This window comes from Notolabrus celidotus, chromosome 4 (genome assembly GCF_009762535.1).
Source record: "Notolabrus celidotus isolate fNotCel1 chromosome 4, fNotCel1.pri, whole genome shotgun sequence".
Lineage (NCBI taxonomy): Eukaryota > Metazoa > Chordata > Actinopteri > Labriformes > Labridae > Notolabrus > Notolabrus celidotus.
Genome location: NC_048275.1, coordinates 21,225,658 through 21,369,836, shown reverse-complemented (window position 1 = coordinate 21,369,836; position 144,179 = coordinate 21,225,658). Strand labels below are relative to the sequence as shown.

Here is a 144,179-nt window from a genome sequence, read left to right as displayed (position 1 = left end):
GCCTTTGCCACGTGTGCAGGAAGGACACACGATCAGTTTTTCTAATTACTTATTGGTCATGATCAATTAGCAACATTTTAAGGCACCGCGGTAACCTTGTATAAATACACTGGTGGAGTTCACTGCCATCATGGCTGACAATTAAATTGGTCTGTCACTGCTGGGCCCTTCATTAATCTCAACTTGTCATTCTTGTTTATGCTGGTTAAAACGACTGTGTGGGTGTGTGAGAGGAGTCAGTTCCAGTGTGTGTGTGTGTGTGTGTGTGTGTGTGTGTGTGTGTGTGTGTGTGTGTGTGTGTGTGTGCAGAGAAGGAGAGGTCAGATCAGAATTGTGATGTGAGAGAAGCTGGAAGTTGTGTGTATATACATGTGTCATACGCACATGTGTGTTTATTTGCATGAATCTATATGTGTACATGTGCAGGAAGTGTATATTTTCAGTGTGTGTGCATGGACTTGTGGTATGTGGAAATCTTTTTAATCGTGGCTGTCATGTTGAAGGCAGTTGGCACCCTGAAGCCATTACCTCATGTGTCCTTGAGTATTTTCTAAATTGCTCGGAGATGTTTAGAGCCGCTCCTAATGACTTTCATAATCGTGCTGTAACGTGGCCGTTTGCACCGTGTGAGAAAAGTTCCCGCTCACTTAAACTGAACTTTACATGAATTGAATTAGACTGGAAAAGCTTTTGTATTTTGCATTTGCTTTTAAAACAGTTATCCTCTCTCCATTTCCCCTCAGAATTTCCTGAGTGCATAATTCCCTTCGTATACACATTTAAGAGTTTAGTTAGGCTGTAACAATTTAATTGAGTTTTGATTGTTGGTAATTTTATTGGCATTTTGGTTAATGGCTCACTAATGGGATCTCTAACTGAAGCACTTAGAAATAAAACACACACACTCTGGTGGGAAACAGAAACTTATTCTAGCTCTGCTGCTAACCTTTCACCCTCTTCACTGTCTTCTGACCCTCCCTGTGTGACCCTTCCATGGGCAAGAAGTGGGTTGGCATTGGTCACATGCCCCCTCCCCACGACCCCCTCTCATTTACTCCCCCCTCTCCCCCTTATTGTTTCTGGGTGAGTGTATCTGACTGGAGAACGAACAAAGGAGGGTGTTAGCGCCTGTGGACGCGAGCTCGCCCTGCTCCATATTTACATATGAATGTCAACGCTTATTCTTTCTCTTGTCTTCAACATACAACCTTCAACAGTGATATGATGAGTGTGTCGATTTATCAATGTGCATGCATGGGTACGTTTGTTAGTAAGTAATGAGTCGGTGAGTAAACTTTTCAGCATCAGTGAATTGCAAGCAGCTTTTTGAAAAGTACCTTCTGAGTCAAAACTATGTTGACTGATGTTTTTCTTCCAGACCTTTGTAATAATTGAATATGAATCATTTGAGATTAATATAATTTTCTAGCCAACTGTGCTTTCCTGTCATGTGAATCTGCATATATTCAGTACAAAAAAAATCTATATAACTGAGATGAATAAGTTGAAAAGTTACCAACAATTTTGCAGCAAGTACTGCCCCAAACTGTCCTGGTTTCTGCTTAAATATCAGGATTATTCCAGTTATCAGGTGACTTTAACAACTGATTTTTGAGTTGTTGTTTTTTGGTTTGAAAGTTCTCATCAAAATTTCTCCATTGGGTATATAATTTTAATACAGATATTTAAGTGTTATTAAATTCAAGGTGAAAGCTTACATTAAGTCCTATACAGTATGTTTAACTTGATTTGGATCAAATGATTAATCTTGTCTCAGCAAGGGGCCAGGATTTTTAACTTACTGAGTTAAATATAAAATAAAGTCAAGAAAACATTATATAGGGTTACATTATGAAAACATTAATACATCAAAATATTTTATGTACGTATAATACAATTCTGTTATCATATAGACAATGCAGTTGTTAGTCAATAATTAATGCATTTAAATGAAGGCAAATTGATATCAAAAATACATTTAAAATTACTCCTTTACTAAAAAATATCAGCAAAAGTGAAAAAAATCATTATTAAGTTAGACAAGAATAAAATGATTTAAACATAGACGTCACAGACATTTCTTCATAATCCTCCGTCTTTAATTGCTGCCAGGAACCGACTAATAAATGGTAATGAATTGAGAACATTTGCACATGGCAGACTTTTTATTTTCTTTGCAGACTGTTAGTGTCAGCCATCAAGTCCTTTACCTTTGATTGGTACACACACACACCCATATATTAAGCCATAATTAGCAGGGTGCGCATGCTTCAGTGGGTGTGTGTTGTGCAGTGGAGTGGACAGTGAGGGAGGGAGGGGGTCATGCTAATGCAGACAGACTCGTGAGGACCGTGGGTGACTGGCATGTGCACCCACAGGACTGAGACACTCGTCACTAATTAAAGATCCTCAATATTAAGTGTTGTGTCTGTGTGTCCACTGTGTGTGAAACTGCATTGGTGGGGGTGGATGGGAATTGATTGGTTGGTTTTCATCCAGTGAGAGCTTATCTTTACATCTTCTTAATCTTAAACGTCAACTAAAGGATATATATACTCGTAATTTCTTTGTTTGAATTTTTCAAAGTTCTAAACTTCACTATGGTACTTTTAATCAACATGTAACCTCCTTCTTTTTAACATTGAGACTCAAATTCAAACCTTTATAATGCACACCTTCTCTTTAATGCATTCAAGTAATAATGTCTTTTGAAACCAGTTGAATAAGTAGACGGCATATCCAAATACCCGATCAGGATTTTAAAGGAAATATTAAGGAAAAAACAAACATTAAAGGCAAGACAGGGTCCTATGTACAGATTCTATAAAACTTAATTGTCCTAATCCTATAGTTGACCTTTGATATCTCAAAGCATGTGACCTTTAAAACTTGTGGGAAGATCAGTGCAGGGTGAGGCACTATACCTTTGAGGCTAAATTCGGGGGGAAATGTCCTTTTTACTGAACAGCCTCCAGAAAACAGATGAGAATCTGTATCATTATTACAATGCATTGATATAAGAAACCACAACAACAAGAATTCTTCTAGTTATTAAAAGAGAGAGAACGTACTGTATGTAGAAGCAGGTTAGGCATGAGTGCATGTACAAGTGTATGTGGCTACAGATACTGTTCATGAACATATTAGTTATTATTATGTATCCAATTTCTTTTGTATCTACTGCCTATCTTTTTTTAATTTTCTTATGTTTTTTTGCTAAGTCTGTCGTCAGAGTCAATTATATATTACCTGTTCCTGTATGGAGAAAAATATTAAGTTTGCCATGTACCAAGCCTTTGAAAAGTTCAATAAAAACTTGAATACTAAAAAAAAAAATAGAGAGAACTTAATTCAAAACTTAAAACATTTTCTGCAGACAGCTCCTCTTCAGTCACTTGCCTGTAATTGGAAGTAGGTAGATGTATTTAAAATTCATACATGTAGATGTGACACCCGTCATATCTGCATACAGCCACAGGACAGAGGCCCGCAGCCGGCAGGCTGGTGGTGTGTGTGTGTTGTATGAAGAACAAGAGATATGTGAACAGCTCAACCATCAGTGTATGTATGAACACACGCAAACACATATGCATATATGCAACTACTTAAAAATGCACACACAATCACCTTGTGCTTCCCCTCCTCTCCCGTTCCAGCCGAGTAAAACCAGGCCCGCGTCATTTCACCTCAGGGTGCCTGCATGGGTCAGAGGTCATGTGTAATGGGCCAGTGCATCTCCCAGCACAGTAAGCCTACTCCAGGAGCTGACACACTCCAATAGTCTCTTCCCCACCTCCCAGCCCTTTTTATCATAGGCAACACAAAGACAAGGCGCGTGTGTGTGAAAGTGTGTGAAAGTGTGTGTGTGTGTGTGTGTGTGTGTGTGTGTGTGTGTGTGTGTGTGTGTGTGTGTGTGTGTGTGTGTGTGTGTGTGTGTGAAAGTGCGCGAAAGTGCGCGAGCCAGTTAAAGATCACAGTCAGAGTCTCAAGTTGCTGAAGCACGATGTGGCAAAGAGACATGAGCAGACCAGTGACCACGACTAAACCTGTACCGTTAGCACCGTGATACCATGGCCAATATTCAGATGGTGTGTATAGCGTATTCAAAGTTCAGCTTTAAGCCTTTTGAACTATGTGCAAGCACACTAGTAATTTGTGCAACTTAAACTGGGTTATTTTCCTTCTTTAGATGATGATTGGAATAAAAAGGTGGATAACCTGTCACTCTATTTTCCTTGTAAAGCTGCATTATGAAACAGCTTGTGCCAAGTTAATTTAGCACATCTTCTGACAGTGAAAGTTGTGCTTTAACCTCAGTGTCTTTCAAGTTTGTCTCTTACATTATAGAAACCTAGCATAAACCAGACTCTAGCTTCACCTCAGGGAGTCTTTGGCGTTTTTTCAAGCTGGTCATGAAACCAGTTATGTGATGGATTGACTTTATAGCTTACCCTCACACCACAGACTCACACTGGGGTCCTATCAACACATTTAAATGCTTCTCAGGCATTTCACAGAGACGACTGTTGATGAACGTGTAGGCTAGCTTCATGTTTAAAGAAAGACACCAGCTTGTCTATTCTGTGTTTCTGCAGCTGTGACACGACACGTTTCCAATGATAGTGGAAAAATTCAGGCTGTATAGTTTGATGTGATATTTGCATTTGCTCAGTAATTTATTACTGTGTGTGTGTGCGTGCCCTGAAAGTGTGTTTTATGACACTGTGGTTGATGGTGGCAGTTAAAGAGCAGGGAAACTGTCAGTGCTAAGATGGAGTTCAGATGAATAATGAGCTCTGTGAGATTATGAATTATGGTTTGATACAACATTGGTTTAGCTTCCTCTTTAGTTTTACACAAGGTCATGTCAGGCTTATTTTGAATTTATTGGGACTCCTAGAATTGGACTTCCGTGGCTTGAAACTCAATTTATGGGATCATCCAAACCCCCGTGTGCTCTCTTTTTGTGTATTACACATTACCGGTCATACATAACAAAATGAGGGATTTCACAGATTTCAAGGTTTCTACAAGTTTGATCAGAATTTAGTTACTATCCTGCTTTATGGATAGTGCTATGATTTCATCCATTGCAATACTATGAGATACTTTACTACCCTTGCTGTCATACTTACTTACAATCAGGGTTTAGTATCTCATTCTCACCTCTGCTGTTTTCACCTGTGTTTGTTTCATCAGAGGCAGCTTCGTTAATTGCATCAGTGGTTTGTAAACTCACAAGTGTAGCTGGCACTCCTAACAGTTGTCAGACAGGTGAGTCCTACACTGAAACAGGTGAGCTGTTTTGTGTTAAAAACATCTCCATTATAATGAGGTGAATAATGACTTGATTTTTGTCTAAGCCATGGCTTTTGGTTCACACGTGCCACAGAAGTGTCAGGTTCTGTTTTATTGTCTGTTTAATACCTGAGGAATGTTCTCACTGAATTCAGTTCAGTTAGTTCAGGATGCTTTGCTTAATCTCCTGAGAAATTTGTAGTTGACTATGACACTAACATGCTATGGCCAATATCACATTTTAGAAGTTATTAGGGATAAGGCTGGATACAGCTTAAGAAAATGCTAACACTTGAAAAATACCAATTAAGCAGACTTCGGGCTTCTCTTTGTTTTTGTTTTTTTATTTAAAAAAGTTGGAAGTTTTCTTTTTTTAAAACTGATCAACTTCTGTTCACTACAAAGAGCGTACATGATTTCCATCTTTTCCAATTGTTTTCATGTTTTTTTGTTTGAGACACTAAGCTGTTCTTGCTACGAGACACTCTTCATGGTGAACACAGTATATACAGTATTATATTGCATATTAGCAGGTATAATGTATACACTGCTATGGATGGCAGGATTTAATCAAGTATTTTTTCATCATACAACTTTTTGACTATCTCCTCCATTTCACTGACTTGCAGTCATATTGCATCACTGCTTGGTTGAAACAAATAATTGTATTGGTCTTAGATGTTTTATGTTGCAAGTGGTTAAGTTATACGTTTTTATTGCAATTGTTTTGCTGCTGGACAGTGAGTATCATGGTGCTTGGAGATTTATTACAAACTGTGGTTTAGTTACTCACAGTTGTATTTTATATTCCAAAGTCAACTGGATTTCTTTAAGTAGGCGCCAGTTCAGGCACGGTATCTTAACAAAGACATTGAGGGCAAAATGCAGTTTTTTGTTCCTAAGTTCCCCCTGAGTTGGGAAAGAAAGCTTTCTGCACCTTTTGCCTCCAACAACCGACAGACTGGTACAAGATTTCAAAACTCAATTGCCTGGAATGTCTTTAAAACCTCAGTCAAATATCTTGAGTCGTGGTTTTCTATATGGAAATGTTTCAGTTGATCTTTTTAGCTTTGAGGATCCTTTTAGTTACCACTAAGCATGACAGCATTAGGTAGGTAAAATGTTATGTTTTCTACTCAGTTAGAACCTTAATGTGTACTTACTTTTTTGACATTTCACACATATGCAGACACTGGTTAGATTTTTTGTGTATGGCAATGCTAACGTTCAATATCTTTTCTTATTGTTTTATTTTGTACTAATGAACTCTGCTGTTTAGTAGGAGAGACCCGAATCTTGCAAGGTGCATGCAATGATGATCAATTCATCCTTGGTTTTGTAACGGAACATCAAAGTCTTTGACTTTGAACCAGACACCAAATAAAATTAAATTTGAAGTATCCTTAAAGAATTTGATTGTCTTTGCACCTTTAAAGTGAAACGTTTAGAAGAAACTGCATTTACCAGACTCCCATGGTTACTTAAATAATGGAAGACAGTGGAGAGACAAGAAGACAAACAGTCTGTGTAGGCTGCACATGCTTTAGAGAGTTGTGTTGTCTGTGTATAAGTGTGGGTGTGAGGTAGCTAGCGAGCTAAGTGACGCGGTGAAGTCATCGTCCTTGTGTTTTCACACGGCAACCTGATAGCTCTGAACAATCCAAGGCGAGCAATTTTTGGCCCAAGCACACTTGACATAACAGAGAGATAATTGTAGACTGTGTGTCCGCCGACCCTCCAGAGATCTGGGGGATCAAACCCTCTAGGATTTCGTACACTTTGATGACACGTTAATGCCTGCAAAAACATTAAGCGCCTCAGAGATCACAGATGGAATGATGTAAATGTGATGCAGTTAATGGCCCCTTGATATCAGGGGATGATGTAAAGTTTAGATTTAGTTCTTGAGATATTTTGTCTCAACTGCTGCCAAATGGTTGAATTTAAAATACATTCATATTGTGTTCCATTTTCACACCTTTGATCTACAGCAGCCATTAAAAATGACATAATGAATGATATTATTTTCTGTAATTTAGTAATGGGAACTCCAGCATGTGGTGACTAAAGCTGGTGAGGTCAATGGAACTATGTCATTATCACTGAAGGCTGGATGACAGGAGTCTTTGGCGGATTTTCTGGACAGGAGTTGACATTAATGTAACAGCAAAAGCACACTATACCGACCATGGAGATTTATTCAATTTATTTTACAGGTGAAAAAAGTTGGAGTGCACATGCTATTTTTCAGCAGTTGCACATGTTAAAAGCAGGCAGCTGGCCAGCATAAAATGCTGTGCATGAAACAGCACAAAGTTACAGGTGAGACTAAATGCAGCTTCAGGGACACCGGACTCTGACCTGCAAACTTTGTTAATAAAAAGAGTGAGGGTAAGATACTCAAACAGAGTTTACACTATTTTTAGTGACTGTTCCCTGGATGTAGACATTTTGAATATATTTTTATTTTTCAAATTAAATTAGCAGCATACATGACTGTCAGCTCTGGGTTTGTAACAGGAATACCAAAGGAGCATGGTGTGTCAGGTTTTGCCTTTCTAATGCATGTCTGATACTTTCTCACAACTTTGCAAAGCAACACATTTTAAGATCGTGTTTTTCTTGAGGAGAAACCTAGAAAGACAATAAATGCTGCATTTTTGTCATAAAATATATTGAGATACATTTTCTGATTACAATTCCACAATCTGAGCTTGAATTGAAAGTCTATTCCTTTTTGAAAAAAGGTAACTAATGTTATTGGCTCGGGATCATAAACAGATGTAACACCATGTCTTTCCAAATATGTCTTCATAGGTGAAATAAATGCCATATGTTTCCTTAATTTGTCTACATTTGTGAAGACCAGCAAATAAAATAATAATTGTCACACATTTTCTGAGAATATAACATTTTTTGAAATTATGACAAAGCTTCCTTAAACTCCAGACTGCAACAGATTTCAAGCTTTTACCCTAGAGAGAAGTGCAAAACACTCCTTCTCTTCCAAAGAGGGTAAAAAAAGGTGTTTTTAGGGGAAGGTTGCCTTGAAGCGAAACAGATACAGGATTGTAAAAACATCTTTGAACAGTGTGAGATCATTTTGAAGCTATGTTTAAACTTAACAGTTTCATTTGTATTGCTTGACACCTGGATTTGATGACAGACGTTTGCAGGTAGCTCTCAGAAGTTATATTTGATTTACGATATATAATGATTTAAACAGTTAAAAGTAACAAAAAAAAGTTGTTAGGCACCCTCAAAAAAATACCCGATTGTAATTAGTGGCTTTCATCATGTATTGACAATTACAAATAATAATGATGAACACAATGGATCATAAAACTGTGTACCAAGATCACAGAATTGAGAGCAAGAAAGCAAAACTGCTTAAAAATCCCCCTTGATAATGAATATTTCTGATAATAAATCAGCCAAGGAGCTGATTTAAATCAGAACAGCTGCAGTCCATCTGTCGGGCAGTCTTTCTGAATATGCAGAACTTTTACTTGACATGAATTCCTATGAGCAAAAGCTGTTGCCTTTAGTTTGAACTTTGATTAAGCAGCTTTAAAATAAAAAATATTACAGAGACCATGCAACAGTGGTATTAAGAGAGGGTCCTGTAGCAACAGCAGTAGGATTTTTGTAATCATTGTCAGAGAAAGTGATGCAGGTTTGAAGGTAGTGGAGTTTATAAGTAGTGGTTATATTTGAGTACATGGTGGTTAAATGTGTTACTCCAACAATGATGGGAATACCTTAGTAAGATGTCGTAATATACAAGAATGTAAGAATACAAATTCCATCATGATAATATTATTACCATATTTGGTAAATAATTCCAACTCAAGGTCCACTTAATAACTCTTAAAGGGTTTTCAGCTGCATGTATTGGTCTCCATAAAGATGCAGTTGAAACTTTAGTATTACTTTGCCACACATCTGACATGTTATTTGGCATCTATGTAAAGAAATTTCACATTTAACTGAATTGATTTAATTTAACTTAACTGAGACTAAGTAGTTGCAGTGTTTCTTGCAATTATGTTGATCATAATAATATTACATGTTTTCCCATTCCAAGTTTAGGCAGCCATATAAAACATACTTGTAGTATGTTGCAGTGGCAGTAACAGTGTTGATCGTGCTTGTTTACTCTTTCATTGTGTGTGAAGTAGCAGTAACAATGCAAACATGATCCTTATTACTATCTCTGTGTAAGCTATGAATAAGTGCTACTATTATTATTTATTCCAGCAGGCGTGTTATGTCTGCCTCATGTTATCTGTCTGTGTAGGAGTTCAGGCTGCTCACTCTGATTTATGACTCTGGGGTCTAACTGTGTATATTTACAGTCCCATGACCTGAGAATGACACCCACTGGGCTCAACAAGGAGGGGAGGGAAGGTCATGGACTAAAGCGTGCACACACACTCTCACACGCATATTACATACTTTGTTGTCCAAGTAGGTGTGTATCCCACCTTTGTGACTGTAATTTACACACCATCTTTTGCCTTCTTTTGCATCATTTTTTTTTTATATCTGCACGAGTTGACCATACATGGACAGTAAGATTGAACAAACACATGTACAAAGAACATGTTCTCAAATGTTTGCACGTTACTTTATTAGGAACTGATGACAATAAACCTGCAATCTGTGTTGTTAAGATGTTCAAACTACAGGAAATGTGAATTAGACGTCTATCTTGTGCTGCATTAAAAAGTGTTCTAGGCCATCACTAGAATAAGTTCAAGCCAGTCTGCAGGAATAAGTGACTACATAAAATGAAAATAACAACACTTGAACACATCAACATAACGAGTCCTTGAATTTAAAAACATCACACATTGAATGAAGTGTTGGGTTAGAAAATGGCTGAGTGTTAAACAAGGTGACAGCTGCTTGTTTACAGATCCCAGCACCCCGAGGTGACGGTGGTGTGGATTGACACTGCAGCTTCAGATTGTCACAGGCTCGTTTCCAGAGAGGCAAATGGTGCCTGGCAAAAAGTACAGCTCACATGGGTTTGATTAAACCGCTGTTGATAGTTTGTACCTTTGCAGCTTTGTGTTAAAAGGGGCACTGTGTGTCTGTGTGTGTGTGTGTGTGTTGGCGCATGCATTCATGTGTGTGTATGTGTTGGTGGTGTGATTAACATGTCTGTGTTAAACTCTACCAGCATAGATGGCAGATCTGTGATCTTTGTCTCTCTATTCTTGTCATCATTTAAAAATGACTTCTTGAGCATTTTTTTTTCTTTTTTAATTATCTCAATTGGCTTCTTTACTTGCCCATTTTCTTTTGCATGTTGGATAGCAAAGGAGCAGTTAAAAGTTTTTGGACATTAACTTTGTAACTTCTTGAGAGTAGCATCGAAAGATTGGTTCAGTTTCATGTCTGTGTGCTAATTACCTAGCAGGAGTTGGTATGTGGTCAGCCTAGCTAAGCATAAAGACCAACGCTGCCAGGCTTGCTCAAAACGAGTCCACAATAACATAAAAACCAAAAGCTGTGTTCCCTATAGATGTTTTTTAGCAACCAGCGCTGCATCCTGAGAGCTGAAATGTAATAATAAATGTAATACTGATCATATATTAAGCATGAAACTGATATCCATCCTCCAACTCAACTCAATACTTTTTCTGATCACCTGAAAGAAAGCAAACTTGCATTTTCCCCCTAAATGTTGAAGAACTCCTTAAACCCTTTTCTGTTTATCCTCCTCTTTCTGTGTCTCTCTGTGTTTGGCAGCCTGATTGGCCAGCTCAAGCAGGAGTAAACTCTGTGTAGCGAGGCTCAGAGAAGGGGTCGCTGTGTTTTATGAGCCATTAAAGTTTTATTCATCCCTGCACTAAGGCAGCCTTCGGCCACGGGGTCACCATGCTTTAAATAAACTCTCATCATTCCTCCACCCCCTCCTTCCCAATATCTGCCTCCCTACCTCCCCCTCCCATACCCCAAACCCCTCCACCCACAGATTTAATGGACTGTTTATTGTTTGATGTTCAAGTCCGACTTCATCATTTTTTCCCTTTCTCGCTCTCCCTTTGTTTTTCTTCCTCCTCTTGTGTTTCGGTGGTATGTGTTTGAGTGATGTGGTTTGTCCGTGTGTTTGTACTGTGTTTTATTTGAATCATTTTACATGTGAGTGTGAGAGTGCATGCCTGTGCTAGCAATACATACATGCAGTATGTCTGTAAATTCCTTTGTAGTTTCAGACTTTTACCTTCAGTGAGTCTCTCCTCTACTTTGTTTCATGACTGCATACCAGATTTTTTCAGGATACAGCTTTTGATTTCTTTTTTTTTTTATTCATGGCTGTAAGGCCAAAGTTTGATCAATATATTACAATACACTATGCCACGAAACTCTGCTGTTGTCTAAAACCTATGGAAGTAGTGATGTGAGTTACACTACCATTTTTTTTCTTGATATCATGAGCACAATGTTGTTATTTTTGATTCAGTACTATGAACACAATCCTGCTCCTGTAGATACTTAATAGATATGTATTCATCCACCGCTAAAAATAGTCCATAAAGAATGCACTACTTAGCCCTGTTTGAGTGGTGTTTGCTAAAAACTACAGCTGCTTTCAAAAATAAGGAAGTCTATGAAAAAATATGAAACTAGTTTGACCTCTTCTAAACTTCAAAACCTCAAATCTTAGTGAGTCTATTTCTGTAATTTCTTGTTAAGTTATCTAATTACACTTTAAATAAGATACATTTATCTGACAACTCCAGAAATAAATGATATTTCAGGACAATACAAGCCCAAAATACGGCCAAAATTGCTTTCAATAAGAGAAAATAAATGCAATTCCAGCAAAATTTCATGTAAAACTAGATGATATCCTTATTACAAGAAACGTTTGAAATTTTTGCTTGCTGCATTGGAATGTGTTTTCTTCAACACAAGCAATTCAGGCCATGTTTTTGGACTGTTATATCTGAAAACAACATGTTTAATTTCTGTATTTGTCAGGCAAATGTGACTTATATAGTAACGTAAGGAGATATTGTTACCACGCTCTTGATAAGATTTTAGTTTTTGCTGTGCATGTCTGTTTGAGATCGGCTAGGAAGTTTGAAAGGATTATAGCCATGGTCAGATCTCTGGTAGCACAGTACAGAAAAAAAATCACTTATGTCAGGTAACTGTGTTGAAGCAGAGAGCTCGGACAAACAAATACAGGGTCCGCTGGAAGAAAAAAAAATCTTTATTAAAATTTTTACACTGCACAATACAACACTTTCAGAGTTTGTGCTGTGAAAGATGTGCAGGAACGCCTTCCAAGAAGATTGCTATGTATGAACTATATTTCTAAAGTTGACTTTGCTATCCTAGAAGCTATTGTTGATCTTATAACCTTCCACACTTTAAAACACAGTGTGTTGTATTTTGGTGTCTGCTGAATCTATTAATCAAAGCAGACTACCTGAAGCATCTTGCCTGACCAATCTTGTCCCCTTTACAGCCTTAATGCCCAGCAATGTATTTTTGCTTTAGGTCTTTCATGGGATTTCTTGACAATAAGCTTATCTTCATACTTTAAAGATGCAATAGTTCATCAGCCGCGTGCTTTTGAAGCAACTTTTTGGCAGAGGGGGACACAGTGATGGAAGATAAATTTAGGCAGAGAAGGGGCAGAGAGAGTTTGCAGAGTTCCCTTGCATGTTGTGTTACAGCTGACCCTGTCCTCAACTTTAACCCCTGACCCCGGCACAGATCTGTCATGAGAGGGAGCTGCTTAACACAAAATGGAGCCTGGTTCAAGAGTCAGAAAGAGAGAGACATACACAGAGTGGGGGAGAAAGAGAGAGAGGGGGAAGAGAGAGCTCCACACACAGAGGACTCATTTATCCTCCCTCTCTCTCTCTCTCTCTATCTCTCTCTCTCTCTCTCTCTCTCTCTCTCTCTTGACTGCAGTTTTTTTCTCTCTCTGCTTTGCTTTCTCTTTTGTTTTCTCTGCACAGCAACTGTTGCCCACTCTTTGCCTTTCCTCCCCCCCCATATTCTCCCCCTCGCCTTGTTGCCTTTGGACAACAGCACGCCATCATCAACGGCCACCGCCACCACCGCAGGTATGGGATTCATGGCAGCAAGGGACCAGCAGGATTCTGGGAGGGAATTTGCGAGACAAGGCTTTAATGGGAGTGAGGCCTCTAAATGTATGCAAATGATATGCACACACCAAAAGGAGCCTGGGTAGGCGAGGCGAGCGCCGGCCGAGCTCCTGCTGAGCTCTGAGGAAGATGAGCGGCTCAGGTCAGAAGAATGACAACAAAACACCTCCTCCTCCTTTTTTCTTCTTCTCTTTCTCTCTCTCCAGGCCGCATTTAAGAAGGATAAAAAGTGACGAACACTAAAGTGGGCTAAAGATGAGTTTGTTTGGTGCCACATGATATCGTTGATGTGTTGTCTGCTGTTGCTTGGTAGATTTCTGCCTGTAATTCATTTTTTGTGAAAACACAGATGTTTATTGGTTAGTTGAGTGGAGATTTAACACATCGGTGTTTTACATCAAGGCTTTTAACTGTCATAAATTATAACTGATAGAAATAAAAATAGGAAACTGAGCTCAACAGTGTTTTCACATTGTGGCCTCTTGTTCTAGAAGTCATTTTGGTTGATTTAGTAATTTGGCACAAACATTTTTTGACACTTCATTGAAATTTGAATTCAAAATCTTAACCTGGCTTCTTCATTTTAAAAAAATTAGTGAATTTAATATATAAAGATGAAGGTGAAATTAAAAACTGTTTTTTAAGTTTGTAATAAAATGTATTTGTTAACATGATTTCTTGGATGTTATTAAGGCCTTATTCATTTGCAGCTTAACTTGGCCTTTCTTTATTTTAGTATGAATCAAGTGTGCCTATATTCTCTTGTCCTTGCCAGTTTGTTTCAGTATTACAAACAGTAAGTCTCGTTTTTTATTGTTATTTCTTCGTTTTATAGATACAAATATATTATATGTAAATAACCATATGTTAAGAAATGTAAATTAATATCAATTTTAGCCTGTATATTTACTTTTAAAATTATACTCACCTAATCCCAGTTTGTATTCACTTTAGTCAATTTATCATCGCTTATTTGTTTTTCTTATGTAAAGAAATATTTTTTTCAAATCACAATTTGTTCACTTTGTTTCTCCTCAACTGGGGTTGAAGACAATAAATGTAACTCCTGTTGCTCACATTCTTATAAAATACGTATCGTTTGTTTTGCTTTTCAGATAATATTATGAGTATTTTTTCATGTTTGGTGTGATCATTTCATTATTTCGTGATGTTTGAAAAAAACAACAAAAAAACCTTCAGGATTCTCCTCAGCATCATCGTTCTCTCCGCAGCGCGTGCTCTCCTCGCCCCCTCGCACGACGCTCGTGCAGGATTTATGCACCGTTAACTGGCCTGTCTCATCTGACTGCCGCTTAAATTAAAAAAAAGGGGGAAGGAAAGAAAGAAAACGAATAAAGGACGAGGCGACACGTCGGAATAATAATTTCAGTGGCGTTAACTAGAGATCATTAAACGCACCACCGTCCAGCAGCCGCGTCAGAAATGGGAACCTCTGCTTCCACGGGGAGGGAATAAACAAGAGGAAACGGGAGGAGAGGAGAAGGAAAAAAAAAATCCATCGAGTCTTGGGGAGAAAATGAGAGTGGCACCTGATGATGTCGACTTTGACACGTGTTAATTGCTGCTCAGCTCTCCTCATTAGGGAGTCTCAAATTATTTTAGCGCTCCAGGCCACAGCGCCTTGTTTGCTTTTCTGAGGAGAGGAAGCAATGTGGCCCAAACTTCAAACGGTGAGATAAACGCGATTGGGCAGGAATTGTTTGGTGCATTATCCTAATAATATGATACGTCAGTTTAACTTAAAACAAAATATGAATTCAGTTGAATGGAATGAAAATATTAGAAATGGCAAACATACAAACTCTAATGTTATTTTGTATATTCACAATTTAATAAAACTTTAAAGCACATGCTTTATTATGTTTATTAAAGTTATTTTTAAATGAGTTAAATAAATGATACATTATTTTGTCCCTTTTCTTCCAAATAAAAATGTTGCTTCTCAATATTCAAGGCAGAATGACGTTTTTTTTTAATGCATCTGAGTGTCAACTCTGTCTTTCTAAAAATCAGAGATTTACAGTAAAGTATTGCCTCTATTGCTTAATCAATTTCATGCTACAAATCAATGACATTTCAGATCGAATGCTCTCATCAACAGTCTGACCAAACTGCTTTACTCCGGGCTGCTGCATTTAAACAAGCAAGCAAAGGTGACTCACACCCAATCAAATACATTCACACTCAAAACCTTTATGCGATTATATTCAGATGTGTGTCTGTGCAGATTTTTCCTGCACCATCACCTTCTGCACAATCACTGATTCCACCCAGGCCTTCGCCCTCTCTGCTAGATTACTTGTTACCTGTTGGCATGTATTTATATGGCCTTGCATGCTAAATTATAAAGCCTTTGTTATTGCCCCGGCTTGGGGTCGCCCACTTGTTTATGACACCAGTAATGCCCGTAATTGTTACTGTTGAGATTACCTGTCAAGAGGACCAGAACCGAAGCGTCCCTCTCTTGACAAGGGGTGACAGGGGGGGGACAAGGAAGAGGACAGAAAGGGGGGGTAGAGAGAGATTGGGGACTGGAGGTGTTGGGTGGCCCTGATGACTTCTCCGCTGATAATCAGCCGCGGCGGCCTGTGGGATAATTCAGCTGTCATTGCCACCTAGCAGGGCCCAGCATCAGCCGGCCGACCCCAGCTGGCGTCCCTCATTTGGACCCAAGATGGGGATGGAGGCAAGGAGAGGAGGGGGTGAAGGGATGCAGGAGCAGAAGGAGAAAGAGGAGGAGAGACAGTGTCTCCACAACATGTCTGAGTTGGCCTTCACGTGCAGTAAATTAAAGGCATCATGGAACATTTAGCAGTTTGAAAGAGAAATATCTCTGCTTTCCAAACAGCTCTCTGGGCCATCTATCTCCACAGGCTGTTGTTGGATTTTCAACACCACACCAACAATTCTCCAAGATTGAACAGGTCTTTCTTTATAAGCATTAAAACCTTGAGATTTTCCATTTTTTTATTCAGCAAAATTCAAACTTTCTGTGGTTAATATACACATTTCCAAATCTGACCTTTTGAAGGTGTCTCATAGTAAGATGGTGTTTACCTGTATTCCTGTTCTCTACTTAAAATGTTCAGGTTAGGTGTAATATTGCTTTATGAGAAGTCGTGTTGGTTTTATGACCTGATTATTAAGCAGCATCACAGCCTTTTACATCTCTTAAATAATCTAAATGTTGGTTGAATTATATTGTTACACTATAATTCTTGAAATATTCAAATGCCTCTAAAATTGACATGAGAGTGTTTTTCTTGAAATACTGTGACTTTAAGTTGATCCACAGAAACAGATTGAAAGTTTAGCAATGTAGAGGTTAATTTGCCTTTAATATCCTTGAACATAAATTGAAGAATATTTCAGTACCTATTTGTGACCATTTAAAGTCCACCTAATTCCTTCTCTAAAAGTAATCTCTTACCCTTCCTGCACACGTATGCATCATAAAGAGGGCAGCAGCAGCTAAAATGGCAGGCAAATCACTTTTCCAATGGTTTTGGAGCAGCTATCAGTGTCATCCCTGAATGGCTGTCTTTATCAATGATTCTGCCTGATATGGTGAGTGGGGTGGGGGGGTTTCCTTATCTGTCGCCGGAATCTTTCACATTTAAAGGGTTGGGAGCTGCTAAGAAACTGTCAAAGATTTGGACAGCTCGAGTCCCCGGGTGGTGAGCGGCGAGATGTTCTCTATCTGTATTCCTCTGTGGCAACATGCAGGGTTGTAACACTACGCCTCTGCTATTCCACAGGGATAATGTCACTGAGGAAATAGTGCCAGGAAATTGTCTGCAGTAGATTTTTTTTTTTCCCAACATGATACGAGATCTGTATTTCAGGGCTGGGCTTTTATTTTCAGTTTAGAAGCAAGGGGGAAAGGAAACTCTCAAAGAGATTTTGCATCTTCAAACATCAGATCAAATGTATAGAGTATTTTTAGGCACTGTGGTGTTAAAAGCTAGTTGTTTTGTTTTTCTATATTACTTTTGTTCACAGTCCTCTGCAACGCTATTCTTCAAAGAAACATTTTACAAATCAGAAAATAAAATACTTCTCTGGAATGCCCAGCTGTGTTAAGATTTGCATTTTATTTTTAGATTATTAGTGTTTTTCTTTTATCATTTATTCAATTTTCTATTTCATTTCAGCATGAAGTTGTGAGTTGCTGTTATTCTTATGACAGGTTACCACAGGAATAAAGGAGAAAAAGGTAGACAATTTTAATTTAAACAGCATAAAAACATAACAAAAAGTATCTCATTGAATTTACACGGAGAGCAGATTTAGACCAACTCCTCCACTTGTAACATAATTTTGTTCATTCGAAAGACTGCAAAGTGAGTGGTGCTGAAATTTTCTAATCAGTTTAGCTATCAAAATGTACAATATTTCATCTAACTCAGCAGGATATATTTTTTCAAACACCCTCTGCATAGTTTTGATGATGTTTCAGCTCAGCCTGCTTTCCATCTCTCACTTCACATGTATAAAGCTTACAGAGGATTCTGTGTTAGACGGCAGGGCAGCTTCCTAATGTGTCAGAATGGAAAATAAACACCCTGAGAGCTTTTACACATACATCAGGAATTCCTTCAAGAAACCAGTTTCACTGGGTGAGTCATGCTCATGAAGCATTTTGTTTGTTTTTGGTCAAATTGTGACTCAATAAATCCACTTGAATTGCTTTTAACACCTCCTGTTTATATCTTATTGTCACAGGCCATGAATCAAAAACAATTGCTTCATAACTAAATTTTCCATCTCCACAGTTTTATTGTCATGGCTTAATCTTTTGGCTGCTTGACAAAATGGAACATCATCATCTCTACCATCACCATCATCATCACAACTCCACCAAGAAATTTATACTAAGACAATCTCTCTTGGATATTAAAATAAAGCACAATCTCATTTCTTATTCAAATGATAGCATTAGGCGCGTGTGCATTTATCACCCGGTACAGGAGTGAGGTTATAAACAATGCCATTCATTATCTGGCCCAGATGCAGCGATTGTTGATTAAAGGGCTTTGAATATAACAGCCACACACACACACACACACACACACACACGCACACACACAGATGGGTGGACATTAGGAAAAGAGAGAGGCCATCTGAATAGGCTGCAGGGACATTAACGGCAACAATGATTGATATTTGCCGCACAGGCTTTTTAATGGTATTGTTATTCCTCAGAGTTATACCCCGTCCTCCCCACGTCTCGTCTCGCAGATAAATGGAGGTGTAATAATGAATAGAAATTATCCTGATTATTTTGGTAGAGGTGTCGGCGGGTGATTCATAATCTGACATCAAGCTTAAAGCTTAGTCAACAGTGTCTCATGGATTTCCTTTATTGTTTACATTTTTAATTCTAAGAGAGGAACAAGTCGGGTTTAGATTTAAAATGCTCTTATGTATTTTTCCATTTACATTTCATCTGCAATTATATTGAAAGGTCAACATTTAAAGAAGTATTGCTGTGGGTAGAATAAGTGGAATAGTGATCTCAAAGTTATTTGAAAACAAGTTGAAGAATCTTGGCTTGAATGTTTAAAATTATTAATCTGATATCTGGGATAGGGGGGTCAAGATGATACAATAACATGCAAACTGTATGGTATGACAAGAAGCAATACGATGATACAATACAAAACAATACTGTACTACACTATATCATACGATATGATATGGTATGACATAGTATGATCAATATGATGCAATATTGTATGATACTATACTACATAATGCAATGGGATACAGTATTATGCTGTATGATATAATACAATATACAGTATAACATGATACAATACGTTACAACAGGATGCAATACAACACCATACACGTTATTGTCCCTAGGTATTTTTCAGACTTGAATTCTCCCTACATTAAGCTTCTTTCACAGTACAGATAAACAGACCATGTCAAGCCATAATAAACCTGTAAATAGAGACCGTTATACCAATGCCAACCATAAAGCACAAATAGTGTAGCATATTATCCATATTACACAGTTCCACATAACATGTAAAATATAGGTGGAAAGATCAGAATGCCATGAATTTGTTGCACATCCCCTGCAGCCCCATGAAACTTCATTGTGAAGTTTAGTTGAGGTAAAAGTAACTAAATCTGGATTTTCTGTTGAGTTTTACAGAAAAAGGACAGCTCTACATGTCCGTTCTGGCAATAACCTGACAATATCCTATGATGCTTGGAAATAATGTTTGAAGGGTTGGTTTCTTTACTTCAAAACTTGGATAAAAAAAACTTCAATGTAGAATATCTTCACTTATACCTTTGAAAGGTATGTGGCACTTAAATCACTTGATTTCTTATGTTGTATAATTATGTCAGAATATTAAATGTTGGAAACCTTCTGTTGAAACAAAAAGTCTTAACTCATCAGAGTGTATTACTTCATCCACAGAAGCCATACAGAAATAAAAGACCTGGAACAAAAACCTATCCTGGACTTTTATTTTCTGGCTCTGCCTTGCGTCACTGTGACAAACTGTGATATTAATTAGTTGTGTTTTCTTGAGAGCTTCACTGCTGCTGAGTGTTGAACATGAGAGCAGCTGAGGTGGACATCGCCAAAACACATTATCTGATGCGAGAGGCCAGCTTGTCCAAAGCAGTTGTGTTTATTACACACTCCTCTGGCACCTGCTGCAGTGAGTTGGCCTGCCAGGACACACACACACACACACACACACACACACACACACACACACACACACACACTCAAAAAAAAAATCTCTTCTCCATTTATCCACTTTCTACCAAATGATGGCCATTATCACTTTTCAATCAAATTTGCAGGACTCAGCTGCTGTGCAGTGCTGTGAAACCTGGAAATATGTAACAAACACAATCAACCCAAGATTTATTTAGTTAAACTCACGTCATCAAATTGTACATCCTCAAATCACACTCTGACACAGTTTATTTTTCTTTCCAACAAACCACGTTTCCAAATACCAATGAGATGTTTAAAGTTTTAATAGTTGATAGAAAATATCAAGATATGCCCCACTGCATATAGTTCAGTGTTGCCTCTCTTGTTGGCTCCATGTGGTGTCACACACTATAATTAGTAAGGGTGTTGGCTTTTCCTAGATATTTACTTAACCCTTAGTACTTGTTACGTGCTACCTATGGCATTTACATCTTATTGTTTGTTCGTCATACTTTTGTGCGTTGTTCGTCATACTTCTCATCACTGCAAGATGACATTTCTTCAAAGCAACCATGATATAACCTGATTGTTTTTGTTCTTGCACAGCTTTAAGTTCACTGCAAAAACATGGAATATTTTTTACTTTTTCATACAACGTATTTTTCACTCGAGCCTCTGAGGCTTCTTGTTGTGCCCCACTCCCCGGGGCATCACATTTTTTATTTGGAGACTTTTAAAAAACCCCCCCAAAATATTTTTGTTTCTTTTTTAACATATTATGTATTTTATGTTCTCTAACGGAATAGTTGCTCCTAAATCTGGTCTGCTAAATATCTAGTCTTTTAAGCTAGCTGCCCATAAAAAAAAAACTTCTTGATGTACTCATAAAAATACAATAAAATTTGTTTCCTTTGAACTCCTTGGCATCTCTTTTCCCCTTCATCCAAACCAAGAGGGCCCCAGTTGTCGTTCTTCAAGCCTCCTTTTGAACATCCTTTTTCTCTCCTTTTTCTCACCCACTCTCCTCTTCTTCAACCTTCTTCCCTTCCTCATCCACAGACTGTTCTTCGGCCATTCCCATCATCCCACCTTCTTTTTGTCCCTTTCCTCTCCTAGGGTGTAATGGTGTGATGCCTCCCTCCATCGTCTCCCCCCATCCACCCCACCACCCTTCCACTCTCCCAGTAATCAGGGCCAGATGGAGGCAGAGAAGGAGTGATGGAGGGAGGGAGGATTGGGTTTGGTCCTAGCAGTGTCTTAGAACGTGGGGAGCTGTCAGCCATGCAGGGAGAGAGGAATTCTCCAGCAATAAAATAGGGATTTATCACCACTCTACCACAGAGAGAGAGAGAGGGAGAGAGAGAGACAGAGAGAGAGAGAGAGAGAGAGAGAGAGAGAGAGAGAGAGAGAGAGAAATGGAGGGAGAGAGGGTGTGAGGCATAGAAAGGGACGAAGAGATCTAGAAAGTCTGATATAAATGTGTGATGTGGGACAGAAAAGAGAATGGAGAGGTGTAGAAAGAGAAACCCACACAGGGATAAAGAGAGAGGCCAAAAAACCTGATGGAGGACTTTTTATCATCGTAAAGCTTCAGACAGATGAAGGAGGCTGAAGGAAGAAACATGCCGGATGATTCACTGAGTTTGGAAGGAGGACAAAGAAATAAGACAAAAGGACAGAAGAAATTGAGACAGACAGTTGTGGGATGACACCCGCGGCTCATCTGCTCACATTCTAGTGTCCCGACAATTTCTCTCCTGCCATCTGTAGCATGCACAAGCGTCTGTCCACAAAGTAAATGCCCATGTTGCGTTCAGGGGATGAATTGACCTCCCCTACTGGGCCAAATGAACCTGCTAAAATAACCGCTCCCCACAATCGGCTGTGTAATTGAAACCAGAATGTGCAGGATTTGATAAATTGCTTGACCCTGCAGGAATGTTAAGGTCGTAAATTTTTAGTGCATTTTGGCCGTGCTGAGGTGTGCAGAGGTGTATGTTAAGAGCATGTCCTCTGGTGCACAAGTGTGTCTAAGGTTCACAGAGAAAGGCTGTGTGTGTATTTTTTATCTAAAAGAAAGTAATGCTATTCCAGAGTCTAGTAAAGGCAGCAAAGTGGAGGTCCAAAGGCTTGGGTATGAAAACACAAACAGATTTAGTTATATATGTATATGACGCACAACTATTCCTACCAGTTATATTACACATTCCCACTCATTGACCAGATACACCATAAACTGTTTTGTTTAACACCTTCATCTTCAGTGGTTTGAATCAAATCATTTATTCCTTTTCAAATGTACAACCACTTTCAAGTGTGATGCAAAATTAGATGTCTTAAAATGACAAATGTTCAGATCCATATTATGTTCTTTTAAATTGTTTCATAAAAACAGGATGTCTATGCAACCTTTGCATTGCCTTTAACACTGCATGTCAGCACCTGTGTCCAACTGGATTTGTAACTATTTGTGGCACTCATGTTGTTTAATCCTGTTTAGATCCTTGTTTGTATTGTATTAACTCTCAGATGTACATAGCTTCAGAAAAAAGCAACGGCCAAATGAATTCGTTACATATTCATAATGTAATAATATATGATCTAAGATGATTACAGAAGCCCTAAGCTGACATTTTACTTGGCGCCCTGTATTAAGTACATTTTTCCTGTGGTTTACTCAAGATCTCAACTTATCTATCTTGTAATTAAAGATATAGACGCTGGTTCTCCCATGACTATGTGTTACATTCAGTTGCTTTTTCAAGATCTTGACTCATTTTTCTCATTACCTCCAAATTACAGATCTGGTTTTCTCATGATAATAGGATAATTTTCTGCCTATCAAGACAAGGATAGGCTGGTCACTGTGATAGGCCACACAACAACATGCAGGGCTGCCTGTGTTTGTTTTGTCTTTTTGTAACTCAGGGAATATAAATAAAGATCATCTGACGTTAGGTTGAGATCTCGAGGAAAAACTTTAATTCACTATTTTTCACAGGAACTCAAATTGTATGGATACATGGACCAAATTTTGTATCATTGTTACTGTGCAAAATATAAATAGATAAATATAGAAAATATATGAACACCCATCTCTTCTGATGAAACATTAAAAATGTTCATATTTCTCCCGGAGGGTTGTAAAATAAAAGTGTTGTTGCCACAAATCTCTCAATTTATAACAACCTGAATTCTACTTCCCTTTAAAAGCTGCATTCTTTTCAAAGTTTGAAACATTGTCTTCTTTTTGTCTGAACCTTATGGTAGTAATGAGTGTCTTTTATGTCTGCTGATCACATGCAGCTCCAACTCTTTCAGATGCTCTTTGGCTAGAAAGAGTTTTTACACACTCAAAAGTCTTGTGTTCATGAAGTTGTTTTCTAGAATATGTGTTGGCTGTAAAAAACTGTCTCGTCACTCTAAAACACTCTAAGTTAAGTGGTGACTTTGAGAGTGCACATCCCCATCAAAGCTGTAAGTCTTGTTTTTTCAATATGAAGAAATGCTAGAACCACCATCGTTGAAATTTGGACATCAGAACTGTGTCAACATGTGTTTGTGCCTAACTGAGGCATAATCATGTCAGCCCTGCATTTACTGTGCACTTCTTCACTGGAAAAGCACTTGTATCCAGATGACAATGCTTATTTCTCATGAGTCAGATTCTGTAGAAAATATAATCCGTGCTTCCTTGATTACCACAACTTTAGCAAAGTTTTTACCAGTCATTTTCCTGTAATTCTGTTGACATACTGAGGAACACATGCACCTCAATGAGGCAAACTGTTTCAGCAGAAGTCCCACCTCACAACGCAAATGTCCAAGAGGCATTATGGCTGATGGAGGCTATCCCTCCACTGTGATAACAGAGGCACAATGGCATCACTGTAAATGTATTTTGCATTTCGTGCTTCTGCAATTCTTAACTTTGTGCAAAATCACACACTGGGGTATCAATATGGCACTGTTGTGTGACTCAGTGTAAAGAGATATATAGTTTTTTACAGTGCTTTGTTGAAATGTCAATGTAAAAATTGTATGTTCTTGCAATGGTAAGAGCACAAAATGTAGCTTTTGCCTTTGGTCCCCATCTGATTGCACCTGTGTTCATGTTAATGTTCATGTTGTTTAACACTGCCAGCCATTAGCTAGCTCAGTGTTCGCTTTCCATGGTTCTGATCCATAAACACAGACACTAAAAAAGCTGTAGACCAAAGCCTTTCCATTCAGCTCAGTATCTCTCTTTTACTCTATTCTTTTTTTCAGTGCTCTCTTTGAAATCATTCAACATCTTTGGCAGCAAAGCTTGTCCGCACACAAATAGCTTGTTAGCTAATATGCTCACAGCAGCCAAGTCCAGTTTGCAAGTTTCCACTAATATCAGTGTAATGCCGGAAAGCAGATTGTCTAAGAGAGTAAGCCATGACCTTGGACCAATTTATTGCATGTGTTGAAGTCGGAGTAAACTTCAAGCAACAAATGCATCCAAAATCCAGCTCAATGTGATAACATTTAAAGTTAACACTTAACTTATGCTGTAGGACCACACTCAAATGCAGGATAAATAGCTTGCTGTCAAAGGAAAGTGAAAAGTGAAAATCATTTGAGTTAGGATAATTGGATCATCCTCAAATGTATTCATATCCCTTTACCAGTTTAGATTAAAGCTGACAGGAGGAGAAAGTACAGACTTCATATATGCAGACCTGCTGCAGTCTATAATAGTCATGTTCACCATGTCATGGTATCAGAGAGACAATTGCCAAAGGCATTTGAATCATTCCAACTTCAAATATTAATTTAGCTCTCTTGCACCCAGAGAATAATCTTGATAAAAAAAGAGAGGATCATTCATTGGTCAGCCCACATCTACCACACCCCATCTATCCAGCTTGCCAATTGGAGCTGAAGTCTGCACTTGCAGGTTTTTCTTGCATACTGTAATCTAGATCCTACCTTAAACCCAGATCAAGACAAGATAAGACGTTATCCATTCATTACGGTCTTCAGTTATGCAATCATTCTTGACGACTGTAGACCCAGGAGGCCAAGCTCTCCATTTACTAGTGGATATATTCCTACCCTCACCTATAGTCATGACTTTTGGGCAATGCCCGTATGAATGAAACTGCAGATAAATGAAGTCAAAAATATTTTCCAAAGAGTGTCAGGGCTCAACATTTGAGAAAGGATAATGGGCTCAGAGGTCTGGGGATGGTTTAAAGTAGGACCAATGCTCTTTCGTATTGAAAGGCACAAGTTGAGGTGGTTCAAGCACATGATTAGGATGCTTCCTTGGAGCCTCCCTCAGGAGGTTTTGAGGGCACGTCCAAGTATGAGAAGACCCCCGAGCAGACCCAGAGCTCACTGAAGGGATTGTATATTTAAGCTGCCCTGAGGATGCCATGAGAAACCCTCAAGAAGGGGCTGAAAAAGGTTGTTGATGAGAAGTCTGGGCTAACTTCTTTAGCCTACCACAATCCTGCTCCACATAACTCGATCAAAAGAAATGGATAACTGTATATTATTCTTATTAAAAGCATTGTCATTAGGAAGGACCATTGAGAGTGAATTCAAGCCCATTTCAAAAAAAGATATCACACATAATTTTCTTAACTTTTAAAGACAACCAGTCACTTTGCTTTGTTTACACTGAACTAAACAACTTCAAAAGGATGCTGCTTTAGAATGTGAGTTTAGATAGCAAGTCAGCATCCTCTGTTTGGAGGGTAAGGTCCCAAACCCTGTTTGTCATTCTTTGGGTTAGCTGGAAGCTACTTTTGAAGATGACCCAAAAGTGGATGGCTAACATTTTGTGTCTTACAAAGACACACTCCTGCCTCTTTTGGCCACCTCCAACGCCAGCATATAGCGTCACAACAACCCTCACTTCATCTCTGACTATAATGTTTTTGAATAAAGTGTACATGATGTAAGTTTAAAAACTGGGATAAAATTCCCCCCTTTAACCCATTGAGTTAAAGGGACAACTGGCAAGTTGAACATATGCAACAGTTTAGGGAAAAGACACAGTTGACGGAAAAGCCCTACGACCAAACCATGGAGGACTTTAAACACATCTTTCTTATATAACCTATTACATTTCTACATTTAATAGATATTAAACCACAAACCAAGTAGCAAGAAAAAGACCATGAAGTCCTAAACTGAAATGAAATCAGCAGAATTTTAAGTGGACAAAAGTCATGAACTTCTCAAAACTCATTTATACAGTTCATGTATATAAACTAGTCTCCACATGCATGTATGTCAACAGAGCTGAGGGCATGGAGAGCCCAGCCAGCACTAGAGGGCATGGAGAGGTCAGCACAATGTAAACAGAGACCGCTACACGATTTACGATGTTTGCTGGCTGCTAAGATGAGGGGTCTGCACATTCTCACAATCATAATTGCTTTTTGCAGCTTTTCAATCAACCCGACCTGGTGGAGATTGTTTTTGTATTTTTTTCACCTCTCATTTTTTCCCCCATGTCATCAGGGAGGCTGCTCTGTGTGTCAGTAGCTACCCCTGTGTTACTGTGACTTGAGTCTTAATGTAAGCAAATGTCTAAAGCTCCGAGATTCTTTACTTTTTCCTTCTCTTTTGTAATTAAGAGCAGACGTTGTTTCTTTCTTGCTCTTTCGAAACTCTGACACTGGCCACTCTGGCCAACTGAATAGGGGAAACCCAGTCACACATGTGGACATCTGGTAGGACATGGAGAGCAGGCAGCCCCCTGAAACATTTCAACCCCCCTCCCTCGCATGTTGACGGTCGTTACCTGTGCCCCAGCGGGCCCTCGCTGCCCCGAGATAAAACGACCTCTATCCAGAGCCAGACGCATAAATATTTCTCTTCTGTTTTCCAAAATAGCTTTTAATTTTACAAGTTTTATGGCCCTAATATTAAGTGCATATGTTTTGCAAGACACTGTGTCCTCTGCCTCACCCCACAGGTTCCCTGTCGGCGTTTTGGGGTTAGTCTACTAAAGCAATAGGAGAAGAAAAGTAAAAAGCACAAATGGTGGGGAAAGAATGCCAGAAAAGGATATTTTCTGCATATCTTTTCAAGAATCCATGTGTTCCCCATGAGTCCTTGCAGGGTAGTTCACTCATAGTGCTGCATGTGTATACTGTCCTCATTTAGCATACCAAATGTAGCAATCCTAATGAACTTACACTATGTGGACAGCAGATAGAACACATCATCACCATCGTAATAAGCAAAAATGAACCACAGTTAATCTTCATGTTTTTTTCTCTACTCAGCTTTTCCATGTGTATCTGTGCTCTTAGCCCCACCATGACCTCTTTCTCTCATTCTCTCCCTCCATCTACTCAACTTCAACCCAGATGTGTTTCAGTGACCAGTTACAGCACAAAGTTCTGATTCATCTTTCATGCAACAGTTTTTAAATTTCATCAGCATATGTGACCAATCTGCATGACCTCCAGCTCATTTAACCTGAAAAGGACATCATCTGAAAGAAGTATACGATTATACACATATAAAACTAAATTAAAAGCGCATTTATTGTCATTATTGAACACAATTTAAACCTCTAAGCACAAAGATCACAGTTAAATGAAAACCGTTTTCTGCCTTAGACAAATTACAGATATCAACATAAAAAGGAAATTTTATTAAAGCTGTAAATTACAAACATCCAGGGAAATACTTTGACTGTGCGTTAGCATTTCTGCTAATGTGATTCCTCAACTTTAAAGAGGAAAATGGGGCATATTTTTCCAGCAAATTAAAAAGAGCAAGCTGAATCCTAGAGGGATTTTCTTACCCTATACCTTGTTCATACTGTTTATCATTGCACTGACAGTAAACAGCTCTGTCCATGTGCCTCTCTGCAAGACGTCCTGGTTCACAAGTGCAAAACAGACATCAGAACAGGCTCAGCATTGGCTTGGATGAAATACACCACAATAAATCCCCCTGCGTATATCTCCAGCGGGCTTGCATCACGTTGTCCGCTGTGCTCAGATTTAGCTCCAGTGGGGACATGAGTAACGGCGGTCTGTCTGAAAGCACCCAGAGAGGATTTATTACTGAGGCATACAACTCTGAATGGAGGAATATTTGGATTGGGGGAGAGAGTTGTGGAGTAAGAGGGAAAATTGATCCATTTCACTTTGGCTTGAGACAGAAGAATTTGGACAAAGGACATGTGAGATTGTGGTGAAGGAATAATAGAACAAATATGGTTTGTTCCTAAAGGATTACAAATAAATGTGTAACAGACAAAATCTCTACAATAAAATCCAGAATATAAGTTGAAATGGAATATAACATGCAGTTTGTTTTTGGAAGTCTCTCAGAGGGTAATAGGTTTAAACTGTCTTCTTGTGTGATGGTTTTTATTGTGTTCAGCATAGTCCACAACCAGCAGTTTATGTGCAGCTCTTCCTTGTACCATCTGTGTTCGTCATGTTGCATCTCCAATCCTTCTAGCTACTTGTATGGTAGTTGAGCTCAGCCTATGGTAAACTTTTGACAGTTATGCGGTATGGACAGACCTACTGCCTGCAACAAATTCGCCTACAAATGCACCGCCCTCTTTTGCTTGACACTGGCTGTCTTAGAACCGAGAAGTCTTCAATCAAACCAGCACTCCACAAGATTTATTTACACAGTAGTATACCACCTATTTCTTGAAATGAAAATTGTGACTTGATGAGAGAGAAAAGCTGTTACAAAGCGGTGCAACTAGACTGGTCTACATTGGTATTTAACCAGGCATACGTTGCACAGTGATGCAACTGCTTGCTTATTGGAGCCTCTTGTCTGTATATTCACTACACTGTAGACTCACTTTTTAGATGGAAAAAGATATTAAAAGTGTTTTCTTGTACACCAAATTTTACGGTACTTACAAAGTTTTTTTTTTTCTGAAACAGATGTTTGCGGATGCATTTGATGAAAGGAAGATGTTAAGATGGAACCAGTGGAAAAGTAAATAGTCATGTTTTATTGGCTTCCACTTTACAGATGGTGTGGACAGCGAGTGATGACAGAAAGAGGAATCAGGCAGGAGGAAAAAGTCCCTCATCCTTCAGATTATTTGTCCCCTTTTGCTCCGACCAGCTGATACAAAACAACGGTGATTCAGTGGAATGATAAATGTGACTCTGTACATCTGCTGTTCCAACCACCAGATGCCTGGTAGATCTTTTCTTGGAAAACATCTTTGGCAAACAGGAAGTGAGACATTCCAGATTTCTGCAATAGCAAATGATTTTGAATGAGTACAAGAAGGACTGTGTATTTTAGTTTGAGTTGTGATTCTTCTGAATGAGAAAATATCACATACCTACATGGGCTTTGTCGCAGGAGCTTTCCTTGAATCCCAGAACAGTTTAAATGACTTAAGAAACTTTCCATTTTGTCAAGGTCTGAAATGTATTTTGTTGACTGTACTCTCTGGTCTTTAATTGTCAGTGTTTCAGGCGTCATACTTGACAAAATCACAAGATATATTGTGGTGGAGAAAGCAGAGATTAACTAATAACATTCTCAGTATGATGATGAGTATGAACATAAACTACCTTTACGTACAATTTGTTTTTCCAAAGTCATATTTCAGCTGTAATAAATTCAGAATGAGAAGCTGATGACTCAATATTGTTTGTAAAAAATAAAACTAAAATTTTATTTTCTGTTGCTAATTAATTTGAGCTCCACAGTTATTTGCGTGCAGCAGAAACACACGCAGGATTCTGATATGGGACCTTTTTAGGTCCTGATTTAGTTTGTGAGAGCAGCTCCTGAGGCTAATCACATCTCCAGACTGTTTTGTCGAAAAGGGCAAGCAGTGAGAGTACCATTCATGGAGCAGTACATTGATTTTCAAAATTGCTTGGTTTTGATTTTTTGAAACTTTGATTTAAAACATAAAAAATCCAGAGAAACATAAACTGGAACCAAAGTGTCCCATTCCTTCCAGAGACATCAGGCCACTGTCATGTGTTATCTGTTTTTTCATCATTTTTTAATTTCTCTTCAGACTTTAATCTTAAGGAAAGGTCGGACTATTACATCCAGATGCTTTCAAGAACTTGTTGGTAATAGGCCTCTCATTATCTCAAGTGGTGAGAATGTGACAAAACAACTGTGTAGGAGATGATAACAGATCATTTGGCACAAAGCAAGGTTGGAGGGGCAAAACGTTCTTTTGTGCATCAAGTCAAATCTAGACGTGCAGATTACTTACAGCTTGAATTTATTTAATTCACTGTCAAAGAACCTTCATATAAGAGGAAGAAGTTCAAAACATATACATGACCACTTATCACCATGGATCTTTGAACAATAGAAAATCAACAGTCTCTCAGATTAGAACAATGCAATTCTCTGAGTATTTTAAGTGGAAACACAGTCTCATTTAACAGAGATGACAGAGATGATCAAGGGAAGGCAGATGCTGATTCATGGAAAGCTGCCCAGTGCAACCACAATCTTACCACTCAGCAGCAATTTTGGGTGTTAAGAGCCTTGCTCAAGGACACCACAGAGATAGTCCATCCAGATGTTTTGAGGGGAAAAGACACAGTAAGAAGGATGTTTTTGCCAAGGGAACAAAGAGGGGACGGTTGGTTTAGGGAACTCACACAGAGGCCCCTCCCCTACAGGGACAAATTGGTGTCAAGTCTCTGAATCCAGGAGGATTAAGTGTGTGTTTGCTTTGCCTTTGCACGTGTTGCTGAGGACAAAAACAGCTTGAGTTTCCACACATCCTCACAAGTCACAAAGACACCAATGTTTCAGCCCGGACAGGGAGGAGACGGCTAATCTGTATGTACACACAAACGCACATAGTGTTCGTAGACTTTAAATGGACTACAGACAGACAGACAGACAGACAGACAGACAGACAGACAGACAGACAGACAGACAGAGCTATCAACATCCTGAAATATACAACATCCAAAGGAATGTGAAGTATCGTGGTAACAGCTGAACCTGCACACTGATTGCGGAACATTTGCTGGTCATTTTGTCCACCCTCTGCTCAGCACAATGTTTGATTTGCCGTTAAATGTCACTACATTAACCATAACAGCTATGTAAATCAGCATAACTGCCAGGATCATGCAGACATAATGACTTCTGGTCCCCCACTACTCCCTGATCAACCCTTAACAACGTGATTAGAAAAGTCCTCATATCTCAACACAAACTCGCCCCCATGAATGACTTTTTAAAATACAGGAAACAAATACATAAAAACGACTTATAGTACGATCATGTCATGATAGAACCTCACATGGATGAAGAAAGAAAACTTTAAAAATGCAGTTAATAAATAACAAAAGAAAAAGAACACATTCAATCATAGGCATTTCTAGCCCATTTTTGGGGTTGCTAAAGCACCTCTAAGTTGAATCCCAGCACGCCTAAAATTTTAGAGATTTTTAATATTTTTTTACTGTGTGTCCTTTTTAACAAGCTACAAAAGTTTCAAAACCATACAGCACTTGGTTGAAACGTAATATTTTAACAACAAAAATACAGCAGCTCCCCCGCGTTTTACATGTTGTGCAGTGAATTTCAAATGAAAGTCCAAAAAATAACTCCAATGTCAATTTTTGGTATTTTTGATACTCACTATAGGGGGCTGATTTGATTTACTCCAGAAACACACATACTGTTTATCTATATGTTGAGGAGCTGCTGTATCAAGATGAGTTGTCTTTCCCCAGAAATTAGGGTTACCATATGTTTATTTTATGATTCCAATCCATTTCTCCTTTGCTGTGGCTCAGCATTTAAATAACCTTTATCAGATTTGATGGTTTAGTCACAGACTTTCCCAAAAAGTGTTTTACTTTTCTTTCACAAATGTGGGAATGAAATTGCATTAATATGTACAAAACAGTGAAACTCAGTACCCCTAAACATCCGATCCTAGAATCGCTCCTGCATACAATAAAAATAAAGTTTTAAAAAAAGAAAACACAAAAGGGATACTTATAAATATTTGTATTTACATGACAAGTATATATAGCTTCATACAATACCAGCTCCATCATTGTGTTGTGCTGCTTTAGTTTATAATATTTATTTTTTCACCATGACGTTATTTAATGTACCTCTTAACTTAAGTTAGATTCTGATTCTTATCTCTCACAGACAATCCAAGATAGTATTTAAAGGTGTAAGTGTAAGATGAATATTGAGCAGTTTCATATAAATGTTCCCATAAAATACTGAATGGCAGTTTTATAAAGGTCTGAGCTGGAGATACTTTCCTTCTAGTGCTTCTTTCCACAGAGAATGATTATTTTAGAATATTTTATACAGTGTGACAGTTGAACCCGCTCTTTAACAACTTTTTTTCATGGGATTTTAGATAAAAGTAGAACTGCATGTTTAGTGAAGAATTACAAAAAAAGGTATTTCAGTTTGTACACCTTGTGACTGCCAAGAGCAGGACAGGTTGTGTGGCCTCTGCTATTAGTTTACATGACATCAGTATCTATGAAGTCTCTCTGTAAAGTAAATTGGTCAAAAGGTGACCAAGTTACATTTGGAAACATTGTTAACTAGCCTTTGTTTTTCCCTGCTTACTCCACATATCCAGTTACAAGTTCTGCCCAGATTTTCACATCCCAACATGAAATCAAACCCACTTTTCTGTTCAGCCTTTCCTCTCCAACTGGATCATCATTTTTCTCAGATGCTCGACGGACCATAAACCCCCAGTCCTGGACCGCACTCCTTCAAGCCTGTGTGTTTCAGAGTGCCTCCTTGTCCATAATGCCATATAACATAAACACATTGCTTTTGATTGGTAGACATAAACATTGACTGTGGCTGGAGCACAGTTTAACGCCAGGCCACAACTCACGGCCGCTGTTAACAGGCTTGCTGCCATAACGAAGAGAAGCCAAGGTCTGCTGCTGCCCGACTCAGGGTCAGAGAAGAGAAGGATGGTGGGAGAAGAGGAGGGGGGAAAAAGGACACCTGTCTTTTGAAGGTAGATCGATGGGTATATAGATAGGTTCAATTAGAAAAGATAGAAGACACTGAAGTATTGAGGGCTTTCAGGTAATGTATGACTCATGTTAAACTTGAGTTTAAGTCCACTTATGCACATGAGCAGTTAGCTGTAATGCAAGCTTCATTATTTGAAATGTTCCTGTATATTATTTGCATGACCTGGAGTGTTAAAATACCTGTTAAACATCTACATTAAGCTATATGCTGTTGCTAAAGTATCCTCTCTTCAAACTTGAAGCTGCATTTACTTCTGACTTTATTTCTCATCCTGATGCTTTGCCCAACTTCTTAGTTTGGCCCTACAGACACCTGGCATTAAAAAGCACCCTTTTGCAACTCTTTTACGTCAAAATAAGAGCATCAAAATCATTTTGATGGTACACTGACTTTTAATATGTAGAATGGTGTCCCTTACATTCCCACTGAGCACACTGAACACTTGTTACCTCACCATGGAGCATGGCTTGGGAGTGTGTATGATCTCACGACACCCTGGAAGAAGCAGTGAAACCAAAGAGAACACTGACAGAGAAAGGATAAAGTGAGAGAGACTGAGTGAAAAATTGGACGAGATTTCATCCCAGATTTGATTTTACTTACTGGTGAGAGTGTACTCTGAACTCAGAATTTTTGGGGTGCTTAATCCCAAACAACAATCGTTCTTAAAAAATGTTACTTTGAGAACAAGTCTTAGCAGCGCACAAAAATCCAACATAATTTATCATGGTTTTGGAAGACTGGGAAGCAAAATTGGTGCTTTTCTAACCAGATGACATGGATCATGATGCAGTTGATATTGAGGTTTAGAAAAAGGGTATTGGCGTATTGCTATATGTCATAAGGCAGTCATAGTTGCTGCCTCAGTTAAAGAACAAATAAACTTGTTTTTAGTACTTTTCATATTGTGAGTCACAACAGCCCTGTAACACAGCTCCACCATCATCATGTTATTATACTTTCATACTGATCCCGCAACAATGCAACATTGGTGCCCAAGTGTGTAGTTTCATATTGTGTTACGGCTTTGCACAGGCACAAGAGGTAAGCACACTGTGGTTAGGAAGTAACACACGATAATCCAATCCAGTAAACCATCAAAGACTATCAAGTTTTAATCTGTAAACAGATATCTACATGCAAGAGCAACTAACAATTTATTTTAAGACATCACCTCTCTACCTCAGTTTAAATTCTCGCTTCTTACCTTGCTAGTCACACAGCAAAATTAACCTATTGGCCCTTTATTACGTAACTGCTGGCTACACCTGGAGCTCCCAAGGCCTCCATCACCATGAGATGATAGCCAATGGGTTCTACATTAGTTTCAAATTTTCCTCCTTTGAACATGATAATGGAAAAAGTTTAGCTTACTGTGTAGTATCAGATGTGTACCAGTCAGACAACTCAGTATTCAAGGCTCTATTCTGGTGGTTACAGACTATTTTTAGTCACCTGCACTTCCATTATGGTGCTAAGTGATCTATGACACACCTTAAAGATAATTACTGATTCATGATGATATGTAACAGATTGTAATTGAACTCATCACTTATATTTGATTAACCTGCCTTTCATGTAACCAGATGTGATGATCTGTCAGGTGAAGCTTTGGATGTTAGCTAATGTTAGCTTTGTTCACAAAGCCTTGTATGTGAGATTTCTAGATCCTAAGTGATTACTTGGGAACTCATTCCGTCAGTGTGTGACCTCCTTTGAGAGCAAAGATGCCGATATTGTCTGGTTTTCTTCAGCACAGGAACAGACTCTCAGTGAGTTGGTGATCTGGTTTGAGTTGTAATAACTGTTTGTGCAGGTATCTTTCCCTTGATATGTTTGTGAGCTTATTCTAAGCGTAGAGGAATGTATGCTCCCTTTAACTGTTGTATGAATAGGTAGTATTTTATGTATCTTAAGATTGAAAAGCTGCATGAAAATCCTGCTATGTTCAGGTCTTGAACCATGTTGCCTTCAAAATTATCTTAAAAAAATAAAGATGACCCCTCACTACAAAATTAAAAAAATATATGTACAAACTTTCAGTTAGCCACTCAGGTTACCTCCTCGCAGAAGTGCTTCTCATTTACCTTAAAATTGTGTTTGGTTCATTGGTGTTCCATTTGGAGGCAATGACCCTGCTTATCCTGTGCCTAATAAATTCAGCTGTGTTTCAGTCGACTAACACTAACATACCTCTGCTTCATCCATCATGGAGCTTAACAATAGCCGTGTCCTCAGCTGCTTCTGCACGGCTAAAAGCTTTTCATGTGAAACCTCCAGACCTGCTGGGTGTGTGGTAGTGAGTGTTTGTATGTGTGTGTTAATGCATGTGTGTGTGTGTGTGTGTGTGTGTGTGTGTGTGTGTGTGTGTGTGTGTGTGTGTGTGTGTGTGTGTGTGTGTGTGTCCTGGGGCCTGCAGCTCTCTCTCAAGCTTCTTATCAGATAAATGTGTTTGATATCTCTGCTTGCGAGGATTTCCCACATTAACGTAAACAACTCCTGAACCACAGACTAGTTGTGCTAACAGAGACACATCATTGAAACTCTTACGAGTTTAGGAGTCCTGTTTCAGCACTCCCATGTTACATAAACACAGTTCAGTTTTCTCATACTCTCACACCAACTTCAGTTTACTTAAACACCAGATGACGGTTAAACATATGAGTAAAAAGAGTGACGACTTCATTGATGTCACACCAGCTAGCCCTTTAGCCCGTCAGAATCTCATGGGGCTGTATCATCCATTAGCATAACAAGCCATCCTTGTGACACCAGTGCCTCGACAGATGTCAGATGTGTGATGCGGATTTCTTCCATCATTTCTCAGCCTCTCTGTCTCTTTGTTTGGTCTTTGTCTCTGCTGCTTACATTGTTATTTTGAGGTGACTCATGTCTCTTGCAGGCCTTGCTGGAGTCGTCACTGTGTTTCAGGAGTCACTTGACAGTCATAAACAGCATTTGAGGACATAATAAAATGGAATCATTTTTCAAGGGGAACCCATAAATTTTCATACTAGATTTTATTGGAATGTAAGGAATCTTTGATTTTGGCTACAGTAAACAAGTCATTGTGGGTAAAACAAATTATATAAATTAGATGTTATGAACAGCAATAACTATGTTCCTTTGTCATTTGTAAAACTCATCATTCTAAAAATAACAAAGGCATCTGAGCAATTTTTTTTACTTTTTAGACAATTACCTTGAGCATAATGCTGATAACCTTTTTCTAAGACAGTAATTTTTCCAGGCATTTTCTGGATTATCACAACTTTTTCTTGGTTCAGAAATTCTTTACAAATTATCCACCTCTAAACATACGACAGATTTCTGTACAAGAAAAGTAAACATTATACTACATTTTAGAAAGTAAAAGTTGATTTGTACTGGAAACATATTAATACAAAAATATCATCTCATCATTCTGACTGAGGTGACATTTGTAGTTTGCATTAGTTATGTTAAAATTGCAGGAAACTTGGAGAAGATGTAATAGCAGTTATTATAAATAGCGGCAAACAGCAGTACTAGCATTTTCTCTTTTTCTGTGTGCCTAAATTTGACTTTGTCATACATCAACACACAGCCGCTACTTTACTCAATCCATGCCACGCTCTTTTCAGTAATCATCTGTTACATTCTGACTCAAATATCACCAAAATCTGTTTCTGGAAACTGAACTGAGGGATAAAGTACCCACAATCACCACAGTCTCAAAATCTTAACATTTCACACAGGGCTCACTTGAGTGAAAAAAAAAAAGAAAGTATGGCAGCTCAAAGAGTCTCCTTCATATTTGGTTGAAATGGTAAGTGGCCGTTGGTGCTCCCTGCTGCTTTACGTCACAGGGGAAACATCTTTATCACGGCGTATATTATTCCAAAACACAGCTTCCTGCATGGAAACCTTTCTCCCCTGTCCTCAATCCGCCTGCTGCTCTGATAGACTACATTGCTTCTTATAAACTGTCCATGCTCCATAAATTGTGCTGCGCCGAGCATAACACTACACAGTGTTGGCCTGCAGGGACACGCACATTCAGGCTCCCTCTCCTCCTCCTCTCTTCTTCTGTGTGCTCAGGCTGAGATTTTCTTTGGAAATAGTTTGATGGGATTCCTGGGTTTAAGGGATGGACAGGGGAAAATCTGCATGGAAAAAGGTTTTAAAAATGGCAATTCAAAGTGATTCCACTCTGCAGATGTCACATTTATTCACTTCTCTATATTGAAAACATAACTCTTTCATATAAAAGTCAAATCAGACCATGTATGCTAGTTTTGTGCTATCCAACTTAAATCGTCAATACACATTTCACAAGCCTTGAACCTAACAAAGTATCAGGAGTGCATATTATGATCATTCCTACCCAATTTTGAACCAACAACACTAAAAACTGTTACTGGGTTCCACTGACTTTTCATACTATTACATATACAGTTGTACTCATAAGTTTACATACCCTGGCAGAATTTATGATTTTTTGGATAGTTTCTGTTGTCATTATGATGTAAAAAGAGTAAACACAGTTGTTTGATAATAATTTGTTTCACCCAACTGCTAACCATGAGTGAACTTTTTCTTTTTTTTCTCTTATCACTCATATTCTCTGAAAAATGGCCAGAAAAATATCTGCCTGTTTGCTCATCCACATCCATTCACACTATGGAATACAGTTAGGATTTGAATATTTGGTCATGGTGAAATAAAATGACACTTCCTCTTTCACGGATATGACCCTCAGACACTGAGAGTGACATATGTAAAGCAGCATATAGCTTGTTTCAATTGACACCAGGGTTTTTGCATTTTTCAACATAAGAAAAATGGATTTCTTGCAAAATATGTAGCGTATATTTTGTATTATAAAAACTAGGATCCATAATCAAAAGTCTGCCAGGAAGTTGTATCACCAAAAGCACATGATACCATAATTAGTATGTTTAATGCTGAGCAGTTTCAGTAAAATACAGAGCTGCAATAAGGCTTTTTTTTATGAACTTCAACAATAAACAAGCAACAGAAATAAAAAAAAAAAAACAGATTCAGATAGAAGCTTGGGGTTGAGAGAGCTGCATATGCAATAACCACATCTGAAATATAAATGATGTAAACTCTTATTCAGATTTGTTTGAGAGACAGTATTAAAAATAAAGTAGAAGGAAGTAACTCTCCTTGGAGTGCAACTTATCTCCGTAAACTAGAGCACGAGAGTCCGAACTTGCTGAAAGTCTAACAGTAATCAAACTTTTATGTAATTAGAGGAAAGTGTAAAGAAAGTTTGATCACAGGGGATGGACAGAAAATAGCCTGCTGTAGAACTCTACGTTTTTTTTTACAGTGAATAAATTACTCAGTCCTGTTACCTAGTCCTAATTCATAAAATGAGTCTGGACTTTAAATAAACTTTAATACTTTGATTGCCATACATACACACGCACACACGCGTATCAGGCAGGCTCAGAGCAACAGAGACTAAACAACAGATGAAGACGCACGTTGTCACAGTTGGAGGGAGGATCCGGCTGACAGGGTGAGAGCGCGTGGAGCTGACATTTTTCTTTCCCCGTCACTGATGTGAGGCTGATGAATGTGCGAGATGAGTCGCGCATTCATCAGCCTCAGTTTCATCAGTTACTACAGTGAGAATGTGGAGGAGGATTTTTCACAACCGTCTCACTTTCCAGCTTTGTTTGGACTTCATTCCAGATGCAAATGCAGTTTTATCAATAAAGAGATGAGATTTGGGGTTTAAAGAAGAAAAAAAAGCTCATTTGAAAAAGCCTACGTACACTTGAGGCTATACATTTCTAAATAAGTCTGTATTAACCCTTATTTTTAGCATCTTGTGTTATTTATTTGAGAGCTGTTTCGTTTATTATCTTATCTTTCAAACTACTTGAAGGTCTTAAACCCTGAATTGACCATCAGTTTAGTTCAGCAACAAAGCTATACTTGAACTTTTTACGTCCCAATCAAAAGAACAACACTCCAAATCAATACCCAAAACACACTTTAGAACTGAACGACATGACGAGTAGTGAAGTGGCCTCTACATATAGATATATCTAATGAACGTCGTTGCTCGGGGGCCAGTGCTTTATCAGTATGTTGCTGTGGCTGGAATTCAGCCCCTCTGTCTTGTCTCGACTTGCTTCCTCTCTGTTTACTTTCAGAGGCCGCTGCAAGGCGAGCTGTGCAGAGAGAGAGAGACAGAGCCGCGAGACAGCACAATTAAAACTCTGCCATGCAGTTATGCATGAGTGGATTAATGAGGAATCTGCGTGGAGACGCAAACTGGTTTCGACTCACAGGCTGACATCTTCACAGAATATTCAGAAGTTTAATGGTGCTTTTCCCAAATTAAAACATGCAGAATACACCAACACAGTAATAACAATTGCAATAGTTATTATTATTAATTAGCAAGCATATTATACAGTTTTGTTGCTGACTTTTAACTGAAAGTCAACCGACAGAATAATTTATGAGACGTCTTAGGAAAAACAATATCGTCATTCTATTGTCTCCAGGCCCATGTACTGGCAGCGAGGATGTTCAAACATCAGTGCATTAAAAATCCGGGCGAACTTTTAAATTACGTGATCCAAAGACATGTGAGGAAGGATTCAAGGAAAAAACGTAACACGTCCCATGAAAGGTGTGAGGGGCTGCAAGATTCTTCTCTATGCCAACACTCTCATTATTATTTTTATATCTAGCCTACTAGCAGAGAGGGCCAGGTGGAGGGAGGGGAAGAGTTTGTGGAGTGCGCGTGTGTGATTGTGATTGGTAGGGTGAGGAGGTCGCTATTAGCCGCACCAGGTGAGCTGAGAAGCCGACATCTCCCCTGCTCCTCTGGCTTTCTTGCCCCGCCTCGCGCTGCCAAGGTGACCTTCATGAGAGAAGGAGAGAGAGAGACAGAGAGAGACAGAGAGAGACAGAGAGAGAGAGAGAGAGAGAGAGAGAGAGAGAGAGAGAGAGAGAGAGAGAGAGAGAGAGGTGCTGACAGAAACATCTCTGGTTGTGAACCAGCCGCGGTTTGCTTCTCTCCGCTGGAAAGGTGCGCTGCCAGCGGCGTCTCCCTCCCTGCAGCTGGAGCAGCCTAGCAGGGAAAACACCGAGGCCAAGACCATGTTATCCCAAGCACCGGATGTCTATGGTCATAAGCTGGAGAGTGAAGAAACACCCTACGCGCCCACAAAACATCCCGGGCTCGGGATCCCTGTGCGTAACTTCTCCACAAACCAGTCTCCAGAGTGTTTACCTGTTATTACTCGCGTGTATCTCCTATGGACTCTGTCACTGCTTGCGTCTGGCACACACGAGTACGCATGCCTCCAATTCCTGGCTCTCATATCATACCTGCTGACAGGCCCCCCGTGTGCGCCGTGACGCGCTGCGTGTTCCCCTGCAAGATTGCAGTATGTCACCCAGCAGCCGCAGCCGTCATCTCTCCAACAGACACTAAATAAGAAGGTTTAAACCGCACCAGGATAGCTGACGTGCTGGAGAGAGGCTTTTGAAGTCTTTACAAACAGCAAGGCAATGTCAATTCAATTTTTAAGGAGTTTTCTATCCTCTGGAGAAATATTTCCCCTCTCTTTTCTATACGATGTAATATTCAAAAACGCATGGGGTAGCATAAAATGAGTTTCGTCGTTTTAACGTTTTATTGGTAAAAAATGTTTTATTAATATATATTTTTTTATTCAAAGTCCTTCATGGACCATAGTAGTTTATTTGTTTTAGGGCTAAACCTTAAAATTTGATCTGTAGGTTTGGATAAAGATATGCATAAAAATACTTGGTTTCATAAAATAAAATACCATTTCAAAATCAAAAGTGAATTGTTTTCTTTTCACCTAAAGACGCCATAGTGTCCGTTTTATTGATTATGACAGATACGTTCTTGTGGTTTAAGATGTGTTTGCAGTGTGGGGGGCATTTGAAGTTACTCACGTCACAGTAATTACATCGGTGTTCCTTGTGGTCGCTTGGAAAGCGAGAGTATCGCATTTTGTTTGACGCGGGGCCTCAGTCGGGCTCTGAAACTGGATCTCATGACTTCATCGCCCTACAACACGAGCCTCTGCAAACGTCTGGTTCGGATGCTCCATATATCAGAACTCCCAAACGCACAACTCGTTCTAATGGAGCAACAGAAAATAGTAGAGTCATAAAGTTTAAGATATTTTTTCTCCAGCTTCTCCCGCTGTTTCTTTCTTTTTTCAAATGCATAAGGTCATCTGAACGCTTTAACCACGAGGGCATAGTGTTATAATCATCACAAGTTATGTGACCACTGCAAGACGGATGCCCAAGAGCCGAAAGCTGTGCGCTTTAATTCAGAATCTCGTTTTTCAGACTTAATGGAACTAATAACACAACACTTAATCACGTTACTTTCACTCGCCTCTCTCCCTCCTTTGCGTTTCTAATTTTTTATCTGCAGTGGCTTGGGGGTTAAACAAATGAAACGAGCCTCTCCCCTCCTCCTCTTCCTCTTCCTCCCTTCTTCCTCTCCTCTCTGTGAAAGCTCAGAGGAGAGCAGACCAAACGTTACTTAGCTTGGACGCAGAGAGGCTGCAGATAATGAGAGCCTGGTTGCATTAAACGGACAAACAGCAATCCGACATCTCCTGACCCCTCCATGCTCCTCTCGGCTCCATTGATCATCCCCCCTTATGAGATAATGCAATTACAAACATCAATAAGGAGCTGCGAGGGGAATCATTATGTGGTGACAGTGATAAATGATGCTGCGCAAAATAGCGGGCTCCTCTCAAACAATCCGTGCGCCCAAGGGGCTTTTGAGGGCCGGGGCCCCGTCGCCAAGGAGACAGATGACATCCAAAATGGCCCCCGCTCAACAGTCCTCCTCTCTTCTCCCTTTCTCCCTCTCCTCACCAACAGATTTTTGCTTTTCTCTCACTCGCTTTTCGTCCTTCTTTTGTTTCCAAACCAGCTGCCGCGCGACCTTTTGAAGGTGTTTTTTTTTTATGGAAAGTTTGTCCTGTGAGGCGTTTGGAGGCCTCTGTTTAAACCGATATATGTCCATATTGATTTCATAAAGTAGTAAAGATATTGACACGTCATTCCGGCCATATGCCTGTTTCCTGTGTAATGATTTTCGCTTTGGAAATTATAGGAAATGTGTTGGTTGTGAATTGTTTCGCAGCCTATTCTTCCAAAAATATTTAGTATTTATTGTAACCATTTTCACCCCAAAGGTTGAACCCTACAGGGGCCGGTTTACTTGATCTATACTCTACACATTTTATGGCAAACATTAAACATCTGCCTCTCTGGAGGAGTATGGATAAAAATGACAATCAAAAAGCGCCTCTTTATGCCCATTTAGTTTTTGTTATGTTAACTCTAGGCCTAAACTCAATCTGAAACTGATTTCATTATTTACAAATTTACTTTACTCCTACTAAAACAGTCGGTGCTCAATGTGCGGTGAAAACACATTTTGAAAACCATACTGAAAGAAACAACTGACAAGTCCGTGACGTAAACTGCTGTGCGTAAACGTTTCGATACACAAGTCATTTTTTTAAATAACACATAATAAGAGGAATCATTTAACATGCATGCATTCAGCAACCAGTGACAACTCGATGGTTTTAATTAATACATTTGCACACAGAATTGCCGCCGAGATTTGTCATGGCTTGTACCGCAGAATACAGAGAACACGAGGCACACGATTCTTGTCCAAGTTCCCTGTTTCCACCATAAAGACGCATAAATATCTACGTTGTTGTGGGAGGAAGACAGGCCTGTCCGGGCACCTCCACTGCTCTGGAACACATTTCTGCTCCATTCATTAATCTGACAGTTCACTCCGCGGTCACATTGAGCATGTAGCCTATGTGTACGTGTGTGTGTGTGTGTGTGTGTGTGTGTGTGTGCAGGCAGGGGAGGAGGAAGGCCTAAAATCATCATTAACTTCAAATTACGTTTTGACTCTCAAGAAAGAACCCACTTCACATACTTTGGTGCATTACAAAATGACGTCAACATAACAGTCATAAGTTGTATTCATATATTGCAGCAGAAAATCAACTGTGACCAAAATACCTCTAAACATTGAAAATCACAATCATGTAAAAGTTTTTACACATCACAAAAAAAGTTGCAAAACTTACAGAACTATTGCTGAGTCTGTTTCTATATTTGACTGACATCATCCATCAATTAGTATCATTAAACTAAACTGCATCATTGTAAACTAAGTATAAAACGTTTATATTGTTTAAATGGAATAAATATTTTTTTATTCAAAGAAGTGAGATGAGTCCAAAGCCTTCAATGAGCCGAGTGAGAGAATGGGACTTCCTTTATGTTTTAAAACTTGTTCAAACAAAATTGGATATGACAATGCAGGGAAACGACAACTATTCCTCAATATTGGTGTCCTTTTTGAAAATATTAATTTTACAGACCGTCTTTTTCTGTATAAAAAACAGAGAGTAATTTTGATTTGATTATCCATTGATGTGTACTCGGTCATTTCTCTCTCTTCCTGTGTCTTCTTAGCTTTTGGACTTCTATCAAACTCCCAAGCGCCTTTTTGTGTCGTTTACGTCCGTGCGTAAAAGGCGAGGTGGTGCCGTGCGCCATCTCCAAACGTCCCTGCCCCGGACAGTTACCAGGCCTCCCTAAAGAGGGCAGTCAAGCATGGGCTTTCTCCTCCACAGTCTCCACAGCTCCCAGCGGCCACAGGCTCAGGAATTCACATTTCACAGCCTCGGATTTTCCAGCCATGGTGGAGAGGCGAAGCAATTAAAACGTCGCCGGGGTTTTTTAAGAGCGTGTCTTTTTCCCTTCTTCTTCTTCTTTAGTGTAAATAGCATTCACTTGGGCAAAGGCAGTAAAAACACAATAGTTGCGCGGTGGAGAGATCGAGAGGGAGAGAAGGGGAGAGTATTGATTTACACGCGCATATTGTTTTGGATAAAACAGACTCTCACTTGTTCGCTGGTGTTAAGAAAAGACATTGAGAAACAGGGCTGCTGTTCGAAATGTATCAATTAGACAAAATTCGCTCGGCTCCTCTCTTCTCGCCTCCTCAGTCGGCTCAGGCTCTGTCCCTTCAAGTGCAGTGTAACCCGGAGACAACATCGGCTGCTGAGCGCTGAGCCCTTTGACTGCGGGCAACAAGGCGTGAGGGAGAACTAATCTTCCCTTTACGTGTTTGTAGAAATTTTAGCTTAATGAATTTTAATGCTTAACGATGATAATTCGCTTTCTTGCCGAGCTCCTCTTCCCCTTCCTCCCCTTCTCCGTGTGTGAGAAAATGACAGCAGAACGCATGCATTAGCTGCACATTATCCACAGCGATGGCAGAAAGGTTGACTTAAGTGCATGTTTCTTTAAGAATAAATGGACCCGTGCTTTATTCAATGGGCATTTGTCTACATGAAAGCACGTTTGTGCCTAATTTAGCTTCACTTGTAGCGACATGTATGTGTTTATATTTCATATCTGCATGTAGGAAGATAATGTGAGACTAGTTCTGAATTCTGTTATTTGAACAAAAAGTATTTATTTACAACACAGATGTACATATATACCCTTCAAAGTAAAAGCATAAGAAACATGACTTGTCTTCAAAGGAATCTTAAAGATGTGCGTAATACATACATGTTTGAAGCTATGGATAATGGATGCATTGATAACCCACTCAAGCACTTATGCACACACACATATACGGTCATTCCCCCTCCCTGTCTCCCGCGCGCGCGTGCGCGCGCGCACACACACACACACACACACACACACACACACACACACACACACACACACACACACACACAAACACTTTTACATTCTCTCCTGTCTGTTGATTAGCATTACATCATCGGGGTAAATAAAAAATGAACGGAGTGGGGTATTAGCGGTGTTCTCCTTTTGCCTCTGTCTCTTTCAGCAACAAGCTCCACCAAACACCAAGGGGAAGAGAATCCATCGGCCATGCATGCGCTCTGCCCTGTGACATGAAACACATCAATAGGACACTTAGATAGACTTTCAGAGGCCCTCACAGACACACATGGAGAAAACAGGAAACAACATGTTTGTGGGACACACTTCTGTCGTTTCCGTTCTCTGATGATTTTTGGTTTCTTTTATGAAGCTCTGTATTATGTTTGAAAATCTGTTTTTCATGTTAGCAATCTTGACCTACATTATATGTCAGCCCTCGTGATCAAATGGGTAATTGTGAAATATAACAGTTGAGTTACAAATAAAAAAACACCTTGACATCCAAAATGTTAGCTTTTCAGACACAGTGTAAAGCTTGATTTATTGTGTTTGGAGTTAATCCGACGAGTTTAAAGAGAGTTTCATGTTTTTTTTTCTACCAATAAAAACCATCCAACCCAAAAGATGAACACATTCAACCGATATGAAATGGTGATAAAACAAAATCACCAGAATTGGGGTACAAGGTGCAGACATGTCAGTAGTAACAGCTGCACCCTGTTTGTACGTGGATGGACTCTATATGTAAAATAAAAGGGAATATGTCTTGCTGTCACACTCCTACCATCCAAATAAAGGTCTGCGACAGACTGATCGAATTGTCAGTTTATTCACTTTTTTTACTTTTAAAAAATGCATCGTGATTCAATGTAGGGAGGGAGCAGGGGGTCAAATCTGATGGAGAGACTGCACACACATAGTGTGGAAAGAAATGAGAAAACAAAGAGAAAAAAGTTCACATCCTTTTTTTAAAAAATCTATTAGAAACAACATAATATGCAGAACAATACAATAGCATTTACAATACTTAAATTCCCAGTTCTTGTGAGAGTCCAGCGTAATTTTACAACAGTATACAGTATATTTTCTTTCTCCACTCGCTTTCCAAACCAGGAGTTGATATAGTTAAACTTTTAATTTCTTTTCTCTTGCTTTCCCTCCTTCCATGTTTCAATCCACTATACTTTTTTAGAGGGCACCTCTTTTGCTTTGTGAGTGTCCTGTCAGATACAGACATTGGCTTCTCCTTGGTCCATTTCCATCATCCCAAAGAGTGAAGTGCTCTTCACAGGAAGTCTCTTATTTGTCAAAGAGTCTAGAATATGTCACCCGGTGCTGCATTCACCGATGGTACAGGCAAAGGACACGGTGTGTCTCTTGTGTCATCAATGCTCGCAATCGCAATCACTTTCCATGGAGGAATCCATGTGAATCCTTGTAGGCAGAGGCAAGGGGGCAGAGTCTAGTGCCCACCAGAGAAGAAACGGGTCTGTCAGGATATGGGGTCATTGGATGAGGTTGGATCTTCTGTGCATCACTGGATACATAGAAAAGTCAAGTACGCAGTCATGGAAGGCTTCCAAGTTGCAGATATCAGCCAAATAAAATGTTGTTGGGTCTTGTAGGCGGTTGGGCAGAGGGGTTACTGTTGTCATCATGAAGTCAAGGAGCCCATTCCCATGCCGTATAGGCCTCCGTGAGACCCATGATCCTCTGGTTTGCTCTCCAGTTCTGAGGAAAGAGGAGATCCAAATGGTTGATTAATGATTAATTTTTCACAGAAAAAAAAGAGAGGTTCAATTTGATGAATAAATTAGGATCTGCTGTGAATGTCAGATTAGAGAAATGGTTTATTTTCACTTTTCACTCAGACAGCATCAGTGTTATAAGACTTTTCACTTCATCCACTAATTACACACGGCTTTGAAAGTCAACCCTGTTGCTGTTAAGACAACAATGTTTTATCTAGATGTAATAATATGTACATGTGGTCACTGTATAAACGGTTACAAATTAAAATCTCCATTGTATTTGAAAAGTCATTCAAATATTAATAAGCTCTCAGCAAACTGGCTTATTGTCTCCACCACTGGGCAAGAAAGCATTTAACTGCAAAATAAACCTGTTGAATGACTTGGATGTCATTAATCATTCATTAAATACGACAATAGATCACACTCGACTTCAGAAAGTAGGCTCTCATGTTACATTTTCAGACCGATGGCACCTGGACATAGCAGGAACTTCTGATGAGGCTCCAGAGGAGGAGGAGCACATCGTGTGGCAACTACTGTAAACACAACATGGTGCTAATCTGGGTCAGGATACAGTCACAAACCTGCCCTTTACTAATACTGTGTGGATGTACTGGAGAGACAGAGTTGGAGAGAAAGAGAAGACTGTTGCAGGGTTTAGTGAGTTAATCCTACACCCTCAGTAATGCTACTTTAACAGGAGGAGAGGACTTAGCGACCAAACACACACGATCGACTTGAAGTGATATTGAGGTTCAGTACTTAACATTTCCTGGATAATCAGTTTAACTTGACTACAAGGAAACTCAAAATTAGACTTTGATTTGTCCTTTGATCATTTCCAGTCAGCATTGACAGCACAAGTAAAACTCTTCCACGTCAGTATTAACGTGATGTGCAATTCAATCCTTCTTTAAAATATCCTTTTGGCTCCCTTTCCTTAACTGCCTGTTAGGTCTGTTTCACATGACCAATCAACCAAAACCCCGAAAAGTGATTCAACCTGCTGCATGTCATCAATCCCTTCCACACAATGAAAAATTACATAAAGAAATCCATCCTAACCCTCTTCTCACCCTACATTTCTCTCTTTAAAGCCCAACAATAGCCGCCATCCATCTCTGCAGGTGGAAAGTCACCACTGAGAAGCCGACGCCATTGTTGTCAAAACCAAAGAGAAGTGGCAAAGCTTGCGGCCGCCCGTCACCTGAGAGAGCCCCGGGCCCCTCCACGTGTTCGCCACATACACAAGAGAGCAACTACAGCCAAAACACAAAAGCCCGGGCAGGGAAAAGGACAATGAGGTGAAGCGGGAGGAGGACAACAGAGGAGCTAACACATTTGTTAAACCCCTCATCCATCAGATGTCACCTGGGCTACTGAGGAGAGTGGGTTTGACTTGCGTGAGGGAAGGGTGAGCTGTTATGTGAGCAAGCTTCAATTAGCTTCCTTTCAGTGGGTGAGTTGGTAGGGGCTTGCACATATTTCTGAACCTAATGGCATCAAACCTGTGACATTTCTTTTTGGAACATCACTTGTGGCACTACGGCAAGGCAAACTATTAGCAATACTAGCTTAAATACTGGGCAGATCATGCTCATGCTTAGAGCAATCATTCATCGATCATTCGGGGGCAAAAAGTCACAATTCGATTGACATGTAACACCAACGTAATGATCATTTTCCAAGAATATCCAGGTTTTTTTTTTTAAATCATGGTTGTTCTTTTGGTTAGTTTGTTTGTGGCTCTTGCCTAACCCTGATTAACAGGACTGTCCTGATTACTGAGGAAAATCATTGTAAAGGTCCTGATAAACACAATGCGTGCTTGAAAGAGCACACGTTGCTAATAAGGTTTTTCACTTAATAAGCCAATCAATACATTGAGCTGTAGGCCTCCTTTCTTAAACTCTAAGGGGGATCCCAGAGGGGCCAAATCAACAGGGACACACATTCACATGGACAATACCAGGGTGCATGAAATCCCCATCGGGACCTGTTTTTTCCAATGTTCGTTAATAGTAAAAGTTCATCCACCAGAAAAAGAAGTTGAGGGTGGGGGGTGACAGTGGGAGGGAGTGTGGTAGTGGGGGGCTAGGGGAGGGATCTTGACCCCTCAGCAGAAGGTTAACAAATTTGCGCTTAATGATTGGAGCAGGGAATCCTGGGACAAAGGGTCTCCAGCCGAGATTGGCAGCAAAGGGGTTACAGGCAGCGTTCACTCGAGCGTTCTACCCGACATTTTAGGAAAAAAAGCTGAGAGCGGGGAGGGCCAGAGAAAATTCCATACGCTCTGCGACATAATTAATTCTTCCACCCTGTGATAACTATTGTCCTGAATCTGGAAATCACAGTTTTTCAGTGGGCCACCCCTGGCTAATTCCGTGGAAGAAGGGAAAGCAGGAAAAGAGGGGAAGAAGGGGAAAGGGGGTAAGGGTCATCCGAGAGTCATTCTGGTCCGCTATCAAAGGCTCGGCTCGCTTCCGCTTCACTTGCCGGGCTTCATCTCTGCTGACAGGTGTATTGTTTCGCAAGGGGATCTAAGCTCTGTAATCATCATTGGGTGGAAAGCATAACGCTTTTCACTGAGCACGACTAATTGGCTTTAGTTTTAACTAATGTTGCAGTGTGACTGCTAGGCACACCTTCTGTATCAAGGCTCAGCACTCCTCGGCACAATAACTGCTCAATTTAGCCCTGCGGTAACAAAACCTCAACTCTGCTAATGAAAATTGCTTATAAAATATAATGAACTTGTGCTCTCTTAATCAAATAGGATAACCATTTACCCCACTCCTATAATAACCTATTAATTTAATTGGTCATGAAAGAATATAACACATCGCTTACATTTAATTGACCTAGAAAGGAAAGTAAGAGTTTTTGACAGAGACATGCTAGCAGCTAGAAACTGCTAACTAATGAAGCTGTACAGAACAGCTTGCCAATAGGTGGAGTAGACATATTTCTGTCACTATATCTCAAAGCTTCTATCTTCTTCCCTCATCCTTCCATCCTTTTTTCCTCCTTTAACACCTCACCCTCCCTCTTTGTCATTTACACTTCTCTCACTTGCCATCTCTTCATTTGCCCCTCCCTCTTTCTGTATACCCTTCTCTCTCCCTCTCTCTCTCGCTCTCTCTCTCTCTCTCTCTCTCTCTCTCTCTCTCTCTCTCTCTCTCTCTCTCTCTCTCTCTCTCTCTCTTGCTCTCTCTCTCGCTCTCTCTCGCTCTCTTTTTCCTCTGCTGTCTGCTCATCTTCTCTGTGCTTTGCCCGTCTCGCAGAGGATTCCTCTGGTGGCCCAATTACGAGATTCAGCAGGCAAATTGAGGCTGTTTAAAGCAAGGTCTGCTGGGAAGGCTAGCAGCTGCTGGAAAGAGGCAGCTTGGACACGGAGAACCAGCCCTCATGTTTACACACTCGCACACATAAACACAGATACACAGACACAGACACACACACACACACACACACACACACAGACACACACACACACACACACACACACACACACACACACACACACACACACACACACACGTTTCATTCTGAAAGCACAGCCTTTCTATTACCATGTCTCCCTGCATTTCAGACCTGAAAGATGCCATTGGACATGAGATGTTCTGTCTTTGCTTTGGTTGTTGTGGACATTGGTGATAGAAACAAGGGTGGCATATTTTCATCATGGCATGCACACACACAAACACACACATTCTGTGGAGGGTTAATGGTCTCTATTTTTGTAAACTGAATAAGTCAAATCCATTGGTCACACCTCTGGTGATGGCATATTTAATTTGGATCTAGTCAATTAGGCCCAGCTAAGCTCCATACCCTGCTGGCTACCTCCTCCATTTTGCACTAGTTTGTGTCCCCTCCCTGTGCCAGGAGTAATCCTATTACCATACACACACATGCACATACACACATACACATTTATACAGACACACACTTTTGTGCTTGTGCACACACACACCCACACATGGGCAAACACATGTATTTCACATATAAATCTTTGTATGTTGTATACACACACATGTTCACACACATATGGTGTTCAAACACACTAATTCACACAAACACTAAACAATGATATCTCACAACAATTGGACCCCTAGCCACTTTTTATACACACTGTGCACTGTGACAACACCAAGCTAGTATACATCCAGAATTATGTGGGAGTGTATTTGGCCCTGGGGCAAAGAGAGAGAGAGAGGGGGGGGGGGGAGGTGAGAGAAATAGAGTGTGTGTGTGTGTGTGTGAGTGAGTGAGTGAGTGAGTGAGTGAGTGAGTGAGTGAGTGAGTGAGTGAGTGAGTGAGTGAGTGAGTGAGAGAGAGAGAGAGAGAGAGAGAGAGAGAGAGAGAGAGAGAGAGAGGCTGACAGTGAGAAAAACCATAAAGAGACAGAGCTAGCATTAGTGGGACAGAGACAGAAAAAGAGAGAGAGAGGGCGAGAAAGATGGGAGGGGGATCTTCTAGCTGTTTAGTGTGTGTATTAATGTGGCTCATGCATCAACAGCAACCCGGCAGATTTATGACACTTAAGGGGCGCTCACTTGCCTCTCTCTTTCTCTCTCGGTCTCTCTCTCTCTCTATCTCTCTCTCTCCTTCTCCTTGCACCAACGAATGCTGCTTACATTTTTGCCAATCAGTCTGTTGCCATGGCAACGTCCTACCTGCCCCCCCCCCCCCCCCCCCCCCAGCCCCCCTGTCCCGACCCATCCCTGCCTTCTTTCAGTCTCATCAAAACTCTCCTCCTTTTCCTCCACTTTACCCCATTTGACCTCTTACTTTCTCCATCCACTGGCACACACACACACACACACACACACCTACACACACACACACACACACACACACACACACACACACACACACACACACACACACACACACACACACACACACACACACACACACAAATCTTGAACAATGATTAAATAAAAAACGTGATTATCAAACTAGTACAGACATTTTAAAACTTACATTTCTCAAACATTCAACAGAGATTGTGTCATTGGCTGACTTTGCTGTGCTAATTGTTGTGTTTATACAGTATTACATTTATTTGTACACATGCATCTGTACTGTTTTCTCTCTCCTCTCTTCCTCTCTTTCTTTTTTCCCTCCACCCTTAAAAGTGTCTCTCCTCCCAGATATGCAGGATGTTTAGTTGTGTGTTGCTATTGGATATGCGACAGAGCAAAGCAGCTACACACACTCACACTCAGATACACACATTTCATACACAGAGTTACAAGGTTGTGATCAAAGGTTCTTATCACTAGAGCGAGGGCGGGACAGTTACAGAGAGAATAACAGAGAAAAATCAGCTTTGGAAGAACAACAATGTGTTTGAAATGAAAAGGGAAAAAAATGGAGGAGAGCCATATGCCAAACAAGACTTAAACTATTGAAATCAAGCTTCATTTTTATATATTTTAGATCACTGAGTCTATTATTGGTCCCATTTTTATGAACATGAATACCCAGAATCCAGATAAACACCACCCGGTTCTGCACTAAAGCTGAATCTGAATAATGTGGCGTGTTTGGTCTGAGACCACCATTAAATATTAAGAATGCTTATAAATCTGCAAATGTAGGCAAGTCTGTGTCCATGTGTACTTACATCATCCTTTGTGTTGCGATTGGTTGGACAGGGGCGGGGCTACATGTAGTGCCACTGACCTTCCATGCCCATGTTCATGCCCATGCCACCCATGGGTCCTGAGAAACAGATGTGGGATTTCAATTAATGAACAGTTGAAGATGTAGTGCGTCTTTGCAATGTCAAAAAAGTGAAGACATTTTTCGGTCTTTGCAATAAAGTTTAACCAGGAAAATGTTTGCAAACTGAAACACTGAGCTAAATGCCAGAGATGGGTTTTTTTCTGAGAAACTAAACCTGACAGACAACATGGCAGAGGAGTGGACTGGTTTTAATCTGGCAGGGCGGGGTAGATGTGAGGGGGGTTAAGTAGCCTTGCAGTTTATCCAAACCTGCTGACTTTGAGTGGAGGGTGAGATAGGGTTAGAGACTTGAGAGAATCCTAGAAAACAGGGGATAGAGGAGAGGAGGAGAGGAGCTTAAGGACAAACTCTGGGATTAGACCTGATGGCGTGAGAGAGAGGGACCGAGAGCTGAGAGGGAGTGGGAGCGCAGGAGGAGGGAGATGCTTGTGTAATGTGATTGACCACACCTGTTCTGGTTTGTGTACGCCGATGGGGGGGGGGGGGGGGTGTACAGTATGTGTGTATCTTTGTCACTGGGTTTGAGGGTGTACATTACAGCCCAGATTACACTTAAAGCACCAAAATGACAGATGCTGCAAAACACTTAGGAATACTGAGTAAAGCTGAAAAGGGAGAGTAAGAATGTGAGTGAGGAAAAAAAAGGATGAATCAGATGAGACAGGAGTAAAATAGAAGGATGATGAGCCATGATTCAATAATGGGGGGGGAAGGAGGACAGTGAGGAAAGAAAGCAAAGACACAGAGAAGGAAAGAAAGGGACAGACACGCAGAGAAAGCCTTACCAGGTGGTCTGATTCCCATGTGCTGCTGACCGTCCATGACGAAGCCCCCCATCGGCTGGCCATCTGGATTGTAGGGAGCTCCTTGACTTACTGTGGATGGAGGGAGGAGACAGAGGGGGGAGGGAGGGGACGGAGTGGTCAATTAGTGCTTTTAATTAAGGCTCAGTGGCCGAAGCGGGATCATCTGTTGGCCGGTGCACGCACAGGGAGCCGCCGTTGTTCTTTCAACGTCACTGCGCTCCGTGTCTGTGCAGCCGGCTCGGCACTGTAAGCCCCGGGTTGACTTTAATACGTCTAAACGCTCTAATAGGGATTGGACAACACACACGATGGTGCACCTAAGTCACACAAAGATATCTGTTTGGAAACTGGGCGAAAACCTAGATTGCATGAACTCTGTATTTAAGTGGAAAAAAGTTTTTTTCATCAAAATGACAAGCCCTCTGTGGTTTCAAAGGAAACCAAGGACCTAACTTTTCAAGTTTACATTATTGTTCTTACAGTAGCTCCATCTCCGGTCTTTATTTTGTCTTATTTAACTGTTGAACAATTTATCAATTTGTTATATCTTATTGATTATACTGTTTTGAACTGAGTCTTGAAAAAGGTATGTGAAGTATTTTAGGCTGTATGTTTGAATAAAAGGTGATAAACTAGGGGTTAGTTTTATGTCACAACTTAACATAAAGTGTTTCCTCTCCTTTCGAGGCTGTCACGTCATCATTGCTGTTTTATTCAAATGCAAAATAAAAGTTTAAAACCAATCTCTGGCACCTTTGATACTCATGAAAATGACACTAACACACCTAACATTGTTACACTTTTAACATTAGTTCTGCTCCTGAAAATGCATGATCAAAAACATGATCAAAAGAACAAAATGAGCACCAGGTCAGCGCTCTGAAAAGGTCAGCTCATTCTTACTAAGTGGTCTCAGAATGTGCTCCCATACCTAAATGCTTTATCTAATAAATACTGCCTTTAACTGAGCAGCGAGGCTAAGTGAAACCTGATAGACTTCTTATTTTTCGCTGCCCTCCATTGTTCTGCGCTCATAGAAATCCACTTACCTTCGATTCAGGCTGTTTGGGGGTCAGTCAAGCAAAAGCAAGAACTCAGCCCCACTGAATGCCTTTGAACTTTACTGCGCCCCTAATGCCACCCTGACCTTTGACCCCTATTACAGGTAATAAAGTTTACAGCAGTCCAAACCAAGCCATGCACCAGGGGGACCGCTTACTCGCTCCCCTCACTCCCCTTGCTCACTGAAACAGCCACAAATAGGGTTGAGGAGGGGGAGGGGGCGGGGGGTTCAGAAGTAAGGGGGGTAAAAACAGGTCTGGAGCCAAGAAGCCAAACAACGGTCACCCAAAAAAAGAAATGGGTGTCGCTCACTTTATGTTTTGGTTTGAGCCAGGGGGAGGGGATTTTTTTTCTTTGCTTGACTGGCTCAAGAAAGAGAGGAAGGAGTTAAAAGCAAACTTTACTGAGAACACAGCTAGTTTTGTTTACAGACTAGAATAAACAAAGCCACTCATCATTAACTCAATTTCAGCCATATTATTATTTTTCATAATTAATAAATAGTTTCTCACCCCACATCAAAGTTGATTAATGGTTGATGTTAATGTTTTAACACTTTGGTTTTTTATTTTAGTGGTCAGTTTTAAGGACACAGATGGGGAAACCCCCTGCAGGATTTGGACATTCCAGAATGAGGGGCATCAGTCCTGTATTTACCAGCCAAGGGGCCTCCGGGTGCATGGAGTGTGGACGGCTTTCGCCTGCGAGACTTGAATACAGTAACTAGAGGAGACTTGCCTGCACGGTTTGACTGGTCGATCATGGGTTGCACTATTCTCCTCCTGGCATTAATGAACCTGCAGAAGATGACAGAAGAGAGGATGGAAGGAAAGGGATGAGAAGAAAGAGATACAGAAACAGTCAGTGTATTTCTCAAGACAAGATGAGGAAAAAATGCTGACTAAAACATTAGAAATCTTGGCACACAGCGCAAAAACAAAAACATTGCCAAACCAGAGTCTTTCTCTTAGTAAACCATAATAGTTATGTGGAGAAATTATTCTCCTCAGAGCAACTCTCAGCCTAGGAAAAGCCCAAAACGAGTCGCTGCAGAAGTTAAATCTTAACAGCCCTGACAACCAAGGAAGTTGTCTCTGAAAATTCAGAAGTTCCTGACTTGTACAAACTCGCATAGCATCGGCTTACGCATAGTCACATCAGCCTGAAAACACTGGGGTCTTTGTGGGGCGAGGCTCAGCCGGGATTTTCACTCTGCCTGTTTGAAACATGTCGACCCATCTCACTTTGTTGGAGACGTTCCACCTCACGGCGGGCTGAGATTGCTGACTGTTAAACACACTTGGCTTGGAGCTTGGCGGCGGTGTGGGAAGTGTTTGCTGACAGAAACATGTCATGTTGCCACTGGTGAGAGGCATTGTTTTTGGGTGATACTCTGCTAAAACAGGTGACCATGTGTTACTCTGTGACAGCAGGAGCTTTTTTTAGTGCCTGTGTTTTCACAGGAGCAGAAGAACACATAAAGCCGGGGACAACCTCTTATTTACCCTGTGACCTCCTATAAAAGCACACTACTTATTGTGCACACAGTTACTCATATTCAAATCTGCACACACACTTTTTAAAATCCCTCTCTCCCTTCTCTTACGTCCATTCACACACATCCACATCCACACCTACACACACACACGCACACACACACACACAGGCAGCGCTCTGGCTTTGCTCAGCCTAACCCCTTGTGAAATGACCCTGTGACCTGTAATGACCCCAGGGAGAGAGGGCTCTTGGGGCTTCTGACTTGATTTATGTGTTCCTGCTGTTGCCCCACTGGACACTTCCATTTCATCTCTGAAAAAAGGGGGCAGCATCAGATGAACTTTAAAAGGAAACAATAGTCGTTCAATGCTTCTGAAGCTGCAGAAAGAAGTGTTTAAGAGATCTAGAGAAGGAGGGGAGGAGGAGGAGGAGGAGGATAAGGAGGAGGAGGAGGAGGAGGAGGAGGAGGAGAAACAAAAGGACACTAGCTGGTGCTTCTGTTTGACCCCTAATTAGTGAATGGAACCCTCTTGCTTTTTAACTCTTTAATATTTGTTCTTTAACTGCTTTATGGCACTCGTCCTTTTCTGTCTGTCCGCTATCTATCCTGAATCACCTTCTAAAGACTGAGCTGCAGGGAAATGAGATATTGCAGAGCAGTGGACACAGATTATCAAAAGAACAGAAAAAATATCAGCCACAAGATTGATTGCCTTTCTTTATCTTTTTTTAATGTTTATACCTCATATCCGCTTGAGATTTTTTAAAAATGTATTATGATCCTGGAGCCTTCTGTTAAAATGAAAAACATAAAAATGACCTCGTCCACCTTTGTGCTCCACACTTTTGCAATTTTGTTCACATTTTGTTACAAAAAAAGCATGTTTGAGTGGAATTTGAGGGGGAGACAGAAACAGAAAGCGCTGAGGAGGAATGCAAGAATGCACTGACATGGCAGAGCACCATCAAATGAGGGAACGTCTGGAGTTTTATCACCAACACCCTCTCCTCCCTCCCTTCCTACACCCTGTTTTGCTGGGGGAGATATGGAAGGAGGAGTGAGGAGGGAGAGAGGGCAAGGAGGGTTGAGGAGGCCTTAGCATTCCTTTAGCTCTCCTCTCCTCTCCTCTCCTCTCCTCTCCTCTCCTCTCCTCTCCTCTCCTCTCCTCTCCGGACCCTATACAGAGGGAGAGGTCAAATTGAGGCCAGTGCTGGCTAACTGTTGACCTTACCTTCTCTTCACCTCATCTGTCATTGCAGTCTCCTTGCCTCCACTTTTATTTCCTTCTTTTTTATTTTGACTTCTGTTTCATTCTACCTCCTGCAAAAATATAAAAGCACTGATGCAATAAAGGAGGTTGTTTTGGCAATAGGTGTGCACTGCTTGGAAAGTCAAGCATTTGTTCTTGGTACAATCGGCTCAGGGAGGAATGTAACAGACTCATAACTCAATGTGACCTCCCAGAAATATGGCACCAGTGCTTATTTACTCTGAGGATTAAAGAGACTATGTATCAGAGAAGTAATAATCCTACTATCACTGCTACTGCTGCCAACATTATAACCAGAGAAACTTCAGCGACTCTGCCTTGGTCCCTCTCTCTATCTATTTCCTTCTCCTGCTTACTCCCTCCTTATCATTCCTTCCCTGTATGGTGGAAACTAGTGGTCCACCTCCCAGTGACAAATCCATACTCCAACCCCCTCCCTCCTTGTGAAAAAAACTCTCGCCGGTTTCCTGTCCCCGTCGTCCCCATATCTGAGGCCAGATGCACCATGGGGGCTGGAACAAAGGATAAAATGCCTCTCATAATAGCAGCCAAGGGAACGGAGCGATGGAGAGCAGGAGGACGGGAGGGAAGGAGGAGTGAGAGAGAGGGAGAAAAAAAAAAGGCAAGGGGCTCTGGTCTGCAAACCAGACACTCTTGCTGTGACCGTTAATAAGCTGACGGAGAGAAAGACTGTGACACAGGGAGAGAAAAATAGGGTGGGAATCAAGAGGAAGCACATGAGAAAGAAAAAAGTTAAAGAGATAAAAAGTGATAGAGAAACAGCATAGAAAAAGAGAAGGGGAGAGCTCTTCTATTAGGGGGAGTGAGGCTTCACCTTTGCACGACCCCTGGGTGCTATAGGGCCAGTGTTTATGGCCTGTTCATTCCCCTGCCTCCCATCACAACACAATGAGCTGTACTATTCAGCCCCGCTCAGAGCAACAATAGCTGGGCTATTTTGGCGTGACACACCACTGGTGGTACGTCTAAATTTGGGCAAAAACACACCAAAAAAGTAGCAAGAGGAAAGGAAATGACTAGGAATAAAATGTGGCCTTGTGTAGTTTAGGGAAATCCAGCATGGTGGGAAAACAGCTTTGGGTGTTAGTTTGATTCCAACGTACACACATACTTGACATTTGCATGCACCCCTGGTGTAAAGTGGTTCAGAAGTTACATTATTCCACAACTGAAGTCTGGTATAAAGTCATTCAACGGAACTGGGTGAATTTCCATCTTTGTTGTTGCACCTCTCATCTATTTCTCCTTCTGAGATTGCTTATGTCTGGATTACCCCTCCCACCCTTCTCCCTCCTTCTCTGGAAAGAGTGGAACTGATTGCGACGGCGTCTGCCAAGCCCTTGCTAATGTCCTATTCTCATTACACCCGAGACACACACACATACACTCAGACGCACACAGGCACAGTGAGCGGAGGCAGCCGCACACAGGTGTACACGAAGCACACGTGAAATGCCCAATTAAAAGCAAGAAATTGTCTTTTTCATCAGCTGCCTTTGTTGCGTGACCAATTAGGGGATAATTTAATAACGAGCGGTGGAAAGATGCAGATTGGATATACAAAAGGTTACTGTGCAAGCTCGTTCATTTAAATTCATGTGGAGTTCTCAGATTCTGTGGCACACATACCCACACAAACACACACTCATCTCCTGAGCCCACTACCAATATTATATTAGTAATATGAGACACACTCAAACACACAAATGTGCACATGCACATATATACACATGTCCTCTGCACTCACTACCGATATTACATTAGTAATCTGAGAAAATGTGCACACCTCAAATTTAGACACAAAACTTGATATCCCAGCATTACACACACACACACATTCGCATGAAGACAGGGCCCTGATATCACTCCACGCTGACAAGGGTATACATACATATTCAAATGTGAGAGCTGCTTAAAATAACAGTATAACCACACACTCCTCCTGGCTGCCAATCAATATGATTTAAAAGCACTAAAAAGAAAGCAAGCTCTGACAGGTTGAGTCCTGCAGCTTATCATCAGGTTGTCACTGCGTGGCTACCATCGATTGTCTGCTGCTCAACCACAATTAACACCTAGCCCATACATCCTTCTTATTCACTGATTATCACACATACCACCACACTCATTCATGCAAACTAAGACATTTTTCTATAAGTTAATCTTTTATTTTATTCTGCTGATGGATTTCTTCACCTGTCATACTTCTTTAAACAACTTTTGTATGGAATCCTGTTTCTATAAAAGGATTTTCACACACATTAGCGCACCAAAACATCACAACTTAAAACAGAAACATATTCAAAAGCAGTTAGCGTACATGGAAAGCATTTTCACAGCATGCCAGAGCTAACTCGCAAACACACTGCATCCTATTCTAACACTTATGTCATTTTATACCCCTGCAGAACTTTATCCTTTCTTCTTCTGTCCCAGCACTTCTCCCTCTTCTTAAGTAAGTAGTTATTTTATTACAGAGCTCACATATTCTCCTATGCACCACAGGAGGTTACACTGCCTTTGTGAGCATGTACCTGCATCCAGCATGTATTTATATGCATGAGAGCATACTGCATGTGGGTGTGTGAGGGGATTACGAGCTTCTCCCCTTGTTTCCCTCAGTTGACAAGTTTACTCATAAATCACCTCCCTCTTTTTTCCAAACATATCTCCTTCCCTACGTCTTTCCTTTTCTTTATCTCCAACTCAAGTCTTTCTCAGGTCACATGCTTGGATTTGACGCCTCAGAACAGTTTGAATAAAACATTTTAGCCTTGTGCAGAACTCTATTTAACAGAGATATATACATTACATGCAGTTAAAAATGTACTTAAGGTGCACATTCTGCAACGAATTGCATCCTTCTCTATGTTTACTCCAATACTGTTTAGATCTACCAAACTGCTACAAATAACTATATGTCTTGGGTCTGTAAGATTCACACGCACGTGCACACGCACGCACGCACGCACACACGCACGCACGCACGCACGCACGCACGCACGCACACACACACACACACATACACACACACACACACACACACACAGACACAGACACACACACAGACACACACACACACACACACACACACACACACACACCGGGCTTAGTCCCATGATCCTTTCTGCTTCTCAACCTCCTATAGAAAAAGCTATGCATTAAGCTGTGCATTAAGACAAGGTGTGGTTCACTATATATTACCTGGATGCAAGCTGATACGTGTTATAGACATTAACACACATGCACATACACATACAATCTATGTTCAACACACACACACAAACACACTCATTGCACATGTAAGGTTGAAGTGAGGTCATGCAGGAGTCACATGACTAAGTCTGTGTGCTGAAACCAGGCTGTTATTGGACCGGAGGCCTATGTTTTGAGTCAGCAATACACGTAAGTCTTTATTGGCAGGAAAAATATCCTGAACCATCTCCAAGCATATGCACAGCTATGCACAGACACACCCACTGAAACACACACACATACACACTCAAAACATGCAGGTCTCCTGATCCAGCTCCTAATAACATGAGGTGGATTAGCTAGATCTGGTGCCACATATGGAGGGAAACATAAGAAAAACAGTGTGAAATTTAAAAGGAGCTTTAGACTGAGAGCAGCCATGGGGTCACTTAATCCCCATTACTCCACACACATAAAATACAAGCAAGTAAATACACACACACACACACACACACACACACACACACACACACACACACACACACACACTGTTGCGCCACCACCCAAGAGCCTAGTGTCCATTAAGAGAGCCATGAATCTAGCACTAAAGCTAGTTTTACAGAGTGGAGCAACAGGATTGGTAACCACGCTCGCACTCTCTCTCTCTCTCCCACACACACAGAACTGGAGAAGAGCTCAGCGTATATGTGTATTTGGTGTGTATGTTTGTGTCCATGACAACCAGGTGCCTCCCAAAGTTATAGAGAGGAAATGTTGGCCACTTGAAACACACACATGAACTCATTGGCTCTGACTTTTGCTGGCTTTGCAACCCTCACTGACTTCTAAACAGGACTCGCCAAAAGGCCAAATACAAACAGAGGGTTGGAGAGAGGGGGTGAGGAAGAAAGGGAGGGGAAAGAAGTTTGTAAAGCAAGATACAAAGAAGAAGAAAAACAAAGAATAATGGCAAGAGAAGGAGAATAGAACATCGGAAGGGAGCGTGTAGCTGCAGCATGTGACCTCCGTCACTCTCTTTATCTCTGTTCCTGCTTCCCTTCACACACATTCAGGCTGTCCGGCGCTCTGTGAGCCGGTCATCCATCAATGCCAGAGAGAGGGTATGGCTGGAAGCCTGGTTTTACCAAGAAACAACATGGCTGTCCCGTGCTGCCCACTCAACAAACACAACATTGGAAGAAGTCTGTGTCCCTTTAGCCTTTGGGTAGGATCAAATGTGTATGTGGGTACAGTATGTGTGTATGTGCTCATGTCAAAGCTCTTTTAGCATTGCCGCTTTCCTGTGTGTTCTTTAGGTTTTTGGGGAATTTTGCATATGCATTTTTATGCAAATATAGATTTTTTTTTTTTGTTTACCACACACAAATAAATACAGTTTGAGTCACCAAAAAATAAACAAATTTCTGTGTACACACACACTAAGACAAACACACACAGATGACCAATGTCACACAGAGCCAGTACTGCTGACAGGGCTTGCAGTGTGGGACTGCCACAAACACACAGCGGTTGACCTAAATCCCCCCCATACTGCCGGTGTCATATCCTGTGTGTGTGTGTCACTTCCCCCCGCTGGTTCCCAGCAGCCATCGCTATGGGGATCCCTCTGATTGCCCAGAAACTAGCAGAGGTGGTTTTAAGCAGACGAAATCCACAGTCAGCAAACACCACAGAAGAAGAAGAAGTAAAGTAAAGAAAGCAATGCAATGTGTTTTCAGAAAGTGGAACAATTTATTTTCACAGATTCACATGCTTATGCTTGTAAAAATTATCTTGTTGTAATCAGAGCTGATCAGCTTTAATTTCTTAAATAAATATATTAATCAGTTTTTTAATGTATAATGCGTGAAATCACAATATAGTTCTCTCATCAGACTTCACATAGAGAGCAGCTTAAGGCCGAACTCTGTGCTATATTATTTACAGACCCAACATTAACCAACATACGTAGGTACAGTGGCAAAAAAATCCCTTTAAAGGGCAGAAACCGTGGGCACAATCAGATTCATCAACGAGCAACCATCAGTCATGACCACACAGGCCGAGAAAGTATGTAACAAGCAAACTGTTTTTAGGAGTTACTAAGACTTTTATGGCAGTGAATATGTCTGCAAGATTCCAGCCATTCTCTACTTCATTGATAACTATGGGTCATTTATGCAACACGTACGTAGCTTCCAGCACAAACAGCATTCAGACTTATTATTTAACCGTGTGTTTACAAATTCTTTGCTAAGAACCATCAATTATCTTAATTGCATAAGACTAATGTCTCTTGGCTGTTAATTGTAGAGGAAGGTGCCCTTTTTTTGGCACAACATACTCTGCATCCCCGCTGCTGAACTTCACAAGAGCATTTGATCACCACAGAAAAACATCAGTGTGAGAACAACAACCGACTGATGAGGATGAGAACGACAGCGACCATGTGTGCTCCGACACAGACCCTGGCATTCACAATCTACCACTGCTTTCATGTTTTGGACCCCCCCTCTGCTACTACAAAAGAATGTTGAAAAGCAAAGGGAGAGAAGTGGGGAGAAAAGAGGAGGGAATAAAAAAGACTTGAGAGGGAGGCGAGCGAAGAGAAATGCAGGTTTGGCCCCGGGCGGCGTGCTGTGATGTAAGAGAAACAGAGAGAGTGAGAGGAAGAAAAGGGGGGAGGAGAGATGGTGTTTGGATCAGAGTGTGTCTTTGCACATGGACACCTTTATGTGTGTAAGAACACACACACCTCTGCACACACTGATGTTGACATAATACAGTTTAGACAGGGTCGTGTCTGCACAGGCGAGAGATTCCTGTTAAGACTTATTGGTAGCAACCGACTTCAAACTGAGGGAAGAAAATATTGTTTTAGAAATTATTTTCTCATTCAAACAGTGTTGAAATCTGAGGGTGAGGTCATATCTAGTGAAATGTGTGCGTTCATGTATGTGTGTAGTGTGTGGTATTTGTTGTAATGTCAGGGAGTTTCAGGCTGAAGCAACTTGACAGAGCTGCAGTGTATGAAACAGGCTCTAGGGCATGGACTGAAACTGGGCCTGCTAATTCCAAAACACACACACACACACACACAGACACACACACCTCAAAAGGCTTTCTGCGAACAAGTTCCAGCATCTCTCTTTCCAGCTTGTCAGCATACTGAACCATGCAGCTCATCTCACTTTACCTGTTTGTCTCTGTGGCATTTCTTTTAAAGGATAGATCTTGTTGTCCCATTTATGTTTTTTCCATCATATCTTTTTGTTGGTATATACAGTTGTACACACAACACTGGATGTAATTCATGGAAACATCCTAGAAGCTATGTTGGATGCATGAGATCCCATTAAGCTTTCAATTTAGTCCAAACTCTTTAAAAATTCTGTGCAAAAGCCCAAAGTGAATGCACACAAATCGCTGTTATCAAGGTCTCACTGCAAGGAAACTGTGCACGCACAACTTAGCAAGCGTTGTACGATGAAAGTAATCAGAATTATGTTTTGTAAACTGAAAAGGACTGTTTATAACAGAGCAGTTGGGTAACATTTTCCTGTTTTCCAATATTTTTCTTTGATATGTTTGGCTCGGTTCAGTCCAAGCTGTCTGATCATTTTTCTTTCTTTTGTTGCCACGACATTCCCAGAACAACAACCAGACCATAGCAGAAGAGACCTCTGATGTAAGAAAAGCAGGCTGATCCTTGACTTTGATGCAGTATGTTTTATTTGTACACCAATTGCAGAGACAAACTATCTCATAGAAATGTTTTCATCACAACAGACTTCTACTCGTACCCTCCTACTCCTTCCCTCACCTCCTCCTCTTCTCCTTTCTTCTCCTTCCTCCTTCTCTCCTCCTTTCTGAAACCCGATAAGCAGCATGTATGCACGTGTCACGCACGCCGCTCCTTCCCAAATAGCCTCCACGTCCGTCCACTCTGCCCCTCTTAAATACAACCTTTCTCTCCCTCTCTCTCTCTCGTTCGCCCTCGCTCGCTCTCTCCCAGCCTATGCTTTTAAGACATTCGTAAAAGGAGGTCTTATTGACAAAACAATCGCTCGGCGAGGCTTAAACACTGCCTTTAAAGGGGCATTATTAAATTGCAGGCAGGAAGGGGAGGGGCAGCCAACAAGGGAAACCTGATGACCTCGCCATTGATTTTTACATCAGCAGAGCGTTAGGAGAACTTAGCAGAGAGATACTCACTATGTCCAGAGAGAGAGAGAGTAAAGAGAGAAAGATATTTCAGATGTTACATCTTTAGCTTTTAGCTGATTCAGTAGTCTGCAATGTGTGAGCAGGTAAAGAGTTACATTGTTCAAGGACATTTCGATGCTGTGTCATTTAGAAGACCTAAACCTGTCACTGCGTTCTCCTCATAAATACTAAACTTTTACTTTTTGATTTTTCAGTGTATTTAATCTGTCATGGAACTTGTGTAATAACCCAGTCATTCTTACATCTTGTATTTTATCACCAATGATCATCAACATGTACTGTTTCTTAAAAAACAGCAGGCATCAGATAAACCAGAAATAAAGGCAGAGAGCCAGTGAACCTCCGATCTCATTAGCTGTAAGAAATGCTCAAACACAAAAGGTTTTTTGTTTGGAGAGCATGTCAAGATGTCAGGTGACAAAGTCTCTGACTGAGACAAAAACAATGAACACATCGTCTACTCTCTTCATTACCTTAAAAACAAACAGTAAGGAGAGTTCTGGTGATCCTGCTTTGTCTTAGCCTGACAAATGTACTTTTTGCCTTTATCGATAGGTCAGCTTAAGAGAGACAGGAAATATTAGGAGGAGAGAGTTAGAGGAACATGCAGCAAAAGGCCAAGGTAGGAATGGAACTGAAGCGCAGCAACAATGACTACTGTGCTGCTTTGGCATTTTAGCTATAAGTGTCACTTTAAGCCTGTGTGTGTTCAATACAAAAAACTCAACTGTCTGAGCATTGTTATGTTGTAGTAAGTGTGTGTTCATGTAGGGACTTACTTTTATGTTCTTAAACATGGGTGTGTGGAAACAATACACACACTCACAGTGTACATACCTTACCTGTCTAAAAAGTCTATACTGTACAAGCCGCTAAGTAGGGATGTGTCCGACTATTTGCCTTTGGGTGTGCACATTCTAAATATATGATCCTGCTGTCTAAATGCACACATGTACACATGCATACAGACGTACGCACACACACACATATACACTCACGCACACAGCAACACTTTCTCCATTCAAATTGAGATTCCCTGGTGCAGCGTATTTCTGCCAATAATTCATGAGTGATCTGCGCCCCTTGCCGGCCTTTAGCATTTTTATTTAATCTGCTGAGCCCTACCGCGTGCTCGCTCATCAATAATACACACCGACATGTGTGTTAACACATCTTTGGTGTGCAAGAGAGAGAGAGAGGGAGAAAGAGAGGGGAAGAGAGAGAGAAGGGGATAGACTATATGTATAGTACATACAGTATATGGAGGAAAGAGCAGATATAAGAGTGTGTGCTTGGCTCAGTGTGTTTCAGACAAACATTTGATGCTATAACATGTGACAGGAGTGTGTTTTATTTGTCAGTTGTTCTTGTTGTAATCGTTAGGTCTTACCCTGCTGAGAAACATGGGTGACCCCTGTTTCATCTGCAGCAGTTTGACTTGAATCGAGTGTCCATGGCCGGGGTATGACCGTGACACGCTCCCACTACATGTTTTATGCCTCCTGAAGTTCTCTTTGACTTGATGTCACAGTTGTAGACCTGATTTGATGCAAGTGAACGCATGAGAAAATGTGTGTGCGTGTGTGTGTGTGTGTGTGTGTGTGTGTGTGTGTGTGTGTGTGTGTGTGTGTGTGTGTGTGTGTGTGTGTGTGTGTGTGTGTGTGTGTGCACGTGTGCGTGTGCTTGTGCGTGTGTGCTTGTGTGCGTTTGCTTGCTGACAAACAGAATCACAGCTAGGGGAAATTGACTTCACCAAATCAGTGGGTCAGGAGGTAACATCACCAGGGGTTGCTATGGAGACACCCAATGACGGGGCTTCCCGTCCAGCACAACAGCACGCCTGTGAAATGGCAGTTCCCCTGACATAACCTCTCTCTCTATCTCTCTCTGATTGTCTCTAACTTTATTTCATTCATTTTCATCCCCCGTTTCTTCATCCCTCTATCACCATCCCTCTCTTCCCCTTCTCCTATTTCTCTCATTTTTTTTATCTTTTTCTCCCCATCACTCCATCTCTTTACTTTATTGTTTTCCCTGTCGATCACACTCCCATGTACAATGAACTGTTCGCTCACTCAAACAACCATGCATGGAAATATGCCTCTGGACAAGTGCACATACACACACAAGCACGCACACACTTGTATACAACAAAATGTGAGGGGGCAGCGAGATCCCAGCATGCAGGGTTTAACAGCTAATACCCCTTAGATTAACCACCCCCGGTTCCCCTCTCAAACTCATACACACACATATACACTCACACACATCTTCCACAGACCAAGATTAACCTCCCACAATTTACACAGTGTGTGTTGGTCATGCACAGAAACACACACACGCACGCACACACACCTTCAGGGTGTGTTGCTACCCCCCCACCACCACCAATAAAAAAACAACAAACAGAATGAGAGCACACAGTCAGCCTTAAGTGACCAAGCTACTGTTCATGTGACTGGCTGTCTGACTCACAGACACACACACAGACACACACACACACACACACACACACACACACACACACACACACACACACACACACACACACACACACACACACACACACACACACACACACACACACACACACACACCTACACACATGAACACACTGCTCGGCTTTATCTCGGCTGTAAGAATTGATCCCCCATGGATTTCAGAGGGGTCACGTGATTTGATAACCTCTACAGGATTCCCTCTGGTCAGAGGGCCTTTTTTTTGCCCGTGTGTATGTGTGTGTGCATGTGTGTGTGCGTGTGTGTGTGTGTGTATTATTTTTGGCCTGGTATTAAATGAATTCTCCATAGACTGATACACCATCCCCTAATCTAACGTCTGTCTGTCTCTGAGGTCTATGATTGAACAATGGCGGGGAATAATGTTAACATCATTAGTCTGCTGGTAATGGGGATTTATCATGTCTCATCTCTTTCTCTCCCCCTCTCCTTATCATCCTTCTCTTTCTCTTCATCTATTTTTCACTCCGTCTCTCTCTCTCTCTCTCTCTCTCTCTCTCTCTCTCTCTCTCTCTCTCTCTCTCTCTCTCTGCTGCTCTTTGCCTCTCCCCCTTTCCCACTTTCATATACCTACCTTGCGAAATGACTGATACTTTCAAGGATTATTTTAAGGGCCGCTAACATCAAACACCTTCTTGCCTGGACCCGGCCTCAGTCAGCCAGATTCCAGCCCCTTTAATTAGACACGGCTAATAACACTAAGCATGTGCTGATAGCCATCTCTCTGATAAGAGTAGCCACACAAGGACACAGGGCCCCTTTCTACCTTTTTTACAGTGCTACCTGAGGTTAAAACCGCTAGTTAGCGAGCTTATTTTATGGCACCAGCTGCAGTCACGCTCGTGCCCAATTAGCAGGCTAGTTTGCACTTACAAAGCAATAATCTGTAAAGGCTGTAAAGCACCAGGCTGCGTACTTTTAAGCTAGGCTATATGCTAACAAGGACAACTTGTAATGCTTAATTCATTATGAGAATAAAGATGAAATATTTAGTGAATGGGAGCTGATTAAAATGTTATCTAACATAATTTTAATGACAGATTAATGAGCAGCTGCTGCTGTAATGTCATGCTGGAAAAAACCTTACATATTTTCAGTCATGTTTGATTTTTAATCAACTTTTTAAAGTAAATTTGAGCTCAAATATGCCATTGTTGTCTATAAAAGTTACTAAATTGCACAGCTAACTATCCCTAAATAAGAGCCAAACTAACTTTAAGCTAGCTTAAAGAAAAACTTGGAGTCTAAACTATGAATAAATGTTATACAGTTTTACCATGAGAGATAAATGTTAAATGAGATGTTCACTGACTGACTTAAACAAATGTTAATCACAGTTAAAGATGCTTCAAAAAAACCCAAATAAGTGAGTCAAAGTAAATCCCTATAATTAGTCTCAAAGCTACCACTTTTTTAGTGATCATTCTTGTTTAACTGGAAAAACATCCAATAAAATCACCCAGCTTACATTTTGGATGATTTTATTGGATGTTTGCAGATAGTAGTTTGACTTTTAATTAACATGGATGCTCATGTTTTGGGCAGAGTTAGGCTCTTGGTTTGGAAAATCACTCCAGGCCATATCTCTTTAGTTGGATTGATCTAGGTGAGGATGATTCGGTAAGTGGTGAGTGAGTGTGTGTGTGTCTGTGTGTTTCTGTGTGTGTAGGATGAAAAATAGGGGTGGAGTGGAGGCATTAATTCCAATCATTAAGAACTTGGATAGCCCCAGGGTGCAAACCCTTGAAATCGAATGCATGTAAACTCTGAAAGCACTCACCAGTTGTTCACTTGTAGGATGGTGAGGCCTGTGTCTTGTGCCAGCTGTTTCTTCTGTTCTTCTGACGGGTAGGGATGCTGCAGGAGAGACAAGACAACATCTTTGAGAAAAGGCTGACCACAAATTGTTTAATGAAGCTTCTTGTTGCAGAAAAAGGAAACTGATGTGCCTTTTAATAAAGAAAGAGTTGTCATAGGTTACAGGCTACACACGCACAGAATCATACAGCGTAATGAGAGGTAGAAAATGAGCTGTGTGCTAATGCTCATTGGTGCGTAGGTGTCAGTATGTATCCTGTAAGTGTGTGTGAGTGAGTGTGTGCACGTTAACATTCCTCTCTCTCCCCCACGATCATTAATGGAATATGAAATCTTGTAATTAATGGCAGCCAAAAAGGCAAGCCAATTAGAAAGTTAAGTGAAGTGGAGAACCAGCTCTGGTAATTAGGCAGCCTCTTACACAAATATATTCGCGTCGATGGCCCCCCTTTCACCTCGCTGCATATGTAATCAGAGAGCAGGGAATATGTAACATTAACCCCGTGGAATACAGACACAAGAAGGTAGTCTCTTGTCTTTATGCTGCTGTTCGCTTTTGTTCTTATTGAAGTTGGGGCAATAACATGAGTCTGTTAAGTTTGCCACTTTGCTGTAATCCTTTTCTACTGTTAAAGCGCACTGTTTGTAAGAAATTCTAACTACATAATGTATCATAAGTTTCTTTTTTTTAATTATGAGCTTTCATATTGCTATATCAGCAACATATTTATTGTTATATTAAGTGTTTTGAAACCAAAAAATCTAAATACCTGGCATTTAAAGGGCAGAAAAGTGAGATTTCTCCACTGTAGAAGTCTCTTTTCCCACAGAGAGAAATAAGCTTTGACATTACATTTGACTGTCACTTTAGGATAACATGTTCAAAACATATCAAATAAACTGATACAAAATAAATAGCATCACATTATTCTGATACTGTTTAACATTGAAATAATCTAATGAATAACAAATATGATACATGAATGACAGACTACAGCGTTGCGGGTCAGATAATCCAAACTGACTAAAAACTGGTTGTTTTAAAGTTAACTCCAGACCACAGCCCCTCCTCCAGAGGCCAGCTGAGAACAGTTAAAGTCAAGCCACCTGTTTAAATATATAGAATGAATAAATTGGATAAATGTGTGTTGATTTATATTAGAGCAGGGGGTGTCATAGTAAGACGGGGCCTTGTTGGCGGAGGACAATGTGCTGTTCATGACTGGGACAAGACATGGACTGTGCAGAACACCATCGGCAGGCTGTAAAACAGGTGGAGAGGGGGGCCAAAGGAATAAAGATTGTTGAAGCTCTAACTACAAATGTTACACAGACAGTACGTTACAAAATTATATTATGATCAAGGAAAACAAAAGAGACAACTAAATAATAAAGGGTAAAGAGGGATCACTGACTGATTCCTAAAATGTCTTACATTGATAACTAACCAGTGTTACACATAGATCTTTAAAACAGTTCTTCACTTGCAATACATATACATTTAGGCCACTGAAATCAATATAAAAAAATCTCCAATATAATTATTAAAAAATTAAAAAGGCACCATGCAAATAAAGATGCATTGTCTAACTGATAGAAAACAATGTTTGGTTTCTCTGCAACAAACGTATCACCTTTTGTCAAATTAAATTGATTTATCATACTGACAGGAACTTGCCACCCTTTCAGAACCCCGATATTTACTCACTTATCACCTGATTTTGCATTGACTAACCACAGGCGCCACACATACGGCCAGTGCTTAATATATAGAGTATGTCTAACAAGAGCACACACACTTAATAGTTAATCAGACGTGTAAAATCAGTGCGGCGCCAGCTTTTTCATTTTTTCATTACAGTTTTTCCAGCACATAATGAACAGGATTGTGTTTAATGCTGGGACGAGTCAGCAGAGAGAGAGGAGTCTCATTTTTCCCAGCCTGCCCTTGTCCATGTGATTGGTTGTGGGGAATGGGAACACAAGGAGGCTAATTTCATGCGCTAAGTTATAATTGCATTGTCGCCTCTGGCCAAATTGGTGTCCACTTCTTCTTTATACAACCATTTGTGTGAGTGTGTGTATGCATGTGAACTGTCAGTTCATTCATATAGTGTGCATGTGTACAAGTATCCTTCATACTATACACTGACAAGATAATATCAGAATTTGCTAATCAAGGCGCCAATCAGCTGCTTGTGTGTGTATAAAGTAAGAAAACACTACTCTTTAGGGCCTGTGTCATCTGATGTGTTGACGCACTTCACATATAGACACCGCACACACTCACAACTCACACATTACAGCTTATCATGTGAACATGTCTTTTAAGTTGGCCTTGCCGACAAACAGAGCTGATTGAACAGGAGAGGATCAATGTGTCTATTCTACAGGCCGCAGATTTTAAGGAAGCAGGAGTGTCTGCCTCGTGATATTGGGGCGCTGCAGCCACGCCAGGGGCCACAGTGCAACACAAACACACCCTGTATCAGTGCGTCTGACTCCAGCTTCCCAGCAAACACAGGCAGACAGACAGCTATAAAGAACCAGTCATACACAGACAGACACGCATGCAATCTAAAACCCAGACTGTGTTCATCTAGCATCCTGCCAGCGGAGGAATCTAACCAAGTATATTTACCCAAGTGTGAAAATAAGAACAAATTTGAGGTTCTTGTATTTATCATATGATTAATAGATTCAAAATAAAGCAGTGTAGGTGTTACTTAAAGGAGACATTAGTTACACCTATATCTGCAAAAGACAGCTAAAATATGATCACATAATACTGACAGGGTTTATTTTGCAGGATATTACATGTTTTACTCTTCCTAATTCTGGTACTCTTGACTTCTTATATATATCTAACTGAATGTAGTGATTTTACATGTAATGAAAAGTTTTTACATTGTTATGCGCTATCATATTGCTCATCTTCTTTCATTACTTTGTCCTGCCCTTGTCCAACCCTGAAAGTGTTACATTTGAGAACTGCTGTTTTTAGCTCACTTTATAATATGTACTTAATGGAAGAATTACCAAGAAAAGATGTCCTGAAAGCCAGCACTTCAAAACTGTTTTTGTCCGCCCTTTTCTCAAAACCGCCAAATTAGCTCCTCTCTGTCAAAACACTGTGATTTAGGTTCTCAGCGCAGCAACAAGTCACCCAGTTTTAATATTGTCTGTCAGTGATTCTGGTGTCTTAATGGTCTTTGGCTGTGGTTCAGCAAGTAAGGAGAAAGAGAAAGAAAGGCCTTTAGTGAGAAAAGCAATAACATGTTCTTTAAAAGAGCAGATGGAAAGTTTCTCCGCGCATCCTTCCCTCCCTTCCCTCTTCCCTCCGCCTATCTTAATGATATGTCTTCTCCAAATATACAACTCCTTTCATGAGAATTTCCACCCCCCTCTATTGCTGCTCTCTGAGCATGTGGGTGCCAGGAGGGGCGTGTGTTTTCTCTTTTCCCTTCTGTACGTCTTATCAATCTGACTGTGCATGCGTGGGTGCGTTCCTGTGTGTGTGTGTGTGTGTGTGTGTGTGTGTGTGTGTGTGTGTTTTATTTTATGTGAATCTATTTGAGTATATTCATATTTGCAAGCTGTGGACAAGAGAGAATGTTTATTTGTGTGTGTCGGTTCTCACTTCAGCTGTAAATAAATTCCACTGTGCATGGTCATATTTGTGTGTGTGTGTGCTTGTGTGCAGATTTCTGTGTGGGTGAGTAACAGAGCATCAGTAACATCCCCTCCCTGTCTGACCGTCTTCCTCTCTGACCCCTCAGACAAGAACAAGGAGGGGATAGAGAAGCAGAGAGGAGAAGGAAAGAGCGAAAGAGGGAAGAAGGAGGCAGGGGAGGAGACAAATAAATGGATATATGCAGCCCACAGGGGTTTAACCAAGAGATAAGAACAGAAATATTTTGCAAGACCCCTCTTTACTCCCCTTGTCCAATGCTTAACCCAGGACACAACTATTTAATAATGTCAACTATTACAGCTACTAATACAGACAAGAAATCTGCGATAGAAGTACATTCAAAATACAAAGGATCAAATGTTTTTCATTACCTGAAATTAGTCTCTATTAGGTTGAGATGTTATTAAGACATCCAAAAGTGACATAAAGCAATCATTTATATTAGTGGAAGAGAAACTAAAAATATACTGAGCTAATAAAATATAAGCTGTCATTGTGGTTCTTGTTTCTTCTTCCTACAGTTTGAGAGCAGTTCTGGTGCTACGCTAAAAATTCAAGCTGAGGAAACACACACTACTGTGTCAAACAGCTGATCTATGGCCCACACAGAACACACAGTCCAAACCAATTCTTCGTCTCGTTTTCAGGAGATATAACTCACTACATATGCATTTACAAAAGCACAACATAGGGCTGTGTGTGATAGCGCAAGAAGACAAATTTCCCCCTGTCTTTACCCAGACTTTTTCTTGCCAGCTCCAGAGTAGAATTTCTGTGTGAAGTCAGGGTGAGCCTCTGTGAGAACGCACCAGGAATTATTCAGGAAAATTCACCAGAGCAAGCCACCGGGATGATGATGTTCATATCATGCAACCAGTGTGAGAAAGGAAGAGAAACACACAATAGGATGAATAGAAACATCAGGGGTGGCAGAAGGACAATGGTTTTCAAGATGAGAACAAACAAGATGTCTGCGCATCCTCCCATTTACACATTACTTTGATATGAATTAAATAACTATCATAATAGCCTTGGTCTTTGTAGCTTTGTCTGCCATCATGATGTAAACATTAAACCATGGCAACCGCAGGGTATTTTGGTGTCTGGTCATTCCCCCAAAGACTCATCTCCTGCCCCCAGCCCACCACCCTTGTCTGACAGGGAAGACAACAAGCTGTGAGTGATTTGTGTGATTGAGCATCTCTGGCATCTTCTAAAAATGTCTGTGTACATTGAAAGTAGCTTCGGACTTTTATAGATACAGCTGTAAAGATCATGGCTCCTTAATTCTTGTGTTTGCAACTAAACCATTTAAAGCCTCACCACAACAGTCTCAGTTACTGTTTTGTTCGGGATACTCTGCTTCAAAATGTGGGGAGAGCTATTTCAGAAATGTCTTTTATCTTGCTGCATTTCACTTTGTCTTGCCTCCTCAGCAAAATCAGCTATCTTTGCTATTCTCTCTCTCTTTCTGTCTCTCCCTTTCACTGCTCCAAATAGTTTGACTTTGCACTTTTAATTTGTCCTCTACAAATTACAAAAGCAACCAAACAACACAGTAAACATGACGGTAAAATTCAACCTTAACACATTTTTTTGTTTTTTTTTGTCTGAATACTCTAATGCCACACTTGTCAAATTAGTAATAAATGTCAAATAACTTCATGTTGCATATCGTATCACACATTTACTGCATTTTATGACTGCATCTCCATCTGAACCTGTGTACTTCCCCCCTTGTTAACAGTTTCACTGCAGCTGCGCTTGTTTCAGTCCTTCTTTAGCCATTAGCTCTACGGTGTTATCGTTGCATATTTTCTATTTAAAGCAGTGCTTCCCAAGCCTCTGCATCCCATTAAAAAAACTTGACACGCCACATTAAGTCTAAAAAACTGAAACCATGAAACGTGATGGAGGGAGGAATGAGGGAGAGGAAAATCATATGTTGTCTCAGTCATGTGATGTCCCTCAAAAAAGAGGCCATGACACTGCACAATCTGTGGATAACACACATGGGTCAATGGTATTTTGAGCTAGCTTGCTTTAACACCAGATGGTTGGGGTTTGCCACAAGGCACTGGGAGGCCATAAAATGCAGTGAATCACAGTAAACAACTTGTTAATGTGCAACAGTTAACTTTCATGTACTTCTTGTTGTTGATTTAATACTTTTAATTACTTTTTTTAACAACTTTTGAAGCGTTTTACTATTTTGATGGAGTCAACCCTAAATCTGACTCAATAAGCCGGTTACAGTAAAACCATGCTAATTTGCTGACTCGTATGAAGCTACTTAGGTGAAAGTAAAAAGCCTTGACTTTGCCAGGACTGTTCCCCAAACTGTTCCCAGGTCAAATCACCGTGGAAACCGAGCTGCCCATCAGGAATGCCTAACGGCTAATCCGGGGGCCTTTTTGGCTAGAAGGGCATCAGAGTATCATACCAAACTGTCTCACACACACACACACACACCCACTCAGGAGCACACAGTTTACTGGAAGTGCAGCCTTGCTGCTGCCAGACGTGTATGAGATTACCTTAAATATTTGGGGAGGCAAGCACATTGTTATGCTAACAACAAATGGCCAGAACCCTGAGCACAAGCAGACCTCAAAACAAGCGTTCCAAACTGTAAGCCTGTTGTATCTCATACAAGCTTCCAATTTCAAAAGTGTCTAGCTCATTCAGTGGAAGTTTCATCCTCTGTGTGTGTGTATGTGCGCATGTGCTCGTGCTGTGTAGCAAAAGCTACGCAATTTCAAATTCCTCTCTGTGTAGGTGGCATCGACTGACATCCCTTTGACTTCATTAGGGAGCAGGGACCCAGCTACAAAGCTGGCTCTGGGAGAAAAGGGGTGATTAAAGGAAAAAAGAAAAGAGAGTGAGAGTGAACAAAACAACAACAGAAAAAAAACAAAGCCCCGCTAACCTAATTTCCTCTGATTTTGGGCTGCTCTGATGCAAAATAACAAAACAGAGCAAAAACAGATCTTTAGAGAGATTCAAAATGATCTAACTACAGAATGTGCGTCCTCCATATAGTCTGCGCAGGATAAATGGCCCCATCTTCATCTTGAACGCCAAAAAAAAAAGGAGAAGCAGCGTCTTTCATGGCATTGGACTACGGAAAACCAACTCAGCGCTTGAAGCATGAATAATTCAGCATCGTTTTGAAAACCTCGATATATGCACCAGAAATGGCGAAGAAACCCCCTTTCAAACTGTTTTTGTGATCCAATCTCTCCATCTCTTGTAGAGATAAAGAACATGGAGAAAAAAACAGATGTTCCTGGGCTTTTCATTCATTAATGAGCATTTTCCCCCTCAAAAAAAACAGGTTTTGTTGGTTTAGGGAAATCTCTCAGCGCGCTTGCCTATGGGAATGAGATAAATCTAGTTAGCTGGTGAGGCAAAGGGTGAAAAGTATATCATTAAAGCACTACTACAAAGTGGATTAGACAATGTACAGCATAAACAGGCTCTGCATAATGATAATTGATGATTAGCATCATTCATGGCTTTTTTAAAAACTCTAGAGGCACTGAACATTAAGGGCAGCAGTTACTGATGTAGCCTGTTCCTGTCGGGTGTGAACGATGATCCGTGTGCTTTGCACATGGGTGGGTCTCCAGCCTACAATGTGTATACTGAAGCTTATAGCATGTATGCACATGACCACGTCTTAACAAAGCACTGTACTGTTTTGTTAAACATTGAATGTTAAGGGTAGGGTCTGTTAAAACTGAAGAAGAGCATCTTATCCGCGCAGTATGTGTGGAGTCCCTACTCTCTGCTTGCTTTCACTAAGAGCGAGGGCGTGCTTCATTAGTCCTCCCCATTCCAGCTCAGGGGAGGCTAAATTTATTAAGGGGGCCGGATGTTGCACAACACCTGCTGCTGTGCTTCCCTCTGTGCAATAAAGGGAAGGGGGTGCAGCATGCTAGCTAGTGCTAGTGGTAAGCGCTGCTCGTTGGACTGAGGCTGATGAGCTGGGGCTAATTCAGGGGGTGATTATGTAGTTTGCTGGACCACTAAACCTCTTTAAGCCCGTAATTACTGCCTATCTGAGCGAGGGGAGGCACTCCAAAGCAATCGGTACTCGCACCAAGCGGCGCAGTGAACGGCAGCCACAGCTGGAGGTGGGCTGCCTCAGGGCTGCCTGGGATGGAGGGGGTGTGTAAATGGGGGAGTAGGAGGGATCCACAAAGCGCTGTCCCAGTCAGGTAGCACAGATAGCTGGGAGAAAACAGCAGGACACCCCTTGGAGCGCCAGCATGCTCGCTAGCTCCAAGCAACAGTGCTTGGAGCTAGCATTCTAGCAGTGATCTCCAAGTTTCAAAACAAATGTTCTCTTGTTACACACAGCTACAATACACGGAGTTCGTTACACAGACTGCAGAGAGACTAAGTGCTGCAACGGGAGAGTTCAGAGCAACAGAACAGAAACAATTAAACAAATGATTAGACTTCCTAACCACATAAACTCCTCTTATTAAAATGAAAGTGAGCAAGGAGGAGGGGGAGGGGTTGGATATGTCATTGTGATGAGAAACTGGAGTTCTTTTTTTAGACTCAGTGTCTTTGAGATACAAGAGGGAATCAGATTCTCAGATTGCACCCGGACCGTGGGGGAATCCATTTCATTTCACCTGACTTTCAAGGAAATTTGACTTTACGTAATGCCACTGAAATCTGATCTCTCTGAGGAAGCAATTTGGGGACCACAGAACATTCTAATAACCCTGGCGATATTATTATGTTATTATCATAATTACCCTTTTGCCCCCGACGTTTTAATTAGAAACTCACCGTTGGCCCCCAGGGGCGTGAAAGGAACCTGGGTTGGGGGAATGCTCAAACTAGGTAAGGGTATTTCACAATTGCTCCCTTATGCTTTCTGGAGCAGCAAGTTTAAGAGGGAAGGAGGACGCAGCCGGTGCCTTTGAAAGATGAAGCTCTCTCACTCTACCTCCTCTGTCTTTTTCTGACATCTCTGTCATTCAAAGTACACCTCCCACCCTCCCTCTTATTCCTTTATCTCCCTATCTTCCTCACCCGTCTCCACCCCCTCCATCCCTTCTGTTCTATATTTAGCATTTTGCTTAACTATCTCATGCTACCTCCTTTTCTCCTCCTCTTTTCTTCCACCTCCGCTTAACTCCCCTCTTTGCCATTACATCTCATCTTCAATTTTAATATCCTTGCCTCTTCCTCCTCAGTCAAATGCATCCCTCCACCTCCTTATTTTTCCTCTCTCTCTCTTTCTTTCCCGGCTTCAGCAGCGGAGGGCCTTCTCCATCAGTGCACCGCTTTTTACAAATCAATGACTTAATCTGTCGTAACAAACAAGTGAGCAGCACCCTCAGCCCTGTTCACTTCCCCCCGCCATCACTAACACCACGACAACGGGGCAAGTGAAGAGTGAAAGGAGAGAGAAAGGTGGAAAAAAAAAATGCAATGTGAAACACATTGTATTGAGAGAGTGTGATGGCAGATGGGGAAAAAAAGACAAGGAGCAACGTGAAGATTAGAAGGACATAAACAAGTCTGAATAAGATGTAAAAATGGAAAGAGGAAAGGGAGAAAAATAGATGAGTTTGTGTGATGGTTTTCCCACCAAATGTCCTCCAAGCCTTCCGACTCCTCTACCATGAGTTATTGCCTGTCTGCATTCACCACCTGGTTCACTAGCTAGGATTTCTCCCACTCCACTGAACAGAAACACACAAATATGCACACCAATGACAAAGACACACATGCACACAAACACACATTTGACACAGTTGCACCATGGGTCAGCCGGCCATGTGTAAACGCACCACCTACTCATGACGATACCTTCTATGCCACCTGTCTTTAGTGCATCAACCTCACAGTGTTTTACAGGAAACTTCAATCAAAACATTATGAGACAAGTAGGTGTAAAATGATGAGTTATGGCTGGATATCACAGGGTACCTCATTTATAAATCATAGCACTCTCCCCAATGTCTTTGAAACAGAGCACCAATATTGCTATGATATCATGGTTCAAGGCCATTAAAGCGCAAGGCAACGCAAGTGTGCATTATAGAAAGAAATGAGTGTGAGGGAGTCATGGCAGAAAAAGAGGAGAGAGGCAGAGAGGCAGAAGGCATGCATAAAAGATAGGAAACCTTCATGGTTTGTCAGAAAGAAGTGTTTTGTCTGAGAGAGGAGGAGACAAAGACCGAGTATGGAGGGAAAGAGAGAGGAAGGGAGAGAGCGTTCACGCATGGGAGAGAATACAAGTGGGAGGAACTGAATTGATAAATTAGTTCAGCCAATGCGCAAACTGATTACCACGACGGCAAAGCCACAGGATCCATCGAGCACACGCATGGAATGAGACACAAAGACACATGCACACACTCATACACAGCTCTTACAAAAGAAACATGAGGGTGACACATACAAATAATAGCACAATATGCAATAACACACGAACACACATACAGACCGAATGTATCTAGGGCAGGCTGCTGCAGCTGCTGTAAGTGAAAGGTATTGAGCTGCTGACTCCAGCCAGAAAAGATCCAACAATCCTCTGGATCACCAAACGCAGCCTAATGGATAATGGCTAACAGCGAGCACTAATGTGATTTCACACATAGCAGATTTAATATATCACTAGCTCCACAATAACATGCTACACACAGAATCTATGCTAAACTCTGTTTCTTGAAGTGTGGTCATCGTTTCACTGTCAAAGAATTGTTGAAGGAGTTTTTTAACATTAAAGGAAGTACTTTGAAGGTTTACTTTTGACTTGTTTAAAGTAACAACAAGAGGCTAAACCGCTAGCATTGCTAATCTGTAAATGTTGGTTTACAGCATTAATCAAGCTAACGACAAGCTTATGACAATATTTTTCCCTGGCTCTTCCACACGTCAATATGCCACTCACTCTCCAATAAATACCACAGTGATGGTGGGGAACTCCACACCCCACCCAGGCACCAACGTCACTGCTGTGTGTGTCTGAGTGTGTGTGTGCGTGTTTGCATCAGTGTGTTTGTGTCTAAAAGCCAAGTGTGGGCCTCTTCTTTGGATTTGCAAATCATCGTAAACTGATTAGTGGGTACCAAACCAAGAATGATTTCACACATCCGGGTTATTGGACCTTTGTCCGCCCTCAAGACACACACACATACACACACATACACACTCATGACATACAGTTGATAATGAAAAATGGAACGAGTATGAAACACAGCTTCAGCATGAGGCCATCAATCACCCAGACGTACAACAATGAAACCACACACTGAACTGCTTTATAAGTTTCCCAATGATTGAATTATATGAGTGATTGGGGGAGGGGAGAAGTAACAGAGGAAGACAAATGGAAAAGCAAAAAGAGAGAATGGTAATGATGGTGACAACTTAATTGAGAAAAATAAGATTAAGAGTAATTTTTCCAACATGATGATGCTAAATAATTTAAATTTAATACATCTCAAAAAAGCTAAAGATGCCTAAGCACAAGTTTTAAAGATGTAAAAAATAAAGTAAAAAGGAGACTTGAATGAGGCTTGTTGTAGCCTGTGTGTGTGTATGTGTTATGTGTGTATTCTTAGGAGATTTGTCAGATCTCTTGTAAGTGGTTATCCCCTCCAGTGCTGCTGACCGACCTTGAGGGTCTGTAAAGTTCTCACGTTCTCAAGGAAACCCATTGGCCCACCCCTTGACTAAGGCCAGATTTGGTTTAGATCTATGGCAGACATTTTGAAAAAAGTTCAAAGGTGATGTGAATTAAAAGTTAACTGCCCTTGAGGGCTTTTAAACAGAGGGGGGAACGATACAAAAAGCAGAAAGAAGAAAGCTTCAAAAAACACGGTTAACAGAAATGTTAACATATTTCTAAAATGCCTTTAACATGCACAGTGTTGTTATAATTGTTTAGCCTTCTTTGAGTATAAGAACAAGAACATCCACAAATGATAGAGTGAAGTGAAAGTGAAAACTGAACTCTCATCCAAGCACACAAAAGTCAACCTCCACATGTCTTGGTAGACTGTTTTCTTCTTTAGGTTCAAGTAATTATACCAGCTGTTAAAGCTGTTCTGCTGTTGTCAATTATATGTTGATATTTCAGTAATGGGTGTGTTTGGACACTGGATTGACCTAATGTGATAAAACCCAACCAAGTTAGAGAATGTATATCCAATAAGGAGGTTACTTAATTTAAACCAATGACTTTTATACAGACAGAGCTTTGAATGGAAATATTCCAAAAGGCAACATACTTCTGGATTTTTTACAAAAGTTACCCTAAAGAATGTCAAGTATGCTACAAATTTTTAAATACCAGAATATGAGTCTTGGCAGGAAAGAAACAACTCCTTTAAATCATGAACATAAATTAAAAGCCAAAAACATATATAATGGTTTCTTTTTCAAATTTAATCAACCAATTAGTTCAAAAAAGCTGATATTATTACCAACTAAAGCATATATTTCAAAGTGGCAACATCTGCCATGTATCAGTCCTTCCATCCACCCACTGTATCCCTTTATCCATCTCCTCATCCATCCATCATTCCATCCATCAATCATGAAACAGATGGCCTTTCAGGAGTCCATGTCAAATCTGCTGGCTTTCCTTTGCCCTGGTCATACCATCAAGCCCCTCCCGCCAACACCCCCAGAACAACACAGACACACACACACACACACACATTCACACTTACAGGCACACCTCCTGCTCCCCCTCCTACACCTCCACCACTTGGCCTGGCCTCACTATCTACCATCCACTCCCATGCACTGCTATCTACCCACCCTGGAAAAGACGGGTCATCTGCCTATCAGCCTTCAATACACACGCTTTAAAAAACAACATGGAAGCCAATAGTAATGGGTGCAAAGAGTGCGTGAGTAGCAGGTCTGTGTTTCTGTGAGGGTCAGTCCACAAAGAGAAGCCCCCAAAGAGAGCTGTCTGCCTTAGGTCCCTGGGGCCTGTCAAGAGGGATAATTGATGATGTTTTCATTACAAGGTGTGGGGTAATGTGGGGGTTGGGGCACAGTATGAGTGTGTGTGCATATGTGTATGTGTGTATGTGTGTTGTGGGGGTAGACAGGTTGACTCAGCTGCCTCCTCTTTGACACCATGAGATCCTGAGATCGGTGCGGACAAGTATTTTTCTTCAAAATGCCCTTTTACGAACACACACAAAAGAAATCACATGCGTAAACACACACAAAGACTCACAAACACACGTCCCAAAGCTAAATCCAATCTAAGAGATAAACTACTTGAAGCAAATAAAATGCTGAAAGTAAGAATAACTCATTCTCTTGTTTTCCGTGCCACTCTGTCTCATCACAGTGTCACGCCAGGCCTTTGGCAGATCCGTCCGTCTGTCTGTCTGTCTTCTCTTAGGACCTCTTTGAAATCCTTAATGCAGTGGCGCCTCAGATTCTGACTGCCACTTAGATTAAATTAAGACCTAATCGGAGACACCAGGCCGCATAGGCCTCTATATTGCTTTACTGTATCAGGATGGCCATCATGCCTTTGTTGTCATTTGTGGATAAATGAATGAAAAACCCATAAAAAAAAGTCTGCAGAAGTTTCCCTATTAGGCTGGCTTCCTGATGTCTCTTCAAAGTTATTAAGGAGGCGTCTGGAGGCTTGCACGATCTATTGGAATGACTTTTCATGAGAAATTGTATTTGTGGAGTGGACAACTCAGGCTTGGTAGACTAACAACAATCACATGATGATCACAAAAAGAAAAAAATCAACATCTCTGGATTCATTTCAAACATATAAGTATTCTTTAAAAATTAAATAAGTCAATTAATTTTGGCACACCAGTTTCACTATAAAAAAGTTTGTTTTTTTAGGCTCATTTTTTCTACTTTTCTACAAATTTCTACAAATTGAAATCAGTGAAAAATATATTTTCCAGGTAATTTTCCAAATTGGGGATAACACATTTAATTAATAGCTGTTTCTCTTTTTTGATAAATATGTATATTTTTAATAGCATGCTTCCTCCTTTCATTCGTCTGGCCATAAAGTAAATCAAGGTGAGATTAACCAAAACTAAAATATAGATTAACATAAAGTCTCCTAGAATGAGGCCTGGGGAAAATTAAGACCAGTAGGGTAGCACTCTTTCAGACCTGGGTTGCTGTGGCAGGTCAGGTTTGCTACGGGTGACCAGGGTGCTGACATGTCCAGACTCCAGCAATAAACAGCCGAAGACTAATGGCATCTGAGGCAATGCTGAACTCTGACCTGAAAAGTTTTTCTCCCACCTCCCTTCTGTTGTTTAGATGAGGCTTTACATATCTGGTTTGTGTTTGGTTGAGAAGTTCAGGAACTTACAAGTCTTCAGTTTACATCACACTGCAGATATAATCTGCTGAATTCCCCCCAGAAATTTAACAACCTCTATTAGCAACAGATGAGCACACAATAGTCAATCACTTTTTGACAATCAAATAAAAAACTGACAGCACAATCAAAATAATTTCTTACACATATGACTTTAAAAATTATGTGGTAGTTGTAACACTGATGTCTTACTACAATCACAAAAATTGAACCTTATCCCTTGAGGAGATTCCAGTTTCCCTGTGCAAGATATTAAAGCCACATGAAAATTACCTTGACGTTAATGATTAGTGCACTCATCCATCCACCCATCCATCCATCTATCACCTCCTTTCACACCCCTCCAACCTTGGATTCCTCCACCACCCAGGGCCAACTACAGTGCAGCTCCTGGCCTCCTCTGCCAGCGCAGAAATGAATTATATTGCTTTTCACACCTGTTTCTGTTCAAAACCCTGCTGCACACTGCTGTGTAATAAAAAAAAAAAAAACATTTCTAAGGGGGGGTAACAGCGCTCCCCTAGCTTGGCTACATCTGCGTACACGAGCGGTTAAATTAGCCTCTAATTGTATTAACGGGGGATTATGCCTTCCAGTTGGTTTTTTTATACTCCTTCTCTCTCTGTGCATTTTACACGTTTTAAGTGGAGTAAGGAGGAGGAGGAAGAAAAAAGCAGCTCATTGAGGGTTTGCGGGTTGGCTTCTTTTATGAGCTGCGATCACGGCTGCCCCTCGTTACACCGAGTCTGTGTACAAATAGGAGGGGAGGAGAGCCAGAATGAGAGTGTTAGTGATAATGTGTATGAGAGTGTGTGTGTGTGTCCCAGTCGGCCGGGCTAATGTACCAATGCTAACACTCTGAATGCCAAACCCCCCCTGCTCTTTCTTTCGTTCTTTCTCTAACACACATACACACACCTACTTCAGTTCAGCAAGGCAACAATCTAACTGGGGATATGGGTGGTGGTGTGTGTAGCTGGGAGGTGGGGGTGAATTCCATCTAATTACTCTATCACATAATTTCACAAATTGCCTTTTCATAGGGGAGTGGAGAGCAGAGCACAGGGCGCGTTGGGGATTGAGGCCTGAGCTTTCATTTACTACTCATTTCTTGTTAAATTAAACAAGAAAATACCATTTGTGATGAGGGAGGGGCTCAGAGGTGGGGGGGTAAGTGGATTCTAAGTGCACAATAGGAGGATTGAAGGGAACACAGGTTGATACCAGCCATTTCTTTATCTCAGTGGCTTGTCTGACTGGTTTTGATACATACGAGGGGGTAGCTTAGGCAGTTGTGCAACATAATAGAAATTTATTTTAGGCAATAGAATTATTTTTCAGTTATTTACAGTAAAATTGAATAAAAAAGCCCTCAAGAACAATGACTATAAATTCAATCATCCTCACTAATAGACATCAAAGTGTTTGTGTCAGTTGGATAAAAGCATGTTTGCTGATCTCTCATCAAAAGTCACTTTAAGTCAAATTACTGCTTGCAGTCACACCAGCTGTTGAATTCAGAATGTCAATGAGAGAACAAACATTAAAATGAGATGAGGACACCAGTGGAAAAGCCCACCCAGCTCTCCTTTATTTTGGTTCCCCACCAAGTTTACAGCTGCATGTCAAGCTGGCAGCGAGCTGTGTGGGTCAGCCATTGGTGACAGGCGGTAAAAGCTAATGTTTTGTTGTCACTCCAAGTCAGGGCAGCCAAGTTTCTTCTGATGAACTTGTCCCACAAGTGCTGCTCACAACATATGAGCTCATTGGGCGTGTTGGAGAGAAGTCAGCAAGCTGCGACTGTCGTCATTGTCACAAATTCAAAACCTCTGGTCTGTCTGTCACTCTAGACACAGGATACAACAGACAGGGCCATGTTTGACTCACAGTTCCCTTTCTCGCCTTTTATGTCTTGATTAATAGTATGATTACATGGAATTAAGTCCATGCTCACAGCAAACATGACTCCTTTTCTTTAAACCTCTTCTTGTTCTGTTACATGACGACTGAGTTCAGCATCTTTGATGGATACATGAGAACAGACAAGGGAATAACTTCAAAACAACCCCCCTAAAAAGGCAGCCATATGTAAACCACCTACTGCCTACCCTGCTGGGTCGCTCCTGGTGCAGGCTGAGTTTGCCACCCACCTTCCCCTTCTGCTCCGACACAACAGGAACTCCCCTGAGGGAGCAAATGTGAGGGCGAAAACAACAGGAAATACACAAAGGTGGGTATGCAAACTTCTACCCTATTCTGTTGCACTGTTCTGCTGAACTGTGTCCCATTGTCTCTGAAATTCCTGCATGTCTATCATACTTGATAAATAACACTTTAACCTATTCAGGTTATTTGTGTCGCCCTGCAGTCATCTGTCATCAATACTTGCGTGATTATGTGTGTCTAACTGGCACTGTGTCTATCTCTGAGAAGCCAGACTCACATCCCCTGTCCCTCTGTGAAACAAAGGCAAGCCAGATGATGATGATGCTGAAGCTGTTCCTGGATCAGCTGTCCATGTATACAACATTCATGCTAGAAGTGTAAGAGATACTGTAAATGTTTCTCCCTTGAAAGTGCTACATGTAGCATTTATAAACATGGACATATGGTGACTGAATTAATAGTGGCACTAAGAAATGATCAGTGAAAACAAATGAGACCACCACAAGCATGTATCTGACACCAGAGCTAATGTTAATGCCAGTGATTTTAAGAATTAAGACCACATTTCCCATAAACAAAAGGATGTTCGTCCTCTCTGACTGGATTTCATTACTGTTTTGCTGACTCTGGCTTTGCTGACGGGGATAAACACTGGAAGTAATTTTTCATCAACCTTTCACCAACTCTAGCTCTGTTTTGTGAGACAACATGCAATTGTGTGGCCTTTTGTGTGCATGTTGCAGGTCCCATTTCTCTTACATCTGGGACAAAGAAAAAGTTGATGGATCCTCCTCATCCCTCCTCTTCACCTCCTCATCTTCTTCTTCACGTTCCCCTTGCTCCCTTAACCCTCACTCATTTCCTTCCCACTGTTTGAGATCTAACCCAGCAGCAGCCTCCCATATGCCTGACTCCAGCTGTAATATGACACAGTAGGTGTGTTGCAATGTGTGCGTGTGTGTATGTGTGTGTGTTTGAATAGTTGAATGTGTGCTGATCTGTATTTCCACAGACAGGATGTGTGTATGTTTCAAACACTTTTCCTCTGTAGCCCCAAAGGTTTCAGGGAGGTGTATGGGTTGAGGTCAGGGAGTTGGAGGGGAGGTTAGTGTGTATCTGCAATGATGAGTGTGTCTTTTGTATGTGTGTTTGTGTGAATGCAAGTTGATGGAGAGTCTGGCGGTTTGTGAAGGAGGTGTTGAGGGTCAGATGGATAGGTAGGGCAGAAAACGAAACAAAAGTATACAACTTGTAAGATGAGTTGTGAGGTGTGTGTGTGTGTTTGTGAATTCTTTGCACAAATATACTCTGTATACATCTCTGCCTACGAGCCATGCTGCAGCAGTGGAAGAAGACCAGATTTGCCATAATCCCAGTTGAAGACATTGTAAGAAACATACCGTTGTATGATAAATACCAACAACAGGTTACATTTAAATAAGGTGAGTAAAAGTGGAGGTGCGGTCTCCATAAACCAACAAAAAATTACTTTCCCCAGCATCCCCCCTGTTGGCTTGTGCAATTCAAACCAACACCCACTCAGCAAACTGTATCACGTTCTCCACAAACCCCTGACACAGGCAGAATACGTGTGAGGCAATGCAGGGTGAAATGAGTTTTAAAACATATCTTTTTCAATAATAATATATCACAAGTGCAGTGAGAAATTGGACTTTGGCTTGCCACACATTAAACATTTTCGCCCGATTCAGGGTGCCATTTGGCGCCCCAATGATCAGGGGACATGACCTGATTCCAGGTTTGTTGTGACTAACTATTTGTCAAATAATCCTCAAGTGTGCAGTGTCAATACAACTATCTATTTTACTACTGCTATTATTGTCAATGTGGTTGTTTTTGTACTTTTCAAAACTTCAGAGGGTTGAATATGTGTCATAAGTGTCTGCATAGTCTTCAACCCAGTCATTTTCACAACTAACATCAGTAATGAATTAAGAAGGAAATCCCATCTTAAAGTCAGTAAGCTTGACCAAGATCAAGCTGAAACAGGGAGAAAATACAGACCCATACAGACTATAGTTTCCCATTTACATAAATACACCTTCAAAATATACATTTCTGTTTTTTTGTGTTGGTGTGTAGCAGCGTTCGCATTATGATGAATAGCTAGTGTTTAAAATTGTAGAAACTAAAGATACATTGTCTTGGTTATTGTTTGCTCTGGGATATTCAAATGTCTACATACATTTTCCCACACTATTTCCCCCCCAACAACCATGTGTGATGCTGTCAGCTGGCGCTTAAGGCATTTATCTCTATAATGCTGAAAAAATGATGCCTAACCACAGGCCTTTGCAGGCATCTGTTAAATAATAACAGATTTGTTCTTAATAAGGTTCATCTATGTATCTACAGCTATGGCCGGGGGCGTCTCTCCTTGGCTTCAACCTTATTCAGTTTCAGCAGATGAGGAGCGAGAACGCAGTCTGCAAAGATCACCACACTGGCCTCTGTCTTTGAAGTGTTCACCGAACAAACTGGGGTGTAAAGTGGAGAAGAAGGAGGTTCTCAAGATGTGTAAGTGTGAGTGTCAATGAGTGTTTCGATGATAGAGGCTTGGTACACTTTATTTGTATTTGAGTAAGTGTTTTTCTGTCAAATAAGACAGCAGCAGAGTTAAAAAGATAGATAATCTGTGTGTCTATGTGTGTGAAGAAGAGTAAGAAAGCTGTGAAGTTCAGTGTGCGCATGTCATTTAAAACTGAGAGTGACTCAGGACTAATGCTGCTTCATTCAACTCACTGTTAGGTGCTGGAAGAGCCATGCTCTCATGATATTGGTGGCCACCTTAGGGAAGATCCCTCTCTTCTTGTTGCGTTTCTTTTCTTTATCCGGGTCATCGTCGTCCCCCGTGCTCGGCGAGGCTACGCTGTTGTCCAGGCCATCACCTGTCACATGACAAGAAACAGGAAGAGACAGCGCAGATCAGACACACAGTTTGTTTACTTCCAGCATTCGCTGTGCCTCCGTGTTCAAAAGGAATAAATATGATTTCGAAGGAATTCTGGAGGGCTTTGTATGCACAGACGGAGGGGTATAGAGACACAACAATGGCAAGTGGAGAATGGCTGGAAAACAGCACCTCATAAATGCATTCATTTTTAATACATTTATAAATAACCCTGCCTTTCATTTTTCTCCCCCCCCCATCACTTGAAAACACAGAGCTCGCATCTTCCCACCAGAAAGAGAGGGAAAAGGGGAGCACAAAGGACTTGTAAGGTCGCATTTCCCCACTCTCCCATCCAAGCCTGCGCAGAATTGAAAATGACAGAGAGATTTAGTCTTTATTATCCTGAGGGGAAAATAGTTATTGAAGCGTCGCCCCGGCGCATTCTGCCATTTTACCTGAGGTGGAAAGAGTAACACGGCACTACAAAAGGGGAGGTTGCGAGGAGGGGGAAGCGGGAAAATAAAAGGAAATAGGTGGAAAAAAGGGAGTCAGAGGCACAAACAGCGCTAACAAAGCTAGCTGCTTTTCATAACAATGGTGTCGTGGCTGCTTACAGCAACCTGTAGGGCTTCGATAAGGCTCCATTAAGGCCAGTTAACCTCACCTAAGGGGAGACAGCTTATAGTATTTGAACACTGAGAGGAAAAGTGAAAGGGAGGCACTCGGTGGGCCTTTTCTCTGCATTCAGACTCAACATGACACACACACACACACACACACACACACACACACACACACACACACACACACACATATTCAAAACTACCCAATTACTGTACGCATTCTATACAGCTCCAGCGCAGAGAAAGAGGCTCTTTCCATCTCTGGTTGTGAAAAGCCTAATTGTTATTATCATTATTCAAAAATGCGAGCCCCTCTCAATGAAGCCGATAATCATAAAAGAAACATGAGGCGAGGTAAACAAGTGGCACCCTCACTGCTGGAAATTTCAGTGGCTGATAACTGACTTTTGTCCCGTGCCGCCTCTCTCTCTCGACTGGAAGTGAGGAGGAAGAAAAAATAAGAGACGCTGAAGCAGTGCTCAGAATTGGATCCAGTTATTTATTGATTACACACAAAGCACTTCTAAAGCTTCCCGGTCTATTCACTGTGGCGAGAGTAGATAACTGCATTCTGAGCGGGCCTGTACTCCGCTAACTTGCAAAGGGCGACACCCAGCACCTAGCTAAACCCTAAGCCCCCGATTCATCGATAATTAATGGGGATGTTGGCGCTAATCCGGTTGGAGATGACTTTTTTCCAGCCTGCCACATCAATGGAATAATCAAGGGCCTAAACCCAGGCCTTTGCTCCCCATTACCTCAGGCAAAAGAATTCCTGAAAGCATGCCTGGAGGGCACCTGAATTATATACACCATTAGGAGAGAGAGGCTCTCAGTGATCCATGCGAAACAACACTCTTGGCTAGCTCTCACTCTCACTCTCTCTCTCTCTCCCTCGCTCCGACTGTTCTGGCAGAAGGAGATACATATGCACACATATTGAAGGCTTTCTAATGAAGCTCGCGTGGAAAAGGAGGTGATGCTATGGAGAGTGGGGGAGGGATAAAACAAGAGCTTGCTTTTCATAGAGGGGTGCGATACTAATGCAAACGCCACCATAAGCACATTAATAATGCACAAGTGCATGTAAAGCAGGTGGTGGGGTTGGGCTACTGTAACGCCAACAAAGCGTCAAATTTGAAAATGGCACGTTCAAGTGCCTTTGAGAGAGTCAGTAACTTCAGAGTACTGGGAGTAGCTGGCTTATTCTTGAATTCTGTACGATCAATTTTCAAGCCCATTCTTAGTCTTCTATATTCAACATTACACTTGTGTAGTCTTGAAACCAAGAAGTATTTACACTATCCATCTGTTGATTAATTTTCTGAAAAATCTGATCAAATGTTTGTCTCTTTGAAGGGTTGGAGTACATTGGAAAATGCACAAAAATCAAAAGATATGAAGATTACAAGATTTCCAAATAGGGAAAAAGCTCATTCTAAATCTAGGTGAAGACATATTAAACATTGGAAGTTTTTCTGTCTTGAGACATCATAAACAGCTGATAAAATGCCGTTATTCACTTACTCATCAATTTATTGATTACTTGGCAAACCATTTCAATTCAACAGTGATTCACACCAGCCCCACATACTCAAATAATCCTCCCCTTACACCCAGCTAGACCTCTTCCTGTCAGAAAAACATGCTCACATTGCAGGCTTCAGTTACATCATTAGCCCAGGACAAATGCAGCCTGGGCTTAACAAGTCAGTTTTTTCAGCCTACTGTTTCAGGGCTAAAATCCACCCACCCCCTCTCTCTCTCTCCCTTTCTCTCTCTTTCCTCTCCACATCCCTCTGCCTGCTGGAAAAAGAAAGGGTGAGCCGAGTCGAGGCCCTGTAATCCTAGACCAGATTTTCATTGGAAGCAAATGCTTTCAATCCGTCGTAAAGACCAGCTCATGTTCAGCAAAGCCTACAATAACAAACCTAGGGGCTCGTCCCATGCGAGTTGGGAAAACAGAAGCAAACGGCCGGAGTACCCGCTCAGATCATGAGTGAGTGAGTAAGCGAGTTAGGGAGTGAGTGAGTATGCATGCAAGAGAGAGAGAGAGTGGGCGAGCAGGCAGGCTCAGGAGGAGGTGAGAAATCGTGAGAAGCATGGAGAGAGGGGCAAAGAGAGAAGGGGAAACAAGTGAGAGAAAAGTCAAAGGAGAGCAGGAAAGCACAAAATAAGTGACAAAAGTGAGGACAGAAGAATTGTATGATTCTGGTTGTGGTACTGAAACTTATTCAACACTTTTAAGTGCCATAAGTCCGGTAACTGATCCCTCTCTGATCACATGGCTGCTAATTTTCCACCTCAATTTAATCTTTTCTTTTTCATCATGTATGGCTTTATTGAATGCTTTATATGTCATGTTTTGAGTCCACAGCCTGCTCTCCTAGCCTTTAAGCTACCACTGCCTCTTATGGTAGAAGAATATCATGATGCAATATATCCCACAAATCTTATAGAACTTCATCATATCTAGTGATATTAGGAGAATAAAATGGTGTGCAAACAGTCACTACAATCTATAAGACTCTGTTGTATGACCTCTGGCCAATCAATACTAATAAACGTAACAAAATGATGTATAATGGGAGAGAATTAGGCTGCCGTACATCACTATTATTATCATATGTAACTCACTGCTTATTTTCATGTCTAGCATAGACAAAATCTTCTCCAACCATCAATACAAAATGGTTAATGAGGTTTAAAAAATCTATCTCTTTTTTGCATAATCTAGGCAAATTTCGATAATTAAGGGCCAACATCTAAGCCAAAAAAAAAGGTAACCCAACCACCCGAATATTCCTTTCTTTCCTCTCTCCTCCCAATACTTCTAAGTAAGTCTGACCTATAGACACTGACTTTACCTGGAGGGGTAAGAGGAAGGAGCGAAGCTGGAGAACGGCCGTCAATTTTATTGGCATTTCCATTTTCACTGCAATTTGATACCAATCACCTCTGCAAGGTCTGGGGCTAATTTCTGCTTTGCTTCAGCCCTGGCAAGAGAGGGAAGAGCGGGAGGCGGGAGGATGAAAGAGGGAGACTGTGGGAGTAAGAAAAGGTGAAGCAGGAAGGTGTTGAAGCTGTGTCTGGCAGCAATGTTGGGGAAATGTCACTGGTGTTACCTCAGCTCGTGAGAGAGACATAGGGTAATACAGGGAAAGACAGACAACAAAAGATAGTGAAAGCGATTCATGAGAGAGGGACAGATGGAAAGGATGAAGGGTATTTTAAGAAAAAGAGAACACACAACAATAACTCAAGCAACTGAAAGAGACAATCAGTCAGTCAGTCCATCAGAAAGCCAACCATTCGGTGGACCAGTGGTCCAACTAGTAGACCATCCGGTCAGCCAGTGAGCTAGTCAGTCAATAAAGCCACCACGTCAGTCAGCCAATAAGTAAGTCAACCTTAAACCAATCACCCAGTCAGTCAGAAAGCTGACCACAGAGTCAGTCAGTCAATGAACCAGTCAGTCACTCTCCAAACACAGACAGCCAGGCTCATTAAGAGCATCATCAATGCTAGGCTAGGCTAGCAAGCTCCAGTCTCCCAACAAGACGAAAGCCATAGGCACAACTCGGAGCCTTGCCCACTGATCAGCCATGACAACGTCTTTGCAACTAGTAAGAGGAAGAGGAAGGGTTGGGGGTCGGAGGGGTTGAATCAATGCAGGACGAAGGGGGTGCATGTTCGTGTGTGAAGAACGCATGCATGCATGGATGTGCATTCGTCTGTATGTGTGTGTATCTATCTCAGTTTTTCCTTTATGCATGTGTGTTTCCAGCCACAGAAGCTCTGAGTCTTGTGTGTGTGTGTGTGTGTGTGTGTGTGTGTGTGTGTGTGTGTGTGTGTGTGTGTGTGTGTGTGTGTGTGTGTGTGTGTGTGTGTGTGTGTGTGTGTGCAAGAGTGTGTATAAGTGTGTGTGTATGTGGCAATTAGGGAGCAGGCCAGTGACTGGAAGGAGCCAGGGGCAGTTGAAATGCCCCGGGGCCAACCAAGGGAAGGAATATTTTATCAGTCCCCCTCACACGCTGTATACACAAATACACACTTGCACACACACACACAAACTGTGAGCTAACAGATAATGACGTAAAAACTAGGTTAGCTTTCTTTATGCATTTTCACCAGTTTCGTTAGCATTAGCTGAACAGACTCTTGCTCCTATGCTCATTCAGCTTTGTTGGCTTTTATTTGGGTCTTTCCGCCACTTCATGTTTCATTCCCACCTCCTTCTTTTTCCTACTTCATTACTTTTCTCTTCTTTCTCTTTCTGGGGTGGGGGGTTATACGGTGGATATTTAGGATTTAAGATGAAAAATTGCTGTCTCCCTGCACTGCAGGTTTGAGTTTTTCACTCCTTGTAAAGCACACAGGCAGCAGTTGCATTTTTACAATTGAGCTATGGTTGAAAATGTATGCTAACTTAGCTGGCATTGTAGAATATCCTCAGTCTTAATACTTTCAATCTCTCTTCAACTAGTGGCTAGTAACGATGCTCCCTCTCTTCTGTCTCTTCACCCCTCTCTCATATGTCTTCATCACTCCTCTACATCTCTCTGTCTCAAGGCATACCCTGACATTATCAAGCAGTATCTAGGCTAATCTGTTATGATCTGATTATGAGCCATCTCTCAGTGTAAGACACAGATTGGTACTACCTGCCCCCTCTGCACAAGCACACGTGCCATTCCGAGGTGTCAGCCATTTTTCTGCTGCCTGGTAAATTAACAGCCGTGAATATGCCAATCAGTCATCTGTAGAGGGTGATCTTGTCAGTCACTTTTAGCGCTACACAAAAGAATAATGACAATTGGCTTTCTAATATATATTTTTTAATTCATAGAGGCACTGCTGAGTAGAGGAAAAAAGGGTTATGAATATTAGCTTTGTGCCAGATGTCATGAGCGGGATCCTGTGGCAGGAATCACTCACAGATGGCTAAACGTTTTTGGAGGATACTGTGAGATGTTTTTATAGGCGGGGAATGAACTAAAAGGGAAAAGGAATGGGAACAGGTCTTTGGAGTTTATGACGGTGCATTTATTCCACAGGCTGTTTGATGCAAGAGAGAGAAAAAAAGAGTCTTTCCCCTATGAGTGCAAGTGACCTGGAGCTGATCTCTCATGGGCCACTCCTAGTGTTTCACACCCCAGAAAGCTCACATGACCCTGGGTTGGCTGCACCAGGCAAGGCCCAGGCCTCAGGGAGCAGCTATCCTGTTCCACATGGGATACACGCATACTCATACTGGCAGGCGAGAAATTCATACACCCACACACACACACACACACACACACACGCACACACGCGCACGCACTCAAAACATGATACATAAACCATGCACACACATGCTATTACACATTTACTAAAGTGCTCTCCTTCTCACTATTTTGCTCTGATGCTCAAACACATACACACAAAAACTCACATCCACACACACATCCACACAAACACGCACATACATTGCATTCCCAGAAATCCTCAGAGAGGTAAAGAAGGGCTCACAAGAGGGAGGGAGTAAAGAAAAAAGTGGCGTTTATTGTATTCAGGCCATTCATAAGCTCTACACTGGAGGAGGGGAGGGGGGGAGTACAGGGGGGGGGTTGCAGGCAGTAGGGGGTTCCCTTTGCATGGCTCAGGAGGCCCCTCCCACCTCCAAATATTCTGAACATGCAGGAATTCCTTGCAACACAGTTCCAAACCAGGGGCACACTTTTAAAAGCATCCCTCTCTTTACTGCAACACATGAACACACTCACATGCTGCCATTACCGAGGATCTTCCATGAGGCAGCTTTCCAGTAATGACTAGCAAAGTATTCTAAACTAACACACACACACACACACACACACACACACACACACACACACACACACACACACACACACACACAAATACACACACACTCCAAAACAAAACACGCTCTATGCTGTTTCGCCTTCCTTTTATTCCGAGTGAGAGAAATCCCCTTGACTATTCTCCGCATAATGACATGCGCTGTGGACAAAACAATATGACTAGTCTAGACTTCTCTTCCTGCCTTTTGCCAAAGAGACACTTGACTATTTTCAACTCCAGCCAACACATGTTGAACTTCTCACTTCGAAAGTAAACACAAAGCTCTGAAGAACATACATACACTGAAAACAATGTAATGCACCAATAGATCAGAGAAAGTTGTCATTATTAAAAAATGAAAAAATGAGGCTTGCCAGTCAGGGGAGAGCTAAGTAATTACTTCCTGTAATCAAAGACAATTGCGTTCAAGTAATTACTGTAAATAACGAGCTCACTGCAATAACAAAGCCAGGTACTTTGAATGATGACAGTTTTGTGGATCAGCGCTGACAGATTCAGTAATGACAGTCAACTGGTGAGTCATCTACAAGGCTTATTTGTAATTAAAGCACACTGGAGACTTGTTGTTGTGCAAATCTGTGCAAAGTTAAGGGCAATTATTTCATTTGTGGTGATCTGATGAGGGAGAGCAGGAAGCCGAGAAAGGGGAATGTGTTTAACTAACAACAAAAGAAAAAAAAACACAAGCCAATTATTACATTTATGAGGTAATTCCTAGTATTTGTCTAAGGCACAGGTCTGGATGAATTATTGGTATTTTAATGTAGTGCTTGAGTGCATTGTTTTTTGTATTCATAAATGCATGCTCTTCCATCTGCTTTTAATTAAGATGTGTACTGATACACGTACAAGAGTTAGACAGAAATACATGCATCTTTAATGTATTGTTTAAACCTGGGATCAATAAATCTCACAGCCAGTCCTCTAAAAACTTCTCAGTCTTTTAAAATGGCTTTCTAAGGTTGTAAAGTGAAAAAAGTTCAGCTTTAAACGCTAAACAAACAGTCAATGATTTTACCTTGGGTTCTGAGAAATTCAGCCTCTGGTCTTATGATAATTTAAAAGACAGATTGATGAACTTTTTGAAAAATATTGAATAAGAAGCTAGTGTTCATGGCCATTGTCTCTCTGAAAGGGGTCCTGTGCTTCCATGTGTAATGTCTGAGGCCCATCCACTGTTGTCTGTGAGAGAAAAAAAAGGGGGTGGGGGATCAGGCCTGTTGACATAGCCATAGGTGATGGCAAAAATGTCAGTGTAAATGTGACTGCTCTCTCTGTGCCATTTTCCCGCAAAGGGTCATCACCACAGGCTGCCTGACACGCTGGAAACTGCCTCAAGCGTGGGGCACCGACACGACATTAAACTGCAGTATGCCTCCTCGCACACATATATTTACACAGATACACACTCACACACACACAGCGACCGCCTTTTATTCCCACTTCCAGATCAGTCGAGAGGGAGAGAATGAGGGAGAAAGAGGCAGACGGTACAAGCTAAAATGAAAGTGTAGGGCGATGAATTCACCCTTTCATGTCGAGCACTTTTGCTGTGTAACTATTGATTTTTCCCCTCTTGCCTTTGTGTTGCTGTTTCCTTTTTTTTCCTAACCTGAAGATAGAGGGCCAGACCCGGTTCAAATGGGAGCACTTGTAAGGGGGCCCCACAGATTCTCTGCCTCAGTGAAGGGAAGTCCTCAGACACACAAACACAAGCGCACAAAATGGTACGATTCCTGAAAATTGTGCCCCTTTAGCTGCTTTCTCACTCTTAACTCTCACTCTCTGTATTGTTTCGCTACCTCTCAGATGGCTTTTGACACCTTTGAATCAACCAAGCTTTATTCTAACTCCGTGCACCACGAAGGCACAGAGAGAGAGGCAGTGAGAGAGAAGGTGGAGTGGACTGTGGAGGAAGAGGGGGGAAGGGATGGGAGCAAGGACAAGGACTTTAACAAAGGCTAAGAGCACTTAACAGCACAATGGCACGGCGGTCCTTTCTAAAAGTCAGCTGATGTGCTGAAGGGCGTTTGAAAGTCCTTCAATTTAGACATGGGACAAAGAGAGGGGAACTTTTGGCTAAACCGAAGGAAAAACATCCTACTTAAACTTTGTTGAGGACTAACTACACGTACTTACAGCTAACATTCAGAGAAAATATATGTATTCAACAAAAAGAAACTAGAAGCCTTTGAATAAACTATGAAAATATGTGTTTTCAATAAACTCAAACTGTAAACACATCCTTTTGGGGAAGACACTAGGAAACTCAGCTATAGCTACAGTATCATCTTCAGCCATAAATTAACTCAAAATACATCCCTCCAAGTGATATCATCTTTTCCATTGAGCTAAACTTTGTTAAATTACATCTTTCAGTACTACCTATTTTAATTTCAACCATCCTACCAAAGCCACCAGTTTAATGAACTAACATTAAGTGGAAATGTATCATTTCAGTCCCAACAAACAGTCTCTTGTGTCTGTAATCATGCCTTTATGTTTGGGGTGTAGTTCCATCAAGCAAAGTAAAGTTTCCCTGTTTATGTTTCAGCGCTGGCGTGTTCATCTCCCGCCTCTGTGTGAGCATTTTTCCACATGCATACTATCTGAATGACACAGCCTCTGATAAACTCTTTTAATACACAAGGATTTTCCCACTCATGCTAACCTATCAGCACCGGCCAAACTGCACCATGTAGTTAGATAATACAGGCACGCTAACCCTGCGGTGGCACAGGCTAATAATAGCGCATTAGCTTCCAGTGAGGTTATTTTTTTGGAATAACTGCAGATTTTATTATATGAAGGAGTATAATGTGGCCTACACCCACAAGCTCAGGTTAGGAAAACAGGGTAAGTCATTATCAGAAAAACAACCTACTATGTTTAAATCTGTTTGGTGGCTGAATTTACATTTTTAGGTTTTAGCAGCTTTTTTATGATTTCCACGCTTCTGATATCACCATAACTCCTCTTTTTCACAAGCTTAACGAAATTAACCTGAAAGCCTCTTCCTCCAAACTAATGCTGCGTCTTCACTTCCTCCCTCTTGTCAAAGTGTCCTTGATAGGTACAGGATGTGGTGTAGTGGGGACATGAGGGATTTGTAGTCCTATCTGCCTCCCCATACGCAGCCCTGATAAGGCTTTTGGGGACGCGGGCAGAGGAAGAGGAAGTGAGTGGGTTTACAGCAACCCACTTCCTGGGGAGCATGAACCCTTGTGGACGGGAGTGATATGCCCCCGTGGACGCTAGCGGCTCTCACCACACAGTCCCACCAAGTCACTTCCTGAGAGAGGCAGCCCTCTTTGGGGGTTACTTCCTCTAAAAGTATGACCCCTTTGGAGGGAATATCTGTGGAACAAACACTACTGGGAACTAGTGTGTACAATTCCCATACACAGTGTGTATGAGTGTGTGTGTTTAACACTGCCACTCATGCCTTTACTCCAAAGGTTATCATCAGTGTGAATCTCAGCCCCCGGTCCCTGCTCATCTCTTTGAGTTTCACCGGCTCGTAGCGAAAGGGACGATCAGGTTACATCCAAATGTGTGTGTATGTGTGTGTTCATGAGTTTGTATGCTAAGTGGCATGCCTTGTGTTGTCCTGCAAACACACAAAATAAACGCTGGGTGCTGCCCTCCGGCCCACCCTGCTGCTCTTTTGTTTACCTACAGGTATTTGTTATCTAGCTCACTCTTTCCTCTCCCTCTCTCTCTAAACTCTTAGAAAAGCTTGCTGGGGTCTTTATCTCGCAGTAGAATCCCTAAAGCAGGTATCCATGTCAAAAGGGCCGAGGGGTGGTGGGCCTCAGGGGGCTGCATGTTTGGTCTAGGTCAGCCCTGGGTCAAGCTTTGGCCTAGTTGATACCACTCTTTTCCTCCAACTTGCTGTATACCAGGTTACACCAACTCCAAACACAGCAATTGTTGTAGAAAGTTGAATCTGGACTTCATTATACAGCTATGGTCACTTTTAACTGTGCAGTTTGAAGTCAGGTCTGAAGCAAATGGCAGCTGCTTGTGTCCAATCAGGGTGAAGTAGCATGGACCCATATTCAATGATCCTCAGGGATGCAGGTTTTGACCAAAGATGGCGCTTTGGCTGGTGTTTTCCTGGCATGAAATTGGCTTTGTGTGGCTGTCGTTTGGAGAGCCGGCTGGTAAATTCTCCTGTTCTTTTGTTAGAAAAAAGAAGGGAGGGGGCTCCATGCATAATGGTCTTAGCCAGGGAGGTCTGGAGCTGTGTCCATAAATTGAATTATTTCAATTTGAGGGAAGAGGGAGCGAGAGAGGGTGAGAGAATAATGGAGAGAGTGGCTGTGGGAGTGTGTGTTGCATTTACATGTGACCATATGCATGTGTGCTGATGGAGAGAGAGAGAGAGAGAGAGAGAGAGGGAGAGAAGGAGACTCATTTTTATTCCTCTCCGGGGCTCACATTTACAACTGAGAATATAAACCGAGTTGCAGGAGATTACAGAAGAGGCCAAATGTTACCTTGCAGCTGGAAGCTATAGTGGATGAAAAGGACCGCTGGATGGGGCCATAATAACAACTTCCTGTCTGAGAATGACTGTTTCAGTGTGACATTTCTGTCTATTCTTAGAAAGAGATACACTGTATAGGGCAAAAACAGAGCATGCTTCTATTTAAGTCTCAAAATGTTGTCTTCAGTATAAATAGTACATAAAAAAAACTGATAGCTAACCATCTTCAAGCGCCATAGTATTCAACAACAGATTTGTGAGTGTGTTTATGTGTATATATGTGTATGTTTGGGTCTATGGGAAGGGGGCGGGGTGAATATATTCTTGACACAATATAATCGGTGGGGGACCATATGGCAAACTGGCAGCAAGCTATTTATCCTTATCCTCTTTGGAGGCTAAAATTAGCACTCCACTGTTTGTAGCTTTAAGCTGAACTCCATCCACTGTGATGGGGCTAATAATAAAGAAAAAAGAAAACCCAGCTGGCACACTTACTTCACCTCCTTGTTCTGTTTCCATCTTTTTTTCTCTCCAACTTAAAATCCAGCTCTGTCTGTCTCTTTTTCTCCAATCTCGTCAAAATTACCACCAAAATATCAGAATCTGACCAATCTGCTCTTCATTTCCAGATCAAAGCATGCTAATCCGTCCATTAGGAATTGTATTAATATCATATAAGTGTTGCTTTAGCCAGGTTTCCCCTATAAGCCCATGTGTCAGGAAAGCCAGGATTTCCTGAACATGGACCCCCTCGGCTAGCTTAAGAGCGTAGGATGATGGGGCTAATCTCTTTATCAAAAGCTTAAATAAACGTTGCTGCTCTGTGCATTTGTGTATGTGTGTGTGTGGGAGACTTGCTTGTTTGTGTGTATGCCAAGGGGCCAAACAATGCTTCTCCACCAAACAAAGTGCTAATACCCTGTCTCTTTGCTCTTCCTCTCCCTCCCCCATTCCTTCCCTCTCTTTTTTCTCCCTCCATCCAAGTGAATGTGCAAACAGCATGTCTCTTAAACATCAATCTGATATAGTAAAAAAAAAAGGTTAAAAGAGTCTTTTTCCTGTGTAGCGGGTAAGCTTATCAGGTCACTCTGCTGTCAAAGGTTATCATGTGAATACTCCAGCCTGTTATCAGTGTTTTTCCTGAAAAGTTAACATCTATCTGATCAGAGGCATCCTGGGCTCTGAGCTCAGCTCCTCTTCAAGAAGGAGGGGTTGAGAAAGGGAGAGTAAGCAGTAAGAGGAATGGAAAGACAGATGGAAGAGAGAGTTGTAGGTTGTTTTGTCGGTCAGATGTAATGTGTTGTGACACGTCTGTGATGAGTCGCCGTGATTCTCTATGAACCTGCTCTGGCCATGATTAAAGCCAGGGCATTTTCTGTCTGTGAGAGGCTATATGCGTGTATATGTTTCTGTCTGTGTGTGTGTGTGTGTGGGTGTGTATGTCTGTGTGAACTAAGGCAATTTGGAGCTGAATTGAAAACAGACAAAATAAGGAGTGCAAACTTGTGACGAATTCCAAATTTGTCACCAATCTCAGAATGACAAGCTTCCCATGGTGAGACCAGAGACCCTCCATACAAACACATTTACACCAGTAATTTTAACTTTTTATCTTTATCATTTGCATGAAGAGAGCAACATTACCACATTTCAACGTGTTTGCATTTGCAAATCAAAGCTAAAGAGTTTGCTGGCAGAAATTGACATCCAGTAATTTCACAAAAGTGGCTTCTTCTTTCAGGACACGATTACACCACAATGGTGCAAATTATGGTGCTTCATACAGAAATAAAGCTGAACGGATTCCTCACATTGCACTTTCCAAACAACATCTTGAATCTAGACACAGTGGATGAACACATTTCCAAGTTCTAATGTGAGAAAACGCACCGTTTGCTCATGCTTCTTTTTACTCCATGTGCACAGACAGTGGATAAAAATGAAAGAAGAGTCTTTACCACGTTCACACATTTAACTTTTCTTGTCATAATCTCCCCACCCTGACACACAAGAGACCTCTAGGAGGCAAAAAGTGTGTGTAAATAGTATCTTTTACCAAACACCAGTAATTAGATATAGGCATTTGGCATTCACGCTGGTTGCAAATTAAAGAAGAGCGCTTCCTGTAAACAGACAGCGAGAATGTGTCTACATCATTAGCGTGCCACAATTATAACATGCAAGCTAAAGATACATTTCCCTACCGCTTTCTCTCCCTCTCTGAAGCAAATGAATTAGAACCTCTTTTCTATTTTCTTTTAAATGAATGGCTGTTGTACTTTGGAGAAGAAGCAAGCTATATGGTGTTATCACAGCGTATTCAAGGATAGAATAAGGAAGATAAAATGGCTTCTTTATATAAAATGAAAGTCAGTAATGATAGCAGTGTTTCATATGGAAGTCTTTTTGAACATAAAAAATCCTAAGACAGCAAGAATACTCTGAGAAAGCATAGGAAAGAGAAAGGAAAAAGAGGGGAGAGAAGCTATTTTGTGTGCATGCATGTCATGAATGAATATGTATTTCATGTAAATTGTGCATGCAAGGCAGATTGTAATGGTCTGGGCTAGACTTTGCATTTTTTTGTCATGCAAACATGCCCACATGTAACCAACAGACAGAGAGAGAAGGACTGAGCGAATGCAGGGGGGATTAAGTAACAGAGAAATGGGGGGAAACATTTTATTCACCTTCCAAAAGTGAACAATATTGCTATAAATGCCAGAAAGAAAAAGACAGCTGAGAGAGAAAGGGAATATTGAGAAAAGAGAAGGGGCTGTGAGAAAAAATACAGATATGGAGCCAATATGATGCTTAGTTGATGATGTGTACACATGGTGAGCAACAAAAAGTCAAACAGTGACATGGCCTCTGAAAGCTTGTCAAACAGTTTTATGACTTTTAAACTCTCACGGACGACAAGTTCACTCCTATAATAAGCCTATAAAACACACGTTAGGGAACTTGGTTGGTAAAGGAGAGGAGAGGAGAGGAGAGGAGAGGAGAGGAGAGGAGAGGAGAGGAGAGGAGAGGAGAGGAGAGGAGAGGAGAGGAGAGGAGAGGAGAGGAGAGGAGAGGAGGAAGTCCGTTTGTTTACTTGTATTTTTAACTCTTTCTTCCACATGGCCCCTGCAGTCCGGCGACACCAGCCCTAATCCTAAAGGCAAACTGGCCCCTCGCTGTGGGATCTTGATACAATTTCCTCTTTTTCAAGAGGGGCAAACTCAGGCCGTGGAGAGTTTGCTCATTGCCTATGAGGCCATAAAAAGTCATTGAGGGCTATCATTTCTGCCAGGCGAGTCACTACATGTTGGTGGACGCGTCGGCCACCATGATAGAGCAAGGTCGTAAAGATGTGAGTGAATCTGGGAGAGGCAGGTCATGATTGGACACTGTCACACCAAACATCTCTTTTCCCAGGTAACAACAGATAATAATGTTTGAGAGGCCGTAAATCCAGTTGAGGCTGAATAAACATTCCTCCTAGAGCTTTCGTGGGATGATTTCCCAAGCTTTTTTTGAATGCAGTCACCATTTATGCGTTCTGCTATTGATTTTCAGAAACAGCATGTGAACTGTAAGGTATGCTCTTAACATAAGACTGTTTTTCCACACACACGCCTGGACACAATTTACTTAAACCCACTACGGGACAAATGGTGAGCTTAAGGTGGCCTGGCTACAACTCTTTCACCTCTGAACCGGTAGAAAAAGATATTGCTGTTTGCTGGCAGTGAGCATTACGCCTCAATAGACTCCCAAACAACACTCAGCAGCACTTAACACACTCTATTTTCCTCACTCACTATGGGATTTTCACACACAAGTATACACACGGCTCCATTCAGCATCAAAATGTTTTCACTCAGACATTCTCTCCTCATCGTACGCTGTCATTTTGCAGTTTCTTTCTCTTTTTTCTTCCACTTTCGTCACCTTCCTCTCTCTTTTTCCCCGTGTTCACGCTCTGAGGAAATCAAAGAGAGATTCCTGTTTGTGTATGCCAGCTACTGTACTTACACACACACACAGGCATACACCTCCAGTAATACAGACTGCAGACTAATCAAGGGAACCACATACCTTTTATCTACCCACACAGCCTCACATTTAAACAGATTACCAGGAAAGCTGGACACCAGAAAGACAATTACCGGCCTGAGGATCTGCCTCAATAATGTCTAGACAAAGTCTAGACAACCTTTGCACAAAACTAAGTAATCTTTCTCTCAGTGGCTTTGTTACCACCTAAAGATTTATGCATCTTTAATGTCTGGCCAGGAAAAGTAGAATTTTGATTTGTGAACAAATTAGTGCATTTCATAAATTCAGCACCACAACACAACTTAATACAGAATTCTGAAACGGCAAGCTGTCAGACTTTATTTCTTGAAGTTGTCACACAAGAGTTCCAGTGCAACCAACACACCATCTTTTTAGTGCTCAAGTGGGTCTTATTCTATTTAAAATCAGTCTTTTCACTGAAATATTGCAACACTATTTTCAAGAGTAACTACTGAGAGAGGAAAGCTATTCAGGAAGGGAGAATACACACACACCACAACACTAATAGTTCCCTCTTCCAGTCTACTGGACAATCGGACCAATTAATCGGTGACTTTGAGGGGGCCACGTGAAGCTATGCAATTGGTCGAGCCAGATCTGGCTGCCGATTGCCTGATACCCCTGTCCATGTCCCTGTTTGCTCGCCCCGGCCCTGGAGACTGGCCAATGAGGAGGCAGAAAGCAACAGCTCCTCTGTGGCCTGACCTTGTTGGAGGCCACAGAGGTTGGAGGGTGGCTGGATGGATGACAACATCAGGAATATTCGAGCCTGATCGATGGGGATTGAAAGCCAGCAAAGGTTACATACAGTGAGTCAGTCTGAATGCGCTGAGGCTGCATAAGGATATTCAAATACATGACAAAACAGGAAAGGTGACTATCCAAATGTTCATAAAGCCACATCCTGAAAAGAGGGCAGGGTGAGAGCCACATCCTCCAACTTCAAACTAGCTACTAACTGATCAAGTAAACCATGTTTTCTGTTGCCATTGATCTTTTTCAGGTGGATGCAATTTTCCTCTGACCTCACTCTCAGGGTGGGAAGCTCAAAATGCTGCAGTTATTTTAATACTTCTAGAGTGATGAAAGACGGAAAGACAATGGAGAAAGAATAAACAGGGCCCATGAGCCATATTTCAAGGCAAGACCGCTTAACCTAATTACCCATACCATCACACAACAGCAAAGGTTAGCACTATTTTACTTGCTAGCTAAGGTTATCTAGGAAGTGGCTGCATGCTAACATAGTTTAAACATGTAAAGTCATCAAATTGGAACTGACAAATGATAGTTACAATGTAGCTGAATGCTGACTTCAGCAGTTGTCTGATGTTTGGTCGTCAAATACTCGAAATGCCCCAAGTCCCTCAAGTAGGCTACTTCACTGTCCAATGCAGTTTCAGTTGTTGATTTACACCATTCTTGGTGTGCGGCTAACAAGATGGTACATACTGTAGCTGTTTGACATTACAGCAGCTCTTCAACGTCCCACTGTGATGACAGTAAAATGGCCGCTGAGTGTCGTGTCACTGTCATTCAAGGCACTTTTTAAGGAAGACTTTTTATTTAGGCCATGATTTAATCTTTAGTTTAATAAAAAAAAAAAGTTTACATTCAGCTGAGAACTATATAAGATCATGACCAATGCAGATTAGACCATCCACCAAATACACCAGCCAAATTAAACAACCTCAAAGATAGGCATCACAAACAACCAGAAATCTCAGGCCAGTATTCAGACACCAGAAATCTATGCAGACACTAAGACAAAGCCTTCCAGGGAGCTATTTGACTTGGCGCACCACACTGTACTCGGCACAAACGATCTTGGTAATTGGTGATACATATCTAATAACGCGAGTCAGCGCCTCGCTCCCTGGATGTTTCTGACGAGCAGAGAGGGAAACCCTGTAGCTGTGAAAAAACAGAGCAAACACTCTGCTCAGCTAGCATCCACACGGCTGCAGCTGCCCAATTCACTGCCTGAATGTTATTCTGTTTCCCTCGGAGAAGCCAAGGGGTGTCCTTACAAATTCACACAGGCAAAGAGGAGTACTTTATACTGGAAGAAAAAGAGAGGGCCCAGCTCATGTCCGTGAGGGACCCCCCCTCCCTCCATTGCAACGCATATATGATCTGTTGGCTTTTCCTCTGCCCTTCGAGCATTACTCTTCACAGAGAGGCATGATCCAAGGCAACAACAGCTACAATGAGGCTTCTCCAGAGGGCTTCTGGGTATTAAACAAAGGGGTCTGTTGGTAGGAACTAGCTCACAAACAGCTGGGCTAATAGAGTGGGACTAATTAACTACAGGGCTGCTCTCTCTCCATCGCTCCATGTCGAAGCTTGCTGGATGTTTACAAAGATCTCCCGGAGAAAGGGAGGAGAAAAATAAGAGGCTTTTCTTCTTTGTCTGCTCTTGTAGGGAAAGAGGAGACACCCAGGACTGATTTTAATGACATGTGTGAAGCAAATGTGATCCTCCCTCCATTTTTTTTTTATGACTGCCAATGGAATTCAGTGCTAAAAAAAATACCACCGGCATTGTGGTCAGAGCATAAACACATAACTGAGGACTCAGCATGCCAGCATTATCACCACATGCTAAAATAAATATGCAGCCTTTATTTAATTGCTCAGATTTTTACTATGAGACTGACAAATCACTGCAAAACACCTGCTGGTTAAAAATAATGTTCTAAGAGAGTATCTAATCCTTCAATTGAGTTCAAAAACACACATATTGAGACCTCTGATCTTACATAATATTGAGACCTCCCCTCCACTCCTGCTGCTCTTGCCTTTCAGAGAGTGAACGCTATGTTTCAGGGTAGAGATGGAGATTTTTACACCAGTGGGCAGTGAACCGTTCAGACAAGAGGGCATAGTGGAGCATGTGTTTGTGCCTCAGAAAAAAGGCTGATCGAGGAGACCTGGGTTCACTTGTTAAAGGCCCTCGACCATCCAGCATCCGTCCTCTGAGCTGTTACGCTCTGCTTGAGGGAGAGGATGAAGGGAGGAAGAGGGCAAAAGATAGAGTGAAGGAACTGGAGAAAGACAGGGAGCAAGATGAGTTATAAAAGGGAAGTAAAAGGGTGGATCTATAGGCTGTCGAGAACAAGAAGTAAAAAGGCGGATTGAAGAGGAGATGATAGAAGCGATAGACTGCTTAAAAGAGGGAGAGATGGCCATTATGTGGAGCTGGACAGGCAAAAAGGAAGAAATGAAGAAAGTGGAATAGAGAGACAGAGAGGGAAAGGTCAGGGAGAAAGCAATCTGTAAAAGGTAGAGGAAGGAAGGATGCTAGGGAAAATACAAGGATGAAACATGAAGGAAAGGCAGGAGGGAATAAGGAGGTAAGAGAAAAGAAAAGATGCGAAGGGAGAAAAAAAATAAGACAAAAAAGAAAAAGGGTGAATGATAAACAGGCAAAAGGATTTAGGAAGAAACATCAAGAAAAAAGATGAGAGAAAAGAATGTAAAGATGAAAAAAAGTGTAAAAACTGAGATGTGACAAACGAAAAAGGGGAAGATTGGGAAGGAGAGGAAGCTGATGGAACAAAGAGAGGTGAGAGAAAGGGAGAGCAGAGGAATAAACAAAGGTAGTGTTTTACAGCGAGTGGGAGGCATGGAAGAAAAAAAGGGGGAGGAGAGAGAGAGAGAGAGAGAGAGAGAGAGAGGAGAGATAAAAGCACGGGGGTTCACAAGTAGAGAGAAACCGACTGAGAGCAAAATGAAAGAGGGAGATGCGAGAGTAGGTGGGAGACAAGGGAAAACTGGAGAAGAGAAGGAGGATGCTGAGATGAAAGAGTGAGAGAGAGAGAGAGAGAGAGAGAGAGAGAGGGAGAGAGGGAGGAGAGAGACAGCGGGGTGAATCTGTCGGGGAGAGAGCGAGCAAAGTGCCAAACAGATAAATAACCAGCTTACTGGGATTACAGAGTGACTGACACACAATTTGCCAGAGCCAAAATGACGTGGCAGTGATAGCTCTTAACCCATATAAACCTGAACGCAGTCCAAGATGTCCTCCGGTATTTACTGTTGTCACAGTGTCCTGATGCTCTGCTCTGTGTGTGTTTGTGTCCACATGAGCAGCATATAAACAAAACAATAACACACAAGCACATGCAGAAATCAATGCGTCTGCAGGCCTTAAAAAGGCGATGAAAGAGCCTTCTAATGCTGCCTAGGCTTACATTTCAAAATTAATAAAATGATATGACATAGCCAAAAATATTTGGACACCTAACAATAAATCTATATAAAGTCTTTTTGGGGAGTTTCATACAAAAACTGCAGACACTAATAAAATGATATAAAAGCCTGCACAAGAGGGGCAAGACAAAGCTGAATATGAAGAGCAAAGTGACACAACTGTTCAGAGAAATGTTAATAATAAGGTATTAAAAAGTGATGATTAACTCATTCCTGTTTGCCTATGAGTTCTGTATTACTTAGAGACTTGACACTTGAGGCATTTAAGCTAAAAAAAATATGGGTGAGGAATTAAAAATGTGGGGTACTTTTACAACTGTTCCATGTTAAAAACATTTTTGTAAGAATCCAAACATTTGCTGATATCCACAGATTTATTTAAGATGTTTATCTCTCAATTCTTTTACACTTTGACAAATCAAACCAGCCCATTCACCAGACTGATGTTAACCAACACATACACACTCAGAAAGTGCACATCTACACACATACATGCACACAGCCGCACATTTTACCCTCTAATGAACTTCAACAACATACAAAAACCTACAATAGCCAAAGAGAGATGAGGGGGGGTGTATATGAGGGATATGTGCAGATAGAGAGAAAGATGATGAGAGACAGAAAGAGAGAGAGAGAGAGAGAGAGAGAGAGAGTAAGAGGAGGCGGGCCGTCATAAGGAGTGGGCCTATAATTGGAAAGATGTGAAAAATGAAGTGTCAGTTTGGTCAATAGAGGGCAAAGGTCACAGAAGCAGGAGCCCAAACTCGGCACAGAGCACGCTCATTAGAGCGACCAATCGGATCTTGCCTGGCTGCCCCAGACCATTAGTCATCAGAGGTAGAGGCGTGCACGTGCACACACACAAACACACACACACAATTTTGCTTTGTCTTTCCCTGCTTCACTGTAATTTCACTCTTTTCTTGTTGTCCCCTTCCACATACTCTGTCCATCTTTTATTTTTGTCTTGCCTCGTGTCTCACCTCTCACTCCTTCATCTCTTCTGCAGCAATAATGACGAGCGAGAAAAAAAGACTGCATGTGTGTGTGTGTGTGAGAGAGAGAGAGAGAGAGAGAGAGAGAGAGAGAGAGAGAGAGAGAAAAGAGAGAGAGAGAATGTCTGTGAAAGACAGGGGAAAAGAGACGATGGGACTGAGTGTGAGACAGACAGAGAGACAAAGAGAGACACACAGTGCGTGTGTGTGTGTGTGTGTGTGTGTGTGTGTGTGTGTGTGTGTGTGTGTGTGTGTGTGTGTGTGTGTGTGTGTGTTGACTGTATAAATGGCTGCTCAGTGGAGTGGAAGGCATGGCGGCGCTCTCTGCTCCCACCCAGGCTCTGCCTCCTGGCACTGGCAACCCTGCAAACTGCTCGCCTTGACATCGCCTTCAATAATATATGAAGTTGCTTTTTTGCCTACAGTTTGTTTGCAACACTGTTCCCCCCACCCCACCACCTCCACCATCAACATTGACCCATTCTCCCACTACTCCCCTTTCTCCCTCTCTTTTTCTCTATCACTCAAATGCACACACACACACACACATATCAGGATGCACACACATCAAGCCTCAGCACAGTTATCTAGAGGGATTGGAGGCTAATGCGTGAAACCGTTTGAATATAATTCTAAACACAAAATCAATACAAAAATAATGAATTTCCTTTTACATGCAGCACAATTTGCTTTGACTTACTTCAAGTGACTGTCAAAGATGCTAGCAACATGTAGTAACGTTAGCCAGCTTCAAAGCCACCACTATTTGAAAAGACAAATGACTGCTTTGTGTTCAAGAATATCAAACTCTTTCATAATCTTAACATCCACTGAGAAATCTATAATAGTTTTACCAGCCTGAATATCCTTGAAAGGTGCATGCTACCTGTCTATACGGAAACATGACAATTGCCATCAGAACAGAGATGATGAAAAAGCATTAAGAGCCAACTACTTGTCAGGATGTCTGCAGGCTCAGGAGTAAAACCGTACATAAACCGAACCAAACACACTCAGAAGTAGAGAAAAGTGAATGCTAAAGAACTGTTGTATGAAATAAACTTTTAACAGAGAGGAAGAAAAAAACGTCTTCGTCATTTTTCATCTACCAGGGTGTCCCTTGGCGAGACAGCAAATGCAAACTTGGTCCAGTAGTGCTTTTACACAGCTGACCGTGACCTCTGACCTCTCTGCCATTCACCACCATAAACTGTGATCCATTCAAAAAAAGTAAATCCTCTGTCAGACCTCTTCTGAACTGTGGTACAATCTAGCAGATAAAAACCTAAGCACCTTTGTTTACATGTGAACTACATCCCCACTCTTCAATGTAAGTTTTATAGAGAAGAGTCAGACACTGACCCTGTTCGCTGCTGTTGTCACCGCTGTGTGATGTGTGTCCACCACTGGATGGGCCTGGGGTTCCCCCAGAGCGCGTGGATGCTGTGTCATCGTGATCTCTGTTCCAGGACGTCTGATTTAAAAAGAAAGAAAAAGAAGAAAAAAGGGGAACAGTCAGTACATTAAACTCTCTTCTTTTGAGCTTTCATCAGCATCATTAGTGTTTATCTTAAAACCCTGTCTTTAAAGAGTCCTGAAAACTCCAGACGCAGTAAATTACAAGGAAGGAAGGAGACACACACACACACCCACACACACACACAAAACACTCCAAACTTCATTTATAATTTGCCCAGTCATGCAGCATGTTTGCCCCTGCAACAATCTTATGGCACAAAGATTATTGGGGCTGGATGTAGAGAAAGGCCGACACAAATAGCAAGAGAACATGTTGTATTAGTTCCCAGCTTTCTGAGGCATGCAATCCACGGCTGCCTCCATTTGGCTCAAACCACTAGCAGATGAAAATACAAAACAGCTACAACTTAAGATAGGCCGCAGCCAGCGCCAGGGAGTGATGTCATCCAAGCAGAGCAGACCATAGAGAGAGCGAGAGAGGTAAATAACTCAAAGTATTGCTACATTCATATAAATACTGTGTTTTGTCCAAAAAATATGAAACAAAAATGAATGACCAATCCCACTAATGTGGATTTAAATTTCATTTCGGGGAAGCAGAGCCAAGACGCAGACATAACCAAATAAGCTGAAGTTTTCCCACAGTCTTTTCTCATATACAAAATGAAACAAAAGTATTGCATGACGGACCAACCTGAAGCTTTATAGCTTTATATAGACAAAGGAAAAAGTTGCAGTGGAAGCTCATTCCTTTCTGTATGACTTTGAAAAAATAAGACATAAACACGAGCAGCTGACTAGACAAGAGATACAGGAGACTTTGGTTTATATATAGTACGCCGTGTGTGTGTGTGTGTGTGTGTGTAAGGAGTAAGGAGAAAATGGTCACATACACACACACACACACACACACACACACACACACACAGGTAAGCAGACATCAGAAAAGACACAATAAGTTCCCTCACACAGCTACACATTCACAGATATGTATGCTTACATACACACACACACACACACACACACACACACACACACACACACGCACACACACACACACACACACACACACACACACACACACACACACACACACACACACACACGCGTATATGCACAGCCCAAAACACACACTGATATCGCACACTGCCCCATACGAAGCTGCTACACATTATTGAAACTAAACCAGATGTAACCTCTTATCTCTGCGGGCCTCTGAAAAGCCACATTAGCACTGAGGACAAGAGGGAAAAAGAGTCTTGAAAATAGAAGGAAATGGAATCTAATGCCTTATCACACATGGCTCGCTATCACAAACAAACACACAACAAACAAAACACATACACGAACACCTCCACCTGCTCTACTCTGCCGCCCGTGTGAGTCTATCTTTGCTCTGTCAAATCAAATGAAGCAGATATCAAGGGGCAATGTGACATCTGCATCGCGCTTTTAGGGCTACGTGACGAAATGAGTGATAGAAACCCACACAGAGGAAGAGAGGAGGGAGAGGAGAGGAGCACACTGGGGAACAACTGGTTTCAATTGGGAAACTCAGAGCAGTGCTGCATCTGTGAGGAGGAGGGTTTGAGGCTGAGTTTGGAATAGTGAAAAAATAAAGTAGGCATTAATTCATGACACAGAGTTTGTTTAAAACAAAATGTAGATGGAAGAAAGTAACAGAAAAGAAAATACAAGTCAGCAAATTCAACACATTTGGGCTTCATTAGAGACTGTTTGATGTTCCTTGGCTATGAAATTATAATCCAGTGCTTACATGGACGATATAATCGTTGTTTTCTAAATTAGGCTTTGAGGCTTTGCAATAAAGAGGAAAGCCACAGCACAAAGGCATGACAAGAATGGTGATTGGGTAGATAAACGTTGATTTTAACGGGGATAAGATACCAAGAGGGTTTTTTTCTGCCTCTTACAGATCCTTTTTTTTTTTTTTTTGCTAAGCGTGAAACACCAAAAAATGAAACACCCGTGCATGACCGAGAGACTCCAGAGAACATCAGAAGTGAGGTAATCCAGACCACATGCTCAGCACGCAAATAGTTAACACTGACTTTTGCCAGCTCCTCCAAAAGTGCTTTTAAAAAATGAGGAGAACTTGTTTATTCAGAGCTCTGTGAAGAAGAGTAGCACAGTACCCCGGGGGATGTAAAAAGGCAAGTATTAAAAAACCCTAGAGCCTAAGCTCACAAAAAGGGATATTTCTTTCTTTTTGCTTTAATTCTGAAACAAATTTCACTTGAAAATATAATTAGAAAGTGCAAGGGGAAATGGCAGACTACTACATTAGCTGTAATTGAACAAAAGAGCTCTTTGCCTGTTGGGAGGTGGCCTGCTGAGGCCCCATGGGAAAGGGGGCGGGGCTGAGACAGGGCCTGGTGGCATCTCCACGGGGACGAGGAGTTTATTTATAATCACAGGCCGCCCTTGGACCAAACAGGCCCCAGCACTGATCTAACATGCAATTAATACACACGGCTGAGATCACACAACTCACATACCAGTACACACAGGTCACACAGCATGTGTGTGTGTGTGTGTACATACACCCATGCACAAACATACTCAAACACTTTTTTTTCCTAGCACTTAATGCAAACACTTCTTCATCTACCTTTTGCAAACACTTTACAGAACTGCCATACTCGCAGTGCCTATTTGACAAAAGCTCACCTTGACCACAAGACACGCACACACCCTGTGCCAACAAGACTTCAGCACACAATGTAGAGGTTTGCCTTCAAAATAAGAGTTGTGTAAATTCCCAAGATGAATAGATGCATAAACAGAAAGCTTGAGGAAACAGAGAGCTATAAAGAGCCGTCTGTCTGCACACACAGCTACACACTTGATTTACTGTATGTCCCCCTAATGAGCCGCCATGGTCTCTCTCTCTCTCTCTCTCTACCTCTCTCTCTCCATCTCCCCTTCTCTCTCTCTCTCTCTCTCCCCCCTGTGCAGAATGTAGATTAATTCACTGCTTAATTGTTTAGTAAATTCAATTTTCCACATTCTATTCTACCTAGCTTTAGCTAAAGTTCTTAAATCTGCCGCGCCAAGCCAAGGGAACCCTATTTGTGAGCCGTGCATACCTTTTTTTTCCTCTTTTTTCTTTTTTTTTTATTACCATCTCTCTTCCCTCCACCACCCTAATTCGCCATGAAAAGATTTTCCTTGCTGGAAATTCTGATTCCGCTATGATCGTTGAGGCATTCCAATCCGATGCATTCTCATTGTGCCGCGTCTAAGATGCAAAGGGGGGGCTTCCCTTTCTCGCTGTGCCAGGTCCCCATATCATACAAGCGCTCATGCAAGAAATGTTGCCTTGCCAATTCATTTGCAATAATAAAGAAAAATGGTTAAGGTTGTTGTGCTTTTGCCCCCCACCTTCCCCTCTTTCCTCACTCAGAAATATCTTTTGTGATGATATGGATATTTACTTTTCACTCCATGCCAGTGAGCTTGCAGGAATAATCATATGTGCATACTTAACGGCACAGACATAAATATCCAAATAACCCCCCACATGTACACTCTTCAGTGGTGGTACATCTGAATCAAAGATGACAGTTGGGCTACTCCATCCCCCAGAATGCTTTGGTGCATGTGTTCTCTGCGGTTGTTTTCTTAAACACAATTTTTGACCTTTTGCAACAGCGCTTCCTGGAGTTGAAATCTGTGAGAATGCCATGTGTTGCAGCAGCAGCAGCAGCGAGATGGCCTGCAATGAGTGCGGACACATTCTCGCACTCAGCCCAGCGCTGGTGGGGAAGCTGTTAGTGAAAGGGGCTGAAAGGCCAGCTATTGTAAACTCTTGTTTACTCTTCTTTGCACTGTGACTAGATAAAGCAGGATCTGCCTCTCTGATAACCGGCCAGGCAAGTGCTCGCCCAAACTACCTCCGCTTTCTCTGCTCTCTCCACCCCTCTCCTCCCCTCACTGCAATATTAGTGCCTCTGAAATGAAAAGAGGGGTTGGTAATGGTATGCGTGGTGAAAAAAAAAAAATAAGAAGAGTGAAGCAGCAAAGGACCCCCCCTTCCATCCCTCTCCCCCATTCTGTTCTGCACTCCCCTACCTCCCTAACTCTCCACAATAGACAAAGGAAGAAGAAATAACCTTATAATTGCTAAAGGGGGTGAGGGAGAAAACTGGATTTGGTCTCTTGAGTAAGTAAAGTATGCTACAATGAATAGCCGTCAGGTACTCTTCAATCGGCTTTTTAAAAAAATGGCGGGTTCACCTCAAAGAGGCAACCAAAGATAATTACATGTTTGAGATAATTACCAGAGCTTTCAAAGTCCATTTAGATGACACTCGCGGAAACTGACAAACTGATTTTCTTTCTCTCTGGCCTTTCCACTTCAGGCTTCCTTGTTTACTCTCTGTGAGCTAAAATCCAAACAAAAACATTAACTTGAGTGCACTCCCCCTCCACACTATCTAACCCCAAACAAAGCATATTCCTTTTTTTTTTATGGCTGTGAATGAAAAGGCAGGCGTAATTTCTTAATGACATGTTTTGCTGTGGTTTCTTCGTTAGCCTAGCATAGCCTGCTGCAGTGGGATGTTCTCGGAGGATCCCTTGGAGACGGGTTGTTTGTGACGGCGGCCATTGTCAGAGGCTTGCGGGGGGTTAAGGGGGAGAGGAACTCTCCATTAGCTAAGTACACATGTGTTAAGCCCAGGTTATTGTTTACTTAGCCAAAGAGACCACAGCAAGCCTTGGGGACAGACATGGCCGACCATCAGAAGTAACACAAGACACAAGCCAGGAACTTTATTTGAGTTTGAGATTTTGTGGGGATCTCAACAGAGTATCTACAGCACTAATAAGCACTATATTTCAGTATTACTTTATAGTTAAAAATCAACCAACACAACACCTGAAAAAAACTAAACTGAAATTACAAGTGTAATATAGATGTATAAACATATATGAAGCCCCTGACGTTGTGTCTTTGAAGTCACTCTGGCCTTGATTTGCTCAATCAGAATCACCCCTACTTGCTATTCCAGCACAATAATGAAGAGGCTAAGAAACACACAAGTCACGTGGTCGCCTCTTTGTATCACTTGTTGAATCCTTAACAGCCGCCCCACATTCACTCCCGATGGAAAAAAAAGGGAGTTCAGGGGAGGGGAGGGAGTAGTGGGTGTAAAGGAGGGAGGGGGTGAGTGAGGGTCAAACCTCTCTTCTATTCAACAACAAAAGCCGCTATTACCAACAATCACCAGCGTGATTCAAAAGTTTGTATTAAGATCAGCGGCATGCCACTGTAGGAGAGAGAGGGACTGAAAAAAAGAGGGAGAGAGAGAGAGTGTGCGCGGCTGTTAAGTCGGGTGTAACTCGATCCATACTTCAACGAGAAGCGGATAGATTAGCGATAGCGGTGTACTGATTAGGAAAATAGTGGCTGACCCCAGCGGTCAGGGTTTCCATTGAGTTAGGAGGGTTGGCAAAGGAGGGGGGGCAGGGGTCACTCTTTGACCGCCAGAGTTACCTAAACCAACACTGCTGGGTCTCTCTGACCTGGAAACTAGCACTTGTATGCCATAACAGTGCCAATTGTTGGGAAAAGATACAGCGATAGTGCTATCAAGAGTAAATTCTTACACAGTGACCACAACACTGAGCTCACAGAGGCAGGGTTTGTTTAGGGAAGATTGTGTGGGACTTAAGAAAAACATCAACAGACCCCAAATGTATAGATGTTATTTTAGATTGTCTGCTTTTTTGCATTCTTTTTACATGAATTCAACAGCAAAAACAACAATCGCACTCTAAAAAATGTCACAGAGCCGCTTTAACCTCTCCACTAAATTAACTCAACAGATCAACTGCTCAGCATTCAGAATCATTTAAGCCTCTCTTACATCCACAAAAAGGCAGGCGGAGAAGATTTTTAAGGGAAAATTTCAATTATTTCCAGCCCCACTTCAGCCTGCATGGCTCAATCAAGTCGAGGAGCTCTTGAGACTTGGAGTGAGTCCTCAGCACTATTAGTAGTGTTCTGCTCTACAGCGGAGGGCCCGGGCCCACAGAGTTCATTAGCAAATTGCTGTGCCCCTCCCTGTGCTCTCTGCACAATTAAAGGCAACTGTGCAAATGACGTACTGCAGCGTGGAAATACCTCCCCGCCTCTTTAGACAGAGGTGAGCATGTGTGGAAGGCAAATAGGGATGCAATCAGCAGAGTGACTGCTGCCACATTTCAACAACAAGCAGACAATTGAGACAGACAAAGCCATTTTTAGTGTAGTGTGGGCACAAGCCCCTCCACATTAAAGGCCGCTTCAAAATTCCCTCAGAATAACGTAATTTTACCGTCTTTAATGTTTATGTGCAGCGGAGTGCAGAGCAGGATGTGTTTGTCTATTAGGGCAACTGGAAATGTGCTGCTCAAGTGAAGAAATTAAGCAAACGTGGTGGGAAGCTCTCCAGGGAGCAGCAGAGAAAGGGTTAAGAAAGTCCAACTGGTGCTAACCAGTCACTCCACTCACATAGCACCTGAGGGGGGTGCTGCATTTATCAGGCCAGTCTGAACACACACACACACATTCGCACAGCAGCACACACAGAAAAACACACACACTCACATACACATATATGCATACACTTCTAGACATAAGCATGCACACAGCTCATGCGCACACATACACACAACCCATACACACACACACACACAAAATGACACACACAAACACAGGAGGGTGAGCCCAAACTGGCTGGGCTGCATTCACAAGCCAGCACAGAGCCTCTCTGACTTTTTCACCTCTCAGCTATGCTCTGCTTTCTTTTGAAAGGGGCTCAGCGTCCCTTCGTACTCGCCTGCACAGGCGGGCTAACAAAACAATGTAGAGGCATGTAAAGAATATTCAGAAAATTACGGTTATGACGCAAGAGTGCATAATGCAGCAAGAAAGTCTGCGCTGTTGGATTGTTGAGTTTAATAAATTCAAAGTATTTTTTTTTCCTCTGACATTTTTTTCTCTCCTCTGCTACAGTCGCCTCACTGGAATAAATTGGTTTATGAATAAATGAGCCTGCTTTCTCCATCTTGTTAACATTGTTCTTTGTGCAAATTTTCAGCATTTTTTTCCAGTCCACTTCAACTTTATGCCCGAGGGCATATATTAAAAATACATATGGAAAGAGATAATGCACACACAACGCTAATTTGTTAAGGATGTCACTCCCTAACAACCAAGATAAGATGTCATACAAAAATAGCCCACAAAACTCAAAAAATATATATTCAGCCGCAAGTAAGTTATGAAGCGCAGTGCCATTAGATTGACAATATAAGTATTCAGCAGAGAGGCTGTTTGGATATGCCCATTTACACACAGCCTGCTGCTGAGGACAGGCTCCATGTTATCCTGCTGGAACAGAAGCCCATCCCTCAGTATTACACTGCTGTCAAAAAGTTTTTCCTGCGTTTTTATACGAAATGTACCCAAAGGTCATTTATATTATTCTGTCATATTAGTGTAAACACAAGAGTAATGTGGTTCTACCCTATACTGTCTATATGTAGGGACCATTGTCACATTGAAAATGGGCCATGTCTTCATCTTACAGTCAATTAAAGATCTGCATCAGTGCCTCAAGCACAACATCATTTTCTTCATATACCTGAAAACCCAGGGGAGTTAACACACCCTATTTCCATGTCTATATATCATAAGGCTTCATTCCATTTCCTGACCTCATCTATTAAAGAAAAAAAACTTTTGACAACTGAATCCCCGCGAGAATACAACAAGCCGTTCAAAGAGACACTTAAATGCACAAGTGGCGTCTGTGTTATTTAATTCTGCTTCTGGATTAAATGAAGTATTATCTTCCGGGTGATCTTTCTCATTTCCATAATCAGACATAAGGGGACTGAGCAAAGGAGTGGGGGTCTTCCCAGTCCGCTCCCAGTCCTGCCATTCAGCCCGGAACATAAAAGCCTGTGGCTGCCTCTGTGCGTCCTCAGACCAGCCACTCAACCATATGGAAGTCCGCGGATTTAAATTATTTAGCCTAATCGCTTCATTACTTTTTATGTCGGACTATCCAACTAATCCCTTTAATTTGGACACTTGATTTTTTTTTCTCCCACCTCATCGGTGTGGATGGGTTATAAGCGAGTCCTTTAAAAGTCTGGGATAGTTTCACTTATTGAATCATTGTCTCATAGCCTGCAACCCTGTCTGCTGCACAAATGGCTCGAGCTATTAATGGCCGAAAATCCAGATTTGCATAATTCTAATCATCGGTTGCTGTTATCATTATTTAACGGCAGTGTATGGGCCATTAGGGTCATGCCTGTGCGCGCACTACAATGTCCCCGGAGTGCCAACAGTCAGCGGAGCACATAATGAAGGCTGTGGTTATCTCTGATATCGGCACAAAAGGGAAACACTCCCTAATCTACCTTTAATACCCTGAGCGTCTATAGCTTTTTGGAGAAATAACCCGTCTTATTGGAGCTGAATCTGTGCGCGAAATAAAGGAGGAGGAGAGGAGGGGTCTCGATAAGCAATGTGCACTCATGTCTAAGGAAAAATACTGACAAGACGCGTAATGAACCGTGAACTCCACAGTGGAGAAAGCAAGACACCCCAGCCACAGTCTGCAGCCCATCCTGCTGCTGCACAACACACACAGAGAGAGAGGAGCTGATAATGACGTTTGATTTCAAAAAGAGACAGAGAAATGGAGAGAGGCTCTAAATTAAAATCGACATGAAGCAGGTCAAGTTTATGTCGATGCTTTTCCCAGCTAATCTCCGCAGGTCGGTTCCGGGTTCAAGTCTTAATGGGCCAATAATAGCGACATTATTCAGAAAAATTTCTCATTCCGATGGATGGAATGTAAAACGGCCTTAATCATATGCAAATAACAGCGCAGCGGAGGAGTGACCCAGAATAGCTGAATAGCCAGCAGGGAGAACACACACACACACACACACACACACACACACACACACACACACACACACACACACACACACACACACACACACAGACTAACACACATGCACACAAAGGGAGAGAAAGAGATGTACCTGATCAAGGGCCACCGATGATCTCGTGATCTCCTCGCTGTCTGATTTGGAGCCCCCCTCTCTGTCGTCTATGACCAGGTCGATGGGCATTTTGCCTTTCAAGCAGCTGATGTACCGGTGACAGAAATTATCACACAGCTCGTGCACCTTCAGGGAGAGAAGGCAGAAGCGTCACACACACACACACAGACTCACACACACTCAAACTCCCCCTAAAAATAAGCGACATCATGCAGCAACTGTGACATGTGCAACCAAAACAAACAAACACACACACACACACACACACACACACACACACACACACACACACACACACACACACACACTCAGAGAGAGAGAGAGAGAGAGAGACACAGGCACACACACACAGACACACAGACACACAGACACGACAGCATTTGACCTGCAAAAGGCCTGAAGACTGTTTAGGGCAATTTGGCAAACTCAAGATCACAGCACAATTATTATATCTAAAATGTTTAAATATTTCAAAAGAGTTGACACAAAGAAATCTGGAGACATATCACTATTGTAAATCATTAGGCTAAAATGGTCAGAAACTCTAATTAATTGATGTATTTTACCATAAATTGGTTCTTATAATATCTTATCTTTGCTCTGAAAATATAAGAAATGAAATAAGGTTAATCTGGACAACCTCAGGCAACTGTGTGTCCAGTTCCCGTGCCGTGGCATTGCGCTCCATCCGGACTGTGACAGTAAATGTATTTTTCCTCCTCTTAAAATAGAGATATCGTCGAAAATTGACAGTGACAAGAGGGCTCAGAGGCTACAACGCACTCAACAGCCGTGTTAAATTCATCATGGGTGCCCCGGGTAGTGGCCATTAGAGGAGGGTGACCCGCGTGACTGACATTTAAGGTAAACTGTTAATTTCATCTGATTATTGCATTATCACTGCCAGTGACTGCGGCGCGTCATTACGCACGAGAGAGTGAAATGTCAGGTTGGCAAAGAGGTTTTCAAGACTGCAAACTGCCTGAAACTTTATTTTCAGGAGAGAGAGGGCAGTGCACCAGATACAAGCTGTAAAAACTCAAACTTTGAACAGCTTTGATCATGTTCCATAACGCTAAAGTTGAGGTTAGAGTTGACCTCACAGGCTACTGTAGTCCATGTAGTGATCAGAGTTTTACACCCACTCTGCCTCTCTCCACAGATGGCTGCCCGGGGCCTCTTGCCCTCCACAAAAAATTATTTCAAAATCTTGCAAAGTTCGCCTATATGTTTCACCTTGCATGCAATTTGTGCCAGCATTAAACTTCATTAAAACATGCGGGGAGATTTGCGCACACAGATATCCGTTCCAGTTGTAACAGCTTGCATCGTGATTAAACGCGGAGGAGAAATGGCCCCATGATTGATTCTGACGCTAATTATAACCGACTAGCAAAAATACATTTTCGCAATACAGCCCATAGGTCTGAAGTGTAGTACAGTGGACAGATACGGTGAGAGAATATTACCTTCTCCAGCTCCAGAAGATGAAATCGTAAAACTTGAATGGCTTGAATCATCTGAAAAATTAAAATAACAATAAAAAATGAGCTGCTCACATCTCTTGATATTAAATAGGCACGATTTTCTCAATACAAGGAACTGCAGACGAGGAAAAAATATTCATGTGAATGGATTTTATGTGGGGCTGATATTAAAGTTGGACGTTATTGCAATATGGAGAGCAGGCGTACAGTACAGCCTGGCGCTGCAATAAGCCTCAGAGTCAGAGATCTATTAGCAGCAAAACGTTCCTCTCATATCCCATCCACAGAATCAAACTGTACAAAGTGAAAATGCTTGAATAAAATAACTTTGCAGGCCGAGTTCAAAGGTTTGTGACAGCTGTCGAGCAGCGGCCCTCCATGTGGAGATACGACCGGGGGCCATCATGATATCAAAAAGCCCCCAAAAGAGGAGCCTCACCTCCAATCCTGCTCTAACTTTTCAGCAGCACATGTCTCTCTGACCCATATATAGAGACCACCAACAAACATTGACAACTGCAGCTGAGGGATAATGCAGGACATGTAGCTTGTTAAAAATAAAATGTTGCTTACCAAATTATCCAATTCTGGATTCGATGAAAATAAAGGCTTTTCTGCCCGAATCTAAAAGCAAAAACATTTTAATTAATGCATGCATACAATATATCATAAGACTCTTAATTATTTATTGTATGTGATTAAATGTGGCATGCAAGTAATGATATATGGTGGTATTACTTCCTTTTGTAAGCACAGCAAACAAACACTACGTGAAATTAAAACATTTTTAAATAACTTGTTTTTATTTTCTTTAAATGCAGAATTGACTTTACGCACAAGAGTTCGAGGTCCACACAGAATGCTTTCAGTCAGAGCTCTAGCAGCCCGAGCATGCAGATTACAAAGAGTCAAACTTTCCTGACCTGTTTTGCAAACACTGCTATGTCTTCATTGAAAGATTCCGATGAACAGACGTCTCCTCCCGCCACCCCGGGCTCTCTGGGGGTGCACGTCGCTAATTCACATTTCTCAAAAATCAGTGCAAGCAAGGGGAACAGGGGGTGCCTGGGAACACACACACAATAGCAAATGTCACCAGAGAGAACAGCGCCGGGGTCAAGACTACTCCAGGCTAGATTTAGCCAGCCATGCTACTCTTCAACAACTCGCCCATGGGGACCGCTGCTGCAGCCCGCGTGCTATTATATTATGCAGAGTCTCAGAGAAAGGCTGCAAACAGCGCACAGACTTCTGTGATTAAATCTCAGCGCCTAATAGCATAAAAGCTTCAGAGTCAGTCAAAGTAATTCCGTGCACAGGGCTCCGTTTGGATCCCTGAACTGTGTGTGTGCGCGTGTATGTGTGTGTTTGGAGCCACTGAACGTGCAGTTATTTGTGGATTATTAAGTGTTTAAGTCATCAGAGTAAACATGTGCAGACTGGTTATACGCTGAAGGTTGTGTCAGTAAAATGGCGCAGGATTGCCAAACTGTTCCTGTCGTGCTTTGCCACCGTGAAAACATCATCCTAAGAATTTTTAATTTGAGTTTTGTGAATTATTAAATGACATGTAAATATTAAAATTACTTTGAACGTAGCATATGTTTCATTTGTTGAAGTCTTGCACAGCTCATGCAATTATAAAAAATGCGCAATAGAGAGTAGGTATTTATTTTGCTCTTGACAAACAATGAAACTTAAAAAGAAACTACGCACTCAAACGCTAAAACAAATATTTGGTCTCCTAATAAAAGGAAACTTTCCTCCATAATTATTATGAAGAGTCAAACCATTTATTTCTGTGTAATCTAAAGTTTCTGAAACAGCATCCATGAGTAAACTTCACATTTCCATACATATTTTTCAATTGTTTACCCAACAGAAACACAGGACACAAATGATAGACTTCAAACAATGAACAATTCTGAGTTGTGCAAAAATAAAATAAGAATAAACGCTGCGTTGACTCTCGCCTCTGCAGCAGTTTTTAACTTTCTTCTTTTAACTTTACATGGACGCACGAGCGTCCCAGGCACACTACCCCGGACTTTACCCTGCTACGGTACTAACTTTGCAACCCCGAACCCACTCCGGCTGCCCCCTTCCAGGCCTGCCCCGCCCGAAAGAGTCAGTTTTCCCGCAGTACCTACCCGTATATCGCGTCTTTATCTCTCTTGAGAGCGTCGTTGACGGAGGAGCCCATGCTGGGAGGCATGGTGTTGGTGTGGGCGGTGTGCGGGTACTGGTGCGAGTGCAGCTGGGGCCCGTGGTTGAGGTGCACCGCCTGCATGGACCGGGCGCCGTGCGGGTCCCCGTACATGGTGGTCGGGATGCCCACCCCGTCCATCCCGTAGTGGGGCAAGTCTTCGTACTGCACACAGCAAACACACAGGGCCACAGTCAGTACACAGGCAACAATATAAACGTTGGTTATTACTTTGTTTGTAAAACAGCATGTCAGGAATATTTTATGAGATATTAGGAGTAACAAAAGTGAGACTTGAACATCTGCTAATCTTAAAAAAGGCACTGAATTATAACTTGGCGGGATAGTTTTATTAATTTCCAAATCAAGTTGCTAAACATATTTGTTATTTCAGAGTAGTTAATGACAACCTTTTTTACTATTTTGTACAAAACTGACCCTCTTCACACATTCAAAATAAGCCAGTTAAATGAACCCAAGTGGTTGACTTTTTAAGAAGTAATTCAAAGAAAACAGGTTTACAGACCACCAAGTGACTTGTTTAGTAGCTGATTGTTTTAAGGAGAAAAACTCAGAAAAATATTTTAGAGTAAAAAAGTTTTTCACTGAACTTATTAAGAGTGATAGTTGTAGCTGAGAAATAAATAAAATCAGTATAAATAATTCAAAAGGTAAAAAAAAAATACTTGCAGTAAAAAGTGTGCAACTATAGTTAAACGGCAATTTTTTTACCACCATTCACCAGGCAACTATTATATTTTAACACCATCAGTGTATAAAAACAAATGTGCTGAACTTCTAACTTGCAGTGTTTTCTAATTCCAAAGGGTCGTTATTGTGCAGCAAGTTGCTCACTGTCAAAAACACTGAGAACGGTGCTGCAACAAACGCATGTTGTCTTTTAAGGGCGATATTAAACTGAAGCCCGATAATCAAACTTTTCCACGTGTCACTTATGGTTCTGATATTGTTTAGTCTTTAAACTGCTGTTTAGTAGTTCTTAAATCTCAGCTGGCGTGTTGAGACGTCAAAACGTGTTACAATGTTAATTCACGTTGGTATAGGCTCAAAGTAAAATCTTTATTCTAGGTTTGCACCTCTAACTGAGTAAAGAAGAGGCTTGAATTATTGATAGTGCTCTCTGGAAGTGTCAAACAAGTGTCGGGCACAAAGTAAAAAGCATTCTCACTTAAAGCTGAGCTTTCTTGACCCTTAAGGCAAAGAGGTGCAAACCCCAGCGTGGTGCAGCCCCAGAGCCAAACTAGGCAGCTAAAAGTGCCCCGAACATCTCTGCTTTTGCACAGTTTACTGTCCGTGAGAAAATCCCAGGCGCTGTTCTGAAGCTGTCCTGGAGTGTGTATGAATCAAAGAGTTTGTCATCAGCCCATTAAGAAAATCTGCCTCACTGCCTTTATGTTAATATCGCATGTTTTGGCACATTTTGCGGAGCTGATTCCCCTTTTCTGTCATAAATGCTCGCCTCAATGTGGAATCTTGACAGAGCAGTCTGAGGAGAAATGTGGAGATGTGTTTTGCCTCTTTGCCCTCCCCCATTTTGCTTCCAGTAACTGACCTGTCATAACTAATCTAAAAAACATAGCCGATGTGAGATATGATCACGCTTCCAATGTCCCTCAGCGGGCCGGTTCGTGTAGCAAAACGAGCGCGGCCGTGCGTAATAACGTGCCAAAAGACGCCGAAAATGAAATAGTCATCTCCATGTGTCAGGAATACGACAGAAACTTTCGCCGCGAGTGTGTGTCCGTGCGAGTATGTGTGTCATTAAGCCACGTTACAGCGCAGCATTGCATTCAAGCAGACACAGCAGACTTAGAGAAACTTTTTTTTCGGGGGGATTGCCCTACGTACCCGTTGCGCCATAACCCTCCTGACTCCCTGGTCGTCCTTTCACTTTAGATAAATCCCCTCTGAGGCCAGGGTGGAGACGAAATGAAGAAAGAAAATCCAAATAAACAGGAATATGTTTCAGCCAAAATCCTGTACGCCTTGTCTCTTTCCACGGAACGGTGTAGCCAGCCCCCGCTCTCTGCGCAAGTTTAAGCCCAGGCGCGGCGAATAGGTCCTCGGCTGTCCTCTCCTCGGGGCAGCGGCGCCAGGCTCCTTTCCCAAAACCAGGATGAAAATAAAACAGCCCCTCAAACAAAAGTGGCGACTCGCATGGCTTTTTGCCACTCCGCCTGTCAGTCAAAACACGAGGGCTTGTCAAAAGTACCGGATGAATGATGGTCCGACGCGCGTCTCCACGGGCTCGGCACCACCTAAACGTTAATGGTCACAATCAGAGTTAAAAAATGAAGCAGCTCTCCTCTCGTTTTCTTTGATCACTCTCGGCTCCCGGCTTGATTTTCTTATGCAAAAGCGTCAAGAGGAGATCAAGAGGAGGTGGGGTGATAATTCTGGCTTAGGCTTTCTTAAAGGAGCCACGATCGATGCTGAGCGTGTGTGCGTAGATGTGTGTGTGGCGGTGGATGTATCTGTATGTGTGTGAGTGCGTGTGTATGCATGAGCCGCCTGCCCCGTTTGTGTACAATGGATGTGTGTGTTGAGCTGAGGAGGAGCGGAGGATCTGGACCAGACTGCTGAAACCCGGAAGTAGTGGTGGCCATAACAGGTCGCGTCTTACACAACGCACCGGGCTGCAGCAAGTCGTGCGGAGAAGAGGGGGGGTGGGAGGACCCTGCGAGAGCCAGCAAGCCACGGCGCGAGCTGGAACAACACGGGGATAAACAGCGAATATCCACCTATGGCTCCTGCTTCAGATCTCGGCCACAGAAAGTGTATTTATTCGTCTGAGAACACTGAAACGTCTGAATTTTGGGACCAACTGGCATCTATGTCTGTGATAGTCAACAGTTTAGGACCGGCTTATTGAACCATCTTTCAACTCTGAAAGAGATACTATAAGGTAGGCTATGTTATCAAGAGTTTAAACAGGACTGGACAACCAGTTTCAGAGCTATAAATAACTCATCATTTTAGTTTTACATTATGGTGAAACTTCTGAGATGCGCACAAGCTCTTCTGCAAGATATCAACGCTGCGGTCTTTGGAGACAAACATCCAGTCCTGCAGGTTTTGCGCTTCTGGTAGCTCACTTTCTAGTCCTGCACAGTCTATTTGCTTTCTTTGTTTGCATGCAATGATGCACATTGGGTTCGGATCTTAAATGCACAGAGTACAGCAATGGTTAGCAAAGTATCAACTGTTCATAAAGATCAATAAATTTAACTTTTGTCAAGTTATCTATGAGCATAACTTTGTTAAAAAAGGTTTCTTCCTTCTTCCAGAATTCAGAGCAATACCATTTGCCAAAATCTTGAGCCTGACTTTTGTTCTTCATGTTAATTTTGTTAGTACATCTTGTGGCTTCTCAAAACATCTTTTTTTTGTGTGTCTGAATTACAGTTCCCATGTCGTCCGCTCCTCTCCCCCACAGCAGCGCTGAATGGGTCGCTCCAGTCTGCCCGGGTTGTCCAATGGCAGAGAGGCTCAGGGATGGGAGCCCCCTATTGGTTCCCCGTGTTATCGATCCGGGGTTGATTGATCGGTTTTAGGCCACATTTGCAAGGAGGCGCTAAGCAAAACATCGTCCGCGAGTTGAAAACACACACACTGCGTTTTCTGTCAGCTTGTACGGGCTATAAATTTACCAAAACACACATTATTTAATAATAACATTCTTTCTCTCTCTATCTCACCCCTCTCTCTTCCATACACGCACCTCTTTCTTTATGACTTTAATTACCTGCTTCTAAATGCTCTCACACTTTGACTATCTTCAACAAACCAAACCGAGCTACTCTATCGTCTCATATCTTTCCTCAGAAAAGTTAGCACCTAAACTTTTTTTCTCCATTACAGGCTTTTCAGTTGAGTTTCAGAGACTATAAAAGTTTGGTCAAATATTGATGAGCTTTAATTCATGGAGGGGAAAGTTAGATTCTCCAAAGAAAGGTACTGGTATCATTGAGTTATGCGTGGATGTAAATTAACAAAATAGCCTGAATTTACTGCTTTATGTCGTTTGATTTGATTTCTCTCCCGGATATGAAGTGGTGCAAATCTTATTTCATTTAGTCTATTAAAGATTTTTAATTAAGAAGTTGAACTTCCTAAATTCTGCATGGGATATTTGATACATTTCCTCGCATTTGAAGTTAAGTAAAATAAAAGAGAAGTTTTACAGGCAGGATTAGATTTGAGGGAAGAAGTAGACATTAACTTTCATTTCCAAAGGTTTCTGTTTATTTGTGTGTTTATTTGACATGATAATCAGGTCTATCCAACTTTTTTATTTACTCTCAGCCTCTGACACAGCTGTGAATTGGCAAAAGAGCCACATTATCTCTTGATTATGCTCATAAGGTGTTGCTGCTCGGTGACAGCTTGCTTTAAGTTTTTTTTCCCCTCCGTGCAGCGCGTCCAGTCATCGATCATCTGCCCCCGGTGCCAGAAATGGTGTCATAACATGATAATGCGGCTTCACACATTCGGTGATGATTCCTGTGGTAAAACCTCAGCGATGAGATCCGAAGGGACACATTTCACAGGCATGAAAAGATTCTCAGAGCCTCCCTGCAGTCCGGCCGGGGATGCTCCGGGGTGCGGACAGCAAAGGAGCCTCGGAGCGGCGCAGGACGCACGGACTTTTACGCACAGAGACTCCGGATCATATAAAAAACTCGACTGACTTATGTTCGTCGAGGTTGTTAATTATTTATTGGTGAGTAAAGCTCTACCACTCTAATTGTTTTTTATTTTACTGCATATTAAATAATTAAAAATCGTATTATTGTCTCTGATATATTCTCTCACCAGACGGTTATTTTAAAATGAAGAAAACCTGACGTTTTAAATCCACTTTCGGCTAAATTTGTGGGTTTAGTCAAACGTAAACAGGATTAAATGACTCACCCAACCACAAGGCACACTACATTTTAGAGGGTCATTGAGAAAAAAAAATCTAAAGCTAAATTAACATGAAAGGAGCCCACATCAGCGCCTGACCACTGTAAAATAACTACAATGGCATTATAAAGCAATCAACCTCCTTCAATTAGCGTCTATAAAAGCAAAGCGGGGCTGCACTTTCTCTCCTGGAGTCGCTCTCTCGTGAGGGTCAGCGCGTTTTGGCATCTTAGGAGAGAGCAGGGGGGCAAATACCGTCATTTCTGTTTAATCCGCTTTACGTTGACGGTAATGCTTTGAGTCGTTTCAATAAAATCAGCAGGTATTACTTTCAAACGGCTGGATGGAAATAGACAGCATGTTTCACCGAGGAAACAAATAGACGCGTTACTGGATGGCCTTAGAGCGCGTGACTTTTGTAGTTTGGAGACAAAGAAGTTTCATCGTTTATGTTGGTTTATACAATCCTGCAGTAATCCACTTATTGTCATGTTTATTAGTAACTGTGTAACATGTAACAATTTGAAGTCACTTCCAGTTATTTTCAGCTCAGAGTATTTTGTAATAAATTATGCACATTTAAATATTCTTTTTTGCGTGTGCAGTTTGGGGTAAAATAAATAATTCTAGGTCAGAGAATCACTGTTTGCGTGATTGTCTCTATCTCTGCCTGTCTGTTGCTGTTTTAAGAAAGAAGGAGCAACTGGCAGCCCGAAGAGTCAAACTGAGGTCAAACTTTTTGCAGCCCCGAAGCTCTGCGCTCAAACGTGTTGGGATCTGCAGAGGCCACTGAGCCCGAGTCTCTCTGCTTTGTGTCAGTGCTGCAGCGCTCAGACAGACAGATACAGACCTGCTGCAGAGTTTTCACAGATTATCTAATTATAAGGGACTACTACTACTTTATTATCGTCTGTCAGAAGAAGCAGAAAGATTCATTAGGAGCTGTGAGATTCAGTCAGAAAGTATTCAATTAGAAAGGAGGAGCTCGTCTGTGCAAAGCGAAAGATGCCTTTGCCTCAGAGATATATTTTTAAAGTTAGTGAAATGAGCTGAAACGCGCCAGGTGTCACGCAAAACGTTTACACTGAGCATTTCATAATTCAACTACTTTATTTAAAATTTAATTTCAATGTTGGAATTATTTCAAAGCACATCTTGGTTAAAATTATTTTGAGATGACGATGGAGTATAATTTTCTAGAAAGGAAATTAAAAAGAATGCAACTTTTATTTTGGAGTTTAATGACATGACACTGATGGCCCCGTGGCGAAATACAGAGGCTTGTGGTTAATCATGTAAATCCCACCTTTGGTATTATGTAAATAATATAATGTATGCTTAATACAACGTAAGGAGTAATAGCTTTTATCATGTTTTAACTCCTCTCTCTGAGACTTCTCACTCCTGCTGAATCCTGCAGTTTGGCCCAGACGTTGCTCTGAGCTGCTCTTCCCTCTCACACACATTAATGCTTAATCATGTGCGCCTTCTACCGGAGATGATGGGAATTACATCGCAGCGAGGCAGGGGGAGGAAGCTTCGTAAGTAATTAAACAAAAAGAGAACAAAAAAGAAGAAAAGGGCACACTAAAACACCTGAAACATTATTACACTGCTTCACTTTTTGCAAACATCTGTTGCATTTTAAGCACCTTTATCTTCTTCTGCATTAAATATATAATAAACTGCATGAATGTATGAATGAGATTTACTGTACAATTTTTGACATACCAATAAAATAATTATACAGTTGGGTTTATTGCCTTTTATTTATTTAGCAGATATCCTGTGTGTCTTACTATGAGATGAAGCCAGATGTAAAACTGTAAATGACCTGGGTAAATAAATATAAACTGAACAAGTACCATTGAACTATAATTATAAAAAAGATGCAGAACAAAATACTTGTAAACTCAAAAACAAGAAGACTAAAATCTTTGATTATCCATAATCGGCAGCTGTCCAACAAACCCACAGTTTCTAGATATTGTTAGGTGTAAAACAACAACATCTGTGAATTTTTCTTATAAAAATGTTATTCAAAGTTTCGTTTGGTTCTATTACAGTCCTAAAAGTATTACCTTGCTGTTACCTTCTCTCTGCAGTTCTTGCGTGGGTGTTTCATCAATGTGAACATTTGGATTGATGATAAAGAACTGCAAACTGCTGAACCTGAGCAGATCCAGGAGCTGCCGGGATGTGACAGTAACACTGACATCACTGCATCACACCTACCCATACATATGTGATGAACAGCTGCTTTAGGCTGTATGGTGAGAAGTGTGTGAAATTAGATGATGCACACATATAGGATATAGAAGTATAAATGTGTACATTGAATCATGGACACAGACATACAGCAGAGATCTGTAATTATAGCTGGTGCTGAATGCTGCCAGTCAATTTTCACTTTGTGCCACCGGGTCAGCAGCCACGCTTTTTTTCTGAAAGGCTGCTGAGTCTGAATTAACCCCACAGATAGATAGATCACACACACCTCCCTCTCTCTCTTCCTCTCTCCCCTTCTCTCTCATTGTCTCTCGGCCTCCCCTTCCAGCAGCATTTGTCACCGCCACTATTATTTCAGGTGTGCTAATGGTGTTGAGGCCCCTTTGAAGAGAGGAAGAGAGACTGAAAAGTAGGAAAGAAAGGACAAAAAAATGAGCTATCATCATATAAACGTTCCTTTCTCAGAAAAAAAATCCAGGGTTGATCAGTGATCTGGGCAAGAGAAGGGGTAAGGGGCACGGGCAATTCGGGCTGGAGGTATGGGTGGCAGAGGGTGCATGGGTGAGGATGAGGGGGGATGTAGGGAGGAGGGGGGGTTCTCACACCTCCCAGTGAGACTGTGAATTGATCAGCACCTGAGAGAGAGAAAAAGAGAGGGAGGCAGAAAGAGGGAGGGAGGGAAAGTGAGAAAAAGGGAAAGAAATGAAGGATGGCGATGAGGAGGATGCAGGGTGTCGGAGCCCGGCTATAAAACCAGGAGGGGGGAGAAAAAAGGGAGATAGAGGGAGGGAGGAGTGAGGGAGGTGTGAAGACTCATCTGTTCCTGGATGGGTGTGAGTTTGGGCTGGAGTGCAGAGTGGCCGGGGAGCACAGCAGAGCCTGGTGGTAATAAGGCAGCGACAGAGAAACAGAGAAACAGAAAAATAAGAGCTATAAGGGACAAATACGAGGGCTGAGATTCACATGTATCAATCAGGATGTGTTTACTGGAGTTCACAGATCAACTATTCAGTAATATAGCTGTGACAACATCACATACAGAATATCAGTGGGTTTAAGTCTCTGTCTTGAAAGTTTCCTTTTAAATTTGATGTGATTTTGGTTGTTTGTCAGGATTCATATGACTAATGTCTAATTTTTATAAACATATATTCAACTTTGGAATAACAATTACATAAAACCACAATAAAGGCAAGTCTTAGTCTAAAATCATTAAGTTATGAGGGTACCCATTTCTAAGATATGATTACGTTTAAGAATTGTGTTTGCAGGCTTTTTATACAGTGTCCTAAATCAAAACTCATAAGTTGGGGGTTCAATACAATGCAGATCCTTCCTCTTAAAAAGTAGGTCCACTTATATTTAAGCAACAAAGGATTATAGAGCTTGTATCTTTTAAAATGGATTTTATTTTAAATTGATTAAAGTAATTGAACTGTACTTCAAGTAGAAAATTCAAATAAAAATACAAAGTGTATATGTTTTTTTCCCCAGGCTTTACACATAAACTGTACCTCATTGCATCTATTTCCTTACTCCTGATGAAGACTCAAACCTTTATCCATTTGTCTAGCAGATTACAGAAACCTACAGCCCGGCCAGCATTTGGCTCGTGACTGATCCGTATCACCCTGTCTGCTGTGAACACATGATCACCATGAAAGTACAGTTGTGACACACACATGCTCGCACACCACAAAACCACTGCTGAGTGCCATGTCGTCAATGGAGGTGATAAATGCCTGAGCAAATCAGATGCCTCCATGCTTGAGTCAGGCTGGGGTGAAAATTAAAAGCTACAAATTAAATGTTCTTTAAAAAGGGCAGCGTAAACTCTTTTAGAATGTAAAGCGGTAGGCTTCGTTAACTCATCTGTGTCAGAAGACTCCTCTTTTTATTAAAACTGTAGAATAACATTTTGTAAAGTAAAAATGCTGCAACTTAAAAACTACTGAAGTAATTCAAACAAAAGTGGAGATAAGAATTATAAACAATATGAACTTCCTTTACAGAAAGAACATCCTGAAGAACTGTAGGAATTAATGTAGATATTAAGCTGTTAGAAAGTATCACTGAGTTGCTCAGACTGAGTTAAGTCTCAGACTTTTTCTTGCATGTCATTTCTGGCTCCCCATCTCTTAAAATCCAGTAAATCTTAGACAAGGACAGCACAATAAAGGATGAGCAATTAAGATGTGAAAATATCAGATGACAGAAATATCCGTAACTTCTATAAATTCAAAGCTGAAAAGACGGTTTTATTTTGTGGATTGTTGGGATCATGCACTAACACACCTTCTCACTGGTCTTTTTGCTGGCTTTCAGAGAACCTAAAAGAGAGGTGTAGATCAAAAGGCCGCTATGACTGCTAAACAAATTGAAAAAATCTTTAAAGTGCTGGTCAGCAATTTTAGAACCCAGCAGTAGATCTAAGCGTGTGTCTGGTTGAGTTTTGTTTTCCAGTATCTGCCCCTGTAGGAAATATGAGACTCTGACAATTTGACTAAGCCAAAAGGCAGGTTTGTTAAAGTCCGTACCAAGGACTGTAAAATAAATGACGTATTTATACACATTTCAGGTCAGATTATTGAACAGTGGTTCAGCCGAGGGGCAGCCGTCCATCCCTGCAGCAGTGAATCAGATTACCAAACACACTGATTGACTGCAGTGGTTTCTAGTGAACCTGCAGCCATCTCTCCTAAACAAAGTTATCTCGACTGAAGTTCATGACGGGGTCAGCGGTCAAATCGTCTCATCTAAGATCCCTTGAATGCTGCACGACCCTGAGGGATCCTATAAAGAAGCTTTCAAAGCATAAATTCCTGTCATAACAGCAAATGTCAGAGGCGCGGTGGAGTGCACAACGTACGCTAACTGTGGCTTTGCTGCAATAAATGGAAGCAATTATTCTACTGCTGCTGTGTAACAAAATGAAACCACCAAGGATTTTCAAACAATGAGACACAAACTTGTTCAAAGTTCTTCTGAAACCCACATGCTAACTGTCACAAGAATCAAGAGGACGTGATTTCTTGTAAATTTATTCCACTTAGCTTTTGTTAATTATCACAAGTGTCATAACCATCAAAAGACAACAACAGACGACTGGGCACAAACGCTAACGTTTGACACATCTATCTTTATAGCCTTTGTTCCGTCGCTCTTTCTTCCCTCCTTTGTTTATCACACATTATACCACACCTGCCTCCCATAATTATTCTTCCCTCACACTTTTGTGCATAGTCCTTGATTTCCTACTCGCAAAAACATCTTGAGACTTTGAAGATTTCTTTTCCAAAGAGCCACCTGCTTTGGTTCAACTCTTGGGTAAATAAAAAGGGATTACATTGTCGCTGAAATACCTGGATATACAGTATTGGTGACATGAATCTGCAAAATGTAGCATTAAATGTATAGTTATGGGTGCAGAACTTGAATATTTAATTTATTTATTTCACGTTGTATCTAATCTATAAATTGAACATCCCATAAGATCAACTAATTTCATACGATATGTTTTATCTAATGATCAGAAAAGTTCAGAATATCATGGGGCTATGCTTGTGTTGTTGTCTCTAAGAATTCAACACTCTTATATTACCTGTACAGCAACACTCTCACTGTAAACACACTTATAAAATCGGTCTTCCTTTGTCTGCACAGATTTATTTTGTCACTTCTACACAAACAACTTGTTTTATCGTTTTAAATTGCAGTTTCAAAACACTTTTCTGAGTGTTTGAATAAGATTCTGTATTTTTTAACTTGTATCAAAAACATAGCATCACTTCTCTTGTCAACTTGCACGACTCCATCAGAAAGTGAGAAATAATTATCAAAGAAAACACAAACACGAAGTGTAATTTTTTTCTGTCACTGCAAACCTTTGGTCAATACAAAGTAATCACTCGGCCCCTTTTATATAACTTCCACTTGATTTTGGATATGTACATTTTGAAAACACAGAACTGACCTGGAAAACACTAAACTCTTCATATTTCTGCAATTCAACAAAGAGAGAAACCGAGCGGCTGCGGCTGACCACTTAAGCTTTCCGAGAGGGAAAAAAACAGGATTTCCGTGCAGAAACAGTGACAGAGTTAATCAGTGTGGACTGACATGTTAGCAGTGATTACATTGTCCCTGGATTTTCTCCTCACCACCAAACCACCAGAGCTTCCACTGCAGCACGGCTTCAACTTCCCAGATCCTGTTATTTTCAACAAATTCTGGAATATATCCTGGAATCTGATTTACTCTGTATATATAAAGTGCCACAATATATCTCATAAGACTTTTAGTGACTATTATTTGGCAGGTAATAGTGCATATATTTGACTACTAATTTGGCTACTGTGCAGTATTGTCAAAAGCATTTTGGCATTTGTGTTAGCTGTGATGTTAGCAAGTCAGAAATGACTTTTACAAGTCCTTAAAAAAGGAAAAACTGAAATAAATCACATTAACTTCTTGAAGAGTAAGTGAGCATATTTGGTCAAATACAGTTAAAAAATATTACACTTTTTTAGATTACACTTGCCAACAGCATATAATAACATACAATCTAACATAAAATCATATAAAAGTATAACACTTTAAATAATAGTTGTGTGGTTCTTCTGGGGCAAGTTTTGAATTCAGGACTTTTATGTGCATAAAAACATGTTTTTTTAACACTTTTTCAGAGCGTGAAGGATACAATTAGTTGGTTTTTTTTACTTGATCTTGTTAGAATAAACACAAGAATTATTAGCAACTTTTTTACCCTGTGCATGTAATGTAATTTTGCTTCCACCTGTGGAAATAAGAAACTCGGATTCAGGGCAGTGTGGGTAAATCTGACTCTCCCAGGGGATACAATATCACTGTGTTGTGTATAAACATTTTAGAGATTGACCTTTGACCTTTCAGGTCTGGAAAAAAAGGAGTCTGATGGGGTGATGTGTCCAAAACCATTAAAGCTCACATCCAATTTCCCCTCAAACATTCAGACAGGTAAATTGTGCATGTGCGTGTCACTTGCAGAAATTGTCGGTCTCTGTGAGCTTAGTTTTCCACAAAGTAACACAGGTAAATGTCTCCTCAGATTTTCAGGCAGCTACATATCTAAAGTGAACTACACATGAAATACGGCTGCATGCAAACACACCTAAAAACAAACATACAGCCAGTCTGAGAGCCTGTCTCTGGCTGACAACATCAGTGCAACCTGATCCAACTTAATAAAGACCCTTACATGCATTTACTCCTCAGTCAAAATGCCCTCTTGTTGTTCCACTATTTCAGCACATTATAATCGCTCTGAGGCTGCATATGGTCCTAATCTAATGCCCAGCACAAGATAAAAGCATACAGACTGCCAGTGTTCAATGCAAGGGAGTATAGTGTGTGTGTTCATATGCTCCATTGTTGTGTGTGTAGATGTATGTAAGCATTTTAGGGTAAATTGGACTCAACATAACTCAGAGGATAGTTAGGAAAACACCATGATGTCACTGTTATTACTCCTTCAATGCGGTTGATTCGCTTTGAGGATTTGTGCATGCAGCGGCCGCAGACATGTGCACTGAGGCTGGTTCACAGATTTTACCTCCACATCCCAGCTTTGAACTTTATACCAAAAACCAAAGTGGAGTAATAACACATCAGGCCAAATCAGTCACTTGTTGCATGTTTTTATCAGTTTTTCATACATTTTAAGGACAGTTTTACTTTAAAATTTAAAAAGTTGCTAAACAACAAATAAACATACAGAATGACACATCTTCCAGCTATTAAAGGAAATAAGGAAACTGAAGATAAAGCCCTTTATATTTTCTAAATGATGATCTTTGTGCTATGATTTTGGCAAGAAACTTACTTTACAAAAAAAACAGCTGAGTAACTGGATTAAGACCGACAGGAGATTGGCTTGTGGACAGCCTCACAGTGCTTCTTTCGTGCTAAAGCCCCTAGTTTTGCTGCTCTGCCCGGTCAGGTTTATGAAAGTCAGTCGGATTAGAGCCCAGCTGGGGCTCAGTAAACCAACACTCGGCCCTCGGACTCACACCACCGTACACGACTTCCCAAACAAATCTCGACGTCCACCCTGCCCCTCCTTTATTTCAGGCTGCTCCATGGTTCTCCTCTCGCTGTTTTTTTTACTCTGCCGACACACCAGGCTCTGCAAACACAACAGTCACACACGCTCTGCTCCAAATTAAAATACCAAGGCTTATTGAGCAATACTCTTCTAATGGTTTCATCCACCAATGGTTTTATCTTTTACAGACATAAACACACACACGCAGTCTCTTGGCTCTGACCGAAAGGAGCTGCTCTTCTTCTTCTTCTTACGTAAGCTGGCAGAAAATCTCCTAAATCCTTCTCTTTTTGCCGTTGTTGTTTTGCGTCTCGGATGGTGCCCGCTCTCGAGGAGCATCTGAGACCAAGGGCAATTAGAACCTGAGCGGGGCCTTTGGGCATCAGACCATTTAGCATAGAGGCTAATAAGGAATCCAAGAGGTGCTGGCACTGTGGCACTATCTGGTACTGAAGATGATTCGCAGCACAAAATCACATCGAAGAGCTTCAAGATGTTTGACGGTCCTTGGGCGAGCTTAATTGTGGTTTGTTTTTAGGAAAAGATGTAAGGACTCCCCTCTAGTTTTTTTTCACATCACTTTAAAGTTTGCTTGAAATATATAAAGGGTAAAATATTTTCACTTTCTTTGTTAAGCACAGAGAACATTACGAGGCAGCAGTTATTAAACTTGCTTTAGAAATACATCTGTTATGGAAAGAGTGTGTTCTGTATAAATAAAATGTATACAGAGAATTTCAAATAACTAGAGACCAAAAACTGGTGTGTAAACTGTAGTTAACACTGGCAATATATCTAGGGTTCACAGCAGCCACAGCAATAAGGTGGTGTCTCCGCTAATTGATGATCCAAATAGAATCTCCATGCTTTCTGTAGTATTCAAGGCGGTACAAACATGATGTGTATCTTTGACAGGTGTGTAAATACACAAGCGTGTCAGATGACTAGAGTAAAACAGAGGAGAGCACTCGAGTGTTACAAGAGGTCCAGAGACAATGTGTACGCACAAGACAATGAGAGGAAAGGTCATAAAGAGAAGAAGAGAGGCAGAGAAAAGGGGTGAACAAGGCAGCAGAAAGGCAAGAAAAGAGAGAAAGAAAGAGCAATGGAAGGTTGCTGCTAATTCTTCCATATCTAAGCCTCTTTGCAGAAACTCCCTTTGTCTTCCAAGTCCCAGTCATTAGAGCCTAATCCTATCAAGCAGGGGCTAATCTGAGGGCAGAGGGTTCAGCCCCCTCAGCTCCACAGGCCAATACACGCACAGATTCACACACACACAGAAACACACACAGGGACAGAAAACAGGTGTAAAGTTTAAGAGAATTGTAAACACACAGAAACACTCTTGAGATTCTCATGCACTTTCACGTCTGCACACGAAAAATACATCTACTGGTAGGTGTGAACTTATGGATTCGGACACGAGAATAATGGCATGCTGACTTTTTATATAACTTACTAAATCAAAGATATAGTTTATCACAAAATTAAGGTTTTTTTTTGACGGCATGCATCTCTGTGTGTGTGTGTGTGTGTGTGTGTGTGTGTGTGTGTGTGTGTGTGTGTGTGTGTGTGTGTGTGTGCGTGTGCGTGTTTGAGGGAGAGAGAGATAGGAGGTGGGGGACATCAGTTTCCCACACATTCCAGCAGATCTACCCCCAACCCGCCTCCCCACAACTATCATCATTCTCCTCTTTATTTCAGCGCTGACTATGCCCAAGATTAGTTATTGATCAGTGAGGATATAAATTATTCTAAAGTGAAAGCCCAACAACACAGTCATTATAGATCGACTATTGACCAGCTCCAATACATCATTCCATTTCCCCATCGCACTGCACCCCTGCCACCGGCCGGAGAAATGCTCAAATAATGAGATGGGGGGGTTTATGACTCTGGCACACTCTGCTTGACCTTTCGCTGAAGGTAGATGGATGATATCAGCAGCAGGTTCTCAATGCGATGCCATTTGGAGAGTTTGGCCGGAAGAGCTGCTAGATTAGGACAGAGGCAGATTTCAAAGGAATCATCTGAACAAGAGAGGCTGAGGGAGGTTACGTCAAGAATTTGAGTCAGAGATCAAGTATCAGAAGTTTGACCCAAAGTGAATAACTAACCATGTTAGACAGCTTTCCATAGGTTTGTCTTAGAAAACTGAATAAAATAAAAAAGATCAGTCTTGTTGGTAAGTGTAAAGCAGTTGTACTGTTACAATTGTCTTTCTTGTGTTCTACAACCTATGAGAGGTGTGTTTGACTCCACTACAGCTGTAACCACGTAAGCAGAGAACTCGTGGAAACTTTTGGAGTGTGCTGCATGTGTGAAAGCAAACAGTCAATATTTTCATCCCAGCTTTACCTGAATTTTTTTCCTGCCAGCCCCCTGACAAAATTTCCACATGAAGTCGAGGTGAGCTGATGTGAGAACACTGCAGGAAACCTTCAGGAAAATTCACCCCGAGTGAGGAAAGGGGTCATGTCATTCACATCCTGCAACCAGTGCAAATCTGTAAGGCCCATAGATAACGCGATGAATGTAAACATCAAAGGTCAAAGGAGCGCAATCACTTTCAAGATGAGAAGTGAAGATGTCCGCACATCCATCTGTTTGGTACCGTTGATATAAATCATAGACTGCATAAAAATGTGGACGTAGTATCTGTGACTTCACCCGTCTGTTCCTGAACGCTGTTTTGAAGCCAATCGATGGTGGCAGCTATATTGGAAATGCGGAACTCAACCAGGCAGAGTGTGACGTAAAGGGGCGGAGTTTGAGCCTCCTAGCCAACAGCTATGTGTTCCCGACCGGGAGTCACGTCAGTCAGGTCCTTATCCATTTATGTCTATGTGATTTCAAGTGTTTCTGCAGCCCAGTTCCTGTGAAAATGCACAATTGTGTTGATCTCTGAATTTCTACGTCTGTATTGCTTCAAAATAACATCATGTATGCTTTGTTTGCTCGCGCAAAACCAAAGTCTTAAAACTGCTTATTTACTGTCAGTCACTTAAACGCAAACTCATTGTACATCACACAAGGCTGTTATTTGTTGCTTTTTTAGTTTATTTTTATGTGAGAGAAAATCTCACATAGCATTAAAATGTACTTTATGTTTAAAACTAGTCTTTGCTGTTGAATATCCATTTTTCTCATGAGGCCTGTGTATCATTACTCCCTGCAGATCTGACTCAAAACCGCGTTATTGATTTGTGAGACATCTCTTGTGACCCTGTTTTGTTTTATTGTTGCTTTGAGTGTAGTTGTGAACAGGGGGAGAAGGGGCGTGTACAAATGGGGGATTTTCTCCATGGACGTGTCAGAGAGTTTAGCAAAGTGTAAAATACTTAAAGCATCAGTGATACACAATCCCCTGCTGGTCACAGTATAAATCACCATATATTCTTATTGGCCTAAGCCCTTGTTATGAGTAAATACATCCACAGGCAAGTCAGGCTGGCAAGGTTCATGGGAGATTCATCCAGCAATAGCGGAGGGAAATAACGTCAGTGCATGCGTGTGCGTGTGTGTATGTGTGTGTGTGTGTGTGTGTGTGTGTGTGTGTGTGTGTGTGTGTGTGTGTGTGTGTGTGTGTGTGTGTGTGTGTGTGTGTGTGCGCTCCACATACCGCTTAGGGAGGCTAAGGAGAGGATAAGGAGATCAGCAGAGGGGGAATATCACGCCTCTTAAGCTTGTATACACTTTCTAACTTTTACTTTTTCACCCAAAACCTAAATAAATCCCCCTCTTATCTAAGCATGATAGACTCCCATTTTTACAGAATTTATACCTTCATCTTTACAAAATCTAACAAACCAAATGTATTCTATGATTCCACTTGAATTTACAGTCAATTAAGCCTTCTTTTTTTTTAATCTTGATTACGGTGTCCCAGAAGCTTGTAGTTTTTTCCCCAAAACACACAACTTCCAATCATTTTCCACCCCTGGCCCAAATTATTTATTGCTTTCAGTTCTGTGTCTATTTAATGGGTGAATTGGGTTAACGGACAGAAGAGGAGGAGGAGAGGAGGGGAAGGGAGGGAGAGAGAAAAACAGTTTCATATTTCTGTAAGCCTCAAACTTTTGGCAAACAGAAGAAAAGAGAACTTGGCCCTAATTCCATCTCATGCTGGCGTTTGTGCATTCTAAGTTCTCGGGGGCTGCTCTGGCGGAGGGCCTGAGCCCGTAAATTGGATATTAGGGGGCGATATAAAGGAGCCTGTGTGTGCTCCCGTCCCGGGGAATTATTGCCTCCAATATCCCTGCGTATGCGTCTCGGGCTTCCGAAAGCCAGGCCAGATAGATCCTCATCTCATAAGGGGGCCAAGACTATATCCATCGCTCCTTAACTTTTATGAAGCTCCCAAGCTCTACAATGGGATTTGCCAGGGTGTCTTTTCCCCTTATCCAAGCAGGAGGGGGGAGAGGGTGTGACAATGCAGATATAGCTGCATTCTTCGGGCTCCAAAGCTCCGACCTCCTATTTGAATACAAGCATTCCAAATTGTTAAGTGGCATTCTTCTTTTTCTCTCTGAAGCTGACTCCGTGGCCAGATTTTTCCCTTCTTAAAGAAATGCTTTTTTCCCCCTCACTTATCACTCTTCTCTTCCTGATTCTTTCTATTTTCTCTGCCTCATCTCATTTTTTCCCTCTGTATATTCTTTCATGCATTCTTACATTCACACTCCCCACCTTCCCTGTATATATATCCATCTCTTTTCTCTCTCTCTCACTCTCTTCCTCTCTTAAGTCTTGTTCTTTCGTACGAAAGCCTTCAGTGACTGCCCTCGTGCCCCCACCCCCTCCCTTCTTCCCTTGAGTAATCCTAAGAAGGGGCAACACCATCAGAGGGTGTGAAATTAAATACATTACAGCATTGCGGATTAAAGTGTTTCATAGGCAGTTGCTCATCCACATCAAACTTTAGCTTTTTAAAGCCTAACATTTGATCTGGGTTAGAAAGCAAGGCCACAGGAGGGGATGGGGACACTTGTGGGCCTCAGAGTGCAGAGAGAGTCATACTCACCAGAGCATAGGACCATGTGTAGAGGCAGAGAGATGGAAAGAGGACGGTAGATGCTGTTGCTGGTGCAGGAAAAATGCACACTTCCAAATGAAAGAAGTTGCAGTTAAGAGAGGGGCTGGACTGAAAATTTACAGCAGTCGCTTTAAGTGCCAGCAAGCAGGAAAATAAAGCAGCTGTGTGTTCTGTTTCACAAGGCGTATATATGAGGATAGCGTAATCTGGGAATTCAAGTGCCTGCACACAGGGCTGCTAGTTCAGCTAATCATGCCTCTTTCAAAAGTAATAAATGTTAATGTGCCGTTTCCCAGTTAATGAGAATTACTCACATCGTCCATCACATCATCACAATATGGGCCACACATGACTGCCATCTTAGACCACTGCTGCACGTCTAGAAAGTACAGAGTAAGACGTCAGATTCATGTATGGACCCTCAGAAGCACTGTCCTTACACTGTGAAGGAACAGAAAGCAACAATGACGAGTCAAGTGACTCCAGGTAAGGACCTCAATAGTAGAGCTGCAGAACAGCCAAATGTAGGGGTGTGTGGTTAGCTCATATGAATGTGCAGAGACCAAGCATTTTAATGGGCACTTGGAAATGAATTTCTAGAGCATCAGTTTTCATAGATTGGGTTTGTTTCTAAGTTGCACAGCAAGTTTACCAAAAGGAATTCATCACTACTATACTGATCAATTAAATAAGGGATTTGGGAGGGTGTGTACGTGAATCGAGGGTCTAAGGACAGATGGTGAGCGCTGAACGGAGAGTAAAGCCTCTTTACATGAATTTGTGATAAGAAAATGTTATCAAAAATGACTTTACTGGACTTTTCTTGAGAGAAAAGTATTCATCTGGTGTCATGTTCACAAAAGTAACAGTGTGTTGTTTCTTGTTATTTTAAAGATGTCAAAATTGGCCATGGGTGGAATTAAATTGAATAAAAACCCACCAAGCATCAAACATGTAAATGTCAATAAATGTAAATAAATCTAAAATAATGAAAAGTTGAACCCTTACTTGCTAGCACATTCCTCGACAGGATTCACAGTGATATGTTAAAACCTGGGTTGATGTAACTATCTTGCAAGGTTTCTAACAGCTGCACCTATTCTTGAGTAAATACACAATTTTCCAACCAAAAACTTTAAGTTTATACATTACATTTGAATAAAACCTTCCATAATAGGAGTACATTGCTTATTGTCTGGTTACCTGACCAGATGGACTGGCATGAAGTCTCTACTAGTGATGAGGTCAGATGTGAGGGGAAGTCAGTCCAGCTGGGACCGGTCCTTTACTCTCTCTGTCTTCTTATTCCTCTCTTATTCTAATGAGCCTCCTGGGATGCCGCCTCTCACTTAATCCACTCGTCTATTTTGACTTCCTCCGCTTGAGAACAGTAACCTCAGAACTCCGGTAAAGGTCATGTTCTGTCAGCTCTCTTCAATGACTTCTATTGATGCAGCTCCATGTACAAGACCCTGAGTTTGGGTTACACCGCATCAATGAATGAGTGGAGAAAAGGGACATTCCACTGGGACACGACTTGAACATCAAAGACGTCCAGAGAAATTTGTCATTATCAGAAATGTAAAGGTGGAAAGTAAGCCAAGAAGTAGAAGAAAGGGGTGTACGGTTTTCTTTTAGTAACTATCTTTGTGACCTGGTCCAATTGGGTGCAGACAGCTTTTCTTCTCAGGGCAGCAACCAACAGCAGCTGTCTTTGAGACTTAACACAACAACTACTTAAAGATCCAACAGACACAACAGTCACATCTGCTCTAGACAAAGCAACTTATTAAGAAACGCTGAGAGCAGGATATGGTTGCAGTCACTTCTCTGAGAATGAAAATAGCTGTGTTTTTATGTGCTTTATGTTGGCAGTACTTTGCACCAGTGATACCCGAGTGAGAACCAACCAAAGTTGAAATTTGGTTTACATTACAGTGAAATACAGTCTGAATACCCAAGACCTAATTTTACCCAGTACTCCAGCAGCTAAAATATACTTTGGATATCAAAATGGTGATGGTGTTTCTCCAGAGCGTTTTGAATTTCCAGCCAAAGCTGAAATGTGAAAACTTATTTTCAATGTATTCGACTTCTTTTTACAAAACTAACATACAGCGATTTTATGGGCTGTGTGATGTTGACCAAAAAGTTCAGAGACATCATAAAGAGAGCAGCTTTAAACATTCCCCCATAGGAGAAGAATGAAGACTGCATTCATTGTTACCTAGGCTGTGTAGCTGTGGTTGTGAAGGTAGAAGACCCTGGATGCTGACATAGTCATTCGTTACCTGGTGGTGAAGAGCACAGAGACAGTTTTCTTGTTGCTGTGAGCTTTTAAGAGATGGTATTACACTTTTTCCTATTTAACAAACAAATATTAATTTTAAAAGTTGGATGTCAATACTAGAAACGGGTTAAGTTTTAAATTGTGGAGTAAACATGTGTTGGCGTAAACCCACGATGAGACTGCAGACTGCTTTGAACAACTTGTTCGAAACGTCACGAGAATTAATCAAGATCCACATGAGACTTCATTTCTCAAATCGTGACATCACAGATTGGTAAATCTCCTTAAAGGCCATTAGAAAAATAACACTTACCTGTTCTATGTGGCTTTGGATTTTTTTTTCCCTTTCCAAATGCTCCATGAATGTGTGAATGTGAAAATAAAATAAAACCATTTTGTGAATATACACCTCACTTTCAAATGTGTCACGCCTCGATTTACCATTCAAAAAGGACAGATTCTAAAATGTAACCTCCATGACCACTTCATTTTATTTCATACACTACCAGTCAAAAGTTTGGACACACTTTCTCATTCAATGGTTTTTAATTATTTTAATTATTTTTGACGTTGTAGATTATTACTGAAGACATCAAAACGATGAAATAATCTGGTTTTGCCATAATATGGATTACAACAGTAGTCAAATAGGGCTATCCATTGTGTACTAACCCTACCTCTGAACAACACAACTGATGGTCTCAAACCCATTAAGAGGGCAAGTCATTCTACAAATTAACTCTTGACAAGGCTCATGTTAATTAGAAACCATTCCAGGAGACCACTTCATGAAGCAGACTGAGAGAATACCAAAAGTGTGCAAAGCTGTCATGAAGGAAAAAGGGGGCTACTTTAGAGAATCTAAAATATAAAACATATTCTGGTTTGTTTGACACTTTTTTGTTAATTAAATCATTCCATATATGTTCTTTCATAGTTTTGAGGTCTCTTGTATTAATCTACAGTGTTTCAAATCATTAAAATGAATACAAACCCTTGAATGAGAAGGCGTTTCCAAACTTTTGACCGGTAGTGTATGCGTTAGCTATATGGTGATTCCAGTTAACTACAGATGATGAGA

At 41.4% G+C, this 144,179-nt stretch overlaps 1 protein-coding gene across 2 annotated transcripts; it reads right to left on the bottom strand.

The window, feature by feature from the left end:
* Positions 1 to 44,694: 44,694 nt before the first annotated feature.
* meis1b (Meis homeobox 1 b) lies at positions 44,695 to 125,130 on the bottom strand. Of its 2 annotated transcripts, XM_034682407.1 has the most exons (13): positions 124,403 to 125,130; positions 122,478 to 122,698; positions 121,251 to 121,392; positions 120,901 to 120,951; positions 120,310 to 120,360; positions 118,820 to 118,966; positions 109,628 to 109,739; positions 87,854 to 87,999; positions 68,827 to 68,903; positions 55,055 to 55,113; positions 53,234 to 53,323; positions 52,327 to 52,424; positions 45,748 to 46,668 (listed from the first exon to the last, which is right to left on the bottom strand). In XM_034682407.1, exons 1-12 carry the CDS (start codon positions 124,412 to 124,414, stop codon positions 52,366 to 52,368), a joined length of 1,167 nt encoding a protein of 388 aa, XP_034538298.1. In that variant the 5' UTR covers positions 124,415 to 125,130; the 3' UTR covers positions 45,748 to 46,668; positions 52,327 to 52,365. The 2 variants fall into 2 exon arrangements, 1 of the variants encoding a protein (XP_034538298.1); XR_004631082.1 differs by having other exon boundaries at positions 44,695 to 46,668; positions 53,234 to 55,113.
* Positions 125,131 to 144,179: the final 19,049 nt, after the last annotated feature.

Excerpts from the sequence above, each read along its gene's own strand:
- meis1b (XM_034682407.1), bottom strand. Across the intron at positions 120,952-121,250 it reads TAGCAGTGTTTGCAAAACAG|ATTCGGGCAGAAAAGCCTTT; the intron begins GTCAGGAAAGTT and ends TTTTGCTTTTAG. Across the intron at positions 52,425-53,233 it reads CATGGGAATCAGACCACCTG|GACCCATGGGTGGCATGGGC; the intron begins GTAAGGCTTTCT and ends TCTGTTTCTCAG.